This window comes from Python bivittatus, unplaced genomic scaffold (assembly GCF_059951505.1).
Source record: "Python bivittatus isolate LINGU-HERP-01145 unplaced genomic scaffold, Pbiv_v1 ctg000220_np1212, whole genome shotgun sequence".
In the NCBI taxonomy this organism is placed as follows: Eukaryota; Metazoa; Chordata; class Lepidosauria; order Squamata; family Pythonidae; genus Python; species Python bivittatus.
The window spans coordinates 7658364-7786586 of record NW_028277048.1 but is presented as its reverse complement, the minus strand read 5'-3'; the positions used below and the strand labels follow the sequence as shown (position 1 = coordinate 7786586).

General features: G+C 43.7%; 3 protein-coding genes and 1 long non-coding RNA gene across 11 annotated transcripts; 1 reads left to right on the top strand and 3 right to left on the bottom strand.

Annotated features, from left to right (window-relative positions):
• Positions 1-7592: 7592 nt before the first annotated feature.
• SLC6A8 (solute carrier family 6 member 8) lies at positions 7593-42178 on the bottom strand. 2 transcript variants are annotated; one of them, XM_088137770.1, is made up of 14 exons: positions 42042-42178; positions 41009-41799; positions 32944-33075; positions 31978-32230; positions 31669-31801; positions 27045-27179; positions 26468-26571; positions 23981-24105; positions 23032-23144; positions 22740-22877; positions 18274-18376; positions 15011-15111; positions 13810-13980; positions 7593-12681 (listed from the first exon to the last, which is right to left on the bottom strand). In XM_088137770.1, exons 2-14 carry the CDS (start codon positions 41301-41303, stop codon positions 12544-12546), a joined length of 1941 nt encoding a protein of 646 aa, XP_087993896.1. In that variant the 5' UTR covers positions 41304-41799; positions 42042-42178; the 3' UTR covers positions 7593-12543. The 2 variants fall into 2 exon arrangements, with proteins under 2 accessions (XP_087993896.1, XP_087993895.1); XM_088137769.1 differs by lacking the exon at positions 42042-42178 and having other exon boundaries at positions 41009-41866.
• Positions 42179-55065: 12887 nt separating this feature from the next.
• On the top strand, positions 55066-81290 carry PNCK (pregnancy up-regulated nonubiquitous CaM kinase). 4 transcript variants are annotated; one of them, XM_025165573.2, is made up of 13 exons: positions 55066-55207; positions 60277-60387; positions 61370-61423; positions 62151-62282; positions 63976-64050; positions 65001-65139; positions 70253-70376; positions 72212-72287; positions 72410-72522; positions 74648-74726; positions 75248-75335; positions 76652-76771; positions 78783-81290. In XM_025165573.2, the coding sequence occupies exons 2-12, from the start codon at positions 60311-60313 to the stop codon at positions 76760-76762; spliced, it is 1068 nt and encodes a 355-aa protein (XP_025021341.1). In that variant the 5' UTR covers positions 55066-55207; positions 60277-60310; the 3' UTR covers positions 76763-76771; positions 78783-81290. The 4 variants fall into 4 exon arrangements, with proteins under 4 accessions (XP_025021341.1, XP_007420540.1, XP_087993893.1 ...); XM_088137767.1 differs by lacking the exon at positions 55066-55207 and adding an exon at positions 55346-55476; XM_007420478.3 differs by lacking the exon at positions 61370-61423 and having other exon boundaries at positions 55067-55207.
• Positions 81291-96923: 15633 nt separating this feature from the next.
• On the bottom strand, positions 96924-113273 carry DUSP9 (dual specificity phosphatase 9). Of its 4 annotated transcripts, none has more exons than XM_025165584.2 (4): positions 112588-113273; positions 107906-109300; positions 102285-102707; positions 96924-99676 (listed from the first exon to the last, which is right to left on the bottom strand). In XM_025165584.2, the coding sequence occupies exons 2-4, from the start codon at positions 108261-108263 to the stop codon at positions 99378-99380; spliced, it is 1080 nt and encodes a 359-aa protein (XP_025021352.1). In that variant the 5' UTR covers positions 108264-109300; positions 112588-113273; the 3' UTR covers positions 96924-99377. The 4 variants fall into 4 exon arrangements, with proteins under 4 accessions (XP_025021352.1, XP_087993892.1, XP_007420542.1 ...); XM_088137766.1 differs by having other exon boundaries at positions 107906-109168; XM_007420480.3 differs by having other exon boundaries at positions 107906-108803.
• Positions 113274-115485: 2212 nt separating this feature from the next.
• Positions 115486-127904, bottom strand: LOC112540424 (uncharacterized). Its single transcript, XR_003084503.2, has 3 exons — positions 127573-127904; positions 117795-117888; positions 115486-115876 (listed from the first exon to the last, which is right to left on the bottom strand). It is a non-coding gene; the product is annotated as an uncharacterized LOC112540424 (long non-coding RNA).
• Positions 127905-128223: the final 319 nt, after the last annotated feature.

The following is a 128223-nucleotide window of genomic DNA, read 5'->3' as shown; positions in this document are numbered from 1 at the left end:
CTCTTTGCAAGAGGACTATATAAATCTGTAGAACAGATTATCTAGGGATATCATGATTTTAAAGCAAAATTATGGAATAAAATACAAGGTCTAAAAATGTACTATTCTAAACCCCACATGATCAAGAAGCTAAAGCTAGCATGATTTTAAAAATGCCATTACAATGAAAAAGTTAAACAGAGAAATGCAGGAGTTTAATAAAAACATTAGAGCACTGCAAGGAATAGGGATTATAATAGAGTACGTGAATGTCTTGACCAAGCTGCTAAAGGTTCTGATATGCTAGGTTGCAACAAACCCCAGGGTTCTAACTCCTCATGCAGCTGCTGGTTCTTCAGCTAACATGGTGAAGCTGGTTTATAAACCTGGCTAGACAAGGCCAGGTAAATTTCCCTGGGAAGTGCATTCAGAAATAGGGGAACACTATGACCCCAAGTCCTTTTTCAGAACTTGAAAATGAAGGACGCACTGAAGTCAAGCTGTTGAAGCAGAACCAACGCTTGGGTAGAGGCAAGCAAATCAGAGGGGAGGAACAAATTTTGGCAGTCCAAGGTCTGTTCCAGATGTGGAAGTTTTGCTGGAAATCCAAACCAGCCTCAGTTGCCTCCCACTTGCAATATTAGTGGACTGTATGTCAGGGCTATTGTTAGACTTGCATTTACATTCTTGGATAAACGGATTGTTGTTAGCTTTGGGAGGACAATGCTTAAATGGCTATGAAGTCACACTTCACATGACATAAATCCTGAGAACACACATTCCTCTCTCTGGCAATCATCTTCATGTGGGGATGTGCCGCTGCTGCCTCATAACAGTTCTGCCAATATCCTGGATTTCTCTCTTGTTTTTTCCTGCCTTGTTTGGAGGAGAACGAGTGAAATTGCATCACAACTAGTCAGAGGTGGTCTTGCTGGACCAATGGACTGTCACCCTAAAATGTTTCTATGAGTCAAACGTATTCCTGGGAAGCTGGAGTGAGGGAAGGAAGACAGGAAGGATTTGGGATTAGTAGTTCCTCAGGTACTGGTGAATATTAAATATTGATGTTTCTTGGAGGCTCGAGCTAGCTGTGACATGGTGAACAAACTGTTACAGGATCTCTTTCCAAAAGTTTTTAATTCTCTGCTTTTTCAAAAAAAATGTGTAAACATTCCAAAAATTTTCTGTTTCATAAAGGGAATTATATCCCTGCCCCCAGCTCTCACCCCCAACCAGAAATCTCTACACCATCCTGTCCAAACTTGATGCTTGCAGATATCTTGGCTTTCAACTCCTAGGTCACAGATTGTGGAATGACTATGGCAGACATTGGTCTGGCTTATATTCTGAACAGCAAAACCTGTGAAAATTCCAAGACATGATGCCTGATTAGATTTGGTTCTTCTGACATGAAGTTTCCTAGGTAAATGCAGAAGAAATGAACAAGAGTAGCTCGGCTATCTAAGATGCAACCCATATACATTCACCGACAGCCATTATTTAACATCTAGCCCAGTGTTTCTCAACCTCGGCAACTTGAAGATGTGTGGACTTCAACTCCCAAAATTCCCCAGCCAGCATGGCTGGCTGGGGAATTCTGAGAGTTGAAGTCCACACATCTTCAAGTTGCCGAGATTGAGAAATACTGATCTATCATAATAAACAGCCTTTGACACATTATCTCTGAATTTGCAGAGAACGTTTTAAAAATCTAAGAAATCAATTGATTTCTTTCTCTTACTTAGTTTGCATTAGTTTTTATCTTCCTTTTTAAAAATCTCTAATAAAATTTTACAAAAAGAATATTTTAAAAATCTAAGCTAGCATCTATCACATCTTGTGGTTTTACAACTCAGTGACTCCTGCAATATACTTCATAGGCTGTTGTCAGGTTTTAGATAATTTTACCTCTTCACCATTTGATAAACCACAAATGGGCTATGTTCGTTTCCCATGCTAAGCTAAGGTGTTACAAATGTTAGGTTTATAATTCAGCACTATTTTATAAGCAAATCTGGCTGGCTATGGCAGCTCTCCTGTTGAAGAGCTGTAAGGGAAAAGAAGGAGCAAATCAAGCAATTAGGGCTGTGGTTAAATTCGTTGTCTCTTCTTGTCCCAAAAAACAGTGATCTAATGCAAACACATTTCTTATATTTCACATCTGGATGATTAATGCAATTATTTGCAAAATATTCCATTGGATCACATTACAAAAGAAGAACAAAGCTATTTGTCAATACTGCTAGACTTTGGCTGTCTCTGGCTTTCAGTTTCACGTAGATGCGGTATAACTGTCCGTGTTACCCAAGCTGCTTTTGTCCCAGTTGGTAACTTGACAAAAGGTTGCCTAAGCTTGCTTTTTTCCTCTTCCCTCCGTCACCCTTTTCTTTGAACACCATGCTTTCTTGACTGTAAACCTAGCAGCAGACATGCTGCATCTTTTTAGAAAAAAATGGTGAGTTCAGCTAATTGGAGATATGCTGCTCACAGTGCAACGTAGATTCATATAAGGATTTATATGCTGCTGCTTGGATTTATTTATTTTGCATATTATACTCCAGGAAATAATTTCTTTTCTGTAAATATTTTTTGTTTAGTGTTGTTGTTGTTATGGCTTGGAAACTGTCAGGATGACAATGGTTACCATGCACTTTTTAAAAAAAATATTTATATTTATTGATGCCTCATAATACACTCCAAGGGGGACGCGGTGGCGCAGCGGCTTAATGACGCTGAAAGTTGCCGGCCAGAAATGGTCGACACTTCAGCGGTTCGAGTCCAGCCTTCGTGTTAAACAGGGTGAGCTCCTGTTTCCTCCCCAGTTCCTGTCAACCCAACAGTTCGAAAACTTACGTGAGTAGATAAATGGGGACTCTCACTCCGGTGGGAGGAAAAATGCTGGCGGCGGCTTGCAAAAAAGGAGTTGGGAGCAGTTGCCGGTAAGCGCGAAAAACCGCGCGCGCCCGAAAAGGGCGCGAAGCAACGGAAACCCGCCTCCTGTGCTCGCCAGCTGGGCTCTGCCCTAGGAAGGAGGCTCTGGCAAACCACTTCCGAAGAACAGTTGCCTTGAAAACTGCAAGGACTCGTCCAAGCAGTCACTGCAGGGTCAGCAATGACTGAGCGCAGACAATATATATATATATATAATACACTCCAAAATATAAAATCAATATAACTGAATCAACAAACAACAAAGCCAGATTAGTTCAAAGAAAAAGAAGGAAGAATAAGCTGGTGAACTGGGCAAATCCCAAAACATTCCACCAAGTAATTACAAAGTAATTACAGGTCATAACATCTTGAATTGTACCTGGAAACAAACTGGCAATCGGTGCAACTTGTGGAGCAGAAGCTTCACACGGCCATCCTAAGGCATGCCCACAGTTGCACGCAGCGCTATGTTCTGGAGCAGTTGAAACTTCCAAGTGACCTTCAAGGGCAGCCCCATGTAGAGCGTACTGTGGTCGTTGAGTTGTGAGGTGATGAGGTGATGAGGGCCTCCCAATCCAGGAAAGGGCCCAACCTGATGCACCAGGTGAAGCTGTGTGAAGGCCTTCCCAGCCATAGCTGCCACCTGCTCATCAAGCAGGAAGTGTGAGTCCAGGAAGACCCCCAGATTGTGCACCACCCTTGAATGGGGAACTGCAACCCCATCCGATGTCAAAGATGGGATTTCCCCAGAACTGGGTGGTCCCCAAACCCACAGCCACTCAGTCTTGATAGGATTGATGGGCGCTGGGGCAGGACCTTGATCGCCTCACTTGACCCCCGACTAAGGAAGAACAAGAAATGGCTGCTATCCTGGTAGATTAGCTTTTGCGTTCACATTCAGTGTTCTCTCCCCCCCCCCGCCCCCCTTGAAGCAGAGATGTTTCAAGATGAGGCCTCTAGAATTGGGCAAGTGCACCGTTTGCTATTTAAACTGCAAAACTTTTCTTAGGTAGAAAATGGAGTCTGATTACTCAGACAAAAATATGAGTCACCCTGGACGATACTGAATAGCTCTCAAAACATTCAGTGTTCCAAATTTTCAAAAGCCTTGTGTTATAATTATGAAGATTAGTTACTTAGGCTTGCCGCCAGAGGAAAATGCTAGCATTTTCATTGTACGCTTTATATTCTGAGTCCCAAGGTGTGCCAAAGTTAAAAGAAAAGAAACCAAAAAGCTCCACTGAAGCAGCACGTGCTCGGTTGCCTCCAAACATCACAGCACGTTGAACGCTGCCTTCAAAATAAAATGAAAAACGGGGACAAGACATGAGAAAAGGGTCCCACTTGAATCTCGGATAGTTTATGGGGAGGGAAATTGTATCTCCTCTGGTGTGGCTGAACTGCAATTCCCAATGCTGCTCACCAGTGGCTGCTGGAGTTGCAGATCAACATCTGGATTATTCGCCGATAGCTTGTTGGAGGCTGGAAGAGGACATGATGTCTGGCTGGAAGTTGAACAGTCCTGTTAGGGGCTGAGGATACTGGATTCTCCAGCACCATTGCAGGTTGCAATGACTAAATATTTAAAGGAGGTCCTGATACTATTTCAGGGTCACACTAGCTGTTGAAGGCACTTATCTACCACTATAAGTCTGCAGTTTCTTGCCTTCCCTCCATCTGTCTCCTTGAGCAACCTGTGGCAGACGAAAATCTCCCAGGGCAGCTTCTAGCATGGGACAATGGAGCACTATTAAAACTTAATAAAACAGAGGATAGCGTCAATCATGTATCTTGGCGAGTCTGAGGAACTGATCTCTTGCTTTTCCTGAGCCTTTTCTTTGGACCTGGCTTTCTTGGATCTCTATCAGCTGTAGTTAAACTGTCAGTCTTGGCAGTGGAGAAGCCGAGGCAGGAACAAGAACAAGCCGTTGGCAGCTGAAACTTACTCTCGTCCCAGCTTGAAGTCGCCCTCTGGTCCTGTCCTCTCTCTGAGTTCCCTGAGCAATGGATGGAAACTTCCCAAACTGGCTTGTAGAAGTTACAGTTCCTGGCCATGGCAGTGACACAGGACAATGAGACTTTATAGTATTCGTATTTTATTCACTTTGCTTCCCAGGTTTTGCATAGTCCTATAACTGTCATCTTCAACTGTGGTCATAGCCACCTATTTTTAAATTTGGTCAATGCAACCCTGTTCTAGCATTAGTAAACTGTTTAGATGTCTACATAGCCAGTAACTCCAGGGATGTGGCTTGGTAGAGACTGATGGTTTGTCACTTGCCAGGTTTGTCTAGAAACTTTACCTTCCCTGACACTTGGGGATACTTCATCCTCCTTGAGCTTCTGCTGAATTCTGAGTGGCTCAGGTTAAAACCCAGGTGATTTTGTCAGGCTTTGCATGGCAGTGACCCGTATATTTTTGCTCCAGGGAGATATTATTTGGGCTACAGCAAAGAAAGCCACTACCTCACATGTGCTGTGTACATACTGTGCATGTGTGCGTACTGTTTCACTCTTTAGTTCTTTCCTCTCAAGGAGGGCACAAATCCATTGGGACCTGCTCTAACACCTCTGTGCCTTTGTTTGCAGAACAGGCTCACCCATTCTGAACTAGAACTGACCTGATCTCTGCTTGCTTCTTTCTCACCCCATGCTGCGCCATAAACTTAACTCCATTGGCTGGGTTTAGTGGGTCACCAGCTAGCCAGCTGCCTTTTAGTTTGTAGTGTTGTGCAAACCCATCTGATTTCACTAGTTTTGCACTGGCTCCCACCAAGCGTGCCCCAATACTCCTCTGAAGGAAATGCCAGCATTTGAATTTTTATTTGGGAGCGAAAGTGCCAGTCCTGAGGCCTATATATGTCACACGTGTAATAGGAACTCCCAGAGTTTCCAAAACAAGGGGATCTGAAATTATCTACTGGTAGCAACAGTGATGCTCTGGGACGATGCTACTGTGTTGGTTATTTGCATACAGGTAGATGGCAACTAATGCAAGTTGGAAGAATGTGATATTAGATTTAGTGCAAATTGCACATTGATTCCAGGTTGGGTTTAACATGGCCCCAAATTCAGTTAATGCGAGGCTAGCGCATGCACAACTGAGGCTGGGGTTTTAGATGCTGCTAATCTTCATGCGTGCCGAATGAGAAAAGAAAGATTCCGTCGGAGGAAAACAGTACAGGTTTAAAAAAGGAGAGGCTTGTTATGACATTAAAGCAAAAATTTGATGTAATTGAACAGCGTGAATGTGGTCATAGCAACGCTAAAATAGGACAAGGTGCAGGAATGGCTGAACCTACGGTAGAATTTTTTTTTTTATTCTGCTTTCTATAGCTACTCTGTAACTTTCTTAACCATACATTTAAATTATGAGTATATTCTTTTTATCTTTTACTGTACTATTTCATTAATATACATATAAAAATTTATGTTCAAAAATTTTCATTGTTTCTGTCAAGCTGGAACCAATTGCCCTATTTTCCATAGAAATATCACTTCAAATAGTGTGAATTCGAATAATGCAATCATTTTGTGGGATTAACTAACTGCACTCATTGAAACCTACTTGTATTCCAAGGATGACTATTTTGGGGCAACTTTTCTTTTCTTATCCTGGTAGGTTCTTAAGTTTTAAGGTTTCACCTTGCTTTGGGAACAGACTCCAGGACTGTTTTACCGATTTTGCACAGAAATGAAGAGCAAGTTCCTCTCAGCTGATCTCTAGCATGGGCTATTTCCTGGCTTTGGGCATAAGATTCCCTTCTCTCGGCATTAGTATCTGGCTGCATCTCTCAGAAACAGAGGCAGGAAAAGTGGGTGCGGCTAAAAGCTGGGCCTCTACCAACTACCAAGTTGTTTGGCTTCTGTCTGTCTGTTGCTATTAAGAGCAAAGAAAGAGGGCTCAGGTTGTTAGAGAATTTCAAGATGGCGTTAGTTAGGCTACCTCTGAACAGAAAAACATTGAGTTATGAAAAATGTAAACGTGAGTTCACGGCACATAGGGGGAGCCTTGGAATCTAAAGATCAGTAGTGAAAACTGTAACTTCTTGTGATAGCCTGATTCCACCATGGAAACCACTGTAGTTGCATATTCTTTGGCGTAAGAGTTGAGGGTGCTTTGCATTAGACGTCCTTCGCTCAGCCAGTTTGCTGGCCAGGCCCCACGTGTGGTCAAAGGTTTATGATTTGATAAACATTTTTTTTTAAAACTGCAAAAAAAATACTGTTTGTTTTCCTACCGTTGTCAGGTTATTTCTGTGACAAGGTCAACCCACAACCAGAAACAGGAAAATATGGACCTCCCTTCCCGACCTCATGTGATGGTTGTGAAATACCTTCACTGCACCTGAAGCTAGTCACACCTGCACTTTTTCAATGATGTGCAGGTTTTGTTTTCAGCACTTCCAGGATCCTTCCATGAAATGTTGTGATGGGTGTGTGCGTGCCTGTCCGTGCCTGCACACATTCGGTTTCGTAATTCGTGAATGATTGCTTTAGAGCAGTGTTTCTCAACCTTGGCAGCCTTAACTTGCTGGCTGGGGGAATTCTGGGAGTTGAAGTCCATGCATCTTAGAGTTGCCAAGTTTGAGAAATGCTGCTTTGGAGGACGAGAAGCCGAACTGCCCGTCCTTCCGCCCCTCCCTCAGACCAGCTAAGCTTCATAAACAAAGACACATTGATCTGGGTGGAAGGTCAATTTATTGCTGTGTTCCATGATAGAGTGAGCATACCCACACACACGCACACACATACACGAAAAGTAATTACAGACAATATATAACCGGCAGTTGATTACAGAGGAATGGGATTCGAAGAAGTTTTGCAACACCACCTGACACTGAGTGAATACCGGCAACTGGGGTTCAAGCTGCTATGTTGGAAGACTGGCAACACGAGGGGTGTGTGTGTGTGTGCATTTGCATGCCCTGATAGGTGCGTGATGAATGTGTTCTGCCAGGGCATGCTTGGCCTTGAGCAGAGATTGCTGATTGCCCTTTCTCCCTCCATCTGCAAGGGGAAGAAAAGAACTCAGCGCTTTCACAGGCTGGGAGCGTCTGAACGACGGCAGCTGGTGTCTGAAAATCCTTTGCTTTGGACCAGACCGTGGGGCAAGTCTTGGGCTTCTCCTGCACACGGATGCTGGTGGAAGTGGCTGGAAATCTCCAGATTACAAAGCACGCTTATTTTACTCTCGGAACTAATCTTTGTTAACAGTTTTTCATCTGAATCTTCTACGCTGTTTCATTTCTTCTATCTAAATTTAAGATTCGACAGTATTGGATTCTTGGCTACATTATTCAGCCCTGGCTGGCAAATTAATACAGAGAAGATGAAGGGGGTGTAAAAATCTGTACCAAGATGGATCTGTGCCAGGAAAGCAGGCAGAAATTTTCCAGGCAAATGCAGTGAACAGAAGACGACTGAGATGACTGACTGAGGTCCACAAATTCCTTGCCAATCTTATTTGAAGAAGGCAACTAAGGGGGTTGCCTTAGGAGCAAATCTCACTGGGGTTTGTTTTGCTCTGGGATAAAAATCCCACGGCTGCATTTTGGCAAACTCCGTCAGTATCCAATGGCCTTGGATAAACCAACTGAAATCTTGCTGGCTTTCAGCTCTCCATCAGCATCGTGCCGTAGGTCTCCATCCTGCCTCGTGGCTTGTGCCTTTGGGATGAGACATGGGGACTGCCTGCCTCAGAGGGTGAAAAGGCCCGGCAATGTTACTTGGGGAGGAAGACGTGGGGAACGGATGGAGGAGGAGGAAAGGGTTGGCTAGAGATGTGAACAACCCCGTGAAAAATCTCAGCCGCATGGCTTACAGTCTCACTCGGCTACGACAGAGAGATTGCCTCCCACCCTTTTTCTGAAAAATGAAACAGAAAGAAGGGGGAGAAGCCCTGCGTGAATGCAAAGTTTTCTGGGCAGGCACAGGTCAAAACCACCAAGCAGCATTGCTTCCTCCTCCTGCTTTCTGCCCTCCTTGCCCAGAAACTCCCGAGTCACTGCAGGCAGCAGAGAAAGGCGTTAGAAAGGGCAGAGTTTTGTGAACTATGGCACTCGGCTGGGCAATACCCAAAGCAATCTCTGCCACCAAGCTGAAACTTCTGCAACAGGAATCCACCCTGTGGGGCAGAAACATTTGAGGAGGCGGTTAAGGCGTGAACATCTGGCCTTGGACTCTGATTTTTTTTTTTTTTTTTGGTTCAGACAACCTGGCCTCACCTTCTAGACCATTTCTGGGTTTTCCTATCACTTCCTTCCCACAGAGCTCCTTCATGAATTAATATTTTGCTTCTTAACACAGCGCTCCTCATGGTTTTCATCAATTCATTAAAAACCTTTCTGGTGCGTTTAAAGGTGAAGGCAAATTCTTGAAAAAAGATGGCAAAGACGACAATGGCTCATGTGTGCAAGAGGATGAAAGAGGGCCTCTGTACTGAGTCTGAGTGGCAACAAGCTGGAGAAATAGTCCTGTAAACGTTAACTTTAGGGATGGATGTGATGCTACGCCTGAGAATAACACACTTTTTAAAGGGGATTTTAGTTACTATGTTCTACATTAATAGGAACAGGAAGAAAAAGGTATTGAAAGATGGCCTTTTATTCTAATACTGAGTCACAAATTTATTTTTGCTTACACTGTAATGCGGTTCTCAAAATGGCACCCATTTGGAGAGCCTGATAATAGCACGCTACATTTATATCGAATCAGTCAAAAGAGTCAGTGATCTGTTGGAGGCAGCTGGAAGAAAAGTGGACAAGAACTTTCCCCAAAGGGATAAGCTGAAGAAGAATTCATATGGAACAGACGTGTTTTATGCATTAGCTGCATAGAGTCAAAATGACCAAAGGTGCATAAAAGCTCCCACAATAAAAATAAAAAAGGAAAATAGTATGAAAGAAACGCATGCAACTTGCTCGCATACTTAACAACTGCATGTGGATGCACTAAACTCTGAACCGAGCATTATGAAAAATACGTGTGTTAATTAGCCGTGGTGCTCTACCGGCATCTTGCATAGTGTTTCTGACTTGAAAATAAACACAAATAATTTAAGGGGTTCTGCTGAATTTGATCTGGGATCCATGCAGCCCAAGCATTTTGTTTGTAATGGCAACCAGCTCAGAAGCTTTCTATGGACTCAGAAATCGAGCATGAGAGTCTTCCCTCACTGGTTCCACAGCAGCTGGTATATGACGGTACACAATATCTGACTATGGAGGCTCTATTTAGCTTTTCAGGCAGGGATTTTGTCGTGCCTGGCTTGGTGATTGACAGCTGTTCTGTGAAGCTGCAGTTAACACATCAGAAGCCTTAAAACTGATCACGCCAGAAAACAGTATTAGGTACAGACAGAACAAACCACATGCAGCAAATGAAATGAATCACACAATTCTTAATGCAGATCAGTTCACCCCTCCCTACCAGATCTTATTCATTTTTCCCCAATCGCTGCTATTTCTTACACTTACATGATCATCCCATATACTATTCCTACAATTTCAAAAGCACTCCAATTCCCTATTTCATGAGATTGGATTGTTATTTTAAACAAATATAGACAAAATATATCTTTTGTCACAAAATAAAATTCTGTAATTTCTTTCATATTCTTCCTTTTTTGTACAATCTGCAGAAATATTATATGAAAATTAAATATTTCTATTTCCTGTATAAGTGCGTCTTTTAAAAAATAGACAAGTAGGAAGCTTTCTACGACAGCTAAGGATCTGTTCCTTTTGGATATTTAGATATGTGAATATGTGTATATTTACACAAGTTTTTTTTTCTCTTTCTTAGAAAATGTGCAAATAAAAAATCTAGCAAAGATTTATGGGGAGTTGCAGTAAAGCAGTAGAACAGCCTTCCTGAATTTGGTGCCTTCAAAATAGAGGCTATTCCCAGCCAGCACAGCTGTTGACTGTACTGGCTCAGAAGTCTGGGCGTCAATGTCCATCACATCTGTCAAAGGGCACCAGATTGGCAAAGGATGGCATAAAGCAGTGTTTTTCAAACTTGTCAATTTTAAGAGGTGTGGATCTCAACTCCCAGAATTCCCCAGACAGCAAAGTTGCTGAGTTTGATAAACACTGGCATAGAAGGATACCAGTGATTTGATGCAGAATAAAGATGGGGGATCCATGGCTTTCCAAATGTTTTTAGGCTTCAAATTCCATTGGTTTTACTACGCATGGCTAAGGATGATGGGAATTGTAGTCTAATAATACCGGCATGTCTAAGGCTTTCCTACTCTTGACATGGAAGCAGACTCTGGCAGGCAGGAAGGGGGTTGGATTCTAATTCTGGCTACAGATCCTACAGGACCCCTGGACTCTTCCTAATACATCTCTGGAGAATTACCACCTTCTCTCCCTGCCCCCTCAACCCAGGAGGTAATTCCTGCAAAACTGTAGGTGACAGGCAGAATGTACTGCTGCACCATTTCACAAAGTGGGTTTTAATGCTTCTGAAAGCGATGGGTTCATGAGGCAGTTCAATGGTAACACAGGAGGCACTTTAAACATTGCAACCAAATAATGTTGTCTTTCTTGGGGAAGGGCAGCGGGGAGAGGGTTTGTAAAATGCAAGACATTTCAGGTAAAGACTGTGTTTTCTGCAGGAGCAGGGCCTGGGTTATAGTATGCGATCCCACTCCGGGAGTAAGCCATAATCCTTCCCATATTCTCATTCTGGCAAATTCATAATACTATGAAACTCAAAATTGTTTCTGACATTCTTAATACAAAGGGTTCCCATGATTCAAGTTATTTGGTTGGTTTGACACCTGGTTTGGCAAGGGATGGGAAGGCTGGCGAGAGAAAGGCTTTCAGTCACACTGCCCTTGATTGACAAAGACGGGCCAAGAAGGCAGCTATCTTGGCACAAGGGTAGCATCGCAGTCCTTGATCTGGGAGGCAGGAAAAAAGAGAGCTGCAGCTTCATTGCAACAGGGACAGAGCTGAGAATACTGTAGATACTCCTGCAACTGCTCTGTCGCCCAGCTGACTATAGTGAAGAGTACTCAGGGATCTCTTTTAAAGCCTTTCTGCTTCTGCTAACTGCCAGACTCTGCTTCCTTGGCAAAACCAGAGATGGGGGCCAGATACCCATCTCTAACCTGACCAACCCCCCTCCCCCCACCTAAGCAGGAAATAAAAGTGCAGTGCTCTGGATCCCAAAGCAGTAGTCCACTGAATGGGAGAGAATTTGTTCCATGCATTTGGCTAAAGATATATATATATATATTTATCTGTATATATATATATTTATAATGTATATAGAAATTTAAAATATTTCATCTTTTAAAAAATAACTTCTTTTTTTAAAAAAATGTAAATCTAAGGCTCTCTTCCCCCCAACCCCTTCCCTCCCGCCACCCCTATGGCCTTTAGTACTCCCACCCTCTAATCAAAGATAGGAGGGAACTAGTTAATCCACCTCTCAGCCATTCTGGTGCTTGAGAGGAAAAGGTGGAAATGGATAAAGAATCCCTAATACCTTTTCCCCACAGATAGGGAGTACTCCCCCCAACTTCAGAGATGGCATCCTTCCCCCGCCTCCTGCATTGGCAGATTGGGGCAGAGTGGCACAGAGAAAGGGCCCCCTCTTGCAGTGGGGGAGCGTTGGTCACATGACGCTCTCCAAGATGACAACTTTGGCACCCCCATCCAAGACAGGGGTGAGGGTAGTCAGAGCATCTGTTTCGGGCACCTTGTACTCTAGATGATGCAACCCCCAGATCGGCTGGGTGAGATGGTGCCAGCGCTGTGAAGAAGGAGAGAAAGAGAGGTTTACAGGTGGGGATTGGCCCAAAGTTCAGAAATACATTTTTGCCTTCAGCTCTATCTTTCTTTCATGCTCTCCTAGAATCCCTCATGAGACACTCCTCATCCTTGTGATTCATTCATATCCATTCCACATTCTCTCTCTCTCCCCCTCTCTCCCTCACACACACTCAAAGATTAATACTTCAGCTATACTGCTGACATTGTTTTGTAGTTAATGCCTTCCCCCATATAGTAGCCCATTATTATTTTTTAAATGCACTGTTGATAAATTTCTGGCAGGGCAGTCTTGCTCATCTTTTCAGAAGCTGTGATGGCCACAAATCCCTGCTGAGGTCACATGGGCATGAGAGAAGGGAGGGCACCCATCCTGTTCTGAGGGGTGTAAAGGAGGTTTTCCAGTTTCTACCACAGAGAGCAGTGGAAAAAAAAGCATTCCTGCCAACTAAGAGATTCTACACCTCTCAAGAACAGGGTGGAGGAGAGTGTTGGATCTGGCAGATTCCAAGACCTCCCCCCACCCCCCGTCTCCTTTTTTCTCAGTGCTGGGACAGGCAATGTGTGGGGGGAAGGGAAAAGATGCCCAAAGTTTCAGCAGGGCAGAAATGCCTACTTTCCCACTCCCACCAGTTCTCCCCATGAAACAAGTAGAAGAGGCCTGGAAGGCTCTCACAGACAGGAACAGAGCCCCAGCAGCCCAACTGACAACTGCAACAGCCAAACTGGGTCTGAGCATGAGGGGACTACACCAAAGAAAAGAAGAGGTGGCTTGCTACCCAGCTTGCTTGTGGTCAGCTTGGGCAAATGTAGGTATTGCAACACCTGCCCCATTCTCAGCCATGCCTCTGCTCTGGCAGCTAGCAATGCCAAGGCTTAGCGTCCCAGGTGTGGTTTCAGCACATGCCCACAATCCTGATGTCCCTAATGCTCCCATCCATATGTTTGCTGCAGATGATGGCCAGGCGGTGGCAGTAGCAAACTCTGCTTCCTGCCGTTGTTTCCTGGAAGAACGTTTGAGGTGGAAAGCTCTCCCCAGCCATGTGTAGAGGTTGGGCCCTGGGGCCTGAATCCCACCCTCCTGTTCTGGTAACATGGGAGGAAGCCTCACCTCAGCCAGCGTTCCCTTGGCACGGATGAATTTGTAGAGGGCGGTAAGTGGGACACATAGCATGGAAGAGAGTGCAAAGCCCCAGCCAATGGCTTCTCCCCACCAGGGGTAGACGTAGCTGTTGTTGTAGATCAATGGCTTGTAGTAAGCGATGTTGAAAAGAAAGATACCCTGGAAATGAGTTACCAATGGGTTAAAACATGCCTTCTTTTTCTTCCCAGCTTCTAGCCCTAAAGCAGTTGATACCCATAATGATGTATCCCAGATATGACAAAATAGCTTATACTCTTCTAACCTCATTTTTGCTTCCTTTGTAGAGAAAGAACCTGGGCATGAACTTGGTCATTAAAGAAAGGCCATGGAATTCAGAGTGACCTTGGGACAGGTATGAGAGAGCCATTAAGGGGAAAGGAAAGAATGAGTCATTAAAGCGGGGGGGGGGCTTGGAGAAGAGATTACACAACCCTGAGAGAGATGATTGGCCCGACCCTACAGGCCTTCAGAAAGGCAGTACAGTACAGTACTGTAAAAGAAATTACTCTTTCCCTGGGCACTTGGGTCAGACTAGGTAAAGTTCCCAACTGGTGAAAGGTAGGATATTTTAGTCCCGATCACTCTTTAATGGTTTTAGTTTATTTCAATGGTAGGTATTAGTTTTCTTTTGTATTTTTCGTGATTTTATACACTGCCCAGGGTCACATTGTTTGAGTTGGGGGGCCACATACACGTCTTAAATAAATAAATAACTGGAAACATGAGGGGGGAAAATTAAAAGTAACCTTTCCTTGATTTTGTTTAGTATACGATAAAGCAGAGGGAGAGGTTTTGAGATCCTGTTATTCTACCTCATTACAATAAAGATAATAAATCCCTGCCATGCCGATTTCTCAACCTGGCCTAACTTGGAAGGCTCACAGGCAGCCACCTAACCTAAGCTGGAAAGGCTTTAGCTAAGATTCTGTGTTTAAGCTCAGGAATGAAATGCCCACTTCTTTTTGCTGATCCTTCCCCGATATCTTGCCCCATACATAGTCCAGTTGACCCAGAGACTGAACAGATTTTTCCTTGCTGAATTTCTGCCTGTTACATGCCCGAATGGAATTAGGAACATGAACAGATTTCTTCTGGGCCTGTGGAGAACTCTAGCTTTGCCACCCATTCCTCTCCCACTAAAAATCCTCCAGCTGTACCCCAAAATTACCAGGCAGATGAGAGGGGTCAGGACCATCCAGCACCATTTCATCCAAGGAAAGGGCCGGTACCCAATCATGCAGGCAATGTCATCCATGAAACGGTCAGCCCCTGGAGGGAGATGGGAAGCAGTGAAAGAGTGAGAGATTTCTCCTAAGAATATCAGAGGAGCCCTGCTGGATCAGACCAGAGGGGGATATCAAAAGGACTAGGCCTGCTTCAGACATTATTTGGAAGAAGTGCCTTGGATCTTGCATGATCACAGAACCTCTGGGGTTTTTAATGAACACAGGCTCTATGATTGCCCTACATGCAAAGCCACTCTTCTGACTAATTTCTGAAGTGTACAGAGTTCTAATGTCCATCCAGCCTCTTATTCCCCACAGTGGGCCACCAGGGCTAAGCGAGGCACGAGTCTCCCTGTGAGACAAGGCCAAAGGGGTCCTCAAAGTCTTTAGTGGAAGCTTCCTGCACAGCTCTGCTTCAGCTCAGCAGCCCAGCCAGTCTGCTTCTCCCCCCCTAATGACTGCAGATAAAATGGGGACCTTTCAAGGACACATCTATGTCTCAGCAGCCCAGAGTGGAAGGGAAAACAGAGGTAATCTTGATTGGGGATGGCACGTAATGAAATGTCCAAAGTCCAACCTTTGACCACATTAGTTGCATATACAAGATCACAACTCTTTTTACTCCTGACAAATTAAATGGAAATAGTACCTTCTCTTGGCTTTGAGCACTACAATCAGAGAGGGGACAAGGTCAGGTCAGGGGGCTTTAAATGCTGCCAGCTGTGTTCCCAATTAATAGGGTAAAAGAATGGCAATATGGGAGGATTCCCTCCCCCTTCCAAATTCCAATGTCTGCTATGAGTGGAATCTAAACTGTATTACTAATTGTGAGCTCCAAGTTGGAAAGTGATAATTAAAAATGAGCTGTACGTGTCATGCTGGGTAGGGTTTGGCTCCACACTGGAGCATGTCCTGACAGGGTGAGGGGGAAAAAAAACCACCCTTTAATTACTCTTTGGCCATGCGAGGGAGCGTGAGTGTGACAGGAATCTCAGAAGCTAAATAGGGTCATGCTTGGTTACTATTTGGAGGGGAGATCTGAGAACTGCTTGTTAGACTGGGAAGTTGAAAAAAATCTCAGAGAAAGGCAATGGTATATTACTTCTCTAATGCTGCAAGAAAATTCCAGGGATGCAGTTGCAAAAAGTCATGCTTGACTTAAGGGGGTCTTCTGCTTAAAGCCAAAGGGCCTGAGCAACGCAGCATGTGGTACATTTGTTCCTGGACTGTCTGATTTCACACTGTAAATGTGTGTGTATGAATGATGGTAAATGGAGTTCTCTGTTTTTTTTTTTTTAAATCCCTCTAGAGTAGAATAGTCTGGCAGACTACTTTTTCACATGAATTTTTCTCCACATGTGAATAAGAGCTACCTAATTTCCCACTTCCCCCATGTCTCACTAGCAGTTTAAAATGGTAAATCCAGGACTGTTCTGTCACATCACATGCCCTTAAAGTAATCTGTGCTTGGTGACCTTGTCCCTCAGGCTCACTGAGGAGATGCATTGCTCAGATATACAATTTGTAGTTCGAGGTTGTTGTGAGGTTTAAACAGCTTTGGAGTCTTTTAGCAGGCAGAACAGGAAAACGGAGGCGCTTGTAATGAAAATGGGCATTTGGGCCAACGCGGTTATTTTATATGCACCACTGAAACCAAATAAACCAGAACAGCTTTCAAGGCCATGGGAGGAAAGACTTCAAGATAGATGGAACTTGGCCTTAGGGTGCTTACAAATGGGTCCCAATGCTCATAACCATCAGCTAAAAGGACAAGGGAAACTGTAATCAACTTTTAAAACGACATTATAGAGCATGTATTCTGTGTGTATGGGTGTGTGCGTGCATGCGTGCGCGCGCACACACACACACACCTGATGCTGCTAGTTCGTCTGCAGAGATGTGCCAACTCTTCCAGCCCAGCCAAGGCAGCACATGCAGGGCAAAGCTAGAAACCTTCCACTCCCTGCCTTGGCCTGCAAAGAAGAGCTCTGATGGCCTTGCACTTTGCCTTTCCAAGATAAATCGAGGGATGTGCAAGGGAGGTTTTTATCACTGACCTCCTTATTATTCACATTCCACTCACTCCTAGATCAAGATAAGTAGGGCTGCCAAAAAAGCAGCTCAGGCTATTAGCAAGGTGAGGGCCCTTGAGACTGCTAGGCTGGCCTTGTGGACCAGATGAGGCCAGGAGCCCAGACCCTTCCCATCTCTGTCCTACTATTCTGTTGTGTAAGGAGTGGCTGGGAGGCAAGGACAACGCCTATGGCCCAGTCAGTCTTGCAGGTAAAACACAACACTGTATTTGGGAGGAGGAAGAAAGTTTTGGCTCCTGGAATGAGTTTTCAATGCAAGGAATCAGGTCTCAGTGGGTGGAGGTTCTCTGCCTTTGACCATCTTCCTTTCACTTGTAAAAGACGGTGAGGTCTGATGTGTGATTTAGAGCTCCAAAGGGGCTGAATCGTACCCTTGCCTGTCACTCAGGTCCCTACTCTTATTCTGTCCACTCCTTCCACAAGGAGGACAGGGAGGGGAGCTCAGTCCACAAAGCCCCCTTTCTTTCAGCTGAGGAAACTGTGACCTCATCCTACTTGATATGTGGAAAGGGCAAGCCAGTGGGATGCAGGAAAGCCATAAGGGGCAATTCCAGAGCAGGATGACTTCTTCTAAGTCTCCATGGGATGTGTGTCCCTCTTTCAGCCCACTGATTAATCACTAAGCAACTTCTGAACTGCTCACGTGAACAAGAGAGAGAGAGAACAGTCTTCTCTAAACTGCACCCTCCAGATGTGCTGGACTTCTTGGCTAGGAATTCTAGGAGCCCAACACATCTAGGGGACTGGGACAGAGTCTTATAACTTTTAGGAAGGCATAACCCAAGCACCTTTCCTTTTACAAAATAAACATAGGACTGCATGCTTTATGTTGTTGCCTGTCTGCAAGCATATACACATATGCAAACCGATTACAAACTGTTATAAATGACTCGCCTTCCAAAGCAGGTTCAATGTCATATTTATTCCACTTGTCCTTTTGAGAATTAGATACATTTTTTTCTCTTACCCAGAGCGCCTGCTCTACTGATTTGTGACAAGCAGCTGACATGCTGGTTGATCTGTATCTAGTGTCAACATTGGGGGCAAAACACCTCTTGTTTTGCCAGCTTTGTTTCAGGCGATTCCCTAACCAACATGCAACTCTCTCTTACCATAAACCCAGGCGATGACCACGCACTCCCAGAAGGCCTGCCACAGTAGTGTTGTGCCACTCGCTGAATAGTAATCGAAGAGCTGGAAGACATACATGCCCCCCTAGGAGAGGGGCTGGCTGTGAGACAGCAGGATGCAACAGGGCACTTTCAAAATGGCCCCCCACACCCAGCTCCAGGCTCCTCCTCTTCCCTACTCAGGGCGCCTCCACAAAATTAGTTCTTCTAAGCAAGGTTGGCCCTGTCACAGAACAGTTGCTAGTGCAGCACATTTTTTCACAAGAGCCAGTGGGAGCAACATTCCTTTCCTAGCTCTGCTTTGGTGAATCCACTTCTGCTGCTTGGGAAACAGCCAGAAGAGAAGGGAAGATGGGAGGCACCTTGCCGCAAAGGGTAGAGTTGACAAAGCCACCTGGTATTCCTTCCCACACTCTTCACTGGAGTGAAAGAACAGGAACACATGGCAACTCCTCACCATGCTCTTTTCCCTTGTAGAGCAGGTTAGGGAAGGCAGTTGCTAAAACGTTCAGTAGTTTTACTTCCTGAGTAGGCAGCAGCACATGGCTGACTTTCTCTGGATGGGAAGCTGTGCAGGGTGAGGCTCAGTTAGAGCCTAGATGGGAGACCACTAGGGAACCCATGGCTGTAAAAAAAAAAATCCAGAAGAATAGAAACTACTTTGATATTGTGGTTGTGTCTACCAAGCCACCAAGACTCAAGCTCTGCTTAAAGGAGAGTTGACTTTCATTCTGCTCTCTAGCCAGGAGGGAGTGGGAATTGTGAAAGAAAAAGGATCAGCAGTTCTGAAGGTTTCAAGAAGGTTGGGACAGCAGGGAAGAGAAGGTTGAGCAAAGCCTTCTGCTCTGCACAGAGCAGTCAGGTTGCAAAGATGGGGAAATGACATTCTTTAAGACTTCCAGGATCCTTGGCAAGGAAGGACGTGAATCTTTGTGGCAGGGGATGAGCTTAGCCCTGAAGAATTCCTCAAACTTCTTATTTCTTGGCAGAGTTTGTTTTTTTAACTTTACTTTTTATTGAAAGCCATATTTTCAACATTATCAGAAAGAGGAGGGTTGAGAACTTCTCATCAAACATAAATCAACAGACAGATAACCTTTTCTATAAGCCAACCTACATCATGAGAACTCCTAACAAATACCTGGATGAGTAACCCAAAAGTGAAATAAAACAAATGTTCTGATAGTTCTTGGGAATACCAGAGGTAGAAAGAAAAGAAGGAGGTCTGACTGGAAGGAAAAAAGCTTTGTCATTCTGCTGGGCAAAATGGAGGGGTTCTGTTGGGAAGGTTAAGCTAGATCTGGGGTATTTCAAATCTTCTAGATCCAAATCCTTCTTACTTCCTGGACACACATTCAGAACAACAGAAGGAGGCTGGTCCCAGTACAGATGGAGCTTGAAAGAGAAACAATGGCAAAAAGAGAAAGGAGAAATCCCCTGCCACAAAGATTCACGTCCTTCCTTGCCAAGGATCCTGGAAGTCTTAAAAAATGTCATTTCCCCATTTTTGCAACCTGACTGCTCTGTGCAGAGCAGAAGGGAAGGAGAGAAGGGGGTTTCTCTCTCTCTCTCTGTGTAGAGGTATGCAGAGCGGAGTAACTGGGGAATAGTCATGGCAGGAACTTTCACCTGGAAGTTCCAGTAAGTTAAATAGCCTTACTCAAGTGACGCAAAAGCATGCACAAGGCCTCTTTTATTAAAAACAGACCTTTCTGTTTGAGATTCAACATATCACCAACACAGTAAGAGGTGAGCTGTCCCCTCCCAGGATAACAACTGGAGATACATTTCACGGCTTCTTTTCAGTCAGCTCCCAGAAGGGAGGGCAGGTATTCTCCAGCAAGGGAAGAGCAGCAGCTGGGTGAAGGTTGTCTCTCTGTGTCCCCCTCCCCGCTTGCGCAACCAATCAGGGGTAGGTTCAGGCGCTTTCTGGGCCATGGCAAGGCTTCAGGGATTCCCTTACACCTGTCAGCTGCTGCAGAGCAGGCTGCATCTGGGAATCCCAACGAGTCTTTTCTCCCTTCTTCAGGATGATGTCACTGCTCCAATACTGGCAGAGAGGGAAGCGTTTCAGTAACGCAAGAGGCCTCCCTGCCCTAGAAACACAGAGCGGTTGTGGCAGCCATCCTGATGGCTGAACGTTTCAAGGCACACTTCAGCCCCAGTCATGTGCTCTGGTTACAGTCAAAGTCCTCTGATGAAGTAATTTCTGGTTGGAAATCACCCAGTAAGGGCACCTATCTAAAAAGAGGAGGCCCTGCCCTAATTTTCTTCTTTCACACAATGGGCCCAATTGTCTCTGTCTCAAAGTGTAAGTTCCTAATCAGTCTTAAATCACTGCTTCTTGCTGGTTGGTTTAATGAACACCAGTTCTGCAATTAAAAGTTCACACAGCATATGAACCCTCCCCCACTCAAATCATAAGACAGTGTTGTGCAAACATGGCCACTTTAAGATGAGTGGACCATGCTGGCTGGGGAATTCTGGGAGTTGAAGTCCACTCATCTTAAAGTGGCCAAGTTTGGACAACACTGTCATAAGGGGATAAGAAGGGAAGTACGATTATGACATCATAGTCCCAGGCCAATCAGTGCTGCGTAGAACCTGCTCCCATGTCTACCTCACTGAACAGTTTCCCTGACCTTGGCTCTGAAAGGAAACAGTAGGCCCAGCAGTCAGTGCTCTATACGTGCTTAAGCAGAGGATACCCGACTAATGTAAATGCAAGGGCCAGGATGTAAAGGGGACGCATTATAAAGAAGTCCTTAGTAAAAAGATGAGGAGCTGCTAATGGCCTAATGCTCCAGAATCTTGGATGGGAATCTACGAAAGAGAGATTGTAGCACTTTGTTTAGAACAGAGGTGGGAAATCCAAGGCCACCAAATATTGCTCCCAGCAGCCTGCTCCACTGATGAAGTTGGAACCCCACTCCTAGGATGCTTCAATAGCTATGATGCCAAATAGAGCCAGAATCATATTGGGTTATATTATATAAGTGGGAGCTCTCTGTATACAAGAACACAACATGTCAAATAGAAGGGCTTAATCTAATGCCAGAGAGAAGGATACCCACCTGCAACTTGAAATGGTACAGACAGTCCTCATTTAGTGACCACAATTGGGACTGACAATTCAGTTGTTAAGCAAAGTAGTCACTAAGTGAAACCACAACTGTGTTTATGATCTTACTTCAGCTTTCCTTTGCTTTACAGACCTGCAAAGGTCGTAAATGCGAGGATTGGTTGTAAGGTTACTTTGTCATCACTGTCGTAACTGCAAGTGGTTGCTAAATGAAGTAGTCACTAAACGAGGACTACCTGTACAGTAACCAACAAATCTTTTCAAATAAGTGGCCCTTAGCAAATACATCTCTTACAAATGCTTTGTTTTCATCTATCTGTACTGCTTGGCTCTTTGTACTGTGTGCATGCCATATATAAATAGTTCCACATTATGTAACCATAAGTGGGTATACTTGCCAATCTCATACAGTGTAAAGTAATTGTGAATAATTTACAACCACCCCCACCCCCACCAGGATTAAAGGAAAGATCTTTAGGAACACAGAGTTCATTTCATAGAAAGCCTTTCTCTCTCTTTCCCAAAATTAACAATGAAATCCCAATGTCTTCACTCAGAGAAGTCTCAGTGTTCTCAACTGTATCTGCCACCAGATAAACGTGCACAGCATTGCAGCCTACACCTTGATGAATGCCTGCTGTTTGGGAAACCCAAACAGTTATACACTTTAAGGTTTTGCAAGAAAATGCCAGCAAAAGAAGCCCTGGAAAGCTTTGTTGGACAAACCACACCAAATCAAAAGCTGTTACATGACCAGGATCTAAAGTTTTACAAGGAGACTTGCAAGCTGATTTACTAGCATGTGAAAACATGAATGTCTAGATTAGAACTGACTGATCAAAAGAACGAAAGCTTAGATTTATGTTGTCTGTATGTACTAGAATATGAAGCATGCTAATTCATACTTTTGTTTTAAGCTTATGTTTAAGAGCAGATTCTCCCTGCTGACAATTAAAAAATTGACATTATTTCTTGGTTGGCTAGATCTAGAAGGACAGAGGGTAGATGAATCTGTTCTGTTTTTTAAGCAGTCTGAACAATGCTAGGACAGTGCATTTTGTATGCCATGAAGGATGGCAATGTGATCTACCAGGCAAATCCCTCTTGCCAGACCCACAAGTAAGACCTTCCCATTCATTTCCATATTTGTGTAGGAAATTTTAGACATGGGGTCATCTCCTTGTACCTGTCTGAGAAGGAGACCTGAATTTTCTGCCTTGGTTGGTCACCTCCAGAATGTCTTGGGCTCTATCCTAAACTGCCCTTTTTTGTCTTTTTCAGACCTGTACAGCTCTGCCCTTCACCCAGCATTCCCCTCACTCCCTCCACCTCCATTCATCCAAGGGTGCTTCAGTAGTAGTCATACCTCTGTCACCATGGACAGCTCAATGAAGAAGCAGACCACACAGCAGATGGCCACGATGACCTCTCTCTGGAATCGGAAGGTGTAGGTGGACGGGAAGAAGTCCAGGATCCCAGTGATAAAGCCTTCAACACCCACGAACTGGTGTGGAAAGGGAAAAGAAACAAAGTATGGAGATCAGAGAACTCCATGAGGAAGATGGTGAGGGCAGGTTAATGAATCCCCTGCCCTTCTCAGTATTGTGTCGGTTGCTCACTTCCTTGCTGCTTTCTGTCCCTCCACCTTTAACCCTCACCTGGCTGTCTAGGCCCAGAAGCAGCAGCATGAAGAAAAAGAGGGCAGCCCAGAGAGGAGCAACTGGCATCAGAGTGACAGCTCTTGGATATGCAATAAAAGCCAGCCCAGGTCCTACGGAAGAGAAAAAGAGGAGCAAAATGAGGTCAAGTAGACACAGAAACACTCTTGCTTCAGTGAACAAGGAACAGCTTCCTTTGCATTTCCAGTTCAGTAAAATGTGATTTGTGAAATCAAAACGGTCAACGATTGTTTTGTTTATTTCTAGCACACATTTTCCCCATCATGAAAGGCATGGTGCTACATCAAACAGAATGTCCTGATATGCTCAGCAGCATGTACTTCCTTTATTTTGTAGACTCATGCTTTCAAGGGCAGTAGATTGGTTTTTTTACTTCTGCATTGTGAAAGAGCACTGAGACGTCTCGAGATTTCATTTAGGATCTCAAGTGCTAGGAAAACTGTTTTGGATGGATTGGTATACATTTTTGTTTTGAATGAAAGCCAAGACTCTTTCCATTCTGGAAAAAACACGCTGCTAATAGGAAAGCCTCATGGAGTACACAAGTATAGCCCTGTGTATAGCCCATCCAAGGTTTCAAATCTGATTCTAAGTTGTGTGCGTATGGTGATGTTCCTGCTTTTGCAGTAGTCTGGAAATACCGGATGCACAGATGTAATGCCAATCTTTCCCTTTGATCATCTTCTCGATAGGATGAGAAGAATGATAAAAATGGAGCCTATCAAATAATTCTGGTACAGCAGCTGTAGGAGAAGCTGTAGTTGTAGGTACGGGTGGAACTGTAAGAGTCAAGGCAATTAAACTATGTTCTGCACATGACTGCCAATGTGTTTATTTTCTCCTAAAGTTGGATCTCTCCTGGAACTGGAGAACCAGCCAAGCATCTCATCCAACCCACTCTACCATCCCTGAGTTCATGACCACTCACCAGACTCTGCCACTTTGGAGATATCAACTCCCTGTTCTGCAGCCATGAAGCCCAGGATGGAGAAGACTACAAAACCAGAAAAGAAGCTGGTCCCACTATTGATCAGTGCCAGAATGATGGCATCTCTGGGGGAGAGAGAAGGCAGAGGATGACAACTGTAAAAGAGTGATCTGGCAGGGAGGGGGTTTATTGTGGTTATCCATCAGTATAAACAATACCAAGCACGGCTCCCTACCTGATCAAAAATTGATGCAATGGGCAAGTACTGACCAACATGCTCCCTACATCCTCAATGACAAACTGCTATCTGACATTCAGGGAGTAGAAGAAAGTGCATCATTACAGTTCAATCTTACAGGGTCTTGGACACTGAAATCAAACATGTTTTATCCTGCATAGGATTGGGCTCTAATGATGCAGCAGCAAGATATGGTGGCCTTTTTGCTGTGCGCACCCACCCATCGTTATGAAAGAGTTTGTGCCGAGTTGCTGAAGGAAGAAAGAGCACCAGAGGTAGAACCATGGAGGTGAAAGCAGGGCAAGGTGGGAGGAGGGTTAGCTGCTTTTTGCACGATGAGTGCGGTTACGAGAGAGGCTGTGCCTTGGAGCCCAGCACAAGCAGCAGCTGAAGAAAAAGGGGAGGTTGGAGGACCCAAGGGGATTTCATACTCTGTGCATGCATCTTAGTTAGAGATGGGCTAAAGGAGATGTTATAGACCAGCAGCAGGAGGAGTTGGGCAGGGAGGCCACAGAGCATTCAGAACAAGCCACAGAAGCTGAGTTAGTTATCCCGTGAAGGGGAGAAGGGAAAGCAATTCCAGGCAAAGCTGCTCTTGACCCTTTTTCTCAAGTACCCAATGATATCTGGGGTCGGGGGGATGTCTCAAAAATTATTAAGGGACTTGCCATTTCTCTTTGCTGCTATCTCCTTATATATTTAATGAACTTTGCATATGCAGAAAAGAGGTGAAGCAATTCTTAAGACATATCACAATGAGGTATTGTTCTTCTGTAGATATCTTCCATCACGCTTTTACCGTAACAATGCGAGTTTTAAATCCCAGTGCATTCAGTCTGATTTATCCCCAGACAAATGCGTACAAAGCTACAGCTTAGATTTTTCCAAGATGTACACCATTTGGCAGCATTTGAAGAGTACCTAAAAAATATATGTCCCATACTGTACTGTTCGGCTTAGTCAGCACAGGGGCATAATCTACGAGCACCCTTAAGCAGTCCCAGGCAGAATCAGATCCATATTGGATGTCTCTCTGCTGTATTTATTAAGATTTCAAGATTTCCCAGGAATCCCGGATTACCAACTATTCCTTTCCAGCATTGCTAAAAAGACACACCTTGTGCCAATGCGTATGAAAAGTTTCCATGCTAAAAAAAAATACATCAGTGTCCTGCAATCTCCAGATGCTCTGGGACTTCAGTTTCCAATAAGTAATAAATTACATGCTTTACCCAAAAGAATTTTTAAAAACTGTTTTCCTTTCTACAGTTACAAGCTCCAACTTGTTTGGACATGACCTCAGTATCACAGGTATGTAGGACCGTGCAGGATTGGACTTTACAGCTGACTGGAAGAACAACAGCGGCCCAGAGATTGTGATCCCTGGCTAATGAGAGAGGTATCCCGGGCGGCTTCTGCTCTTCCTGGATGTCTGCTTTTCAGGTAGCAGTTCACGAACATAACCGATCTACTAGGAATAAAATCTCTTAGAATGTTGTTGATGTCGCCCAGAAATGGAGATAATAACTGAGCCAGTGAAATGATTAATTATTAGAAATTAAGATCCCCAGAGAGATGTGATGACTGAAAAAGGTCCTCCACAATATTTCACCTCTGCTTTCCCCAAACTGGAGCCCCTCCAGATATCTTGGACTATAAATCCCATCAACTCAGGGCAGCACGGTCTATTGCTGGCGGTACCTGTGGCAGTTCAGTGGGTCTGCTGCCAAAAGGGGGGAAAGATTCTTTATCTTTTAAGATAGACCTGAGTGTTACAAGGTGTGAGAAAAACAGGCAGAGTGGGGAGGAAAAAACATTTCTCTTCCCTGCCCTGCCCTGCTTTTCCTGATTAATGTTCACCTGCAGACTGCACGAACCAATCAGGCAGACAGCTTAGTCCTGGCAACCCAGCAGAACAACGCAAGAAAGAGAAGCTGGCTTCTGCCTAGGCGACAACGGTTGGAGATGCAGCAATCCGCTGGCACCCTTTCTACTGCATGGGGAGGCCACACAGCGACTACTACACGAACACCCAGCTTTGCGGCCATTGCAGTTCAACAGGCAAATCTCCTATCAGACTGAAGGCGATGCGCAGAGCTTTGCCTGTTGAGTGTTTTCCTGCCATGGAGGCATTAAGAGAGAGAAGCCCTGCCAGGGGGATAAAGAGAGAGATGATGGCAATTCTACAAGGCACAGCATGTTCTTCCTATGCTCTGCCCCTTATGGTCACATAGGAAATGGGGTCTCACTTATAACAATTGTTGTTGAACCGGTTATAGCTGCCCAGGGCAGTGAGTGCCCCCAATCCTATGGCATACGAGAAAAAGATTTGGGTCCCAGCATCGATCCACACCTGAGAGGGAAGAAGAAAGAAAAAGAGAGAGAGATTGAGGTACGATGCGCTCGAACTCAAGGGTCCTTCCTCCGTCCCTTCTGCATACAACTGCCAACTTTTCAACCGCCCCTTGCACTCTGAACAGCCACTCATTACCGCTATTAACAAGGCATGTGGTTGATATCTGTGCAGTGAAGAGTTTCAGCTATCGCTGGTAGCAAGTCCTTTAGCCAATGAAAATGCAGTTCACTGAAGCCGAACTCTTTGCAGAACTGCACTGAGATTTGTACAACTGAAATCTTGACATTTATATTTGGTTCCTGTTTGGTTTTTTGCTTTTTTCTATTTCACAGTTGTAGCGCTTCTCCTTCTTCTCCTTCTTCTTCGTGTGCGTGCTCTTAATTCCTACCGACCACCCGGTGGTACAAAAGCTGGCTAATCAGCTGGCAGGTCTATTTCAACCCTTTCCATTCCATATGCCTCCCACTTACCTGAGGGGAAGCCAGTTTGGACCAGTCGGGTTTGAGATAGTAAATAATCCCGTCCTGAGCTCCAGGCAGCATCACCCCTCGAATAAACAGGATAATGAGCACCACATAAGGGAATGTAGCAGTGAAGTAGACAATCTATGTTGGGGAGAAAAAAAGAGAGAATGGGAATTAAGCTGGGGTGAAAAATGCTTTGTTTCTTCGCTCTATTCAGTTTAGAAGACCAAAGCAGGAGTAGGCAATCTGTCATCTCACTGAATGGCACACAAAAAAAGTGTAAAATTGACTTTAGTAGTATTTGTTTCTTTACTCTAATATTCACCTCCCTTGTAGACCACACTGCTCTCAAAAGACAGCTTGCACAAAATGTTAAACTGAATTAAATAACAGCAATTACAAATTGAATTATCCACTTAAAACATTAATTTAAAACCAGTAGCAGCCAAAATTGTTTTCCAGCCCAGCCCAGCAATTAAGCAAAGACAGGCTGCAACAGAAACATTTTCAACTCTTTCTTAAAAACGAGAAGTGAGGAAGCCTCATCAATTTCCCTCGTGGATTTCCAGTAGCCACTTTGATTGAAAATTGGCCCTGTGCCTGCACCTTTGCTGGGTGCGTGCTTGTCGTGTAACTGTTAAACAAAATTCCCCGTTGCTTATGCCAGGAAATGCTTTGTGTGTCTGGCTGCTGTCACTGTAAAAGATACAAGGCCAGGAAAAAGAATCAAAGGTGTCAGGTGCCCTGGGGTAGTTTTTAAGAAACCAAGTGACAAATGGCACATTCAGGACAAAGCGAGACCTTCCTTTCACTTGGGACGGACTTTCTTAACTTTGCAGGCATAGGAGGGGGTTAATGGGCCAGGGGAGTGGCTTTCCACTCTAGTGTGGGAAGGCTTGGGGCTCCTCTGAAGCTTACTGTGGAATTCCCAACAAGGAGACATCTGACCTGCTCCTTGGACAATTGCTCTAGATCTTCCCACGCTAGAGCATACCCCAAGGGAATATTCAGTGTGTTCTAAGGTGTGCTCTCCTTTTAGGCTAAGCAAACTTCCTGGTTATTCCCCCCCCAATTATTTGCATACAGGTTTGTGCAAAATATGCCCCCAAGAAGTAGAAAATTTTGGAACATCTTCCCCCTCCTTGCTACTTTAGAAAAATTGAGTGACTAATGGAGAGGAAAGGGAAATTGTACAGAATTAGCCCGGTGTTTCGAAATTAGTGGAATCAGCTTGGTTTCTTCATCAAGCACCACCATTCTGATGGAGCACACAGTCCTGCACCAGTTAGCCCTGCCTTGGGAACTCTTGGGAACAGTTTGAGCAGGAGAAGGAAGACAGTGCACGGGCAGAGAAAGCAACATCAGCTCTTCCAGCAATGTCAGCTCTTCCGTTAGCAGAAGGAGGTGACCGACACAGAATCTGGAATGTCTTGAAAGGACATTCAAAGAAAGAGAAAGGCACTTATGGGAAGTTCTACCTCAGCTACTCTAATGATCCAGACTGCCTTTGGATCTCATGCTCCATGATTTGCCCATGAGGTGGGCAAACCATAGACTGCATGTGGCATCCTAGTTCATCTGTAAAGCCCCACAAAATGTAGCAACCAAACTACTGATTTTCCATGGCCCAAATGTTCTGGCTGCAAAAGATGCAAAGCTATTTGCAAGGCTGAATCCATCTTGTTTGCATCTTAAACACCCCTCCTCGCACCTGAAAAAGTAAGAAAAAAGGGCCAAACACTTTCACTCACCCCCTCTACCCAAGAAGTCACAAATCATTCTGGATATGTTCCAAGCAGCTCTGTGAACCCAAAATAACACATTTTTAAAAAGTGTATGCCCTACCCAGGGAAATGTTGCCTATTGCTGATTTAGGGAGAAGCATTTGCAGCTCTGCCTCAAGTGCAAAAAATATTTCAGATGGCTGAATACACATAGATAAGGGACACGATATGTACATATGGATGTAACTTCCTTCTCTAATGAACATCTCGGTCTCCAGCACTTGCTGCTTAGCTCTTCAAGATTCTGCTCACAGTCAGAGAGGGGAAGCAGAAGACAAAGATTAAAGAATCAGCAGCTGACTCATCTCCTGCAGCATCAGGGAATTTAAAGCTACAGATATGCTCTCAGAGATGCTGACATGAAGGTCCATAACAGAGGTCCATAACCACTGAGCGAGATTAGGATTACAAAGCATTCTTTGTTGCCAATGGAAAAAGTGTACATAGATTGAGAACATATATATAAGATAAAAGTTTCAAGGAGCTGAATTTATCTTAATTTTATTCAATGATATAAGAAGCCCCATGAATGGATGACTGATAGCTTGTCCCTAAAAAAGTGGTCAGGCATAACTTCAAGAACCAACCTTCCCTCCGACCGACCTCCCTCCCTCCCTCCCTCCCTCCCTCTTTCTTTCTTTCTTTCTTTCTTTCTTTCTTTCTTTCTTTCTTTCTTTCTTTCTTTCTTTCTTTCTTTCTTTCTTTCTTTCTCTCTCTCTCTCTCTCTCTCTCTCTCTCTTTCTTTCTTTCTGCAAATTTTATCAAAAGTTTTAAGAGCAATAATAAGAACTAATACAAACTAAATTAGCACAGAGAAAACAAAAAAGAGAGAAATAACAGAAAAGGCTAAAAGTGCAATAAGAAAAGAAAATAGAAGTAGGAAAAAAAAGAAAGATACAAAGATACAAAGAAGTAGCTTCTGATATTCTTCACAGCATTCTTCACAGCAGTTATAACTACAATTAATTATATTTTAACCTCTCTCTCTCTCAAGTTACATCATGACCCTCTTTCTTCTATAATCTATCCTGTCTAATCGTCAAAACCATAAATCACAAGTTCATTTTTTTCATTTTTACATCAAAAGTCCATCAGGAGTTTCCAGGCACCAATGAAAGTAGATACTGTTCTCTAATCAAAGTCAGTTTGTCCGTCTCAGCAAGTTCTGTCAATTTCACCAACCATTCCTCCATGGAGGGTGGTGCCGAATCTTTCCACCTTTGTGCAAGAACGATCTTCCAACAGGTATCATAAAAAACACTTAAGAGTTTTTGGCTGCCTCTGAAAACTTTCCCATCAAGTTCAACCTCCTTCCGCAACCAGAAGGGAAAGAATGCTTGTCTAGATAGATAGCCTAGCTGATCCTCCACAATGCAAACTACAAGAGTGGCCAGATGTGGGAAGCTGGGCCACATATGAGTTCCTGTCTGCTGAGGCTTGGGGGCTGTGGCCCCGCATCTCCCGTGGCTGTCTGGTGAGAATGTCAGGCTCTCTTAGGCATGGAACTTGCTGATGGGTGGGATTTCAGATGCACTGGCTGTGCACAGGAAAAAGAGAAGCAGGCATTGGGTATCTGGGTGGGAGGAACATATGACTCAGAGAGAGATTTTGGTATGTGCACTGAATGGCAAACGAAGGCTCCTATTTACATGCAGAAAGAATAGATCATGGGCCACACTTTTCATGTCTAAGATCTGAATTCATTCCTTGGCTGCATTTCTATTCTGAAAGAACACAAATGGCAGACCTGGCCTCTGTCACCACGACACCAGATATCATTTTATCCCCCTGCAATCCAGGAGAATTGCTTCTAGTCAGAGAACACACTACTGACACCCTAACAGGACAAGACAGTTTTGTATGACCAACCACCATCCAACTATACATCTTCTCCAGAGCTGGAGAACAAATCCAAGTCCAGGGATCTAATTCCTGAATTCCATCTAAGAAGTTAAATCACAAGACTGATGTCTCAGCTGCAGTGGACAACGATGACTACCCCTTTAGAAACTGAGACTTTCCACCCACTTTGCAGAAACTCTGTTTTGCTCTCCTCACAAACAGGAACACTGAACTGTGTCTCAGAATGATACTTTAGATCAATCTGAAGGCAGGCATCTTACCTACCCTGTGGGTAGAGATTTCCCTCTGGAAGTCGTGGTTGAGATGGGGGCTAGGATCTCTTATATAGAAGAATTCTTGGTAAATCAGGAGCCAGTGGAGTCTAAGGTATGGCACTGGGACATATTTTTTTGCCCTAACTGTAATTTTAATTTGAATCCTGCTGTTTCTCCATTTCCTGACTGACCCTTGTAAGGGTCTGTCCTTCTCCTATGCTTAGCAACCACCATTCTTCTTTGCCGTAGTTTAGGACCCTTCGCCTCCAGAGGTTTGCACCTCCATGCATGTCTCACAGCTTTCCAAAGGGCAACCCAATCCCTCCAGCCCCAGGCACCCATCAGTCACATGTACCTCCCCTCACCCACAGTGCTTTCCAAAGCGCACTTTCCTCCGTGTATGTATCTTCATGTCATCTCTTCATTTCAGTGTTCTCCTCTCATACCATCTCCCCAGGGCTGTATGTACATCCACCCTCTGCCTGGCCCTCCTTGCCCGTTCTTTGAGTGCCACACCAGCTCCGCAGGGAAGACAACCTTCAGAGTGGGCCGCTGAGCACTTAGCAGAGAGGATTCAGGAAGCAGGCGGCTGCCAGTGGGTGCTCTGAAGGGAAGGAATTACTCTTCTTCTGGAGTCTTGTGCGCCCTCTACCACTATTCATTCACAATGTCTCCCCACCTGCTCCTCACTGCCACACTGAGTCAGACCATCTCCCTAGAGCTTCCTACCTTTCCCGCAGATTTGACGCCTTTCCAAACACAGAAATAGACGAGGACCCAGCAAGACAGGAGGCAAAGGGTCACTTCCCAGTTGATAGCCCCAGGGAACTCCAGGCCTTCCGACAGATTCAACACCTTGTTCCTGCAATCAGAGGGAGGAAAAGTGACCACCCAGATGGGATGGGGAGTTGCAGGGAAGCTGCTTTTTGATCAAAGATCTCTGTCTACACAGGCCTACAGGGCAACGAGCATGGCGCTGCCCAGAACAGAGAACTGGAAGGTCAGCTTGGGACAGGAGGGTAAAATGCCATGACTCACTCCCAGAACTCGATGACAGGTGACCGCTTGTCCGAAAGTTCATCGCAGGTAAGGTTGCTGCTGGCAGTGCCATTGGCACAGTCTTCATGTCGGAAGATCTCTACACACTCTGGGGAGTTCCAGGGATTCCCGCAGGTTGCCCAGGGCAGGGTGGCTGTAAAAGACTTCACCAGGTAGTAGAAGCCCCAGGCAAGTACCATGATGTAGTAAGTGTTGCAATAGAAGACGATCACCATAGAAGCAAATCCCAGTCCTGTTTGGAGAAGTTCAGTTACTTGAAGAGAGAAGAGGCTATTTTCCCTGAAGTGTACTGTATATGACACTGTTGCACAGCGAAGATGAGAGATATACATTGTACAAGTAAGTACATTTGCTAAATGCCCATATTTTAAATTGTGAAAACTGAGCACAATTTTCATCAAACAGTAATTTACTTTGGCTTTGCTTGCAGGGTGAAAGAGTGAAAACCCCCCATTTCTAATTGTTAGACAAGTCTTACTTTCCCTGGCTTCTAAGATTACAGGGAATAATCTTACACTGCATACTGTCCGCTTAAGTAGATTTTCACTGCCATATGGATTACAAACCTTGTTTTGGGTACTGAAAGTCTGTGTTCTCAGCTTGATTAATTCTGTCCCCTATGCCACATACAGAATCATGTCTGTATTTAAGCTTGTCTTCTCCATACATCCAGGTAGTCCAATCTTTTTAGTACCTCCTGACCAATCTTTGCCAATCTTACTTATTCTCCTACCATACCCTAATTTGGACACACCTCAGAGATCAATCTATTGGATCTTTTGATATTCCCTTGGTTCCCAATGACGACCCAAAACTGATGCTGTGAGTTGGATTGGGAAATTGAGAGAAGGTGCTTTTCAAAGAAAGCTCAACCTCTCCCTATGAACAAACCCATCTTTTAGTGACGATCTTTTAGAGTTTAGAGATGGAGAGAGAGACATTTACCTTTGAAAAGTGGCGCGATGTTCCATACATTGATGCTTCCAGCCTTCATGAATTGCCCCAAAGAAATTTCCAGGAAGAAGATGGGAATCCCGCCAAGGAGGGCGATAAGAATGTAAGGGATGAGGAACACACCTATAGCCAGGTGAGCAGCACAAAGTAAGCAACAGTGTCATTCTTCTTCAATTCTAATCCCCTTCAGCTTTTTCCCATAGGTACAGATGATCTGTAGGTTTGCTCTACTGAACACATATTTTTAAAAATGGCATCTAAATCTAATCTAATCTAATCTAATCTAATCTAATCTAATCTAATCTAATCTAATCTAAATTGTGCACCAGGAAAAGCTGAGTCCTGCCCCATAAATTGTGAAAATGGCAAGTCTATTTGCTTAATTGATTCCGCTTTAGCTTGTTGACTGAGAGGAGTGCAAGGGTGTCAGTTGAAATCTTTCTCAGTGGAAATTGTATTCAGTCATCCTTTGGGGCTCTGAGATATCATCAGACCCTGCCACACCTTGAAATTTACTCTCGGATGTCATAATTATTAAAATATGCAAGAATCTCAGAAGTTTTTAAGCAAGGAGAGTGAGCGAGTGGGAGAAGCCAATGAAATGAAATTCAGGTTAGAAGTTAGATTTTTTTTTGCAATCAATACCTGTATTTGTGGCTTCTGTGGCTACTTGGAGTTGTAATATTTCCCAGTCCTCCTTAAAACTTAACCTTCTCCAACTTGGCACCTTCTAAGTATTTTGAGATTGCACAGTTGAGAACTGGCCTTGCTGGCTGGGTTGTATTCCCCAAACATTTGAAGGGTGCTAGGCTGGAGAAGGCCAGCTGGGCTGAAATGCATCCTTGCTCTCCATTCAGAGATATTTTGCTGGCAAGTCTTTCTGTACAAAACATACAGAGGAAGACCAGATCCCTAAGATAGCTGCTACAAAGCTGGAAAGGGGATAGATAAAAAACAGACTCTGTTGTTCTCTATTATTTTCCTTCTGATTTTCCTTCTGGTCATTTAATCATAGGTGTTTCTTCAAGCTCCCAAGATCAGAAAAGGTCTCTGGGCCTCCCCTGCATTATCCATATTGATCACCACCACTTGATTTTGATCTGCTTCCCTCCTTCCCCAAATAGTTCTCAACTTTCCTGTCACCATTGTGCACAAGTGTGCCAGCCCCATAGCTGTGATGGACAGGTTAGTGTGTTCCTAGTACATGCGTGCACGTGGGCCTCAGCATGAATCACCTCAGGGATGCTATTTATAGTACAGATCCGTGGGTTACGGGAAGGTCCAAGTATTGTTTTTCCTTCTGCCAATCCCTAGTTAAAAAGATAATCTTGGGGATATACTGTAAACTCTTTCCCATGGGGATTAACAGGGCAATGGTTGGGGAATTCATTCATTGCTGCACATAGGCGGAGACATCTACTGCGTGGTATATGTGCGTGTTTGCACACAGAGCGGCTGAGATACACATGGCTCTGAGACAAGAGTATGTGTGAAGGCTGACTCAAAGAAGGAACTTTGTGAGTGTGGCTCTATTTACGTGCTTAACCAGGTCAGTTGAATAAACAGCAGCAGCCACATTCCTGAAACGTTGCTAGGTTTGACTAGTATTAATCTTGGGGATTTGGGTAGGTGAGCATGTTGCGCCAACCTAGTTTTTTTGGTTAGTTAATGGTTCAAAAGATTGTGGAAACTCGGAAAATGGATTAATGCAATGATCAGTTTGAGCATATCATGAAGCCTGTGAGTGTGTGTGTGGGTGTGTATGTGTGTGGCTTTATCTGAAGTTTAGCACTCACTCAGATGGTAAACCTGAGATATATCATTTCAGAGTACTCGTACTTCACATGATTTAATATTTCATTTTCTTTTTTGAATCCCTGCACACAGAAAGCTAGCAAGCCAGGGGAAACAATTCTGGCATCATATAAATTTGTTTTGTTTTGTTTTGCATAGAAACCCATTTTAATCTCAAATTCTTGCTTTCAGTCTGACAACCAGACACAAGTTTATCCCTATAAATTAGCCTGGAGTCAAAACTTTCCAGGAATAGCTTTTATAGGACCAATTAAGGTCTGAAATGTGTGATATACAATAGTAAAGGCTTTTTCTAGGAACACTCAAAGTGTATGCCTCATTCCATTAAATAAATAAACCAAAAATGGCTTTTAATCAGTTTTCATATTCTCTCTTTTTGTTTTTTGATGATCAACTCCATAAGGCATTGTGGATGTATGGAAATATCAGGGTTGGATCATGAAATAAATTGGTTGGACAGTCAATCCCTCTCTGCAGTTAACTTTAGAAACTTCGGTCAAGGAAACTGAGAGACTACTAACAGAATTCTCAGCAATCTCTCCAACCTGTAGTTCCCAGGCTTGAAAATTAATTTATGATGTAATTAATTTAGCAGTCTTCCCCTAGGTATCAAACTACAGCTCCCATCATCCCCAGCCAGTGAGGACAGAGGGCTGGGAGGGTAGTTGAGGCCTGGTATATACAGAGAATCCCACACTGGGAAAAACAGTCACAGACATTTACCGTATAAATATATCCCCAATGTTGCCTTTACGTATTTAGCTCAATGATTCCTGTAGGAATGAGAGGAGACCAGAGTCCATTTCTGGATTCACTGTATTTTCACACACCAGTGTTTACTGGTATGAAAAAGTGTTGACTGCTGCTTGAGGAACAGGATGCCTTAATCTCTTTGTGAGTTAGAGAGAGAAGGAAGGCGATAACTGGAAAGATGAAATCCCATGGATTAAAGCGGTCGCTGTCCTGCCCGCGGCAACTTTCGCACCTGAAGGAAAGCACTGACGTTTTCCTCTTTCCTATTCTGGCCACAGATCTATCTCCGAGTGGGTGATGAGAGGCCTTTGGGGGCACGGAGCCAGAAAGACTGAATCACTCATTCCCTGTGATGTCCTCAGGCCCCATGACAAACCCACAGGCCTCTTCTATTCTGCCTCTCCGCCTCAGCTCACGCATGTGAGCCTGCAGCTGCATGTCTAACAAATGCAGGGACCGCTGGCACTTGTGAATGTGCTGACCCTGGTATAGTGCTCCAATCACACCTGCCTGGGTACAACCCCTGCCAGTGGAGGCTTCCACCCATCCACCCGCACACCACTGAACGAGGCCACATTCTTAGCCTGGAATTTGGCCCCAGCAGCTGTGGCCTGCTCCGTGCCATGATGTGGCTTTTACACAAAAGAAGTTTCTCTCGACTGCCAGCCAAGTAAAAGAGGAAAGTTCTCAGGGCCCTCAAAGGGGTGGCTGGTGATTATCTCAGCCTCAGCACAAGGCAACCCAGCGACTTTCCCCAGAAGAAAAATGATTCTACCCCAGAAAGTTTGGAGAAACTTGAAGAATGCATCTCTGTTTCAACCCTGGACTATCCCCAGCCATTCTGAGAATATACTTTACTACCAAACGCTGCCTTCTCCAACCTTTCTCTTTCCTACCTAACTTCTCTGGCCAACCAGCTCCTTTGATTGTTTGGATCACTTTTTCTGTCCCTTCTGAGCTCCTTATAAACTTCAAAACATTATTAGAACAGTTTAAACCAGTGTTTCTCAACCTTGGGAACTTTAAGACAGGTGGACTTCAACTCCCAGAATTCCCAAGCCAGCATGGGGAGTTGAATTGAAGAGTTGAATTGAGCTGAATTCTGGGAGTTGAAGTCCACCTGTCTTAAAGTTCCCAAGATTGAGAAACACTGGTTTAAATTCATGCCCTGTAGGGCTAGCAGGCAAAAAAGACACTCTGGCTATGAGATCAGGTGTCCTTGTCATTCACTTCTTCTCGCTGGCCTAGAGGGAGGAAAGCAATCTTTTCCCCAATTTTTGTTCCTGCATTGGTTGCTGGATCCAGATCTCGCTGGGGATTATTCAACTCTGGTGACAGAAATCACGTGCCACCTCAACCACACATAAAACACAAACAGCATCTCTAAGCCACTTGTCAAGTTCACAGTTTTGGCAATCTCTTTGGGTGTTAGCTCAGGCTGAATCTATTCTTTATTAGCATAACAAGATTTACTAGTAATGGCAAAACATCCAGGAAGGATAGATCCCAGACCTTTTCAGTGGGGAAAGAGGAAATAAATGTATCTTTCTCAGAACATGCCTGTTTAAAACAGTAGGGTTGGGCAAATCCGGCCTCTTCAATTTTCTTCTGCTTCATCTCCAGTCAGGATTGAGCAAGTCATTTGCTTTTTTTCTTTCACTTTCTCTCCCTCTCTCTCTTTTAAAAAAGGAACAGCCAGGGCTTGTGGCTGCAGATACCTGCTAAATTTGTCCCATGCAAATATCAGATGAAAACTGGCTCCAGGGATGCAGCTGAGAATGTTGTCTTTCTGCTGAAGTCTGTCAAAGCACTTCTTTTTTTTATTTGCACGTACAACAATCTTAACAGAAACGGCAGATTTAAGGAAGCATTCTGAATCAGTACGTGCAAGGAGAAAAAGACAGAGTGCTATCTTTGACAGAGGTGCCTCAGACAGCAGGGTTTGTCAACAACAACAACAACAACAACTATTATCTGTCCTTTGCAAGCTTTGCTAAGCTGAGACACTTGTCCTTGGCTATTAAAGGACCGCCTTTGTACATTTTGATTTCACTTTTCTTCCAACCGGCACAAGATGATGAACATCCTGCTTAATTCTCACCACATTCTAATTTGACTTCTGAAGTTAGGTAAGGTTAAAAATAGGTACTAGCCCAAGATCACCAAATCGGAGTGGAGGTTTGAGTCCAAGTCACCAGCCCAAGACTTCAAGTCTCACTAACAGCACTCGTCAGAGAGAAATAGTTGCAAAAGTGTCAGCTGGACTTGGTTGTCTTACCTAAGAGCAGTGTGACACAATGTGCGTCACATCAGCCCACAGCAGGCCACAGAGCCTTATTGCTCTTCTCTCCTCTCCTAAAAGCAGCAAGGAGAAAACCACCTCTCCTTCAGGGAGAATGAGATAGCAATTTTGGCCTTGTGCTGTACAGATAATGAATCAAATTGGGAGTGACAATGAGACAGTGGGATCCAAACCCCCATTTATAAAGGTCAGGAAATTCTAAAATAGAGGGAGAAGAGCTTCTCCGACCCCCTGGCCCCCACTTCATTGCTAAATAAAGAGATGCTGGAGAAGGATTTGGGCAAACCTAAAAAGCTATGGACTTTGAATGTGTAAGGACTGGCAATGGACATTTTACAGAGGAGGCAGTGCCCCTGAACACATGCAGAAAGTATTCTACTCATCACTTCCTTTTCCTATGTTTTGGGATACTTGTCCTTGGCTATTGGGGAATGCCACTTTGGGGAAACAGATCCTGGAACTCAGCTTAAGCCAAGGAGACATGCATGCTCTCTTTTCTCCAGTCCAATCCCGGTAGATTTGTCCTTCCCATGGCCTTTGGCAATGTACTCAAGCATGATGTTGCACCAGTTAAACACATCTGAGTGGAAATGCACTATTCTTGGCTTCTCGTTGACTTTGTCCTCTGCATCCCTCCCTGATGCATCGATTGAAAAGCGATAAATCACAGAATGGTTTACATGGGCCATGGCCTGGAGAATGCCAATGCAGCCCCTCTTGAAGACGTGATGAGTGGAAACAGGTCTGCTGAAAAGATCATGTTTGCTGGGATTCTCTGCAGATCTCGGCAGCAGTCACTGCGCCAAGTGTACCCTGGCTTCTGCCAGAGGGAAATTTGCTTCCCATATAATTTTTATGACTTATTAAACCGCAGATGGCCTTACTGCTTTTCTTCAGGGCTGGGAGATTATTGAGACAACATGGGAAAAAATGGCACCCACATTTTTAAGAAAGCCAGCTGGGTGTGGTATTCAAGATCAGTGCCAGATGAGGGCCCAGTAAATCCAGGTTCCATGGAGCCATGGAGTTCACTGGATGTTTTTCAGCCAGGCATTTTCTCTCAGCCTGTCCTACCCTTCAGGGTCGTGAGGGTAAAATGGGAGAAAGGAGACAACTATGTATGCCACAAGGAACTATTTGGAGAAAAGGCAAGAAATAAATATAATAACAAACATATAAACAGTCTCCTCCTCCAGCCTACATGCTCTGTCCCATCTAAACCTTCAAGCTGGATATTACCCAAATATATTATATTGGGAAACGTGATTAAGTACATGCTTTTTACAATTACGTTTCCCAATATACAGAAAATAGGAGGATAAAGCAGTTACAGGGGAGGACTAGAAGGCAACAGGAAGGTGCTAAAAGTCTCTGTTCTGACCAATTCACCCATAAAATGCCCCTTCTCCCAAGCAGACTCACAGTTTGTTCTAACTCTTTCTTGCATTATTTGAATAAAAGTGGAGGAAGGCAAGATTTGCCATCGAGAATCAGCCAGCCAGGAAGGACCAATATTGCCCTCCTGTCAGCCAGGTGTCCCTTCCCAATGCCCCTCTGGAGTTCCCACATGGTCCCCTCTTCCCCTGTAATTACTTCCCCCTCCTCCAATTTCCAGGTGAAGCAGCCCAACTTTGAAAGGGGTGAGGCACCTGACTAGGGATGTCCTGAAAGATGATGCGACTCAGGAGGCTCACTTGCTGTATCAGCCTGGGGGAAGCGAATGAGAGATGTGGAAGAATCTAACCATGGAATCTACAGGGCAGCTCAGGAAGGGCACAGGAAAAATGTCCTGGAGAGTGTGGCTCATTCTTATCAGTGTGTGTGTGCGTGCACGCGCCCGCACGCCTGTGTGCATATATGCAACATCTTTCTAGTTTTTCAACTAGGCATCAAAATAATCTCAAAAAGGCTTGGGTCTTTGGTCCACCATGTGGCCCATGTAACTTGTTGCAGAGGGAAAGAGACAAGAGCATGTTCTTTCTTAAGTCCCTCTATGGTAGGAGATGCCAGGTGACACAAGACCCCCCAAACACTACAACTGGGGGAGGTGAGTCCCCATAGTCAAACTGGGTTGGGGGCATAATCTCCTACTTTTCTGCTCCCCTTCAATATGCTCCCCCTTGGGGGACTCTGGTGTCCACAATTAGCAGGATAGGGAGGCCTCACTTTTGTGTCCCCTTTCAGCGCAGCAGTCATGATTCTCCCCCACCTTCTTTGCTGGGAGAAGGTGATCCTCTGCCCAGGCGGCACTCCTTTGTGCAAGCTGGTAGCTGCCCTTTGCTCCCTGGCTAGCCACGGATGTGTGTGGTGACAGCACAGTGCCAACTACTTGTATCCTTCTCTGCCTCTCAACATTCCCAGTGAACGCAGGATTTCTCCCGTTTCTAATCGCAGCTCTATCTTCACCCTCACTCATGTTTCAGTCTGGATAAATTCCTTACATCTTCCAAGGACCTTGACCTTCTCCTGTGGGGATTGTTTTTCATAATCCCCCTGGTGGGATGACACCCTGGGGGACTCTTGCATGACATCTCCCACGAAGATTTCTTCCCCAGCCTTCTTCTCCCCTTCCAACCTCACCTCTGGATTCCATCTGTTGTGTTCAGCTTGACAAAAATTTCCTAAGTGATGTTTTTAAATTGTGGGGTTTGGGCGAGGCTTGTAGACTCCAGGTGGATGTGGGACTGGTTGGGCCTACTGAGGAAGAAAGGGAAGGCTCTCTGTGCAAAGCCTGATGAACCCCCATTCCCAGAACCTGCCCTAACTTTTGAAAGCGTCTGGAGGCTAAGCCAGAGGGGCCCTAAGTCCATGCCGGGAAGGGACGGGTGAGATCCTTTTCCCTTCCAAGGCATCTTTAACCATCTGCTCTTGCCGCTGCCAACTGTAGATCTCAGACTGGCTTACAACTACAGTACTCCTGAGTTTAGGATATCAGACCAGAAGGCCACGGTTTCAAGGATGAATGCTTTGTCAGATCCCTGTCCTTCCCAACGGGGCTGGACCTCGAAGCTTCCTCAGTGCGAAGGCGGCAGACTCCCTGCTCTGCATCCTAAAGGGTCTCCGGTGCGGATTTCCTACACGCGCCTCCGCTCGAGGATCGCCGCCCGACCTCCCCCGCCCCCTCCCCGAGGAGGACCCTGGCGACCCCTCCCCGCCCCTTCCACCCCGACCCCGCAGATTGCTCACCTCCCCCGTTCTTGTAGCACAGGTAGGGAAAGCGCCACACGTTGCCTAGCCCCACGGCGAAGCCCACGCAGGACATGATGAAATCCATCTGCCGGGTCCAAGTCTCTCTTTCGCGGGGCGGCAAGGCCAGGGGCGGCCTGCAGGAGTCCACGGCCTCCCCTTTGCTCCCGACTGGGGCTCCCTGGCACATGGCGGCTGCCGGGCGTCCCATCTTTTTGTCCTGCTGTTCCACCGAGACGCTGTAAATGCCGCCGCCGCCGCCGCCGCCGCTCTCCGACGAAGCCCCCTTGGCCATGGTGCCTGGGGGGATTCCCGAGTCCCGGTCGCCCCCTTCCAGACGGATCGGGATAATGCTCAAAAGGGGGAGGAAGAGAGGAGGTGCGGGGGGTGCAGGGAGAAGCCCCCTCGCAAGGGGCGAGCGGGAGACGGTGGAGCGTAGAGTCTGCGCTGGCGCTGGGGCTTCCTGAGGCAGGTAGCCGGCTCGGAGGGGAGGGCAGGGATTTTGCAGAGACTCAGAAACAATCCACGAAGCACTTGAAGGTCAACCTGAAAAACCTCATGTGTTCAGTGGACGCGGGGAAGGGGGTTGCTCGAGGGCAAAGGTTGGCGAAATCCGCCGGGGGGGGGACACCCCCACAGTACCCCGCCCGGAGTCACGGCAGGGCAAGGGGTAGGGGCGGAGAGTCGGCCAATCCCTTCGCGTCCGCCGCTTTCGCGCTGCTCGGTCGTTCTGGGGTTGCCGCTCCGGCTGCTGCCGCTGTCTCCTCGCAATCACCGCCCCTTCGAGCCTGCTGGAGGAGAGACCCGCGTGACGTCAGCCGGCCCGGCCCCCTCCTTCGCCGTTCCCTCGCCGCCACCGCCGCCGCCGTCGCCGGGATTCGCCGCCTGCTCCGCCTTTATCCCCCCCCCCCGCTCCTCCTCCGCGCGCCAGCACCGCCAGCCGCAGGGAAAGACGGCAGTCCGCGCGCAGGGGAGCAAGGCGGATGGGGGGGTAGTTGCAGCGGCCGTCCCCTTTCCTCACTCCCCCCTGCACCTGTTCCCTTCCTGGGCGCTGCTCGATAATGCTCCTCGCCTTTCTGGACTTGGCTTTGGAGTTTGCTGAGAAAAGACGCGTTTCAACCCACGCAGTTTGCAGTCAGAGCGTCGCTTCGGCTGCAGTTCCTCCCGCGCCTGTGACCGCTGTATGCGCGCACTTAGGCGGAAGTGTCAGCGGCGCTGGGCGTTTTTTTGGTCACGTTTGCAGCTGGGAAGGAGCGAGCTGGGAAGATCTCCCCGCAGATTAGCAAGAGGCCCCCCGCAACAGTGCCAAGTGTTTCTGTAATACTCCTGGATCTGAAAACCAGAAGATGCAAGTTAGAATTTACCGTGGGGGCGGGGCGGCGGGGGGACAACCTTAAAAACGTCCAGAAACAAGTTGGACTGTGTTAACAGGCTAGACGGCCTTTAAATGTATTGTTCCCCGGTATCTCCAAGCTCAATTCAAGATTTAACTTATAAAATCCTTAACGTTTTGGAACCAGGAAAGCACCTTCTTAAAGTCCTCCACACTTGCTCCAGTTTCAGCTGGAGACCCTCTGAGGACAAGGGAGCAGGGCCTTTTTGGTGAGGGCACCCACCTGAAGGAATACTCTTCCAGCCACCCTCTGTGTCGCAGAACTTTATATTCGTTCAGTGCCAGGTCAAAACAAGGTTTTTGGCAGAGAAGGCCTTTGGCTAAATGTCTTGTTTGCTGCTCTGTGCCTAATGCTGCTGTGTTAAATGATACCAATTGTTAAAGTCTTACACTTTGGGGTGCATTCTCCCTCTAGATTGAAAGACGCTCCCTTTAAGGAAATACGGGGTACAGTTGCTTTTAAATAAGTACATTTAGAAGCTCTGTCTCTTGAAAGCTGGGTGCCATCAACATACCCTTCCCCTCTGAATTTATCTAGATGTACTTCCTTGTATATAAAATTCCTTGTATATAGGAGGAGTTTGTGCCATTAAATGCACAGACATATGAAGTGGGCAGCTCCTTATAATGATTTATCCCACAAACAATCTATAGTGGGATATTCTATACATATTTCCTCAGAAGTAAATTCCAGTAACTGAACCAGATGACCGCCATAGCTCCAGAAGTAAACACTGGTTGTTGTTACTGATGTGAATGGAAAAATACTCAGCCGATGGTCAGCATTTCTTCCTTCTGTATTATTACTTTAAGGACTTGTTGATATACCACCTACACACCCTGTGCCTTCCAACATGCACTCAGCCAGCCTATGCCTCATCTCCCCCCACACGCAATATACACTCAAGAGGGATAATATGAGTGATTAAATGACAATAAGGAAATGCATGTTTACTTATTTATTTAAACAATTCATATAGCTGCCCATCTCACAGCAGTGACTCTGGGCAGCCCAAAGAGGACTGTAAACCAACAAAATGTAATACAACAAATAGAAAACTAAATTAATAATATATTAATTATAATATATAATATAATATATTATATTATATGAATATATGAATATAATAATATATATTATAATTATATTAATTATATTATATAATAGATACTATATTATACAATATATATTATATTAATAATAATATATAATATATGTCTGGGTCTAAAAATCCAATATTCATCCATCCAGATCAAGCAACAAATCCACAAACAGCTGGTTTAACCTCTTGGCTCCAGTGAGTATATGCGTGTTGAATATATAACAGGGCTAATATTTATATTTATACATCTCTAGACCAATTAAACAACCCCTCCGGGTCACCTATCCCTTCCCATTTCTTATATTCTAGATCAGTGTGAACCATGCTGGCTGGGGAATTCTGGGAGTTGAAGTCCATACAGCTTAAAGTTTGCAAGACTGAGAAACACTGACCTAGACTATACGTTAAGAATGCCTAAATACACAGATCATGCAGTCCTATATCTGTTTAGCCAGAAATCTGTTCTGTTGAATTTTTAGAGAGCTCACTTCTTAGCCAATGTTGGCAGAGCTTAGCGGGGAAAAAACAGCAGAGTCAGGACTGGATAGCATATTGATGGGAGAAACCCCCCTTTGAAATTAACTGAATTGACACATAGAAGATTATGCTATAATAAATATTTGGTGGCATAAACTTTTATAGGCCGGAGTTCACATATTTATTTATTTATATTTCAAATGTCACCGCCCATCTCGCGGGGAAGTGACTCTTATGGATAGCAGAACCCACAGTATCAGATGCTTTGTTATGGGCTGTGTGGCCTATGAATCTTTGACTACCAATGCATTAGTCTTTTAAGATTTCCCCAAACTCCTCTGTTGTTCTGTTATTTGCACTTAACTAGCATGGTTTCCTTTCTGCGCTTTGCAAATAGCTAGTGGTTTTTTTTATTCTTGGGCTTCATTTAGCTTCCTCAGGGTTTGAACTCAACCACTGGAAAGGTCCTCACTCATGGCAATTTGGGATCTCTTCATGTTTTGGGGATAATGGAACAAGACGATTAGAGCTGAAAGCACAAACATTCTGAAATGGCTTGATACTTTATGATGGTGTAAGAATATTACTTGTTGGCATGTGGTGATGCCACAAACTTCTAGACTTTAAAATACTGCTTGAGCTAAGTAGTGTAGGAAGAGGAGCTGAAATGCTGAAATGAACTGAATGCCTTCATTAGGAGAAATGGCAAGAAACAGCATGAGAGTTTTCAAAAGGCAGAGGTTCCTGTTATTGATTTTATGAGCAGCCACCAGAGTTTAGATTTTAATTTAGAAAGACATTTTTGCTGTACTCTAATGAAACACACATGCCTGTGCATTTTTAACCATATTTTTCTTCTGTCGTACTAAAAAGGAAGGAAATACCAGCAACTCAAAATTGGTTTAACTCTTTTGCCCAAGCTATCCTTCCCCTTCCCCTTAATTGCCAACACCTCCATCTACACTGACTTCTGCAGTTCTTCAGTCCTTGTGTTGACCTTCTCTGCATGTCCTCTCCTGGCCACCCCAAAACCACATGATCCTTCTGATGCCAAGTTTGCTACAATCAGGTAGAGTCTTGGCCCACTCATTCATGCCACACTAACGTTTGTTTGAATTGCCTGGCCTGGAACTGTTAAGTCTTTTCCCATTATCATTGAAATTCCTTGTAATAAAAAGGCATTTTTCATATATTCAAAGCACTCTCTTTGCTATATTCCAAATCCAAGCTCTGACACTGAAAATAGGTCCTTAGGCTAAGTCTTAATGTATACTATGCTCAGCTCTGATGCCTTAATGTTTGATGTCTCCTACTCCTGATACTGAGGAGAGGGGGGAGGAACAATAATCACCTTCACCAACAATGATCACGATCAAAGTAATACCAACAATAATTGAACTTTTCACCTAATACTTTGAGTAACATTGGAATTATTCTGAGTAATACTTGTACTGGCATTTGCACATATTGCATAGACTGAATGCCTGAAGTGTCTCTGACCAAACAAGCTATAGTTCATGAAATTGTTGGTGACATAATCATTTCTTTTTAATCAGTAGGCTGTTACAAATTTATTCACTACTCTGTTGAACTTTGTAACCTTCCTCTTCCTCTCCCCATAAACCAGGCTGCCGTGCTTGGTACTGTAAGACATTTTCACAGGAAGTTGCATGAAAAATAGTAAAGTATGATTCCTTAGACACTTCTTTCTACAGGTCCTCTTGCACCAAAATTAGCAAGGTGAGGAATGGCAATCACCTGATCACTTGGCTGGGGAACTTTGGAAGTTGCTCTCCCACTCATTTGCTCTCCCCTGCACATCCCTTTCAGTCTAGATTTAAATCCTGTATCTGCCAAGACCAGCACAGAAGCCACACAAAGACTGTCTTCATCTTCTTTGCTTTTGTGGGAGTTTCCCAGATTCTGTTTCCCACCCCTGGCCTAGGAGTCCAGGGCCACCTTCTGAGGTCTTCTGGGTTCCAGAGAATTGGGAATCTCAAGCTGGCAATCTGGGTAAGAGCAGAAGTGAGGTGTCCTGGTGTTCTGCCCTGTCCAACTCAGTTTGTTTGTACCAAATTGAATATTTTATGTGAGTCTTTTGCCACATACACAAAGTTCCAGTTACTGATAGGTTTATCCTTCCTGAATGTGTCCAATCCTGTTTTTTTAAGCTATTTAAACTAGGGGCCATTACTACACTCACTCCTCTTTTCAAAAGTGTATCTTGAAAAAAACTAGGACAGCTATTCTCATCACCCCAAAACAGCTTTCCCTAATCTGGTCTTTTATTGGCCTGTTGGACTGCCACTTCCATCATTCCCAGCAAGCAGTCCAATAATCTGGAGGTCACCAGGATGGAGAGTAAGACACAAGGACTACAGTGTGACTTACTATTTGTGGGCATGCACAGGATGGTTCTGTGAGATATTTTGCTCATTCATTAATTCTACATGTATACCAACAAACTAATACGGATGCTTGGTGGTTTACAAAACAGTTGACAAAATTATGCATAAAACATCCATGGTAATATAAATAAATTTAAACATTTTAATGAAAGTCAAAAGGGGTATCTGGACCATACTATTGCTAACATTCAAATACCATTTTGAAAATTTTACCTGTTTCCAAGGGAGCTTAGGAAACTGATAATAGATTTGAAGATCCCAACCATTAAGCAGGGTCATCTTGCGAGAGCTAGTAAGCTTGTCTTCTTGGTGATTGTTCCCGCCCTTCTGACTTTCTGCAAACAGCTTGAAACCTGGTTGTTCTCTCGGATTCTGGGCTGGGATGTAGGTTGAGGCCCTTTGGTTGGTTTTTTGCTGTTTGGCTTTTGGGGGTTTGATCTCTGGTCTTTGATCTTCTTATTTCTTGATATATTTTGTTTTCTTTTTTACTGCAAACCACCCAGAATTGCTATGGAGTCAGGTGGCCTTGAAATTGAAATAATAAATAAGGATGAGATATTGGAATGAAAGTGGGTGCACATACTCAGGATATCATTCTCCCTCTCACATTCAAAGCCCCAGTCAGTTTGGCCCCTTCCCCACTTTCAGGGAAGGTCCAAACAAAACACACTGTAATAATATGTTGTTTCCCCTAAGCGTGAGACAGTCAAATTAAATTTGGTACACCCATTTATGACCCTCTTTAACTGTTCAGGACCAGTTCTTATTTTTCTTCCTTAGGTCTGGTAGGAAAGATACAAAAGACCATAAAACCCTACAGGTTGTCTAGGAGGAAGCCAGTTCACATTTCCCAGATGGGGTAATTTTCCTGATGACACTCATTTACTTTCCTTTGTATGATTATAATACTCCCAAGCTGGGAGGAATGTATGCCTGTGTGTTGTGCCATGGTATGTGTGAGTGTGTGGAGATTGGGGTGGGAGTGGGGGTTGTTTCTTCTCCAGTCTCTTTCCCAACCATGGTGGCCTTCAGTCTGAGATAAATGACGCCTTTAATCACTGTGCTTCCCCCACATGCTGTATAAGTTACCAATCTCCTTGAATAGGCAAAATTGTCTCTTAACATAGCCTGGGAGAGTCTGCTTTAAACATGAAATCCAAGCTTAGGCACATGATGCCATGGAAGGATGCCAACTGGGCAGAAGATGTCCCTTGCTGTCAATTCCTAGGGAGGGGAAGCTTTTCCCTCTGGGACGCCCACAAGTGTATCTTTCCTAACCAAGATTTTTTTCCCTACCTCCCAACTCCTATGGAACAGGACAGTTGCTTATTCATGTGTAGTTGCCAACTGACTCGGAAACTAAACTGTGCTTGTTTTGCTTTCCTTGTGGTTGCCATAACATGGTTGTGGTGCGGGGACAGGATGTTAACTCTCCTCTGATTAAAGCTTCCCATCTTAATTGAACAGACAGCTTTGTTGTGGGTTCTGGCCCAGGCCCATTCCCACCCTCTAAACCCAACAGGATTTTAACTCCATGCCAGGAATCAAAATCATTCCCAAATCCATAAAAAGTTCAGCTCTACATAGCTGTAGCATCTGGTTCAGGCATCCTAGGGGGTCAGTCATTTGCCTGCAAAGTTCACTGATGGTAAGCAACTTTTTCCATTTTAGTTCCCTTTCCTCCTTACCCTCCTTATTGCCCTTTAGATGTGCAGGTCTCTAATCATCCCACCCAACTATCCGGGGATAGCGCTGTCGTGAGAGGTCCTGGCCGTACTGTGGGGAGTTAAAATGGCAGCTTCCAGTCACCTCTGAAGTGCTGCTGTCATTACCATCCTGGTCACAACAGTGTCAGTGAGTCCTCAGGACAATAGTAGCATCTCTTGCCCAAGCCTCCCTCAAATTGGGACTATCTCCCAGCCCATCAAAGTCATGGAAGCATTGCATTGTTAAAGAACTTGCTGATTGTAAAACATCATGGATCTAGATCAGTGTTTCTTGCTGGGAAATTCTGGGAGTTGGAGTCCACATATCTTAAAGTTGCCAAGGTTGAGAAACACTGATCTAAATGATCACATATAAAATAATGATAATAGGCTCATGCACACAAGAGAGGATCCCTCTCTCTTTTTCTTTCTCTCCCTCATACACAACATGTACAATGTGAACCTGTCATACGAACGAGAGCTTCTATTTACTCTTCCCCTGCTCCTCACATTGTTTTCTCCTTCCTTGATGAATGGTGTTGGTTGCAAACACTTCTTAGCATTGTGGAAGCCTACTTCTTGCTTAAGAGACTCTGTAATGGTACCATGTGCATTGATGGCCTCCACAAAAATAATAAAATAGGAATCAATTACGGATGTGCCTTCAAAAGAGGGGCCCGGTATGATTTTGTCTCTTGCCAAACTAAGAAAAGAAAATTTCTTTTCTCCTTAGAGCTTATACTGTTGTCTGGTTTTACTTGATATAAAAGGAAATGGTCATGGCCTCTGTGTGTCAGTGTTTTGTGTGCCTGAAGACAGATCTTTCTCAGCTGACAGATACTCACCACCAATTGCACATGGAGGAAAAATCACCAGATGGTGAGTCGGATTGTGCTCTCTCTGTTGCACAGCAAATGGGATGAGCAATTCCAATGGCAAAGTCTTCTGGGGTTTGGTGTTGACCAGCAGACCATCTGGGTTGGGCAGAAACATTTGGCAGTGGCCCACTGACTTGCAGATGATTGCATTCAGCCATGTATAATACTCCAGAGCTTTTTAAGGGAAGGAAATGAATGAAAAGGAGCATGACAGGAAGGAGGGAAGGGGAGATGGTGCAGGCTCCACCATTTATTGCTTGCATGACCTTGGCCATGTCACTTGATCTCTCCAGCTTTGTCACCCTTCATGAAGTTTAAATCTCATGGGCCTCACTCATGGCTGAGTGCATTCCTTATCAGATTTCAGCCCCCAGCATTATTTCATACAACCTCTCTCTCTTTTTCTTCGGTTGTCTTGTTGGATGTTGAGCGCAAAGTCCTTTTTAAGTACCTGATCATTTCCTTCCCTTTCCCTTCCTATCTTGTAATCTTGCATCAATTTCCCATGTAAAAGGAACAAAAAACAGACAAAAAACAAAACCCCAAACCTAAGATTCTGTGGCTCTTTGAGGATCCAACACATGGATCAAGATGCTTAGATCCTTTTCATTTTACTTACAGTCTGAAGGGAGATCAGCAATTTTTTAGAATGGATACACCTAACTACAAAATATTCATCAGGAATAGAGATATAATTCTGCCAATTTTAATGAGAAAAACACCCTACAAGGAGAGACTGGACTAGTTAGTAGTATGGAGGCATAGGGTTACTCAACCAAAGATTCTTTCACGCATGACATTTGATTCATCCCTGGAACTCACTGAATGACCACAGTATCATTCTTAAGGGCCTCTTTACCACTGTGCATCGTTCTTCCCTATCATTGTAATTCTACAGAACAGACCTATCATGTGGAGTCCTTGGGTTTCTCTGAGCTTGGTTGTTTTCTTGCAGACGTTTCCTTACCTGGCTAGGTAATATGTTACCTAGCCGGGTAGCAAAACGTCTGCAAGAAAACAACCAAGCTCAGAGAAACCCAAGGACTCCACAGTTCAACCCTGAGCTACATGTATTCTCTTCTATTGAGACCTATCATGACATAAGGGAGAGGAGGCTGTTCTCAAGAAGTTGACTTTGGCAGTCGTGGAAGGGTGGAACATTGTTATTACACGATTTATTATTTTTCTACTTAATTGCCAGGGACAAGCACTTGCAAAATTTGGTTTGAATCAGGTACCAGTATAATTTGGCTGGCCTTGAGTACCAGATGCTTGTGAGACCTCTCTCTCTCTGTAGATGTGGCTAAACAATAAATGCATGAGGGAATCTGATGCGTGGAAAAGCAATTACTTGATTTCATGGATTGTGGGCTTGATCCAGCTTTGCTGTTTTGGATCCCACTAGCTGCAGTGTGGAAAATTTTATGCTTTACTAATTAGATTTACATCATGCCTTTCGTAGAGCAGTGAAGGTGGCATAAATAGCACTTTCTGCTCTTGCTTTTCCCCATCTGGGCAGGAGGTTGGGGTGATAATGAGTGACTGGCCTAAAATCACCCAATTAGCTTCTGAGATTGAGGGTTTCCCCACTTCCAGTTAAGTACCTTAACCATGATACCACATAAGTTCTCATATAACATAGTACTTTAGTGTTTAATATATACACATGCTAATATATAGATCTTCCTCCCTTGTTAGGGATGAGGCTGATGAGATCTTGGAGATGTAGTGGGATTACAGCTCTCATTGATTCTGAAAAAAGCAGTTGCAGAGGGACTGAATTGGAACAGAGCTACAGCGTGAAGGGCTTTTAACCATTTCCTCTGCCAACTGGCCAGTAACCCCTCCCCACTTTTTGATTCCTCCTATACCATCAATAGCAGCTAGAACTTTTCACAGGAGATAGATTAATAGTGGTTTAATGAATTAATAGAGAAATGGACTGGGAGAAGGAAGATCTAGGGTTCAAGTATGACTTGATCATGGAACATTCTCTCTGACTTTGAGACAGTCACCCTATCTCATTCTAAATTATGTTACAGGGCTACTCTGAGAATGCAATGCAGAAAAAGCCTTGTGTTTCTGCAGCTAAGAAGCTTTATAAATGTGATAAAACAAGGAAAGAAATTGAATGGTTCACATCAACCCTGTCATCCATGAAAAAGCTGGGGGATCAGGTGGTTAGCTGTGTCCTTGCTGTGATCACGGCCTACATATCTGGTGGGAATCCTGCTCTGCAATCCATATTCCAGACAGTGAGGAAAAAAACCTCTGCACAGCTCCTGATGTTCAGGTGGGAACATTTCTCCACATGAGGAGGGAGCCTGAAAGGTCCAGAAACTTCATACAAAGGAGCTCCAGGTTCACATAGCTACCTTCCCCCCATCTGGGACCCTACATGTGTGTTGTACAAATCTCAGAACATTTGTCTGGGATGGCCAATGGCTGGGAATTTGGGGCATTAAAGAGCAACATATCTAGAGGGAAGACCAGATTAGGGAAGGCTGGCCTCCAAAAATAGGCGTGGAGTACCCTTTCTCCTGCAATCTGGCCACAGAGATATTGGATCAGAAGGAGAGGAAGCCAGTTCTCATGCCTAGGCAACAGGCATGCTCTGTCCAAGATGTCTTATTTATGAAGCTGGCCCATCTGCACATGCAAGTCATTACTAGATGATATCATCATTATCATCATCTTCATCATCATCATCATCATCATCATCATCATCATCATCATCATCATCATCCTATATTTACATAGTCTGCCTCACTATTCAGTAATGTGAGGTTATCTACTGTAATTGCCTGGCTCCATGAAGCAAATGTGCCATCTAGTGTTAGTTATAAACCCACCTTGTCCTCATGACTACAACAAACATCCTTTCCCTCACCATCCTTCCTTAAGGAGGACGGCAATGTCTCAACTAGGATATTTCAATTATTATTTTCTTGATTACCATTCTGGACTGGCTACAACAAATCTAGCGGACCCAGCATGCTTAGGAGCAGTGTATCATATCTGGATCCTGGGACTGTTGTCATCACACCCTGTCTGTAGCTTCTTAGCATCTCTTACTAGAGCTAGGATGTTTCTGTAGCATTTAGTTCATCTTCAATATATATCATCCTTTTTTTTATTATTATTTGTCAACTTTTCTCACTTAATCCTAATTCTTTTAAATAGTTAGATACTGTTTTAAAGCAATTTAGCCTCCAAAATTTGCTGACATAGTTCTGGCAGCAAATGTTGGTGGTGAATGAAAGGTCTCTTGGTAAAAAGTCAGGGTGATGTAGTAGTTAATGTGAGAGACTAGAATCAGGGAGATTTGGTTTCAAGTTCACCCTTAATCCTGGAATTAATGTGTGATCTTGGGCCTGTCCTTTTCTCTTAGGCCACCTTTTCTGACAAGGTTGGTGTTGTAGGAAAAAATTGAGAAGGAAGTATTATACATGCTGGCACTTGATCCTGGAGAAAGCAGGATATCAATTAAGCCAACAAATAAATACAATTGAAGACATACAGAAGTTCCATGGAACTGGGTGCAGATTGTTGACGTGACTCATCTAGCGCCATTGAATAGTTTCTTGTAGTCCCATAAATGCAAATGATCTGCAAGGTCTAGTAATGAAAGTCAAAGAGCACAATGAAAAAAATGGGAGTAAGATTAAATGTAAAAAAGACCAAACTAATGAGAATAGGTACAGCAGCCAGCCTTAGAATTGGCAGTGCAAATACTGAAGTGGTGGGTAGCTCCTGTCTTTTACAATCAACTATCAACAGTAAAGGAAGCAGCAGTCAAGAAATAGACTTGGTAGAGCAGCCTTGAAGGCTTTGGAAAAGATATTCAGATGCTGGGATGTGTCTATACCTACAAAGAACAGAATTGTTTAGCAATGGTGATCCCTGTGATACTTTATGGAAAGTTATACTTTGAAGAAGGCGGATAAAAAGAGTATTGACACTTTTGAATTTTAGCGTTGGAGAAGACTCCTGAGAATACCATAGATAACCAAGAAAACAAACAAATGGATCATCGAACAAATCAATTCAGAATTCTCACTCAAAGCACAAATGACCAAGCTCATTCTTCAGACACATTATGCAAAGACCTAGCTCTCTGGAGAAGGAAGGTGGAAGGAAAGAGAAGAAAAGGATGACCAGCAGCAAGGTGGATGGACTCAGTTACAGCAATAATGGGTGCACCATTGGAAGACCTAAAGGACAAGGTTGGGGACAGATCCTCCTGGAGAAGGTCTATCTTGATGGCACATAATCAAAAGTACCTTAAAAGATAAGGATGACATTTTAAAATGATTGGAAAGAAATGACCTAATTTTCAAAACAACAGGCTAATATAAGAAAAATCACACTAAAACTTGTAGTGCCAGGTCAGTGCAGTATTTCTATATGTCATTCTATCAATTGTCTTGACACTTGTTGATGATTTGCATCCAGTCTAATATTGTATTTGGTCTTAGGAGACAATCAAGCATGCTACCCTCCTTCTTGTAAAAAGCCAAGGTGAACAGAAGTAAGAAACTTCACTTCTGTGTCTTCCTGCTAAAGGTTGAGCACTTCTAATGTTGGAAACTTTCTTGTGGCCTAAATGACAAATTTGGTAGTGTGCAATTGGTGACATCCTAGAAGATACTATTTTGGAAATGGGAGAGTATGGTTTTGGGTGCCCCACAACTTACTGAGGGGTGTTGCCCCCTCCTTTCTTTCTCAGTTTCTACATAAATTGGCTACGATTGACCCACCACACTTCCCAGCTGACAGCATCTGATTCTGTCACCAGATCACTTCCTATTTAGTTGGAATTTCAGAAGTTGGAACTTGAAAACTTCATGCTCCAAGTAGCCTTTATTAAGGCTAATAGAAGATGAGTATAACAAAATCCCATGTTTCATTCTGTTAAACTTCAGGTTTCCTAGGTCTTGAAGGCAGCAATTTTTCCTTCTCTCATTTTGCTGTCAGCAGACACTAGTAACTATCAGAATAGTATATGTTAGAGAAGTTTTCCCCAATATGGTTGTCTCCAGTTTAGCTGTGGAATTATGGGGAGCTGAAATCTGGAGGGCATACCTGGAGGGCCCCAGGCTGCTCTAGAGCTGGTCAAATTACTTGATAGATTTATGTATTTATTTATAAATCATATTTATATGGCTGCCTATCTCACAGAATGTGACAAGATAAATACTATCTTGCATGCCTTACTAGAATCTTGTAATGTTGATCTGCGGTATTATTCTCATTCACAGTATAGTTGGATACAGAGAAAACCAGAGTTAAATAAAAGTAAGGCCAGGAATGTTAGTTATCTTCCTGATTTGTAGGGCAATCTCTTTGTAGTACCACACTACTTCATCCCCCATTATTCAGATATACTGCTTCTGCTCTTAGGGGTTTTACTCTAGGGATGTGTCTAAATTGGCTATCTGTGGTCCCTGCTGTCTTTATCTGGGAAGTCCAGTTGCAGGATGACCACTGGTGTCCCTCTTCGCTTGATTTCGCGCCACAGAGAAAACCAGAGTTAAATAAAAGTAAGGCCAGGAATGTTAGTTATCTTCCTGATTTGTAGGGCAATCTCTTTGTAGTACCGCACTACTTCATCCCCCATTATTCAGAGATATACTGCTTCTGCTCTTAGGGGTTTTACTCTAGGGATGTGTCTAAATTGGCTATCTGTGGTCCCTGCTGTCTTTATCTGGGAAGTCCAGTTGCAGGATGACCACTGGTGTCCCTCTTCGCTTGATTTCGCGCCACAGAGAAAACCAGAGTTAAATAAAAGTAAGGCCAGGAATGTTAGTTATCTTCCTGATTTGTAGGGCAATCTCTTTGTAGTACCGCACTACTTCATCCCCCATTATTCAGAGATATACTGCTTCTGCTCTTAGGGGTTTTACTCTAGGGATGTGTCTAAATTGGCTATCTGTGGTCCCTGCTGTCTTTATCTGGGAAGTCCAGTTGCAGGATGACCACTGGTGTCCCTCTTCGCTTGATTTCGAGCCACTCCACTAAGCCCACGTCCGCCTGTTATTGCCTTACAAGGCAGGGGCGAAGAGACGCCTAAGGAAGACAAGTAGAAGGGTGGAGTAAGCCAGCAGGCGAGGCGTGGCGAGGTGGGTCGGGCTGGTTGGCTGGAGAGGCAAAGAGCGGGCTAGAGGATGGGAAGGGGGCTGCCAGCAGCCTGTGGCATGGGCTAACTCCAGAGGGCTCAAGACTTTGCAGCAGGTAAGTGGGAGGAACGGGAGAGAGAGGACAGGCCAGAGTTGGGGGGCGATGTAGGGCCGGCTTGGGGTCCCCGCCCGCGCTTGCCCACGCAGACACACGCGCCTCGCTCAGTCCCTTCGCCGCCCCACCCAGTGACTCGCCTGCACCACCAGGCTGGGAACCGCGCGGGATGCAGAGACGCCGAAGGAATGTAAACGAGGCCGGATTGCAGCGGATCCGGGCTGGGCGGAGGAGAAGGCGGATCGCCGGAGAGTGTGAAACTGGGAGAGGTAGAACACCCGGGCTGGGAGGACCGGGAAAGGGAGACGGGGAAGCGGGGCGTCTACGTGCGATTCAAAGGGACGCGACGCAGCGAGGCGCACAGCACTGCCCTCGTCTGCTGCTGTGTTGATTTATGCTCCCGGCAGGGCGCTTCCTCGTCGGCTTTCCATCCTAATCAAAGCGCGGCTGATGCTAAGGGATGCGCTGAAGGCTCACACGCACGCACGAACTTGGGGTGGGCGGAAGGCAGGGAGATCATTGTGAGGGTGCGTAGGTGAAGGCGGAAAGCGAGGCGGTAATCCTATACCCGCTGGCCAGAAAGTCAATCTTCCTGAGTTATTTCAGCGCAAAACGCTTCGGATTGCCCTGTCCATAAAGCTGAGCTTGACCTGTGCGCTGGATACCGCCGCGAGCCGCGCAGTCGGTAGGAAAACCGCGGGGGCCTCTTGGCGACGGGCGTTTTTGTCTGTCGGGGTGGAAAACGCTCTTCTTGGTCGCGCCGGGCTTCCAAACAGGTGGCTGTGCCATTTGCTGAAAAGGGGGTGGGTGGGTCGTGCGAACCTGAAATATTTCATTTTAAGCTGTGTTACTGGAGGCGCGTGAAGTGTATGTGTTGTAATTCTGAGGTGGAGGCCCGCTAAGCTTTATCTCTGCTTGTTTCATCAGTCCGTTCACTCACCTAAGTACGTCCGTCCATTTTCTTGACTCCATCCATCTCTACATATCCTTCTTCCATTCTTGTAACATGCTTATCTCCATAAAATTATTTGTAAAACGTATCTCCATGACATTCCCTCTTTCTTTAGTGAATGCCCCATTGTCTTAAATTTACCCCTTTCCCCCAACTCCTCTCCCTTCATCCCTTCTTTCCTTTTCATTTGTCACCAAATTTCCTTTCCACAACTCTGCTTCTTCTCATCATATCTTCATTCCTCATCAGTTCCCCTTTCATCCCTCTATTTGTACACAAATAGCAACAGGTTCTCAACCATTTATGCAGGCTCAGACCTTATTGCCACAAAACGTGTGCGTGCACAAGCTCTTATTTATCTTGCATGGAAACATTTGTTGTTCCATCAGAGGTTCAAGAAGACACAGGATAATACCACTTACAAGGAGTAATGCATAACTGCCTTCAGTGCACATATCAATATTTTTTCAAAACATTTATAATGGCCATGTATTGCAACCCCCCCAAAAAAACAAAAAACAACCCCCCCCCACATGTATATATGTGTTTCTGCATTCATCTGACATTGCTGTTGCTTTTGTAATTTTCACATACTTCTTCCCATTCTCTAAACACAATAACATGTTAGGCACAGTAACACGTTAGGCACAGGATAAGCATACAATATCATTGGAATATGAAGCACAGGGCAATACATTGTACACTTCATATGGATTCACATAGTTTCACATCAGGCCAAAGGAATCACACATAGCCCACAACCAATTTTCCTTCCTTCCTAGACTAGCTGAACCCTAGTCATAACACACAGACATATACAAATATATGTTCTTAAATACAGAGCCTCTCCATGACCAATAAACAGTTCAGATGACCGTACACATGATTAATAACTGGGTACAGAAGTTTATAATTACCTGAAGAATACAATATAAGGTAGGATTCCTCAATCTGGTGTCTTCCAAATGAGCTGGGACTATGACTCCCAGAATTCTCTACCCAGCACATCTGGAAGGAGGAATCCAGGTTGGGAAAGGTTGGGTAGCAATCAGACTTGGAGGGGGAAGACCTGCCATTTGCATGGCTGGTTCATCAGGCCTTCCAGTAAGCAGTGAATTTTCCTAAATGGCAACTAGTTTTTGTAAAAGATTGTAGTAAGCTTCTTCTGCAGTGAGCTACTCTTCAGATGCATTGTCCCAAAGGCCACTAGCCCTCCATGTCTCTTTTGCTTCCAGTGGGCAAATGGGAAAATCAGATGACATCTCTCAAAGAAGTGGATGTGACTGAGTGATTCTGACTACCAATTTCTGCTTCGAGTGTCATTCATTTCTTCTGCATTCATTTCTTCTTCTCTCTCAACATATCTTAATTGCCAGTCATCCATGCACATGCTGGCTATCTGAGACACCAGTGGTGCAGCTTTCTAGTAGATAGATGCACATACCCCGTCTCCCAATTTCAAACTGAAACTATGCTGCTGTGGATGAAAAATGCATCCAGTTAGTGAGAGCATATTTCCTTTAAGTCAGTGTTGTCCAAACTTGGCCACTTTAAGATGAGTGGACTTCAACTCTCAGAATTCCCCAGCCAGCCATGCTGGCTGGGGAATTCTGGGAGTTGAAGTCCACTCATCTTAAAGTGGCCAAGTTTGGACAACACTGCTTTAAGTAATACTTTCATGCAGATTCAGTAGTAGTAGCCACAGTAGTGGTAAAAGCTCATAAAAAAGAGAAGCCCTGGCTTACATTTTCTTAAGGTTGGGACAACAGAGGAAGACTTCTGTAGCATAAGAACTCTAGGCTGGAAAGAGGGCATGTGGCATGGCACCCTCCATTCTCTGCCAACTTAGGATCAGGACTGCAAGAGGTTCAGGGTGCACTCTGCTAAGGGCAAAAAGCATACAGTGCTTTGGCTTCAGTGACTCTTACAGTCCGTTAGGGACATTGGAAAGGGGGCACGCAAGGGTATGCAATGTTGCTTGACTCGGGGGCTCAAATAATTGAAGAGTAAACGAGATGGGCTGGCAGGGAGATAAATGTAGCCATGGACCAGGCCACAGAGCTTGCCCTCTCTCCCTTGTTGCATTGACCTAATCTGTCCCCTCCTCACGAAACTCTTATTTACTCTGAAAGAGAGAAACCTATGGATGGGGATATATGGGGTAGGAGGGAGATTTAAATTCCCTTATGACCCAAACTGTTTTTTATTTTCTTTCTGCAGCTGCTTGAAAGAAAAGAAGCAAAGGTCCCATCCTGAGAGCTCCCATCTTCTTGTCTGTTCTTCTTTTCCCAGATTGGCCTTCCCCAACCTGGTGCCCTGGAAGGCATAAGTGATTATGTAATCTGGCACATGTAGAAGGATTCATCTTGGGGAAAGATGATCTGTTTTCTTTAAATTGGCTGCTTCAGACAGTGATTTAGGGGATGAAAGAAGTCTATTTTCTCACTTTTTCCTCCCAGAAGCGGTCATGTTTTATAATAAAGCTGGCTCAGTAGCTGCAAAAAGGGCTCACAATTATTTCTTTCTCTGTCTCACACACATTCACACATAAACACATTCACAGCAATGCACACAGAGGTTCTAAAAGCAAAAATCTAATATGAGAGTAGAATATAAAAGTGTGAAATACGGCTTGTTCTTATCACTTGAAAAGGTATGTTCTTCATTTGAATTGACAGTCTAGTTACGCTTCTTAATAAACCTGTCCAAATCAGTTTTTCCTCTGTTCAGTTGAGTGGTTCTAGTTGCATGCCATCTGTCTGTTTCAGCGGGAGATATGTATGACAGAGTTTATCAAGATTTGACCAGATTCTGTCTAATTCTGAAAATGAATACAAGTAATCAGATCATCTTGTCTAATAGTGAATTACTTCTTACCTAGCATCTCTGATGCACAAATAGCAAGTTGGTTGTTTTAAATTTTATTAGGGAATTATACTAAACAAACAGAATAATAATCAGTGATAATATAGTCAGAAACGACATAAGTCAGCTTTTACACTGTATAATTTTCTTCCACCTGTACCTTTTTTTTTTTTTCACCATTGATTATCATTTGTTGTTGCTAATACAGAATTGTAGCTGTTGTTAATGGATCTGGCAATACTTTCTCCTTTTATTGACACCCCTTCATAAATATTGGGGAGAAAAGTCAAAAGTGCTATATTTTCATAAAAGTCCTGTTTTTGTAATTTTTTTACTCTCTGGAAGAGCTCTTATTTAAGAATTTATATAAGGTTGTCACTTGACAAAACAGCCCCTAGGCTGGCCTGCTCTTGTGCTTTGAACCACAGCTAGATGTGCAGAAGAAAGCTTCTCATGGCATTGTGACAAATTGCCACTTGCTGTTGCCCGTAGGTGCTAATGACATTTGACATTTAGAAACACTAAAAGTTGCCAAATTGGGGCCACATGTGGTGTTTGTTTGTTTATTTTTATTCCTCCACACTCCACATGAACTCATGGTAGTTTACAGACCTAATTGATCTGGGATGGGGATTCTCTCTTCTCCCCGTGTTCCCCCCTGCCCCCAGTTATGTGGCCAGGAAGAGCATCTTCTTCACTGACAGGATGCGAACAGAATTCTACCTTTGCCTGGTACCAGCGTGCTTTTAGAATCACAGCTCAAACCATCACCATAGGGTAACTCTAGCTTCCGGCAGCCTGGTGCCCTCCAGTTGTAGTAAATTACAATTTCCAGACAGAGGGGCAGCTCTTTGGAAAGGCCTGCAGACAGTGTGGTTGTAGGCTTAGAGATGACCCTACCCATAAAATGGGGACACCTCCTCAGGTATTGGGTTTATAAGGCATTTTATTAAGGACAGTAGAACATGGGATCATCTGGACATTACCTTTCTTTTTACCTAAAGTATATTTGGAACTGAGAATGGATTTCCTGGTGATGTGTAGCTCCAAATGTATTTGCATGTTGTCTTTTAAATTTCCATCTTGGGCCCCAACATTTCTTCTTCAGTATCTTATGGCAAAGAGGAGGGGCTGGGAGGTTTCTGGCCCAAGGAGCCATGGGAACAGGCTGACCCCATGCAAATGTTTCCATTCCAAATTTCCCTCTCTGTATGTAACATTTTTCTCCTCTTCTCTGCATCTCTGTCCCCAGCTCTTTCTGGCCTGCCTGCTTTGAGCTGTTCACCATGCCTCTCGGGAAAGGCTGGAAGAAAACAGTGGAAGACATTGCCAGTGTCTATGACATCAAAGAGAAGCTGGGCGCGTGAGTACAAAGGAAGGACCAGCAAGAGATCTGCATGGATACTCTTCTCCTCTGGGAATCCTGCCCTTGTGGGCTTTAGCACCGACCTGGAGCTTCATCTCATCCTCTATTTCTTGATATATTTACTTTCCATGCTCTGGATTAGCCCTTCTCTACTTTTATACTTATCTTCCCCAACTTGGGGCCTTCCAGATGTGTTCGGAGTGTCAAAGGCCATGTCGGCTGGGGAAGTCTGAACCTTAGGGCACAAAGCTGAAGAAGGCTGTTTTAGCTTTTCTTCCACCCACTTCCATTTCTCTTTTTTCTTTCCCAGCCACATCCTGCCCTTGCATCCCTAATCCTAAGCCTTGCACATCTATCCTGCAGCTGAACCATGCTTCCCTCCTGCCCCCCTTTTGTTCAGTACCGCTCCAGTATTGTGCACTGGATTGATGTTAAAGATTGCATGACTTTAAATAAATGCCAGAAGAAGCATTTTCCCCCGTGTAACAGATAAACTCACACATGCAACGTTGTGGGATGTTAGCATGCCTGTAATCTGTCTACCCCTCTCCTGTTCTCCATCCCCAGCATGATGCCAACTGCACCCCATCTGCTTTTTCTGCCCTGAGGTCCTCAGCCTGTCCCACTAGTCTCCGGCCTCTGCGGCTGGATGTGCTCCCCCTCCCGGAAGCCTCTTCTGCAGAGAGAGACCCCAGGAATGCTGCAGCCTGATCGGCTTAATTTGCATGCTGTGATCTCATTGGCTCTGGGGCCCTTGGACATATCTGACGCGCGCATTGGACAATAATAGACCAGGAGCCCAAGGGAATTTGCAGAAGGTGGTGGGAGTGAAGTGTACAGGTTAACTCTTTCCTAACCAAATGCGCCAAGCCAATTTGGATGTGGGGCAGAGAATCCAAATACATTTCAGAAGGGACATTGAACGGGCTTGGTTTGTCACCATTTCCTTGGCAATGTCTCCCTGTTGTTTTCTCTGCAGCCCTAGGAGATCAGGCTTGCAAAGGAAAATGAATCAGCCAGCCCTGAAGAATTTGTAAGTTACCTGATGTCAGTTCACATACTGGACGCTGGAGATCCTTCACACAGTTTATCCCAGAATCATAAAGCGTCAAGCAAGGGAACAGATGTCTCTGACTCAGTTCCAGTTTGGTGTATTGGGAGAACAAAGATTGCGGGGGGGGGGGGGGCAGTTGAGGACCTTTGGGGGAACCTGTGTAGTAAATCTCAGAAATTTCTACCACTTTTGCATTTTGGTCACTCTTGCTTATTCCAAAAAATCTCCCTCCCCCAAAGCCAAAAACCAACCAAACCAACCCCCCAAAACAAAACAACCCCTCCCCCTTTGAACTACTCATTCTTCCCCCCTCCCATTTTTAAAAATTAGATCAAATTCTAATGGCCGACATTTTGAAATGGGACATACAGTCGCTTCTTTGTCCCAGAACAGTTTGAAGCAAACTGAACATTTTTTTCATGTAGCCACCCTAAACTCACACATAATCTGCAAAGGGTTAAAAGGATTACATTGGTGGCATGGCAACAATTTTCCCCCTTAGTTTCATCATGCTTTTTGTTTAACATCCAGTCCAACAAAAAGTTCCAAGGAATTAAAAAAAAAAAAAAGCTTTCGTAGAAGTCACATTTAATTCAGTAGGGCTTAAAGCTGTATAAACACACTTAGGTTTATGCTGCTGAATTGCTGTTGCAGCTGTATGAGTATCTGCATTTATTCTGGCTTTCTTTAATTCTTTTTCTGACAGAGGGGCCTTTTCAGAAGTGGTCTTGGCCCAGGAACATGGATCTCAGCGCCTTGTAGCCCTCAAATGTATTCCTAAAAAAGCCCTGCGAGGTAAAGAAGCAGCTGTGGAGAATGAAATTGCTGTGCTCAAAAAGTAAGTCAGTTTGCATTTCTGAGCCTTTCTTCCAGAATGTAAAATGAGCTTCAGGGTCCAGTGCTCAGCATCCATTTTTGGTATAGAGGCTTCATTTTGTTCAGGGACAACAGTTATAATAATGAATAATTTAATGCAAATACAGATGATATTTCATTGATCCAGTAGAGAGTCCAGTTTCCGGATATGGAAAAGGAGATCATGTTGCCTGCCCTTATAGTTGTATGGAAAAGGGAAAATCAGAGGCGCAGCTTGACCTGCAAGCATTTTTTGCACAAGCCAACCTACCAAAGTCCTGGGCTCAGAAAGCAACCCTTTTTCTCTTTGGGTCAGAGAATGGTTTCCAAGTGGTTTTGATCTCCTTCTCTTGAGTGCATTTTTCTCATTCTTTTAACTTTGGGGAGTGTCTGGGCTTAAATAAGAAGCATACCACACTCGTTTAGCAGGGATGGCAGTGAATTTTGCATTGTATAACCTTATTTATTCCATATCTTAGCCTTCGGCCAAGATACTTAGGGTGATGTACTTTTCCTAAGAATCTCTCAAGGCAGGTTAAGGTAAGAGATAGTAATTGTCCCAAGATTACTTATCGCCTTTTCCCATTTGCCCCTAACCATGGCATAAACATGTCCCAGCAATTGTGATTTTTTTTTTGTCATGATCTTATGACCTTATCTTCAATTCATCCTCAACACACACTTGAGGTGGCCTTAAGTCATCATTAACAGTGCTTTCCCCCTTAGGCAGCATTCATTTGGTGACACCCCAGTGGACAGGCTCAGCCTGACACTTATTGGCAACTTTAGGCTAGTGAGGGCATGACCGCCCCCCTCTGGTCCTTGGGCACTGTCTTCCAGGGCCATTCTGCTTTGAGTACAGTAGCAGGAGAATGTGGGTCTTTTAAACCAGCCTTTCCCCCTGTACTCGTCACGTCTTCAAGCTGATCCCCAGCTAGGAGACCTGTGTTTAAAAGACGGATCAGCCCAACTAACAGCACATCTGTCAGCTTCACCATGCAGCTATCTATCCCCAGTGCCTGTCAGCTGCTGTTTTGGGTTTGCTGGGAAATGTCAGAGGACTGTGTGGTGATTTCCAGCCTGGGAGAAGAAGCAGCTGAAGTGGGGAGAGCTGGCCCTTTTACCCTCTAAATTTCTGATCCCACCACAGCAGCAGAATCTGGTGGGTAAAGAATCAGCTCCCCCCTTTCCCATCACCTCTGACAGCCCTGGTGTACAGCTGGCAGATAATCCATCTACCAAAACTTGCCTCCTCCCCTGCCTCCTCCCAGTTAAGCAATGTGACTGGTGGATTCTCACCAGCTGGTAAAGTTTGATGGGAGGGGAGGGAAACCAAACTAAGGGAATCCACCAACCCCTTTCCTTAACTTGCCTTGTATACAGTAAACAAACACTAGTAAATAAACACCTTGTTCTGGCTAGTGATTGGCAACGGGAGCAGCAGGTTTTATGGCAGGATACTTTTCTGCTCAAGAATTGGGGGAGAGCACTTTAACTAGCTATGGAGAGATTCTTATCTGAGTAGGACTTCTCCCAACCCTAATTAAACTTTTAGTCTTAGGAGTATGTACATGGCTTTCATTATGCTTCCTACGCACAGCTTTCTAAAAAGGACAGGGTAGAATCTTGTGATGTTGGCTGCCATTCACTCTCCCATCTCTTAATTTTTGTTGTAGGATTCAACATGAGAACATTGTGGCTCTGGAAGATATTTATGAGAGCCCCACTCATTTGTACCTGGCCATGCAGCTGTGAGTAGAAGACCTTGCCCCATGAATGTGGTTCTACTTGTGAGGTCTGGGGTGGGGGAATTTGTCCTCTGGAGATAATTGGTTATTTTTGGAGAGGTAGGAAATAGCAGGTATTGGAGTTCTTTTGTAGATCACAATGATGTGGGTGGTTCTTTCAAAGAAAAAGGTCCTTGCATGCAATGAGCTTACAATCTAAAATCAATCTTTTCCTGATTGGTGCCATCCTGATTGCAATTTGAGGAATTGCATTTGAAGGATGTCAGGATGGGAAGGGCTGGTCTTAATAATCAGACAACAAAGGGAAGGCAAGTCTGGAAGCTGCAGAGATTCAAGAACAAATGCTGTTTCAGATACTTAGTTTCATTCCAAGTCCATGCAAAAAATGACTTTTGAGGAGGGAACGGAAGAGCGGTAGCACCATGTACCCTCCAAATGAAGGATCACAGCTCATTAGGATCATTACCTCCTTTTTCTGGTATGAACAGAAGCTCTGGAATCCACCACAGCTGGGCCCTCTATAGCACAGAAGCTCTGGAGTCCCACCACATTTGTGCCTTCAAGTCAGCATTGACTCCTGGCAACTGCCTGGACAAGTCCCTGTGGTTTTTTTGGCAAGGTTTTTCGGGAGTGGTTTGCCCTTGCCTGCTTCCTAGAGCTGGGAGAGAGTGACTGGCCCAAAGTCCCCCAGCTGCCTTCATGCCTAAGGTGGGACCAGAACTCACGGTCTCCCGGTTTCTAGCCTGGTGCCTTAACTACGACACCAGACTGACTCAAAGGCACAAAACAAACAAATAAATAAATGCTACTTAAATTTATCCATTGGCTAAATAAGCTGGATGTTAGATTCCCCGGCCTCCCTTTCCAACTGGGAAAGCAAGTTATTCCTGACAGTTGGATCAATCCTCACTCTGAGAAAGTGTGAATGTAAACCAGTTCTCTCCTGGGCGCAGGGTGACAGGCGGAGAGCTCTTCGACCGCATCATTGAACGAGGCTACTACACAGAGAAGGATGCCAGCCAGCTCATCCGGCAGGTGCTGGAGGCTGTGAACTACCTACACGATCTGGGAATTGTTCATCGGGATCTCAAAGTGAGTATGTTGGGACACTTTGCAGGTGGCCAGTGGGTCCCAACATCATATGGTGAGAGAGTAACTCCCAGACAAGGAGGCTGATAGACATTTATACTTAACCTGGTTATTGAGTTAGCCCATTTTCTGGGTTTGCAAAATAAATTGAACCATAAACTAACTGAGCGGCCTGTGCTGGCACAAAACACTAAGCTGCCACTGCCACCAAAAACAAGGTGGGGGAAATAGGTGAAGCCCACTTTCTGGAGTTCTTTCCAACCCTTTGCAATAAGAGTCACATGACTGGGAGGAAGAGGGAGGAGGCTTAAGAATGGAGCGGGTGGCAGCGTTCCGAGCCCCGCCTCTTCCTTACGGATGCATCGGGGGAATTTGTTCTGAATTTTGTTCTCTCCAGTTCACAGCTGGATTTGGCCCATTTTTGAACTCCATCTTTCCTTCATTGGTTTCTCCCACCACACATAATTTGGTCCCATTTTCCAGAGAGTTGTTCTGCTGAGACTCCTGAGCTTGTTTACATAACGTAACATAACGTAACATAATGTAACATATAATTTATATATGAAATATAATCTTTTTCTTACATTCAGTTGAATTGTGAATAAAAATTAGCCAGAGTTGTGCTAAACTGGCTTTGCGGTGTTGTGCAGATGCAGCTTTGCTTTTAGGATGTTAATGAAAAAGCTGATTTTGTATTATAGCCAAGGTATTTGGCCATGTTTGTAATTAAGCCAAGGTACTTGGCCATGAACACTGAGGGGAAGAGATTATTCCATAAAATGATCTACAAATTTCTGAATATATTACTTCAGTGTGCATCCTATCTATAAAACCAGCTCTTGGATTCTGTCTCTTTGTCACACGTTGGCTAGGAGTGAGGCTATGTGGAGGAAGCAGCTGAATTTTGTACGCTTAATTTTTTTTCTAGGAAAAATGACAGGTTTATCTTAGTAAGACTGCGTGCCAGCTGTTTGCAGAGGTTAAGCAAATGTGAGACTTCGGTGTGAGGGGACACCTTTAGCACAGAGCCAGCAGTTGAGAGGATCAGGAGTGGGATAATTAGTCCCTCTGGGGTTCTCACAAATCTCCTTTTTTCATGTTGCAATTAAACAGATATTGGAAGGGAATACAGGGCAGGAATGGTTAATTGCACAGCTCTTGGTTCATTCGTCCCCTCGAGTGTAACCCTGCTTGCATTATGAGCACAATTCAAAATTTGAAACTCACTGTAATGTGTGACTGCAGTTACCCTGTCTTTTGTTATAATCTATGAGGCAAAATATAGTCAACAGAACTAAAAGCAATACAAGGCTGTTTCCCGCAAGAAATGGTGGTCCCCAGAGAACAAAACAGGATTGAGGGTCAGATTTTTTGTCTGACAGAATGGTCCAGCCAGAAGAGGGAAGTGGCAGGAGGGTGGAAAGATCAGAGCGTAATGTGGAAAACGTTCCATCCCCTAAATCAGTGTTGTCCAAACTTGGCCATTTTAAGATGAGTGGACTTCAACTCCCAGAATGAAGGAATGAATCGATTTCTGGAGGAATGAATCGATTTCTGTCCTCTCCATGATCATTGGTGAGGCTGTTACTATTGATAGAACTTTTTGTCATCAGTGATAGTCTCTGGCCACTTTATCCTGTGTTGGCTTCTTTTTTTATTGCCTTCAATTTTTCCAAGCATATGGGTTCTTCTGCAATGATTCCTGTCTTTGCATTATGTTTCTGATCCAAAATACCTAAGTTTTAGCTTTGTTATTAATGGTTTTACTTCATCTAGTACAGAATTGTTCTTCTTGGGATCCAAGGTATTCTCCACAATTTTATCCCGCTGTATAATTCAAGGGCATCGTCTTTCCATTGTTCAGCCTTTTTTATTGCTTAGCTTTCACAGCAGTGTGTTACATCTGGGAAGACCATGGCCCTTACAATACATATCTTTAATATTTTGTCTAGATTTGTCGTAGTCTTTCTTCTAAGTAGCAGATGTTTCTTTAATTCATGGCTTGTGGATTTTTGAGCCTTTGAACTAGGAAGATAAAGTCTGTTACTACTTCAACTGCTTGTGTTGGGTTGGCATTGCTTGTAATCTTAATCTGTCCCCCGCTCCCACAATCTTTTACTAGTGAGAAGCAGACTGGCTTTTACCAGTGAGAAGCAGAGTTTTGTATTATCCTTTTTCATCTTCAACAAGAGATTCCTTAAGTTTTCTTTGCCTCCCATCAATATGGTTGATGGGAAACCTGAGCATATCTGAGGTTGTTAATGTTTCTCCCAGCAACTTTAATTCCAATTTATTCTACAGCTTTTCTCATCATTTATTCTGCCTATAAGTTAAATAATAGTATGCAATTTTGGCATATTCCTTTCCAATTATGAACAATTTAGTTTCTCTATTATTTGTTTTAACTGTTGCTTCCTGGTCATCATCCAAATTATTCAATAGGCAGATGAGGTGACCAGGTACATCATTCTTTTAAGGGCTATTCACAATTTGTTGTAGTCTATATAGTCAAAAACCTCTGTATAATCAATAAACAAAAATTGATGTTTTTACTTTTTCCATTATCCATTGGACATTATGAGTGTGGTTCTGGTCTACCATATACTTTTATGTGCTCTTGTTCCGTGTATTGTTGAAGTCTGAATTGCAGAATCCTGAACATTATTTTACTAACACGTGAGATAAGTGCAATTCAATGGTTTGAGGTATTCTTTAGCACTTCCCTTTTTGGGGGGAATTGGAATATAAATTGATCTTTTCCAGTTTCGGCCAGTGCTGCTTTGCCATTCCTGTTCACAACCCTCAAATAGCACTTTTAACTGCACCATCTTGTAAAATTGTAAAAAGTTCTGCTGTAACTCCTAGAGCTTTATTGTTAGCAGTGTTTTCTAGGACTCATTTAATTTTACTCTCCAGAACATTTAGTTTCAATTCAGTGGTCAAACCTTTGTATATATCATTGTTTTGGGGATCTTTCTTTATAATTCTTTTATATATTTGCACCATGTTTTCTTTATATGTTTCTTCTCCAGTAGATCTTTCCTTTCTTAATCTTTTATCATGCCAATTTTTTTTCATAAAAGGTCCTTTGTTTTATGTAATTTTTAAAAATATGTAAATCTCTTCTCCTTCCCATTCAGATGTTCCCTTCAGTTATTTCCAACATATTGTGGGGTTTAGAAGCTGGAATTTTATTCTTGGCTAGCACAGCAAAGAAAATAAGACTCCAGTCCTTTCTGGTTTAATGTGATATAGTAGATTCACCCATGTAACACAAATAACAAGCTATTTGTTTAGTAGAGTTTATAAAATCTATTCTTTACCTTCACTGAATAATCATTTGGAATACTGCTAAGGCTGAATCCTGTTGGTCTGATTATTTTGTTTAAGTTGTAATTTTGCAAGCGGGGGTTGTAATTTGTGCTGTAATTAGCACCAGGTCTTGTTTTTGCTGACTGAAGAGAACTTCTCCATTTTTGCTTGCCAAATATATAGTCTACAGTATTTGATTTTGGTGTTGTCCATCCAGTAGTGTCCATGTCTAAAGTTACTTTTAGGTTGTTGGAAGGAGGTATTTGCTATAAACATTGAATTTTCTTGCCAGAACTCTATTAGCCTCTCCTAGTTTGTTTTGTACACAGAGACAAGTTTTCCCTTTATTTCAAATGGTATTACTCAGCTTTTTGAGAACCAGTTTGGTGTAGTGGTTAAGGCATCAGGTTAGAAACCGGGAGACCAGGAGTTCTAGTGCCGCCTTAGACACAAAGCCAGCTGGATGACCTTGGGCCAGTCCCTCTCTCTCAGCGCTAGGCAAGGGCGAACCACTTTCAAAATCTTGCCAAGAAAACTGCAGGGACTTGTCCGGGCAGTCACCAGGAGTCAAGACTGACTCAAAGGCACCAAACGCACCCACCCACCCACCCCAACTTTAGCATGATGTCTTCTTTTGGTGCTGCATGTTGCCATAGAACTTCCTCTGCACCCATGGTTAGAGCATAGATTTGGATCACTGTAACATTGATTGGCTTGCCTTGGACTCATTTGAGATCATTCTGTCATTTTTAAGTTGTATCTAAGCATTGGCTTTTACACCCTTTTGTTAACAGTGATGATTACTCCATTTCTTCTGTTCTTGCCCATAGCAGAAGATATGGTGTCTCACTAATGTGAAGTGATGCATTTCAATCCATTTCATTTTGCTGATTTCCAGGATGTCAATGTTCAGTCTTAATATTTCTGCTCTGAAAGCATCACATTTGCCTCAGTTGTGGATCTGACATTTTGTGGGCCAGTGGTGCACATGTCTTTGCAGCTTCAGACTTTCCTTTTGCTTTTGGACACATCAGCAGCTGAACATCCTTTTGGCTTTTGCCACATCATAAACTCCAGTGCTATTTGTGCTTACCTTTGGTTGTTCCCAATAGCTTGTGGGATACCTTCCAAATTGGGGGGCTCGTTGTCCAGTATCATTTTGAGATTCTCCTGGCTGTAAACGTCCATTTCGTTGGCAGAATACTGGAGTGGGTTGCCATTTCCTTCCCCAGTGGATTGTGTTTGGTTATGATCCCTTGTTTGTGACACTCCTGGAAATTACGATCCCAGCAATGTAGCTCACAGTATTATTGGAATGTACAAGCCCCTTTACCACTGCAAGGTACCGATCCATGAAGGGGAGATGGCCATTAGATGGCACAGAAGAATTAGAGTTGTCGGAATCTCTTTGCTGCCATCTGATGTTCCTCTGAATTTTTGCTGCCAGACATATCTATACAAGGATCTGTTTTTCACCCCTGAAGGCATGTGTATCTCAAGGCTGCCCTTGGAAGGTGTTGGAATAAGGGAAAAAAACCCTACTTTAATACCAGTACAGCTAAAGACAATTTAAGCCTCTGTCACTCGTGGGGTGGGGATGAAGGCAATGTCTTTATGACAGTGCAGAAAAAATGTGCGAGTGGGGAAAGCCCTACTCTTGTTATCCTTGTTAACTTGTTAGTCCTGTTATCCTGTTCTAGTTTATCCATGAAGATAAACTAGAAAACTCTTAAGATCCTTGGGGGAAGGGAGAGATATAAAACTTGATGTATGTATCTCTACTCTGTTTTGCTTGTCCAAACAGCCTGAAAATCTCTTATATGCCACACCATTTGAGGATGCCAAGATTATGATTACAGACTTTGGGCTGTCTAAAATTGAGGCTGATGGCATCATGTCTACAGCTTGTGGAACCCCTGGCTATGTTGGTGAGTGTGACAATGGGGAAGGGTGAGGGGCCGAATATATTCTGTATTAATATCCCCCCTTGTGTAGATGTGCAAACCCCTTCCTGTAGCAAACCGATAATTCAATTCCATGTTCAGTGATAATAGACAATCATGGTGAGAAAAGACTAAATTATGCAAATATTTTACAGAACATGTTGTGATTTTTGGCAACATTTAATCTTCTCCACTATTCTTGACCAGGGGGTAATATAAGGGCCTGAAACTGCAACCTGAAACCTTAAAACTCCTCCCCCAATGGGTTTAGAACCATCAGGGGTGTTTTTTCCAACTCTAACGGCTACCGATTGTTTCTTTTCTGTTTCCTTTTTTCACCTACAAACTGAGATTTTGTAATGCTTTCATCCCATATTCTGATTCATAATCCATCTGCTCGCAGCCCATCTGCTCATTTACAAGTGGGTGAGCTAAAGATGACTTTCATCCAAGCAAGGAATACACAAACATTTTATTTATTTATTTAATTTATTTGAACGCACGTATAAGCTGCCCAACTCCAATGGTCTCTGGGCGGTGCACAAAACCAGGAACCCCCCCCCATAAAAATAGATAAAAACATTAAACCAAATGGACAGCCCAGACTGAAATAATCTTACAGACAACAAAAATCAAACAAGACTAGGGGCCCTGATAAGCCATAATGCATCAACCCTGGGCCTGGGATGAAAGCCAGGCTTTCAGAGCTTTTCAGAACCCAAGGAGAGAGGGCGCAATCCTTATCTCGGGGGGAGGGGGGGGATGCTGTTCCAGAGGGTAGGTGCCTTGAGTTAGATTCAAAGGAAATTGGGATTATCATGTATTTTCTTAAACCCTTACTGTTTCTTTAGTAGGCCAGTCTCCTGCTTGGACGCTACATGGGTGGTGGACTGAGAATAGATATGTCAGGAAGAGATGACAATTAGCACAAGACTTTGCAACTGGCAATTGTCTCAAATACTGACAATAAAAGCAAGGGTTGTATTACATTTAACCAAAACAGGGAGGTGCCGGAGCAGTGGAACTGAATCGACATGGGAATCCTACTGTTGTAGCCTGGAAAATAGCTGTGCACTTTAATTATAGGGACACAATTCCAGGATTAGTTAGTCACTTAGGTGCCATCATGTTGGATTCAACTGTTGACTGCATGCACAAATATTTGCCACCTTGATCTGTTTCCAGATCAGCAACAAGCTGTTCCAAGAACATTTCAGTGATCTCTCTGAATTTATTCATCTATCTTATCTGTTGTCTTTCCGAACATAATTTTTTCTAGTCCATCTTCTGCTTATATCATATACCCAAATTATGTGAATGTCTGCTTGCTGAACATCACCTCAAGAGACAGCCTTTATTTGGCCCAGGACTGATTGGCTGGTTCTTCTTGCAGTCCATGGAACTCCAAATCATGAGCTCTGTTCATTGTTCTTTATTTTCAGCTAACAAAGTGGTTAGTAGTACAGAAAAAGAACAGTGCTTTTTTGGTTTAAGTTTGAGCACCACCATGGGGGTGGGGGGTTGGCTGTAAGCACATATGGTCAATGGAAGAGTGGAGTTTGCAAGATCAGCACTACTTTTTAGCAAATCTGTAACTACTAGGTTTTGCTGATTACAGTTCTTAATATTTTTCACCAAACCCCAGGCTCATCATGCTGGCTGAGACTGGTGGGAGTTGTAGTTGATCTACTGAGTGACTGTTTCTTCTTTTCATACTATAGTATAAAACAATGTTAAGCTGCACAAGGTTGAATTGGTAGCATGGCTCTTAATAAAGCCCCATGCCTCCCTTTTCTTCTTGGCCATTGTGTCCTCTGCAGCCCCTGAGATCCTGGAGCAGAAGCCCTACGGAAAAGCTGTGGACTCCTGGGCACTTGGTGTCATCTCCTACATCTTGTGGGTACCTTTCTACCTCCTAACAATCCAGCCTTTTGCATTAGAAGCACAAGGAGCAACTTGTAATATGTTTTTGCATGCATACAGTATGTGAGATTTGATGCCTGTGCTCCAACCTGCAGACTTTGTGGCTACCCTCCTTTCTATGACGAGAACGACTCCGAACTTTTCAACCAGATCCTGAAAGCTGAGTATGAGTTTGACTCTCCATACTGGGATGATATCTCTGAGTCAGGTGAGTGCAAGTCTGGGTAGAGGAAGTGGCATGGGAAGGGCTTCTTCCCAGTTCTGAACTTGGAAGCCTTTGGTTAAGCCCTGCTCAGGGTTAGGGTTAGGGTTAGGGTTAGGGTTAGGGTTCTCTCTCTAAAGGGGATCTATATTGACTGGGGGGAGGGCTTCACTCCTGTGCCTTAAAAACAGGGATGCCATGCCTTACCCATCCCATTCACTTTGCTACCTGCATCTTCTGGTTGGCCCCCTTTCCTCATCAGGATTCACATTTGGCAACAACAACGACAAATGCATGTTCTGTATGCTTTTTGCCTAGTGTGCATTTTGCAAGTCTTTTTCTTCTAACAGAATGCATTTTTGTGCATAGTCTTTTGTGTGGACTTTCCTTTAATATATGCATTTTTCCTTTATATATGCATTTTTTGTATCTTTTGAGTTGCAAAATGTTGATGGCGGTGTGTTCTCTTATAGATTTAAACAGGCTGGAAAATTCAGGTTAAAAATTGAATAGGAAGAATCCCACAAACCTCTGTTCACCTTTCTTGCCTCTTGACTGGCAACAGTGGAAGACCATGCCATAATATCAAAATGCCCAGTTTGTCCCAAAGGCCACTATATTGAGAGCTGGGGGCCAGAACTACTGCTGGGTTACTTGGATGGCATTTAACCAGAGCAAGAAATCTTTGCTTATCAGCATAGCGTATGGCTCCGACAGGAGCATTCAAGCCATGGCTCTTACATGCGGGGGTGGGAAGTCTGCAGTGCTTGGTCCTTGAGAAGCTTTTTCCCTTATTGCTTGAGATTTTTTCAAGTCTTTAGCTACCCTGCCTTAATAGCCTGCTAAAGGAGGAGGGGCAGTGGCAAGAGAGAGAAAAGAGGATGACCCCCTCCATGACAGCTGTGCCCTTCCCACAAGCACTCTGCGTCCTCCAAATCTACATTGTCTAGAAAGCAAATCTAGGTGCATATAAGGAGAGACAGCTGACAGTTGGGACAATGGAAGATACCAGTACTAGTCTCTAAGGTGCCAGTCACCAAAAGAGATCAGGGAAATGCCAATCTAGTTTGGGGAGGGCACATTGCTGGAGCTGGAATTAATGTATTGGGGGTTTGTAAGTAGTGTTAAGTCATAATAAGGCTCGGTTTTAGCTTAGAGTGTGGTGTGACTCCAACCACTATGCTATGTAGACCATGGATTAGTGTATTGTATGAACCAAGGCTGTTGTGGTTTGTTCAGTAGACTGTGGTTAAGCAAATCATGTTTTGGTAAGGTGTGTGAATCCTGGTGTAATGATTTTAGAACTCTTTGAAGCATTCTGTTCAACACTAGTTTTTCTCTCTAGCATCAAGGATGTTTCTGTAAGTATGAAGCTAGAGTTTGGTGTCGAATGTGCTAATCCATTGCCCTCTCCCCAGTTGCTGGAGTAAATTTTCATATTTTAAAAATCCGCCCTCTGCCTTAGTAAAATAATGCATGAATGGATTAACCAATGACAATTAAGACAGTAATCCCTATTACCTTTGGATTTCACCCATGATACCAGGCTCGCCCCTGCAGCAAAGAGACCTCCAATTCTCAGTACACAGTTGCTCCTATATTCCTCTTTGTCTGTGCTTCATATTCTCAAAGGTATGAAGAGAATCGTTAAACCCTGTGATGCACAAAGGAAGGTCCACCAGGAACATCCTTGGGGAGGGGTAAAAAAAATTTCAGATGGTGGCTGTGACTGTGTGATCAGAGCCCTGCCTCCTTTTAACATGCATTGCATGTAGAATAAGGGCAGGGCTTTGAATACAAGGTTGCAGCTGCCATCTTGACTTCTTTTAACAACCTCCAGGACACCCCTGATCTACCATCTCAATGAGAACTAGACTTTTTTTTAGTGGCTTTTTTTCCAGATTTTCAGCAACTGTGACCAGTTTCTAATGGCAGTAAGCTGGCATAGATTGCTATCACTTGGCACACCCCCATCTCACCCTGCTACCTTAAGTGACAAGTAATGGTTTAGTAGCTGAGATACTGAATGTAGTCGTAACAGGAGCTATTACACCTGTTTGGTTGCCAGAAAAATGCTTTTGCTGGTAACTTTAGACTAAATCATGAGGTTTTTGTTTCTGTTCCCATGTAGCCAAAGATTTCATCCGACATCTTCTAGAACGGGACCCTGAGAAACGATTCACTTGTGAACAAGCTCTGCAACATCCTTGGTAAGTCTTGTTACCTGAGGGGGGACAAGTTTTCTTTCTTACCATTCTTCCCCATCATTACCATTTCCATTCCTATTCCCTCAATCCCTTAAAAGGATTATGGATCTTCAATTTTTTCCAAGACTCTTCTGCTGATCTTTCAAGGCTGAGGACAGAGAGCAAAGAATCCTGCCCTGTTCTAAGCTGCTGCAGATCCTGGAGAAACAGAAATCCCTCATCCCACCCTACACAAAAAAGAAATAAGATAAATTGTATGCATCCCCTGCTTCCACCACCATCACGCTGTTACTTAATGTTGTTTGCATTTGGTTGGTTATGTACAAAAAAAAATCTGAGCAGTTCCCATGATAATGAGTAGCAAAGCCATCAAGCCCCCTTTCTCCTTCAAAGACCTGGTAGGGTGGTTGAAGCCCAGGAGGTGGGGTAAACCAAAAGTTCTGGTGAATAGGGAAATGGACCACACACAGTACAGCAAACACTGAGAGGATTGAAACTACTTCCCTCCCTTTTATATTTTTCAGGATCTCTGGGGATACAGCTCTCGAGAAGGATATTCATGGATCTGTGTGTGAGCAGATTCAGAAGAACTTTGCTCGCAGTCAGTGGAAGGTAAGGACAAAGGTTGAAGGTTAATTCGAGATGGGGATGGTTCTGCATTCCGTCTGTGCTCCCTTTTTAATTTTAAAGAGAGAGATACTGGAACTGGATTTCAGTAACTGTAATACATCTCCCTACGTGAATCCTCTGGCCTGGATTAGTAGGATTGTGTCTTTTTAGAGACGCTTCATTAACAGTAGAAAAATGTAAGAGGAGCCTGCTGCAATATTTGGCACTTGGTTCTCACCTTCTTGACAGGATAGAGCTGTAGCTTACAAAAGCTGGTACCTTTTAATTAACTTGGCTAGTCTGAAAAGGCGCTAGCAGATGTCTTCTGCTTCTTGACAGGAGTGTTCCTTGTCAAGATTCCTGTGAGCAATGCCTTCCTCTTGATGACTCTACAGCATTCAAACTCCATCTTTTTGTGATTTGTTTTCATTCTGTAGCTCCTGCGTATAACCTTCCTCTCTCAGCTTTTTAAAAAGTTATCTTTTTGCAAGCCCTGAGGGCCTGCTGAGCCTGGTGAAGTCTCCCCCTTGCTCCTCTGGGTCCCCTTTTTTTGGCTCCAGTTCTTGTTGCCTATTACCAGGAATATGGATTAGGCAGCACTGAACCTGGCTTTGATTTAAGCATGGATGAATCTACATTTTAGATGGCAAGTTGAGAAAGTTGGGAAAGCTTGCCTTTCAACCAAAATCATTCTGCTATCCATGAAAACTGGGGAATGTGGGCATGTGTTGTGTATTTTTTTCCTCCTCTGTTATTGATTAGAGTTTCACTTCTGGGTTTTACTGTGTTAGGGTACTTTGTAATCCACCCAGCGTGTTCTGATTATTGGGTGGATTAAAACTATACCTAAATAAAAATAAATGACATCACCCTTCCTTTTTCGTTGGCTGTACTTCTGTACTCAGGCTGATATTTACAAAAAGTTATGTTTGCTCAATAATGTAGAGGAGGGAAAGCTATGTTACCCCCTTGAGTTCCTTCAGCAAACAAACACACAAGTAAACCAATACTTCATGGCGCCAGGATTGCTGCAATTCTGGATACAATCCCAGCTTTGGATTGTTTGATTATCTGCTGATTTGTGTTCTTTAGTCAAGGGAGACGTGATCTCCTCATTCCCAACTCGGATTCCCAGCTTTACAGCCACCTCTATAGCTGTGCTGATCAGCAGTAACCCACCAATGGATACCAGGAGGTTAAGAGTTCCATTGATAAGTTTCATCTGGTAACTTTTTTCAAGCTGCTATGAAAAGCAGTAAAAGCAGTTGAGACCATTTTCTGTTCATCTGGGGGTCTGATTCCCATTTTTGTTTTTGCAGCGAGCAATCAATGCCACGTCCTTTTTGCGCCATATCACCAAGTTGGGACCAGGTGCAGAGGGTGAAGAAATCGGAGAGGCAACATCTGGAGGACAGCGTGGAAAATGGTGACCCCCAGAGGTGGGTTCACTGAAGAAAAATATTATATCCTTAACATCAGCTTAGGTTTCTTTGGATCCTGGTTTTTACTGAATCCAATCTACCCAGCTTAGATTGAGAAGGCCAATCGCTGCTTCCAGGATTGCAGACGGAAGAGTTTGTTTAGCAGAGGAAAATTGCTCATGCACAGGTTTTGGACTGTCACAATTAGTATGGCTCTCTTTACAAAACAAGTTCACTTCTGGTTAACTTCATCCAGGTTTCTGGGTTTATATAACACACTCTTATATATACAGATCTCATGGGCTTGTTTATAGTGATTGGCCAATTAGTAGTTCAGGGTATTGTGTGACCATGAGATGTCTGTGGATCCATCATCATGGTATGCCAGGGTTTACTTTGCCAAGTTGCCACAGTCAACATGAATTGTGAAATGTTTCCCTAGATCATTTTGTGTGCCTTCCTCTGCATCATATTTCTACCCTGGAAGAGGAAAATGAGGCAGCAGTGCTGCTGGTGGCAAATAGCCTGTATTGTTGTAGCAGAGATCCTATAGGACCAGGGCAGATTTTCTCATGTTCTCCAGATGTTTTGAACGAGCCCTTGCCATTGTTTCTGCTACCTGGGGCTGTCAAGAACCAGAGGCAAAAACATCAGGAGGTCACTAGGTTTCTCCCAGGTAGAGAGAGTGGGCCATGAAAAGAGTGCTGCAGAGAATCTCGTAAATATATTTGGAAATGTGTAACAGTATACAAAAACAGATGCAAAAGTCACACAAGTGTACAGTGCCAAACAGGTTCTGGGATATAAAGCATATTACATTGTATATTACACTGATGAGTGGTTGTTTCCCAAACTTTAGCTGGTGCTGGGGAATGAACTGAAAAGTCTCAGCCTCCCTTCCCTTCCCCTCCTTGCCAGATATGTAATACAACCGGGAGAACCTATAAGCATGATACCTATTAACTTCTACTCTTTAAATTCATATAAGAACAGACACAGTAAAATTGTTTGTTTATTTCAATGCCACTCTATTCCAGATAGCTCTGAGCATACTTAATGCACAATTTGTATTCCTCTCTAAGAAAAAGTCTCTTCTTTTCTCCTTCTCCTTCTCCTTCTCCTTCTCCTCCTCCTCCTCCTCCTTTGTTTCTCTTGGTCAGTGATGAGCTTTTGGGCTGAATGACTGTGGTCTAGTTTTATTTTGTTCTGATGTTTTGCCGGCAGTTGTGGTAAAATAAAATAAATAAAATAAAGTGAAAAATAAAATAAAATGAAATAAAATAAAATAGACCACGGCCATTTAGCCTGAAAGCTCATCACTGCTTCATTGATGCCAGCCATGAAAACCTACACCAGCATGTCTCTCTTGATCCTTTTGGTTCACTCAACAGGCCATCACTTACCCAGGCACTTGTGGCCCCAAGAGCTGCTTGCAGGCCCAGCTGCCTTACTACAGGTAGTCCTTGCTTACCAACTGCCCCATTTAACAACCATTCGAAGTTATGACAGTGTAAAAAAAAAGCTTTGCGACCAATCCTCACATTTATGGCCATTGTAGTGTCCCACAGTCACATGATTGCCATTCAGGGGCTCCACAACCAGCATGCATTTATGACTACTGCAGTGTCCCATAGTCATGTGATCACCATTTGTGTGCTTCACAACTGGCTTGTGACAAGCAGAGTTAATAGAGAAGGCAGAAGTAAAATTGTAAGTTGAGATCACATGATGTTTCACTTAGCAACCACAACACTTAGTGATGGAGTTGCCAGTCCCAGTTGTGGTTGCTAAGCAAGGACTACCTGTACAATATGGCAGCACATCACAGCACATCCATTACCCATGCATAATTGCACAATTAGTAAAACAGGATGGCTCAGAGGGAGGATCTGAGAGCCTATAGGACCCTGTCAGAGAAGGGCTGAGCAGGGGCCTTTCCAGGAGCAGGGCAAGATGGGGGCCCAATTTGCTACAAAGCTTGTTCCCACAGCAAGCCTGCTACAGTTAACCCGTTTCTTGCCATCCGCAGGTGCTTCGAAAGCCTGGGCCACTGCCTTTGCATGAGCTACCCTCCTGCATGCGGCTTCACAGCCACAACGCTGCGCCAGCACCCTCCCCCAAGTGTGGGGTATCCTTTCATTTTGTGCTCCCCTCCATCTGGGGATCTCTCTGCCCTGAGGGGCTCAGGAGTTCAGACAAGCCAAGAACATCCCTGTCCAGCCTGCTTTGAGCGGGCTCAAATGCACCCTGCCTGGGGCCAGAGATCGTCCCCTTGAAGCTGGAGGAGCCTTTGCAATCTTGCTGCGTTACTCACCTCACTTCCATCCATGTCAGCCGCCGAGGCCAGCAACCTACTGGAGGATCGGGGAGGATGTGGTGGCAGGGAAGTAAACTCTCGGCCATTCTTTGCCAGCTGTCGGGGTAATTTCAAAATTGCTTTGAGAAGCTCTTTCTCCTCCTCTCCTGAAGAGTCCTAGAAGGATAGCTGCCCCAGAGGGAAATGCTGGTGGCACTGAAGGAGTCCAGTGAAAGATGACAACTCTGTTGGAATAGAAGAAACAGGAATAGTAAGGGAGCTGGGAGCTGCACAGCAGAGCTGAGAGCTGGTCTTGAGACGTCTTGAATCTGAGCTATCTAGCCTAAGCTGAATCAGGATCAAAATGAAATTGGATAGATGTTTTGGGAGCCCTAGAAGGGTATGGCTGGGTGTTGCCAAACTCCTCAAAGGATATAACTTCCTTCTGGTCTTAGAGCAATGTTGCCTCCATTTAAAATAAGTGAGTGAGATTTTGGGTAGATAAGACCAGTGCTGAATATATGCAACATTAAAAATGAGCTGCTTGTTTAAGAAGAGCCTGTGTGATGCCCAAGATATGGATCAAGGCAGTGGGCTGACGCATCTCCTTGGCTTAAGAAGCAACCGGCCGATCCAATATTTGACTTGCTGCTGCTTTGTAGGTAATGCAAAATGAAGCTTGGTCCACTTGTACCTGCTCTTGGAATCTTTACATCTGGGTTTGGTTGGGTTTTTATTTTATATCTTAATTGCTAGTCTGAGTAAGACAAGATCTTGTCAGGATTTGATGGAAACAGAGAGCCAGTGGGGTCCCGTCAGAAGAAGAAATGGACTTCTGGAGGAGTTTGATGCTCCAAGCAAAATAAAATTAAAACTATGACTATAGTATCCCTCTTCCTGTAATAGAAGTGAACCAACATCTGTAGGATGGCTTTAGCATCTAGGCTGCTTCCAGGCGTGAGTCTTCTTTTCCATTATATCATTGCTTTTTGGATTTTGCATTTTGTGGGACTGCAACGTGGATCCATGTGATGTGTTTCCCTTTAGGGTTTCGTTGCAAAAATCCCATCTACATTGGCAAGCAGATTAGGATAGGATCTTCTCAGACTTCTACATGCTGCCCCACCAAGCTGTCATTCCCTCAGACACCCTGGTCATTTTGAAAATGCGTGTGCTGGTGTTTTGTACACCTGTGTGCTGTTTTTTATTTAAGCCAGAATTTCAAAATACTACCGAGTTTTCAGTAACGTCCTCCTAGTATAATCTTGGGATTTTTACATTTGGTAACAATGAAAGAGTTAATTTGCAACATTGAGAGATCCACTAAGGATAGATGTATAAACAAATTTTCTCTAGACAGCAGTGATCCTGAGGTCACCAGCTAGAAGGTTTGTGCACATCTTTTCCCTCCCCCAAATCAGTATTTCATAAGGGCAAATAAGAGCATTTAAAAAAGAATGTGTTTGCATATTGGCTATCCACTTACGTGCATACGTAGGAAAACGTTTCTTTGACCTTGAATGGGAAAGAGGAAAAGATGGGCAGAGGTGAGATATAGAACAAATTATAAAAAAGCAAACATGTGTTTTGAAATTTTAGTTTAATTATTGTTTAAAATGGCCACAGTGCTGGTAGATAGGGGTGAGTGAACTGGGGCATCCCCTCAGAACTTTTGAGAGTGAAGAACTACAGAAGATTCTTTTACCTTGTAGAATAGCATTTCTGTTCTGTTTCTTGCTAAATAGATTATCTGGTAAACAGAAAAAAAAAAAGAATGAAAGAGGAATAAAATGTGTGTGGGGGGGTGTATGTGTGTGCGCTAATGATTACAGGATGATGAAGAAATCCAGATGCCCTCCGAAAATACTTTAGCAAACTATTGCTAGCACATGTTAAAATATCCATCTGGCATTCACTGCAAACCGAATGAGACCTGCTCCTTGAAATGGAGCCATGGGTGCCCCCCCCAAACGATGGAGTAGCCACAAGGCTTCCACACAAAGACAAATGATTGACAGGAAAAGGGGTAGCAAGGCCAGTAGCTGTGTTCCACCTTTTGTACCGCCTGTCTGTAGCTTGCCTGCTGGACCGGACATCTGCTTTGCTGAGTTGCTCAGAGCTGGAGATTTTTTTTAATGATTCTTGGTGGGATAGGTGGGAATTGTTTCCTTCATGCTTCCCTCCCCTATACAAATGTGTCAAATAAACTGGTGAAAACAGGAACATGGTTGTGGGAATGCCTGTCTTTGTTCAGCAAAACCGTGACCCTTTCTTTCCTTCCTCTGGAGGAGTTCTGGAGGTTCATCTTCTTTATCTGCCATAGGATCTGGGGAATCAATCTTCTGAGACTTCTGGTTTGCCCACTGCAGTTGGAATGGGTGACATGCTCTCCACGCATAAGAACAAGCTTTAGCAAGCTGGCACTGACCTTCCTGCCTATTTCTGCTGATGCAATTGGCGAATTAAGCTGGAAGCTGGGTGTTCCCATTGTGCAATTCATCTGGCTGCAACTGTTGAACATCCTGGGCCAGCAAGTACTCATGTTTCGGGGATGGTGGGTGGTGTTGCTTCTTTCCTCTCAGCCTGCTGCTGGAAGAATAGCAGCTTGGCTATGGGCTCATCCACATAACCCCCTTGCCCCAGCTATGCAGGGGCCCGCTTGTTGATTAGGGATCTTTCCTCACAACAGAGCCTCCATCCCAGGGACTTGCTGCTGCTGCTGAAGTAGGCTGAAGCTGGCTCAAAGTGATCTGTCCAAACGGTCTTCTCCATCAGAACACAGAGGTAAACCACCTATGTGAAGACTGTGTCACTGGAGGAGGAGCCTGAGGGAGGTGGGCAACCTCCTGGACTCCAGTTGGCCCACTGCAGGGCAGCTCCTTTCCAATTGGTGGTGGAACCCTGTGGCCATTTGTGCTTTGGTTGCCGGTGAGATCAGGACCTCTTTTTTCTTGGCTTGGGAAAGTTGCTATTCCTAGTGGTAACCTCAGTGCAACTGACCTGCCTCTCTCCCCATTGCAGGCATCTGCTGCTCTCAGAGGACCAAGGAAGTAGAAGAAGATTGTGGTTAATTTCTAGTCAGATATGATGAGCACTAGCTGCGCAATCTTGGCAATTCCTTTGTCCACTTATAGATATTCTATTTTTGTACCATTTTTTTCCTTTTTGCTTATTTGTTCCCTTTTTGTTTTTCCCTTAAAATGCTTAATAATTTTTTTTGGAGGAAAAAAAAGAGATTTTTCTCCTTCATTGCTGCCTGCCTCATGCCTCCCCAGCCAAACCAAATCTTTTGTCTTTCCTTATCCTCTCATCTTCACTGCACCTTCCCTTATTTCCATGCTTGCTGGAAAACACCATCAGCCCCAAAAATAGAAGCACCAGATCACTGCTGCACCTGAGCCAACTGTAGATCCTTCTAAGGGCGGCAGTTAACAGCAACTGCTGCTCTTGAATTTGAAGTTGGCGCTGGTGGTGTTCTCCAGTGAGTGGAAGGGAAGATGTGGCAAAAGGGAGAGGAGCATGAAAGGTGAAGGATGGGTACTTAGTTGGGCGGGGGGCATGAAAGGACAGGCAACAGAGGAGACTTCCCCTTCCTCTTCGCTACTCCTTGTTCCCCTGATGCAGAGGGCACAGGGAATGTCCTTGAAGGACAGGAGGAAGAGCTGCTACCAAGGCAATGGTCAGATAAATGAGGCTTGAGCTTGGGCCAAGAAAATGACTCGAGAAAATGTCTTAGACACAAGTTCGCACAAAGATAAAGTGAGGGAGGGGGGAAGCAGACTCAGACTTGCAAGATTCTGTTGCAGTCCTGATCTGTATGGCATTGGTTTCTTAGTTTGGTCTTCCTTTTTGGGCTGACACCTGATGAAACCAGCAGAGAGAACTGCAATCCTCATTGAAGGGAAGTTGTTTCTGGTATGATCAAAGGATTACTGCGGAGCAGCCAGTGTCACATCAGGAGGAGAGCACATCCTCAGAGGCTGCGGGGATGAGCACTGAGTTTATCCAGTGATTTCATAGCCAAGATAAATTGGAGACTTCTCAACTGATTATCTTTGATGTATACTAAGGTGGTTGGGAGTTCTGAGGCCCTGTTTACACAAGATGCTTAACCCAGGCTCGGTGGTTCTGATAGCACACAGTCACTGCAAGTCTGATGAAAGTTGCTTTGTGTGCGAAGGGGGATTAGAAAAGCCTCATCTACTTCCTCCAGTCTTGCCTCATCACCCATGAGTTCTTGTGCCAGGAGACTATTGGCAAAGCACTTCATTTCAAAATATCTTCGTTTTTGGCTTTTGAGGGCTGCTGAGAGTGGGTGAGGTGGTGATGTGATGTGATGAGGTCCGTAGGTGCTGAAATGTTTGTCTTTTTTGGTGTCTAGGGACTTGGTGAGAATTTACCGAAAACCAGTGATTAAGCCCCAGAGGGGAATAAACCCTGAACTGCTGAAAAGAATTTTTACCTGAATTTTAGCAGAATTATCTTGGGGCGGAATAGGGTTGTGAGACCATGAGTTCCTTCCCCCTTTTTATGGCTTTGTATAATGTGTGAATTTGGCCAATTGTGGGTTAGTCAACTAACCATGGTTTAAAAACTGGCTTGGCATGATGTATGAAATGTGCCACTGACTGTCTTTTCATGGGATGCCAAGTCATTCACACTGGCTAAAATTAATGAGAAATCTGAAACTAGCTAATAGTTGGTTTCCAATTGAATTAGCACTCACCAGAAATGGTGGCTGTCTGGGTCACTGGCCATGGTTAAAGGGTTGTATGGGCTAAAAGTAAAATAATGGCATTTGTGGTCATGTTAGTCAACCAGAATGGCTTATAATGCTTAGTGATGATTAAGCTATTGTTTGCTTAATCATAGTTTACAGAAAAAACATAATTGGCTGAGTTACATAACATACTAAGCCACAACCCACGGTTTATAGAACCACAACAACTGTTCAAAATAATATAAGCTATTATGGAGGTTTTTTCATGCACCTTTTCCAAATATGGATGCCCTAAATTGGTCACCTCTACTCTGAAATCAGTTAGCTTCCATTTTCTCTTTCTACCACCCTCTAGCATAGAAGACCCACTTTAATGCTAAACCCATGGCTCCCCACACTTAAGTCTAAGATAAATGTGATGACTCCAAGCTTTACAGTGGTACCTCGGGATACGAACTTAATCCGTTCCGTGACTCTGGGCGTATCCCGAGTTGGTCGTAACCCGAAGGAAATTTCCCCATAGGGTTCAATGTAAATCCGGTTAATCCGTTCCGCCCTCTGAATTTGGTCGCACCCCGAGGCAAATTTCCCCATAGGGTTCAATGTAAATCCGGTTAATCCGTTCCGCCCTCCGCCCGAATTTGGTCGCAACCCGAGGCAATTTCCCATAAGGTTCAATGTAATTACCGTTAATCCGTTCTGGCGTCCACGGACCACACGGAAAGCGGCCGGGCGCGGCGTGGTGCGGCGCGAAAATGGCCGGGTGCAGCGCGGCGCGGCGTGAAAACGGCCCGGCGCGGCGCGAAAACGGCCCGGTGCGGCGCGGCGCGAAAACGGCCCGGCCCGGCGCGGCGCGGCGCGAAAACAGCCCGGCGCGGCGCGAAAACGGCCGCGGACCACGCGGCAGGGCCGGAAAAACAGCCGCGGACCACGTGGCACGGGCGGAAAAATGGCCGCGGACCACGTGGCACGGGCAGAAAATGGCCGCAGACCACGTGGCACAGGCGGAAAATGGCTCGTACCCCGAGGCGGAGTTCGCAAACCGAGGTAAAATTTTGGGGCCAGAGCTGGTCGTAACCCGAAAAATTCGCAAGCAGAGGCGTTCGTATCCCGAGGTATCACTGTATACTGTAGTTGATCTTCTGTTATGAGGGATCATCCTTTCCTGTAAAAAACAGAAGTACAGAGATACAGTACTTTGCTGCCTGGAAGAGATGCACAAGCTCAGCATCTGGACACAACATGACACCCATCAGGAAGAGCAGAGCAAAGTTAATGTCCAATGTGCACAAACTGGCCAGATGAAAACCCTGATGCCCAAGCTGGAGAAAGCTGGCTTAATGGGGAGTGCAAATGTAGCCATGGTGTTCAGTGGAGTTGATTCCCTAGAGGTTTAAGGTTACAACTTTGATTGCAGTGCAACTGTTCTCTCAGAATCTAGGAACCCTCAAGAATCCCTATTAAATAATTTAGAAATAACTTATCCAGAAGGGATTTTAGTTTGGGCCAAGACATGACACTAAATGCACTCCTTGGAGTTGCATGTAGCTCTTCAGTGGCAGTGGCTAGAGGATCTCAGCCAGGATGGTGACTGCAACCAAGGGGGAAGAGAATTTGGTAGCATTTCCTTGTTTGATGACATGTCAGCGCTCATGCCAAATACTTGGAGTGGAGCTTGAGAAGGATCAGTGGCTCCTCTTCCTGTCTGTGGCTCTCAAAAAGAAAACAGCCACCACCCTATGTTTTGAGAGATGCTGTTTCTGGGTTTCCTGTGCCCAGCTGGGGTTGAAGCAGTTTCCAAAAGATTAAATATCCTAGCCCACAAATGATGGAACTCACACTACTCTACAGAGGATATAATCGATTTCCTCAGATTCCAGAACATCAAATGAATCTCAGGTAACGTTACAAGACTTTACCCCAGTCATCATGGATGACTCTGCCCAAGTGGCATCCAGCCCTGAATGAATATGAGCAATGTTATCTGTAAAGAATCTGACAAATGTGTCACAGTGGCTGGAAGAACATTCTCCTTTCTAATCTCCACAGAAGGTTACTGGAAAAATCCAATCATCCAAATCTATTAAGTACTTGGGGCAGACTATCCTAATTGGTCTTCTACCTTTGCAGGGTCAGGGATGCCAATGATGTGCAGCTTGAGCAAGAAGTGATCTCACCATGCCAAAGGACTGGTGACAATATCCCCTATATTTGGATCACATGCCATCTACTTGGAGATGAACACCAAGTCTATGTGATAGCCTGTATCCATTGGGGCTGAGACAATCTGGGACAAGTCACTTTTATCATGAAATCCTCAGCACATTTGGACATGGCACTGAGGTTGAAGTTCCTCAGCACTATAAGTCTGGGGCACTTCACCATCAGCCCTACAATAGACCTAGGAGCTCAGGAAGGGCCACTGGTGGGCTAGATCTCCAGCCTCATCTAACCATGTCTCAGTAATATGTGCCAGATTCACCTATTCATCCACCACCACACTGTAAACAGATGAGGTCTTATTCCAGATGGACCTAGCACTCACCACCAGCAGCCTGAGGTCAAGGTACCCCACCATCCAATCACTAAGCCTCTGGGCAGGAAGTGGATTAGAACCGGGGTCATGAACCAAATTGCTCTCTTTCTCCTGTACTGGCCAGTCCAGTTACTCTCATCATACCTCCCTTGCCCAACATTGTGAAATAGCCTGGCCCCTTTCTAAGCTCCTTCACGGCTTGCCTTGCATCCCCTGACTCTACCCCAATCAACTTTCCTCCCCATTCTCCCCAACCATCTCTGAGGAATAGCTCTCTGCTCATGAACTCTAGCTAACCATGTCCAACATAGGCACACACCATCTATTCCACACCAAATTCACCTTCTAACAATTCAGCTTACTCCTTAACCCACTGAAACCCACTCCCATTCAGTCCCAAGTGGGGGCTGTGGGGCTCCCTCTGTTCTCCCACTCCAGAGAGGGCCCTTCACATGGTTCTCTGGGTCTCACATGGGAGTTGGATATCTACCACAATCTTTCCCTAAACATCTAAATTCACAACTAGCATCACTCAGTGACAAAACTATACCATAGCCTCTGCTTCCTGCAGTTAGATTGCACCCCCTGGTGCCACCAGCTCTATCATCCTGACTGCAGCCTGAGTTTTTCTGCCTGCCAACACTGCCACAATAGATTTGTAGCTACAGCTGCTGTGCCACACCATCCTACATCATTCCTCCGCTCTTAGCCACTCAGATGAAAACTGCAGCTGCCACACTGCCAGCTTGTCTCCAGTGGCTGCAATATCAGAGGACGCCATGGTATTCACCTCATGCTGGCTCTGCTGCTTTCCAGTGAACACCACTTTCTCACTTTGCAGTCAGCTTGGCTGGATCTCAGACTGATCATTCTCCTTTGTCTACATCTTCAGCTCTTCCTCTTCCTCTTCCAGTGTTCTCCACTCTCTTCCATTCCATTCACCAACATGCCCCCTTCCAGCAATCCCTCTTCAGCAGACTCCCACCTACTCCCGATTCTCTTACCATCCAATCCTGTACCTCCTGCCATAACTGTACACTATTCACAAAATAAAAGGAATAAAACCAGTAGGATGAGGGTGATCCTATAATGCGGCTGCCATCTTAATATCTTTCTAAGTTTTCAAAATATTAAAAACAAGCAAAATAGCAAATAAAATCAATCAAAATAAGCAAAGTTAACAATTACAATTACAATTCACAATGAAGCCATTGTTAAAAATGTGGAAGTGGTTTACTGTTGCCTTTTTTGGGATTTTTTTCATCTTCTTAGTTTAGGCTACAGCTCTGGAATTCCCTGAAGCTCATCCATCCAAGGACTAAAGAGGCCCAACCTTTCTTGGCTGCCAAACCCAGGGATTCAAATACTACACTGAGCCAAAATCTAACAAACTTCATGGTATCTTAGCATACATGTGAATCTAGTCAATATAATTTGCAAACCATTCTTTTTATGAGTGTAGTACAACGTGTGACTCAGACCTGTTGTAACCTCTAGTTGGGCCTCAAAGTTTATATGTGAAAAAGTGTGATTGCTAATAGATTGTAAAGAAGAAGGAGGATATTTATACAATGAAATAACATTTTGGCCAACATGTCCAAACTTCTTTAAGATACACGTATGAAGAAATGCCTCAGAGGTCTGGGTTATTTAAGCTTAGGGCTAGCTGGGACCTTGCATGCCGCTTTTCCTTTCAGGAAGTATCTCTCAGTTAGCTTGTCCTTTTGTGTGTGTGTGTACACAGCACAGTTCCTGGGCTGCAACTGCAACTGGGAGGGTTCTCTCCATACCTTTCCATCCTTCCTTCAGTCCCATCTGTTCTCTTCTTTCACCCACTGCGTAGTGCACCTGTCAACTTGCTTGTCATGACACAAGGAGAAGAATGAAGGACAAACAGAGCTGAGAATAAGTGAGCAAGAGAAGACTTGATGGCTTCTTATCACCCTCTTTGCTTGTCATGGTTCCCAGCAAATTCCTGGGTTATGGGTGCACCATCCTCTGTTTATATTGGTTTCAGCCTCTAAATGCCTCTTATTTTAAGACCTACATGGTGAGTTGCATAAGTTTATTAGCAACAGGACAAATAGAAGTTAAACAAGGTCCATTTGGACACCAGGAAAAAGTCCAGCTGTTAAACTGGCACATGGAGAGATGCTGTCAAGGGTCCAAGCCCAAAACCAGGGAAAAAAGGATGGGAAAACAAATTCCTTTCTTTTTTAAAAATGGCTCTGAAGTAGATGGTATTAAGTCCAACAGTTGCATCATGTTTGAAGGGACATCGATACCCTTTTATAGGGATCAGCGCTCCTCTGCTTAATACACCCTAGGAATATTGGACTGTGACTTCCAGAATGATCAGCCAGCACATTGGAATCAGTTCACTGGTCTACTTGGACCATGCTGGGGAAGGTGAAGGCTGAACTTATCCTAACCTCATAGGATTTTAAATGACTAAAACATAGCTATTTTGATTTGAAACCATATGGAGCAAGAAAAAATCGATTGCAAATGCAGATTTTTCTGTCTTGCATGGAGACCACCTTGTCTCCATCCTTGTGCTCTGTCTACAGGGATGCTATTGCCTCTTGAGACTACATCCCAAACCTGAGATGTTTCTTTCCCATTTTTTGTCTAAAGCAGTGTTTCTCAGCCTTGGCAACTTTAAGATATGTGGACTTCAACTCCCAGAATTTCTGGAATGCTGGCTAGGGAATTCTGGGAGTTGAAGTCTATACATCTTAAAGTTGCTAAAGTTGAGAAACACTGGTCTAAAGTCTCCTTTGCATCAAAGTTGACTCCTGGTGATGTTGTGACCTGGTTGAACAGTTTCCTGAGCAGCAACAGAGAAGTGGCTTCCCACAGGCTTTTTCTGCAATGTTCTTTAGATGTTGCAGTCTAGCCCACAGGCAGCCCTGGAATTTTTCTCCAAAGCCAAGTAGTAACCAGGTCTGACGTAACTTCCCTTTTGATGCATCTTCTAACATCATGGCTGTTTCTGTGAGAGGGAAAGTTGGATTGGGAAAAACTCCTTCTAGAGCAGTGTGTCTCAACCTTGGCAACTGCAAGATGTGTGGACTTCAACTCCCAGAATTCCCCAGCTAGTATTCCAGAAATTCTGGGAGTTGAAGTCCACACATCTTCAAGCTGCCAAGGTTGAGACACACCGCTCTAGAGGCAGCATGGTAAAACCTAACTATTCCAAGAAAGAAGGTTGGAGAGGAGGATTGAGAGAGAAGGCAGCCTGACCAGTTTGTCTGCTAGCATAATTCACCTGTCTTCCAGTAGATGGCAGACATATCCCTTTTCAGAGTCTAGGGATGTGTTGGCGTCTCACGCTAATTTGGTGGGTGTTATGAGGCTGCTGGCAATGCCAAGAGAGTTATGCAACCACTGCTGATGACAAATCCCTCTTGTCTCCTGGCTGAATCACACCTCCCCACACATTTCATTGGAACTGCACAAAACCTCCCTCCTCCTCCTCCTCCCCCTCTCCCCCTGTACGGCTGATTTCCATCTCGGTGGCCTTACCTGCCTGCCCTGCCTGGGCTCCAGCATGCTTGCCCCTGTCATCTATTTGGGGAGTGCATAAAAAGATGCTGCAGCCTGATGTGGGGGGAGTGTGGAAGGAAGAAGAATGAAAATGTTGAAAAAGAGAGACAAGAGTGACTTAGCTGGACTCATACAACGATTCCCCTCCTTCTCTTCCCCTGCAGAGTCTGTATGGTTGAAGCAGGATCCCGGAAGCCCTCAGGAAATCTGGGAATAAGCATGCCAACTGAACAGGAAAAACCCTGACTGATTTTGCAGTCTCGTTTTTAATAACAGCTTGATTTGCAGAAACAAGAACTTTGAGCTTTTCACAGCTCTGAGATGGTGTTATTATCACTGCACCTGTTGAGATGGGTATGTGATGCCAAGAATGGATTCATGTACTTTGAACAGTCATGAGGACAAGATTATCTCAAAATCTCCCTCTCCCTCTCATTTCTCTCTCTTTCTTTCTCTCTCTCTCCTTCTCTATCTATCATCTCTCTATCCATCATCTATCTTTATCATCTCTCCATCATCTATCTCTGTCATCTCTATCCATCCTCTCTCTCTCTCTCTCTCTCTCTCTCTCTCTCTGACTGCACTCAAAAAACTGCTGAAGGCTGAGCTGTTCCAGAGAGCATTCAGATTAAATCTGGGCCATCTTTTATATCTTGTCATGGTTTTATTTTAAACGGTGATCTGGATCTTTGGGGTTCAGTCTCAATAAAATGGCTTTTATTTTTATGTGAAGCTCAGGATGGATGCTTTAAATTGTAATAAATGCAATCAATGCAATTGTATAAAATGTAATAAATACAATATTCACCCACTTTATATTTTATTTGTCCCCTTTAAAGAAAATGTAAAATGTAAAGCTTTTCTGGTGAGGTGGAAGTTTCTTTTGTTATGTCCTAAGGACTAGTTGTACATCCACTCCTCCAACACTCAGGCCAGAAAGAGGCCCCCTTGGTGACATGGCGATATTGGCATCATGCATAATAGCTCCTGCTAAAAATCGCCATAAATTTTTCTCTCTCTCCATGTCTTTTTCCACAGTTAATTCTGGGGAAGGAAAGGCATGCTTGGATCAAACCCAGTGAGAATCCTTCCTGAACATTTCCACTGCTCTAAAAATATTATTTCTGTCTTCATCCTGGTTTTTGCCCCTGGATTAAAGTCTTTCCTGCCAGCATGACCTTGGAACCAGATCTGGCTTCCTCCTTTGGGAGAAGAGGAAATATAGCTTCCTCCAAAGAGCTTACTTTTCCTACTGTCAGAAAATCTTTCTCAGCAGTCACAAACATGGGTGAATGGAGTATCTGCGGGAGAGGATGGGTGCCTGTTTTTTTCAGGGTTTACATCATGAGTTACATCTTTTTGAAATCTTGCTTTTTCTTTTTTCTTTTTTTTTAAGATCTCAAAAGGAATTCAGGGACGGCTTGAGTGTTTTGCTGGCGACTTTAGCAGGCATTAGAAGCACTTGAAAGTTAGTTTAGAACACTTTACTCGCCATCAGAATGTGCAGGAGACTTCCCAAAGCAGGGATGGGAGGCCAGCTTTATAACTACAGTACTCCCTCAAGTTGTGCCTAGCTCGATCTACTGTTAAAATCGTAATTGTTCCAGGGGCCTTTTGCCATTTGAAGGGAACTACTACATTTTTTTTAAAAATGTCATTTTCCTTTTTGTTAGACCTTAGACCTGTTGAGGTTACCTTTTTAATGGTCTGACAGATGACAGGCAAATGGGGTGGTGCTTAATCTTTTCTTCACTGGCTTCATATTATCTCTCAGGACTTCTCCTGGGACCCAGATAATCTAAACCCCTGCAGGGAGGGGAGTCAGCAGGAGATCACTTTCAGGAAATGTTGGGCTAGTAATGCACCCTCTTTCTCTGCTGCGTTTCCATTCTGAAAGCAACTTTTCTCGAAAGAACAAAAATAGCAGAGGTGATGGGAGAACCTGGCCACCCATAACATTTACAATTGTGCGTACTGCATAGGCTACATTTGCATGACACGCTAAGGCAAAAAGTCTGGTGGATAAGCTATCCTACACTCAGCTGTGTAACAAAACAAGGCTTGTCATGGATTTCAAATGATAGTTTCTATATACCCCAAATTATGGTATCTCTGGATTCAGGCAAGAGTCCTTAGGTCCTTAATCAAGAGTCCTCATCCAAGTCTTCTGTTTACACAATTTCAATGAAATATAATGTTCTGACTACTTTTTGTTACCATGATTTTATGGGAAATGGCAGGTTTACTTCCTTGCAATGTGAGTTAACTGAGAGCTAACAACCAATCAGAGCTTGCAGTAGTTAAACACAGAGATCAAAGGAGTTGGATATGTTTAGCCTTGGGAAAAGACAGCTGAGGGGGGCTGTGATGGCATTTCACAAACAGTCGAAAGCTGCTGTTCTTTATTCTGGAGCACAGGAAGCAAAAAAGGGGATTTAAATGACAGAAAGGCAGATTCTGACCAAATTTTAGGGTGGGGAAAACCCCAACATCTTAACAATAAGAGTAGTTTGACAGTGGAATGAAGGACCCAGAGAGCTGGTGGGCTCCTCATCACGGTGCATGTTCAAGCAGAGGCTAGGCAGCCGTCTGTGTAGGATGCTCTGCTCTGGATTCCTGCACTGACAACTAGAGGTCAGCAAAGAGACTCAGGAAGCTCTATTTGTTGCCATCTGGTGGTCGCCTTGTTTCGGTAGCTCAGATATGGCAGCCATTACTTGGTTGCTTATCTCAGATATTATCAATGGCCATGTTGGATAGGGTTCCTATCCAACACATTTGGGTGACACCAACTGAGGGAAGGAAAGAAGAAGCTAACAAATCATGCAGGATTGTGGCAGGGATAACATCTGACCAGAAAGAGGGTCTGCATGTTACTCTCTACACTACAAGAAAAACAGGAGAAGACAGGACTGTTGGGCAACCATGACATAATTTGGCCTTAGGTCCATCCAAGGAGATCTCCAGCTTACAAGAGCCATTAGCACAGGGCAATTCTGTTAAGTTCCCACCTGTAAAAATTTGAATATCCTGTCTCCTGAAGCCTTTTTTTTGGGGGGGTGACAGATGATAAGAACTAAAGCACACAGCATACAATAACAGAGAAAGAATAAGAATGACTGCTAAGGCGACAGCAATCTCCTCTGAATAGGAAGCTGCCCTTCCTGTCCTCGAACAGGAAGAAAAGTGAGTGAAATAATCCTTCGGAAACAGCTTGCAGGAAACGGCTGCAAACAGGGGAAGGGTGGTGATGGGAACGGAAGCTTGTAGCCAGAGACCACAACGGTGCGTGTGGAAGAGAGGGGCCGAGGCACACTGGGACAGCGAGTTCTCTTAATCCCTATGAGGGCTGCAACTTTTATTTTTTCCGGTTGGAGTTCCTATCTCTTTAATAGATATACAGCAGAAATACAGCCTTCGGTGGAGACACACAGCCTTGTGGTATCGTAGCTGAAGCCAGCTCAGAACCTGTACACTTTGGTTATGAAGCTTAAAGTGACAAGCATGGAATTATGCCACAATCCTCCAAGCTGCCTCAATGACACTGAATGATATGACCTCCATGTCTTTGGACTTCATGGCCCATGGCCAGTCCAGTATATAAAGATTCATGACTAGATGTTTCCATTTTTCTATTCAAAGCTTGTACTCTCTTCTGCTTTCGCCAATCTGTTGCATTATACACCCCCCATTCCTTATTATGGGAGATTTCTAGGTGTTGCAGTTTAATACATCTGGATGGTGGAAGGCTGGGAAGTTCCTCTAGCTGCTGAAATATAGTACTATAGCTCTTTACATTAATAGATACATAGATACATATATATACACATACATACATACATACACAGATATATCCAGCATATCATTCCTTTGGGATAGAATACAGAGCACAGAAAAGGAATAAGAAACCCTAAGTCAAAGAAATTAAAGGCACGAGATACAAACAAGAAAAAGAAACATAGCTAAAACCAGTTTACACAAACAACATTCATTATACCTCTCCATAGCTTTATAATCTTGCAAAGATCCTTGCTTCCATTACATCACAGCACACATTGCCTTTTGCTCTTGAAACTTCTCACCTCTTTCTTGTTGAGGATCTCATACACTCCATCTATCCATCCATCCATCCATCCATCCATCCATCCATCCATCCATCCACCCACAACTTTCTCTTGATCCATTCACTCTTTCATCATATATCCATTTTGCAATTCTGTCCTCCCATTTTCTCTACATGACTGAACCACCATCTACTTCTTTCATACCGGTTTTACAGTGAATCCAAGTTCATACAGCACCCATTCATACTTGATCCTGTCTCTTCTTCCTTTATCTCACATACCCGAGTGCTGCCTTCACACTGCATATCACTTACTTTTATGACATCCCCAATTCTCACTTCCATATAACAAAGTAGGTAGAATCACACTCTTAATATACAGCCATTTTCACTTCTTTGACAAATGTTCATTTCTTGCAACAGTTCACATACTACGCCCTACCTCTCTATCAGCATTTGCACATCTTAAAATGTCTCCAATCCTTTTCCCCTTCTTTAATAAATGTTCTATCAAGGTACACATATTCCTCTATTTGATCTAGGTTTTTGCCATGAATGTTTTACCTAGATGAGTTTATTTATTTATGGTATTTATATACTGCTGACTCCCAAAGAACTCCCTGTCAGTTTTGTGGTGTCAGACACATCTAGCTTGATTTTCGATAGATGATTTTTCAGATCCATACCCTTCATTGCCTCACACTCTTTGACCAGGTGGGTATTTCAGATTGTATCTGCCTCACAGTGAGCAGTGGGCTTAGCTGTTGTATCTGCTGGGCACTGTGTTTCCCACATGGTTATTTATTTATTTTTAGCCATGGAAGTTTGTCCCAGTATAATCTGGTAGAATGAGCACTTGGACAATGTGGCAATTCACGCTGACTCTAACTCCTCCATGATGTGGGTGCTGATAATTGCCATGGACCTCTTCCTCCAGAGGAAGGGGGAGAACAAAGGAAAGAAAACAGGTGGAGGGAGGGAATGTCCAATATGGACATCCCCCAGGATTAGAACTAGTTTTCCTCCCACTCCACCCTCTTCTCGGAACAGAAAAGAGACTGGTTACTAAGCAACAGAGTAGGAGAGAGAGTTTAAAAAAAAAAATTAAAAAGCCAAAAGACATGCAGCAGAGACAGATGGGAAGAGTGGAGAGAACCAGGGGAGGAAGCTTGTGTGAGGATTGAACCAAACATTGCTGAAAAGGGGAACTGCAGTTTCTGTTTGATGTTTGATGCCTGGAACATGATCGTGCCCCTCTCTCTGATCAAAAGAGAGGAGGGACAACAGAGAGGAGGGGCAACTGACTGCCAGCCAGAGGTCTGAAAACAGAAGCATGGTGAGATGGTGCCAGGACCTAAAGAAGCACTCTGCATCGACCCATGGTGTAACATCCCTCTCCTTTCTCCCACTCAAGTGGCTGAAGATCCAGAGAAGCACCATCTTCCTGGAGGAAGAGGTCGTCAAGTATGGCATCGGCTCTTCAAGGAAGATCTCTGCCAACAGAAAAAGCTGTTTTGGGAGGCCAGTGCCATCTTGCATGGCAATCCCTTGCCACTCTGGGAGGTCAGTGAGAGAGAAGGCAATGACAAGGGGGCTCCTTGCAAAGAACTGGAAAGGATTGTGGGACTTAGTTTTTAGTGGCAGGCTCTCCACCTTGAAAGTCAAGGATCCAAGCAATTTGAAGGAAGAGTTTCAGCTAAAATCACTTTGCTGTGTCAGGCAAGGAGCAAGCTGGCATCCTCTCCTCTGAACAAAAACAATCAGAATGGTGGTTCTTCTCCAAATCTGGCTTATCTTTCAGATTTATAATACTTGTTCCTTTAGTGGCCTTGATATAAACGTCTTAGCATACACACATTTTATGCCAACATCTATCCTGATCTCTTCTCTGTTTTGGGTATCCATAACCTACCACCCTACAGCTGCTTCTGGAAATAAATCCAAGTGACACAATGGGCTTTATATTTTTAAAAATGAGAACATTATTATGGGAGTCTTAGCTGTAACTTTGATGCCTTCTAGTGAGGCTTTTTGAACCTATTTCTTGATTCCCTTAGAAGACTCTAATCAGGTCATTTTCAATATCAAGTCAGCCCTTTTCCCATCCCCTGCTCCCCTTGCATCATTCCCACTTTATTGTTGTTGACAATATCTTTTCTGATGAAAGGACCTGGCAACCTGAAAGCTTAACCAAAACTTTGTACATTTTTGAGTTTGTTCTTTTTGAGTTTACTGTTATAAAGGTGTTGCTTATGAGCCAATATGATTTACTTGGTTGTTGTGTTTTATGGTGAAAAGGTTATTTTGGAATTAAACTACTGTACCAATTGTCAATTCTTTTTTAAGCATGACACCTATTGAAGATACACTCCATCTTAATCATTATATAGATACACTATTTTATATTCAAAGTGCTTCCTGATATTTATTATTTCAACTATATACCACCAAATCTTGTGATTCTTGGTGATTATAAAGCTTTTCAGATACTGGGTGCCCCCCACCAAAACGCCTGAAATCTGATGGGATGCCCAAATTCTATGATACTTTGGTGATCTTGCCTTCCAATTTTTAAAACTGATTTTGTGGAACCACAAGAACTGATTTGGAGAGAGACTTCCTGCCTCTTGCAAGATCTTTGTTGCTGTCCATCAGAAAGTACTGTGAAGTTCTGTTTTTATACCATTAGTGGGTATTTTGTTGTTGCAAAGGGAAAACAAAAAGCTGCAGTTGGCTACAAACAGAAGACAAGCTTCTGAGCTTCTCGTAAAATGTCATTTATAAGGCAGGGTTGATTGCCCATTAAAAGCTTCCTTTGGAAGCCCCCTCAGATTCAGGGAGCTGGCAGAAAGTGGTGGTTTTCTACGAATGGTGCCTGCAGACGAGTAGAATGAACTTTCTAATTCTATCCCAGGTCAGCATCTATAATTGAAGCAAAGCGGTCAAGGTCTATTTTATGAATGCATCACCTTCAAGCCCCCCAATAAATCCACACTTGTTTGTGTTGTTTAAAGTCCTGCTTTATTAAAGTAACTGTTGTTGTCCATGGTAATGGCAGTTCTTGTTCACTCCCCTTCTATCTCCAGTCATTTACATTCACTTGAAAACAGAGACCCAAACATTCATATATATATATATGAATGATTCTCCTTAGACAAATTCTCAGCTGCCGCTAAGAAGAAAAAGACAGAAACTCAAGCAGACTATTTTGAGCATGCAGGTCACCAGAGCTGTGAGTGGCCTGCATGAACAGTAATGTAAAGTTCTGTGTTCCGGCAACCCAAATTGTAAGTAAACCTGAATACTGCAACTGCCTTGAATTGTGCTAGTTGGTCAAATTTGCATAACAGTTCATATTTTGCATAAATTTTGGCCAGTTTGACTGCTTTGCATAATGTATTCTCAATTTATCCTAATTTACTCTCATCAGAGGGAAAACCTGTAAGACATTGCAGGACCCTGAAGCCCCAACTTTTCAAATCTCATTTAACAGCAATTTCAAATTATTTCAGGAAGCACTGCCCCTAGGCACATATCTTCACAGCCCCAAAGGCCAGAAAAATCCTGAAAAGGAAATAAAACATTAAGAAAGCAGACTCTCAGGAAGATTAATTTTGCAGACAAGATGTTCTTCTGAATTCCTGTGGAACTACCAGGTAGGGTCCCTAAACAGAGTTAAAATAAAAGCCTTAAATGCAGATCACTAGAACACCTTGGACATCTTTTAAGCACACCCACAATTTATTGTCTGACCATATTCATGTACACATAGTGGTTAACTTGATTTTAAGTAATCAGAGACATTTTTGAAATGGCCAAGTCTCCAGTTTTCTTCCTAGTTACATTTGTTGAGTAAGAAACAGAAAAATTGTCCCTCTGTAACAGATTTTTTTTTCCTGCAATGCTCAGAGGTTTTATCTTTTTGTTATGACCTCATCCCATGTGATCCTGGAATTGAGCTGAAAATACTGAAAAATTCCGGACTGAAATTTGGGGAATTGAACCTGGGCACAAATTAACCCTTGCAGGCAGGTACTAAGCAGACAATGCCTAGTACACACATTCGCAGGTCTAGTTGCTTTCATGCAAGTATTAAGGCACACATACACACTCAACATTTGTACAAATACAGATACAAAATGCAGAGCTGCTCTATTTTCTCCCACAACCAAAGACCGGTTGTGTAACAACCAATATTTCTGCTCCTAATACTTATATCTTCCCACTGTGATTCTGTTCCAAAGCTTCTCCCCCACCATTTTTATTTCTCTCTGCCTAAAATCTGAATGAACTGCAGAGTGATTGAATGAGGCCCTTTGGAGGTGATGAGAGCATCTGTAGCTTTGGGAATAATGGGAGAGTTGAGGTTATCATACAAACATTTGAACCTGCTCCAATTCTGGACTTGGTACAGCACTGGAGATTTTTAAGAGTCCCAGAACTGGAGCTTTTGGGATTTGTTCTGGTGATATTAATTCCTAGCATTAAAAAAGTTTAAAGTTGCAGATTCTTGAACCTATTTCTGCAGTTCCTGTACCACCAGACCTAGTCAAGGTTAAGATATCTCTAGAGGTTACGTTTGTATAAGCTGTAACACTGATTCCTTGATTCTATGGTTCATCCTGGTCTCAGCAAGAGAGAGCTGGGAAACTTCATGGTCTCACTTGTAAAATACAGGACTCTGCATTAAAATTTCTATAGGATCTTTTTAGTCATTCCAGGATAACCATGTTAGAATTATGTTCCTCCCTCTCACTTCTCAAACTGAAAGAAATGACTCTAGAGCAGCCTTCTTCAGTGAAGGGCACTCCAGGGGCCATCATTTGGCCATGCTCACTGGAGGTGTTGGGAGAGGTAACTTAACACATCAGCTGGTGAAGGCTTCTCTCACCAAAAGTCCTGCCTACAGAAGATTCTTATGGGAGAGCTGTAGGTCTCTGCCTAATTTCTACATTATGGCTGGAGAAGGAGAAACACAAGAAAACCATAAAACCTTCAATATATGATAAGCATAATTAATAACTGGCAGGTTCCAGCCTGACACGTTCCATTCCAAATATTTAAATTTTAAAAGAGGGCGATGTGGGTCGAGTTTGACATGCTGTAATGTCCAGACCAAACATTCCAGAAACAGGAGGCCCCATAAAAGTGTTGGTTTCTTGGTCTGTACAGGGCTCTTGGGAGAAAGGGAGGAGGAGAAGAGTCTTTGGTTATTGGTGTGGCCCTGACAGCCTGGCTGCAAGATTAGTAAGGACACCATTGCTGTTGACATTTCAGAAAACCCAAAAGGCAATGAGAACCTTTGCTGGAAATGGCAGTTGTTCCTGAAAGAGGCACCTCCCTCTCTAGTGTGAGGTATTCAGTTGGTCCCAGAGGGCTCTGCCACCAGGGCAGGCAGGTAGAACCAAAGAACAGGAGGTGTTGGTGGACATCGGCAAGAAAGTAGCACCCTTTTGGCTCCTACGTAGGATCCAGCTCAAAGACACTGTCATTGGTTGGCGAGGTGAAGAAACAGGTCTGGTCTGAAGCAGGCCGTTGGCTGCCCTGGCTGAGACCCAGAGACTTTTCAAAATCCAGCAGCTGCCCCATGAAATTGAAGTTGGGTGAGATGTTGGACTTCTTTCGCTTCACCAGATCATAGGCATCATTGAGGGACAGGTTGAGCTTCTGCATGAGGTAGGCTACAGTGACAGTAACTGAGCGACTGATCCCTGCCAAGCAGTGCACCAGAATGCCACAGTTCCGAGAGAGGGCCTCATCTGACAAAGAAATAAGAGATAGATTGTCAAGTGGATGCAATCATACACAAGGGCCATCATGTCTAAGCAAGTGGAATTGGTTAACAATGAGCTGGAAAAATGAAATGGCACATCTTTATCTCTGTGATGTGTTTGTGAGCCCAAAAGCAACTTTCTGTATGACTTTGCATTTTCCCATCTTGGTGCCTGGTGTATAACCCATAAAAGCAGACGAAGTAAGATTTTCACAGATGAAGCAAAAGAGGGATTCAATTTCATAATCAATCCAGATTGCAATAACTGGTTTGAAATGAGAGAGGTAGAATGCTTTGCTATGATATTGTCCAGTAGACCAGTAGTCATAACTGGATTTTGTAGATGCATATTAAATTTTGTTAACTAACCAGAAGTACCTTTCCAACTGAGCAAAAACTTTTAAAAATAATTCATCTTGCTTATTCATGACCTAAATGTTAATATCGAGATGTCGTCTTCTACATAGCATAGCAGGGCACACCAGCACATGATCAAGGCAACCCAAGATCCAGAATATGGGAAAGGTGAAACAGCTGATAACAAGAAAAAAGCTTTCATTCATTTAACACCGATGCTAAAGAAGATTGCAGGTCTGTGGCAGAAAGAAAGAGATAGGTGGGAAGAAATATATGTTCCTTATGACTGACAGCTAGATCAACCAACCAGAGTGATGAATTCGTATTATTATATAGTATTATTATTAATACTGCAAGTTTAGTCGGCAGCATGCAGCTAGAGCAAGGACTTGATATTCAACCACTTAGCATGCATCCTCCACAATTCTCGGATAGGACGTCGCTGGCCCTGCGCAAAAGCCTGAGACAATTTGGACCCCCACTCCTGCCTTTTGGCAATATGGCTGGAAATCAGCACATGCTACCTGAAAACTGAATGCCTTGCTCTGAGTAGGCTTCCCAGTGAATCACACTGAAATAAGCACCATTTTCCATTTCCCTCTCTAAGTCAAGAAGGTACTTCCGTGCAGGCTTTGAGCTTTATTTACTGTACCTCATCTTACTGATGGAAAATGGGCCGTTCAGAATAACATGACAAAAGGATCGTGAGGTGAAAATGAGTGATCAAGGCTTGATGTAGGAACCTCACAAGTTTTAGGGAACGGTCAAGCTATCCAAGGCTTGGGCCATGCTTTAGGCCTCAAAAGCCTTCTTCAGGGAACAGGGGGGCACAACATTGGTCCCCCCTGCAACTGATATTCAGTAGGAGATTTTCAGGTGCGATGGGCCAGCAACATATATTGGAAGCCAAATCTTCTGCCTGGTTTTGGTCAACAGAGAAGTACCCTGATCTCCTTTGTTTTGGTCTTTGCACAAAATCTAGGTTCCAGCAACTCACTGAAAAGAATTCCCATTTCCTCCAAATGGGAGGAAAACTCCCATTTCAACCTCTCTGCTAATTGAAGTGATTTGACTGCAGAGAGGCAATCTTTTCCAACTTAGGCCAGGGAATGGAAGCAAACCCCAATGTGTTCCCCATTTGATTTATTGGAGATCTCCATTATAGAGATCACAGAGAGCCTTAGACTTGCAGAAATTTCTAAGATCTGAACAATGCTGTTTATGTATAAAGGGTTTCTCCCTTCTGACTGATCCCTGGAGAGATCAGCATGGCTATAAGCTTCCATTTCCGGGAATGCACTTAGTTCAAGGGCTTGGGAAATCAGATCACCACTTCAGTTTGGGCTTACAACCCCCCCCCCCCACCACACACACAAACCCTTTATCTCAGAATAATCAAGTTAATTGATTTTCAGCAATTGACCTTTTTAGCCCCAGACTCCTCCAAAGTAATCTAGCCCATGTGTTCAACAGTGGGGTGTTATTGGTTTCTAAGGGGGCCTAAATGCTTATAAACACTGCAAACTAGTAGGAGCACAAGAAGGGGGAAGTTAGAAATCAAATCGCTTTTTAAAAAAAAAAAAGTGTTCTTTTTGTTTCTTTTTTAATATGTATAAACAACAGTACATAACAATACAGTGGAGACCTTCGTATTAGGCTTAAGATAGAAACCTTTATTATATAACAGATAATTTAATGTATTTTGCAGTTGTTTATTAATGCTACATTCAGTTTTAAATGTAAAATTTAAGCGACCTTATGCTTATCAACATTAACCTTTTAGAAATCATAGTTAATATTGACATCGGTTTTTTAACTGTTTTTAATTGGTTTTAATGGTTGAATTATCTGGATTGGTAGTTTCTGTTTTAACTGTGTACGCCGCTCAGAGTCACATGGAAGTGAGACGGGCAGCTATATAAATTCAACACATCAATAAATAAACTTTTTTCCCTTTATCTTTAAAGGTTTAAGTTATCTAAACATCAGAATGTTAATCATCTCCAGTCAACACTGTATAAATATCACTGTGCCCCAATAATATAATGTACTACTAGTGTTCTATAGGGATGGTGAATGCACTGTTGAAAGACCAGATTAGGGATAGATCATCATGGGGAAAATGTATGTGGTTGCTAGTAGTCAAAAATGACTTGATGGCACATAATCAATCACATCATCATCATCATCATCATCATCATCTAGGTATTATTGCCCTTCAGCTTTCTGTCACTTACCAATGAAATCAATAGCTTCAGGGAAGAACTGAGAAAGGTTTTGGCTCCAGTGATCTGAGATGGGAATTTGTTTATAATGGAAGTCACCATTCTTCTCAAAGAGGTTTGGTAGGTTCGGAGTCACATTGAGGATGTAGTGGATTCCCAGTTTGGCCAGAGTGTCCATGTTGGCGGAGTCACGGGCACATCCCAGGTAGAGATTGGGTAGGATCTGCACCGGAAAGGAGGGGGGACTTGCGCCTTCAGACTCCATGCCGCTGCTTAGGGGCTCTGACTCTGCATCTGAGCCATCTGAACTTAGGCTCAGGCCGCCCAGCCCTACGATGGGAGCCGCCAGAGGAACAGGAAAGTTACTGGCACTGGCTGTATCAAGGTTGGTTTCACAGAGATGGGGCCATTCAGCCTGGAATTTATTGAAGCCTCCTGGAGGAATGGCAGATTCAAGAAAGAACAGCATCAGTGTTATAGGTAGCATATTATAGGATGGCACCAGAAGCTCCCCAAATGTGGCAAACCCTGTCCTCCACCCACCCCACAATTCACATGGAAGATCCATCCACTTCCAAGGCAGTAAGTAAGCTGCATGAATCATTCAACTTCAACATATTGTCCTGATTTCTCTTAAACTGGGTAAATTTTAATGCTCTTGCTATTTTTTTGGCCTTGTTGCATCCACAGATAGCTGCCTGGTGGCTCCGTTTAGAGTGGCCCAGCTCCTCCTATGGGAGGGTTGAGCCAGAGATCCCCCCCACAAGCCGCTGTAAGGAAAATGTGAAGCATCTGTCAGATAAAGTCACTCAGATTTGCTCCAAGCTGGGCCTTGGCCTTGAAGCAGAGCCCAAGGAGGTGATTGAGACTCAGTCTGGGCTGGTTATCTAGGATGAGTCTGATCCTGCTGGTCCTGATGAAGGGGACAGGGTTCTCAGGACTGCTAGCTTGGCCACATGGGCACTGAATCCACATCCCTCCAGTTAGCTAAGGCTTTCCAGGAGAAAATGTGTGGTTGGATCCTGGCAGTGATGAATTCATACTTGATAGAGTTTACCCCTTCTTCCTCAGGAAGCCACTGCTGGATCTGACCATTCTGGATAACTTTTGTTCCACAGGAAGAGATCTAGTCCATGGCCCCTTCTCTGTGGGGTCCCTCAGGGCTTCATATTTTCCCCACCCCTATTTAACATCTTCATGAAGCCATTGGGTGGGGTCATCTGACAGCACAGGGTGAGGGATCATCAGTATGCTGATGATACCTACCTCTACATTTCCACCCTGGGCTGACCAAGTAATACTATGGAAATTCTGTCTCAGTATCTGGAGGCTGTGGAAGATTTCAGCTCAACCCTGGCACAAGTGCCTATGGGTTTTAGGGCCTATTTTGATTCTGGAGGGGTTGTACCACCTCAGACAGAACAAGTGGACAATCTGGGGCTTCTCCAGGACTCATGCTTCCTGTTCAAAGAGTAGGTGGCAGCTGTGGTCAGGAGGGCTTTTGCACAACTTTGTTTCATGTGCCAGTTACATCCTTTCCTGGACCAGGAGGCACTCTGTATGGTCACTCACACATCCGTTTCTTCCTGAGTGGATTACTGCAATGAGTTCTACATGGGGCTGCTCTTGAAGACCATCCAGAAGTCACACCTAGTCCAGAATGCAGTGGCACGGGCAGTTATGGGTGTTCCTTGGTATACCCATGTTTCACCTCTGGTCCATGAACTGCCCTGGCTTGCAATGTGATTCTGGGTGGAATTCAAGGTGCTGGTTGTCATCTACAAAGCCCTTCATGACATGGGTGGGGTTACTTGCCAGACTGCCTCTCCCTGGTTGTTTCTACCCACCAGGTCCAACAAGAGGGGTATGCTCCATTTCCCCTCAATTAAAGAATGTCATTTAATGGGACCTAGGAAGTGGGCCTTCTCTGTCACAGCCCCTGCCCTCTGGGATACTGTACACCTCAAGATTAGATTGACTCCAACTCTGCTGACCCTTCACAAAGCAATGAAAACCTGGATATGCTTTAGGGCATGGAGGTTGGGAAGTTACATGGCTGTTATTGTTACTGTTGAATGTTTATTGGGTTTGCCCTTGGCAACCATTGTAGGTGTTTATACCTTTGTTGATGCTGTTTTCTGTATTATTTGTAAAGTGCTGTCAGCCACCCAGATTTGCATCCACAATAAATAAATAAATGGGACTTTTCCAGCCTCTAGCCTAATAAAAAGCCTGGGATGTGCAAAATCCAATTTGGGGACAGAGTTCTCTGCATCATTCCCTCTCTGGACCATGTCAAACCTCTTCTGGACCATGCTGTTTTGAGAATGGTTCAGGGAAACTTCCTGGAATGAGGCCATCCCTGATTTTCTACCCCATTCCATTCCTGAATTCTTGAATTTGACACATCCCTATAGAAAGGGTCTCATCCAGAATAAATCTTTTTTGCATTTTAATGATAAAAATATCTGAAATCCACAGGTTTGATGCACCCTAAGGTAGCTTCTTAATATTGAGTGCTGAAACTACTGAGTGATCTCAATTTGCAAGATCTTTGTACTTTTATACTAGAGTATATTCTGTGTTTGTAGTTTTTCACTTTTATAATTATATCGTTTTATGCTAAAAGCACCTCAGAGTGGTTGGAAAACTATAAAATACATAATATAAACCACTGAATTAAAAAAGTTATCAAAATATATGCAGCAATAAGTAAGGAGGAGGGGAGAAGAAAAACAAAGGTAGAAATAAAAAAGCATTAATCACGCAGAAAACACCTAGATGGCATAAATGTGGGGAGCAGGGGGAAGTTATTTCAAAATATTGGTGCCTCTGCAGAAAAAGCCCACCGGGGCATGGTGCAAGATTATTTATTTATTTAAAGAATTTATATGGCTGCCCAACTCAAACAATGCAACTCTGGGCACCTTACAAGAAAAACTAATCCAAGATAAAACAACAATCAGTAATGATCAATAGGTGACATGGCTATTTGAGGTCCCATGCAGTGGGATCTCCCCTGATAAACCCATCAACTGTCCAGATCTTTAACAGAAAAGGTCATCCATTAATTAACCTAGTCCCAAAGTGTTATTTTTTTCATTATAAGCAAGTTATCAAAGTTGCAGTAGATTCATTTCCTTTTGTCCATCTCTTGCCATGGCTGCTGTCACATAACCCTGAAACCCTTCCCATAAAAACGTCCGCAGGAGAAACAGCAGCTCTCCTGCTTATCAATGTTTTCAGAAGAACAGGGTGAGCATCCAACTACATGGAAACTATTTATTGGGGGGAAAAGTTATTTCAGGGTTATTGGGTAAAATCTGCAACAAATCACTTCAATTACAACAAAGTACAGGTAAGGGCAGAGTGGCCCGCTCTTGTGGGTCAAACTTACCAAAAATATTACTAATCTAGAGGTTGCCAATGGATCAGAAAAAAATCACAGTGCTTCTTAACTGCAAAATGTTATGCAGAAATCAGCAAGGAAAGTGTTGGAAAGAATCCGGGATTAAATGTCTGCAGATCAAAAGGTTGGTAAAAAGCATAATCAACAGTGGATTCTGGAATGGGTCAAGCCCAGTGCATTTTGGATTGGTGAGAAGCCTCCCCGAGAGAACTTGTCAGTGTTGGGTTGCCAATATTTTTCCTCCTGAGGTGAGCGCTCCTGTCTTTTAATTTTTTAATTTTTATTTATTTATTTGAATGTGTTAGTCGCCCAGCTCCAGTGGACTCTTTTGCATGACAAGCAGCAGATGAAGCTCCTAAAGGACTGTAGCTAATCTTGAAAAAAGCTAAGTAGACCAGGACCTGGGGCTATAAGTCAAGAAACATCTTAGAATATGGCAACAGCAAACAATTTCCATTCTGTCCTCAAGAAACCTACGTAGACATGACCATGGATTTGAGGGGGTCTTTATATTCAATGGCTTAATTTGCTATATATCTATACTTTATATTCAATGGCCTAATTTGCTATATATCTATAGTTGAGGAGGTCATCAGAATTGCAAAACTAGACTAGAAGGAAGTTTCAGTGTGGTGAATCAATCCATTCCCAGCACTTTTCTTTCACTTTGGCTGTCCCTTCTACTCTTGGAGAGTCACAGATTATCAAATGCAGGAAGCATCATGCATAACATTCAAATATCCTCAATAAAAACATGGCAAGGAACTGGCCAGAGAAGACTTTTGGCTGACTTCCTAGAGATTCATAGCCCTTACTGAGGCAGACAGATCTATGATTTAATTCAATAGCTAGGACCGTTTCCATTGGACTTCTGGTGCTGTCCAGCCAGTGTGGCCATTGTTTAATTGAATGTTCAAACGTTTTTGACAAGACCCTTTGAAGCAAATTTAGAAGTCCTGAGGTAGGTGTATAACTAGTTCTTACAATGAGGGGATGTTAGCACAAGGGGCCCTGCTGGGAGAAATGTCTTTTATCTGTTTTTATTAGTGATCTGATCCTAGCTGTGGGCAGTGATGTGACCAAATGGGCAGACAGCCAAATTATTTAGCTTGATTAAAACAAGGAGGGGTACAGAACTTTTGAAATAGGAAGATAGGACATTGAAATGATGAACACATACACATATATAACCTGATGGTGTCTAATCTAGTAGAAACTGGTTAGGAAAGAGATCTTGGGATGGTGATACATTTTTTAATGATCCATCAATAATCTATTGATCTAATTGCTATGAAAAATACACATTTCAAAATACAGGTCATTTTAAAAGTGACCAGTCTAAAATGCCAATGTTGTCTTTATAAACAAATTATGTGACTATCCTTGGAACACAGTGCATGACTCTAGTTATTGTATCTCAAAAAAGATATTCTAGAGTTTGAAAAGTTACAGTGGCTAGTGTTTTCTAGATTAAGAAAACATAAATAATGGGGAATGTAATAGAGCTCTGTAAAATAATTCCTTATATGGAGAAAGTGGGTACAGAAAATTATTTTCACCTTGGATGAACAGTGTGACATTTAGGACAAATAATAATTAGATCTTCATTCAGAACTTAATTATTACCCGGAATTCCTTACTGCAAGATAGCCACCAACCCTAATGCTTCTGAAAGGCAATTGAAGAAATTAATAGACAAAAACTCCACCCGTGGCTACTAATCCTGATGGCTATGTATCACTTCCAGCAACAAGTAACAGGAGCTGGGCAGGAGTGTGAGAATGGCACTGGGCTCTTGGTCCTAGTCAGGGTATCTGGCTGGTCACCGTGACACAGGATGCTAGAATACGTGGATCTGACTGTGACAGAAAGGGAGATGTAACTAGGTTTGCATTAATTCAAACCAATGGATTTTTCACCTGCTCCCTTTGTGGCACACCTGGAGTCTCACCCATTTGAACAGTTGAGATGAGGAAGTACACACCAGTAGGGCAGGGAAGGACAACAAGTAAGTAGGATAGGGGAACCAGTTGTTTCCTCATCTCCCAATTTATCAGTGGACTTTTAAAAAACAGAAGGAAACTCTCTGCTTGCATTCCAGCAACCACAATTTTGGCCCAGCTCCATCTTTACTCTGCTGCATCAGTCAGGAATCAATCCAGAAACCAGGAACTGGTAGGTTATTTCCTTCTCCCACATAGACTGCTTTATTCTACACACCTACCCTGCAGATAGTAGGCCAGGCAGCCCTCCTCTCGGAGCTTCTGCAAGAGCGTGAGCAGCACCGATTCTTCTTCTTCCTCCTGGTTGTCCGGTCGAGAGAGCTGGATTGTCCCCTCGTCATACAGCAAAACCATGTTCTCACAGAGCCCCTGAGGGGGCCCAGGCAGCAAGGATCGGACCGCCAGGCTCCCCTTCCGAAGGCGGCGCAGGAGTAATCCTGGGAGGGCCACGCTCAGCGCCCGCTCCACATGGCATGAATCGTACAGCTCCCGGCTGCGGCAATCAAGAATATGCAAGCACGGAGAAGGAGAGGCCAGCTCGGCCTGCAGCCAAAGCGTGGACTTGCCCAGGTCTTCCATAAGGCTGTAAGCCACGGTTTAGGTGGCCAGAACTGTTTTGGTCCAAAGCCTTGGGTCAACCTTGGCAGAATCCCTGGATGCTGCCTGAATTTTCCCAGTCACAATGATGCATCAGGCTGACAAGAGAAGTCGTGCTTGCCACTTGGCTTATTTCCACTCTTCCAGTGCCTGCGAAGGGAATCTCTGTGTGTGTGTGTGTGTGTGTGAGAGAGAGAGAGAGAGAGAGAGAGTGCACATGCACACACGTAGGGAAGGGTTTTGGCAGAAGGCAGGAGAATGTTCCAAACCAGGGACTGGAAGATCCCAAGTTCTTGCTCCAGAGGAATGTCTACATTGTGCTGCCAGTATCGATGGTCTTGTTCTCCACCCAGTTGTGACAGTTCTTGCTAGAAAAACAAGAAATGGGCATCCCAGACCATAATTTTGTGAGCAGAAGTCATCTTTCAATCTGTTGGCAGGAAAAAGAAGGAGCTGCAGCCTTTCTAAACAAAGATGAGGGCATCAAGCAAGACGTGGAGCCTGGAATTTTCTGGAGAAGGTCTGGAAAAGAAAAGGTCTGATGAAGAAATTGCTCCAAGCAATTAGCTGTATTCAACCGCTGCTCTGCTTTGCTCCCAGTATCCCTGATTAGCGTGGCTTAGCAAAGATTGGCTGCCGGATGAAACTTCATCTCCGTAAATCCAGAGTATCTTGTTTATCTGAAAATAACCTTTGTGCTGTTGCTGCTCTTTTGAGTTATTGCCTCAGCTTGGCAGGCTGAGCAGAGCCACCATGTTTATGGCCAGCCTGAAGAAGTTCCTCCTTTGGTGTGTCCGAGTCCAGTCTATCCAACTCCCCTGGAGAGGATGTGCTGGAGCAGAGGCCAGAGTAGGGTGGGTCCGTGGTAAGAAGGCATCCACATAAGCCTGTGGGGAGTGGAAAATGAAGAAGGACCACCACAGGCAGCGAGATAGAGCAAGCGAGCAGTGAGGGATGCCTCAGGACTCCAGAGAACAGGGTGTTGCTATGGCGGCTTTGAAAGCCATCCCTGGACAAACCTGCAGCAGAAAAGCAAAGGGAGAGAGGGCGAGTGGGGAACAAGAGGGAGAGCGAGAGAGCAAGCAACTGGGTGAGGGAAACACGGGAAGTGCGTGTTCCCTTCCTGGCACCTTGCTGTCCCCCTCCATCCTGGCCAGATGCTGACAAGAGACTTCCTGGCAACCAAAGGGAAGACAGCTGCAATTGCCAAGAGCTGGAGGGCAGCAGAAAAAGAGGTCCACAGCAGCCCCGCCAGGGCCTTTTCATTCGTTGGGGAAGAGGTGGCCAGCCTCAACCTGCCAGTCGGTCAAATCTCTGACCCAGCGGGGAGTGGTGGTAGTGGGGGGCACTGATTGAGGCTACACTGAGGGAAGGAGGAAAAGGAGTTTGCTGAGTGCTGTAGCTCAGTGGCAGAGCATCTGTGTTACCTTTGAAAGGTCCCAAGTTCAACCCTTGGCATCTCAGGTAAAGCTGGGAACAATTCCCTGTCTGAAATGAGAGGAAGCCCCTCTCAGTTCGGATACAGGTAGTCCCCATGTTAAGAACACCTGGGTTTAAGGATGATCCATAGTTAAGAACGGAGCCTATTGTAGCAAAATTTGAGTTAAATATACAATGATATGAGTTAAATACACAATGGTTCAAGTTTATTACACAATACTACTTATACAGTATTATACAATAAATCTGTTCCGGCTTACATACAAATTCAACTTGAGGACAGACCTTGGGAACAGAACTTGTTCTTAAACTGGGGACTACCTGTATATAACTGAGCTATCTGGACCAGAATCTGACTTGATGGCTGCATTCCCACAAGTGTAACCTATTTCTTGGGTTCCCACAACCCACTGATCCATGAACTAATCAAGGGGGGCAGGGTCTGCATAGCACACTAACAAAAAATGAGCAAGGTTAGAATTAATCAGAAGGTTACTAATTCTTTCCTTGCACTGATGAAGCATGTTTGTGGCCACAGCCAGTATAATGCAACTTCTTGCAACTGTATGTCACTTTTTCAAGAACATCATCTAGAAACTCAATGTATGCAGTACTGGGGTTAGAAGCAACCCTGCCAGTGAAGTAGAAGATTGAAACACCTCCCATTTCACCCCCCATGCTGAAAGGTCCCTAGTTTCCCTAGAAGTTGTATACCTGGGGAGGTAGAACAGAAGAGGCCAGGACATGTTCTACTGTGGACATCTTCTTCTATATCATGGTTTGTGCGATTACAGCCTAGCAAAGTTTTGAAGAGCTTGAATGTGGGCAGATTAATGCCAAGAACAGACATATAACACATCCCAGGAAATGGACCAACCTCTCAACTTATAATATATTTTAAAGGGAAAAGGTGGCATCTTCTTATACACATGATGCATCCTTCAAAACTATTTAACTGTTCGTATATTTTATGTACAAACCTCTGTATCCAGTTACAAAAATAGGAATCAGCAGTAACACTTAGGATGACTTAATTATGGATTTCATAATCCTTAAGTCATAATGTTGGGTTGCCAACTAACCAGAAAGCAACCTGTTTTATTCCTATGCTTTCAAGAGGAAAGTTTTTCATAGCATAGAAACTGTCCTCAGGTATCAATGGTTGCAATTCAAGCTCTTTGCTGAAGATGGCCAGAGCTAGTTAAAAAGATGAACAAGTTATAATTAACATAGACTGAAACCCCCATTTTACATCTAAAGAACAATGGCTATGGTGCCACCACATGCTGAGGCCATTTAATCTGTGACAAATCTTTGACTTCGGTAAAACAGATGATGTTTGGACAACCCATTAAGTCTAAGATTTGGGGACATGATGGGAATAAGAAAGCAAGGTGTGTAGGCTGATTAATGACTAGACAATTCCCCTCAACTCTATGATTCAACTCTATGTTTGCCTTTGCCAATGGAACAGAACAGAAATACAGGCTGAGTTGATGCATTATGTTGGTCTGTTCTGATTTAGCATGTTGTGTGACCTCAGTGGTTCACACAATAAATCACGGTGAAATAGGCCACAGCTTACTACATGCAAAGAACACCACTGCTATACAATATAGATGCTTATTTTGTTATCTGTATGGAGTGAATATGAATAGGCTAATTAAGCAGTATTTATTCCCAGTCCTTTAAGGTTTAGGAAGAAGAATTCAGCAGAATGTATTTTCAAATTAGGATGCTCTCTGTTTTAGAAAGTTAACTTGATTTATCCAGGAGAGCTTGAAAGCAATGACTATTTATCAGTTCTGTAGAGCTTTTAATTTGTCAAGTATTTTATTGCCTTGGTCTTCCTAACAATCTTGTGAAGTGGGTTATGTTATCAAATTCACAGAACCCAAAATGTGTAGCTCCCCAAAAGTCATGCAGTCATTCCACAGCAAAACAAATCACAAGCTTGGATTTCTCTTGCTGATTTTTCCATGTGCCTTGGCGCTGAGGAGCCCTTAAAGATGACGAAGTGGAGAAGTTCTCCTGTGCCAGCCCTTGTGGAGCATACGCTGGAGAACTTCCTTGAGGATTGTTTCCCCATATTAACTACGGGGAGAATCAGGATATGTTTCCTTCATGTCTTGGGCCTGCAAGCCCCTGGACTGTTTCTCTTTCTAACTGCTAGAAGCCTCCAGAATTTTAAAGCAATAGCAAGATAAAGAGTATCTCTCATAATTTATTATTACCATTTGGGGACAGAGGCATGTTCTGAATGCTCCAATTATCTTTTTTCTCTCAGAATAAATGGTAAATCAAGAAGTCTCTGCTTTGATTTTTGCTTTTCTCATTAAACGCTTATCTGGAGACCTCAGATAAGCTCCCTTTTTCTGGGTCAGTCTCTTCCCTGATCGGACCTCTGGGAACAATGCTGGCCTACCTTATAGGGCTGTGGTCAGCCAAAGCAATTCAAATATTCTCAGGAAAATGAGCACCCACTTCCAGAATAGGGTGCTCTGCCTCTAAAATGGCATGGCTCTCCATCCACCCCCTTTGCTCGAGCAGCGCTGCCCTGCCGGCTTGTTCTGCGGAAGGCTGCCTGCCTCAAAGGCTGGCGTGCTTCACGTGCTGCAAATGAACCTTTTGCCTTGGAGATGGACCCATGCAAGACGGCTCACGAGCCGTGGTGATGGAGAAGGCCCTCGGCGCGTGCCTAGAAGCTATCATTACACTTCATGGGAACTGTTTTTCAAGGAAAGGCATATCTGGAATAAAACTTCAGCGTAACTGAAAACAGGTCCCCCAGCTAATCCCGGACCAAGTCCAACTCTGGCAGTACCGTTCAAGAAAATCTGAAACGTGCGAAGCGTTTCTCTCTTACCCGGTTTTCTTGATCTATTTTCCCGACGCCTCGCAGCCCGTTTCGCCGCGTTGGATGGCGGCAACCGCAGATTAAAAACACGCCTGCACGCAACTTCCGCCGTGGAGACCCCTTAGAAGCCGTTTCTGCGGATCCCGCAGCAAGTGCCGGGTTTTCGGAAGGAGGCGAGCGAGAGGAACGAGAATCTCTGCAAGATGGTCCAGGGCCCAGGGCAGCCAACCAACCTTATGCAGCCCGAGTGTGTTTTGCTCCGGCCAGTGATGCTGTTTGGTCCAACCAGAACGACTGATTTCCTCTGAATCGCGACGATCGCTCCCCCGCCCCCCCGGCCCCGATTCAGTCCGTTTCTTTGCTTCCGTCACCAGGAAAAAAAGAGAACCGCCGTTGCTGCTGTCGCAGCAGCGGGAGCGACAAAGTACTGGGTCGCCTCCATCTGCAGCAGCCGGCTGGCAACCTTGCTCGATTGCTACAGCTAACTTTGCAACGACGGAGCGACTTTTTACTTTGTTTAAGGTCCCCGAGAAAGACAGCAGAGGAAGGAAGAACGGACGATGGAGGAGATGAAGGGATTGCTGGGTTCCTCCCGGCGGCCACCCACTCCTTGCTCGACGAGCCTCGAGCCAAGGCTCCCAGCGCCGCCGCCGCTGCTGCTGACTCTGCCTTCTCGGATGCTTGGCGGCTGCCAGTCCCCACCCCAGCTGCACGTGGTGGCTGTGTACAGCCGGGAGCCCCGCCCAGCGGACTCCTCATTGGCTGGGCTGGGCTTCTGCGGGAGGCGGGGTGTTTCCGTGCGCGCGCACGGGGGGCAATCTGGTGCTTTCTGGCGCTGCGCGGGCGAAGAGCGGGAAGCGGCTTCGAGGCGGTGCGTTTGGGTGGCGGGGAGGGGGTCCTTCGCCGGCAGCCTCAGCCTGAGACCGCTGAACGTTCATTGGCGAAAGCGGCCCCCCGCCCACCCCGGGGCCAGGTCACCGCTGCAAGCGCCGGGTGGCTTAATTCGGAAGAACGGTCTCGAGTCCTGCGCTCCCGGCACAGAGTAAAAGGCTTTGCGGGATTGGGAGGTAGAGCGACATTCCCCAACCTGGTGCCCCCTGGATGCGCAGGACCGCAGCTCCCATGGTCACGGCCAGCGTGGAAGGGGACGGTGGGGGTTGCAATCCAGCCGCTCGGCAAAGATGGGGGAGGGGCTTAACAAGAAGGGGATTCCTTGAAATAGGTTCACTGGTTTAGGTCAACAGGGCTTACGTGGGGCATTTTCCTGTTGAACTTTAAAACGCAGTGGAAAGGTAAAACATAGCAGGGAAATGGCCAGCGCTGCTGCTCAGTTTGGTTTATTCTGGAAGGTGTCCTATTTATTTACAAATGTAAAGGGTGAGAACGAGATAGCTTAATATTCTGGAATGTGCTTGGTTTTGGAGGTGGTCAGCCCTAGATCCTTGAAGCCCTCTCCTCAGATCTTACCAGCCCAACACCCTCCCATTTGGATCTTGGGTCTTCTGCTTTTACACAGGTCTTAATTCCCATGGTGCGGCAGAGGCTTCTCATTCAATATGAGAACAGCCATCAGCTATCTCCATAACAGGCTAAATTAGGCCAGCCAGTTTGGCTGTTTTAGTGGTGTCTTCTTACAATCGCAGCAACGCTGTGCTACAAGAGATCTCAAGAATGCATCATTCTTAGATGTATTTCATGTTTCTGGGCCACTTTGTACAAGAGTAAGTGTGCAGGTACAATAAAGTAAAAAGAAAACATTTTTTTTTCAAAAGCCGATATGGGTCACCCTTAATTAATCCAAAATAACTAGTTGCCTCTGCCTCTTGGAGTGGATTCACAGGATCACGCAGGCAACAATCCTATATATATTTACCTTAGAGTAAAACTAAAGTACACACTGACTTCATGGACACATCCAAGTAGTTTTCTTGGCAACAGGACAAGTAATTTGCCAGGCCCTTCCGTGGGGGTTTGTTTTCCTCAACGTCCCAGTCCATCCCTACAGTCCTGGTGTTTTCTGGTGAATCCCATCCAAATACTAACCATGTTCAACTTTGCCTAGCTTCTGAACTCGTATGAGGTCAGCCAAATATTGCTGAGTACACTGGAGCTTATTCCAAGGGTGGATCCGACAGGAAAGATGCATGTGATATAGGGCTTCAGCTCCTAACAAAAGCTGACAGCTGCTTTGGCCGTGGGTCTCTGGTGCAAATTTTCTTTTTTCTTTTCAATGAAAATCTTCAATCACAGTGAATTTAGAATGCACACCCAGTTTGATATTAGATCAAACACACCTGAAAGGTTTATAACTGAATTACTTTAGGCCTCTCTTTGGATTAATCAGTCCTGTACAGTAATGGAATCTGCCTGAGCTAAACCTCTGGGGGTACTTAGGAGGGGCTCCCTAACAGCAGATCAGATGGATTGCGTTGTACAAGAGCATCTCAGATAATCAAGATGTGTCTGATTTAGCCCTTGGCTTAACTGCTTGATGGTATTCTCTTTCTTCCAAGGTCCACGCATAACTTTCCACTAGGGGCGAAAGTTCAGTGCTTTCTTCTAAAACACCTTTGCTACTGCTTCAAGACCTTGATCTGTGCAGCAGCCAGGCTGCCATCTTCATTCTTCCTCCCATTGCTCACTTCCCCTTAAATCAGCTTGGTGGCTAGGTTTACACATCACTAAATGGTGGTTGGTTTGTTGAGCTAGCATGTTGTATGGATGTAGCCAGTAGTGGCTTATAAATAGACCACGTTAAGGAAGCCACAACTTAGCGTGAGACATGAACCAATCTCTCAACTGACCTTCCTATGATTCTGCCATATTTCTGTGCTCCAACTATAGCCCATTTTAGCACAAGCTTATACTTCCAGCTGTACAGATTTAGCCTTGGCTTGATTAGGGAAATGTTAATATTAGTTTATTAATGTATTTGATTTACATGCTGCTTTTGTATTCAGAAAGAACACATAAGATAGTTTATAATGATTTAAAATAACACACACAAAAGGCAAAGGAGAAAACACAAAATAAGATGAAGGCAAGTAAATTAAAACATGAATGATGAAATCATGAAAAGCTTGAAGAAAGCAAAGTATCTTTACAGATTTCCTAAAGGCAGCACTATATATGGTCACTGTGCATGAAAAGCAATGCTTTTCGCTTTCCTATCTTTTCCACTTGCTTCTACCGGATATCAGAACATAGGCATCAACAACGTGGTTTTGGTCATGGAAAATCCCATCTTCTCTCCAACCTGGGTAGGAGTGTTATCTGTGATTCACAGCAAAGAATGAATCTAGGCAAAGTAAATTTCCAAAAATAGTTTATGAAAGCAGAATACACACACAAAGAGAGGCATAGCCTCCTCTTAACAGTTTGAATCACCTTGGCAACATACCCATTTTCATCTTGTAGGGAAGGTTAAACAAAAATGGAGTTTCCCCCTTCCTATGATGGGTGGGTGATTTGCTCTATTAATAATTATTTAAGTCACGTTTATCATCAAGGTACTGCTTTGCCCAGCCCAGATAGAATCAATGGAACAACTTGTCTGAAATCAAACTTTCCCTTCAGGAATGAGAATCCTGACAAAAAGGCATTTCTGAAGCCATCAGAGGGCAATGAGGAGGATGAGGACAATCCAGAAGTCACAAAAGTTTTGTGCAGAAAGTCACGCTTCTAAGATCACCCTTGGTGTGATAGTGTCACTTAACAACAGTAATTAGGATCGGAATTTCTATTGCTAAGTGATGTCATAAAGTGCAATGTCACATGACCATGCCGCTTAGCAATGGAAATTCTGGCACTTCTAGTTGCTGTCATTAAGCAAATCACCGTGGGCTGTTAAGCAAGGACACCATGTGGTCACCATTTGCGGCCTCCTGCTGGATTCCCCATTGATTTTACTTATAGGAAACAACCAAAGAAGGTTGCAAATGCCAATCATGACTGTGGGGACACTGCAACCTACATAGGTGCAACGACTGGTCCTAACTACCACTCATTCAGCGCTGTTGTAAGTTTGAACAGTCGCTGAATGAGTGGTCATTAAGTGAGGACTACCTGTAATACTAAGGGATGGAGGAGTTAATCAGGAAGATTTACACAGTAAGATGCCAAGGACTATCTCAACAATCAGATTTCTGGTGTGCTGTATAACACAGGAACCAGGGAGGTCCTGGAGGCTGCTGGGGGAAAATACTCCCTAGTAGTGATTGGCTGCAGATCCAGTGATCCCAAGATGAAGGCCAAAGGCCCTAATTTAAGTAACCTTGACAGAAGGAATGATGGCTTCAAAATTAGCCCTTGCTGATTACCAGTTCACAATCTCCTCCTATGCAGAGGGAATAGGGAATGACCTTGAAGGATAGGAGGAGCTGTAGTTGTTCCAGTAAAAGTAGTTTTAGACCTATATGGCATTGGTTTATTTGTTTGCCTTACCTTAAAGGGCTAACATACTATGATAGAGCCTATTGTGTTGCTTCAGTGTTCTCAGTGGAGTAGAAGCTTCAGACTGGGGAACCAAATGATAAAGGTATTGGTATGAAGGGCCCTGAGATGCCTGATCAGGCAAGAAAGTCCCACTAGTAGATTAAAGGCAGATATTATCTTTTTCTTCTTGCCTTGTATGGGGCCAGGTGGGGCTGACCTTTTGGGAGATCTTGGCTGCTTACCCACTGATCTCCAGGCATTGATAGCAATGAGGCCATCCCCTAAGGATGCTACTGATTTTGAACAGTCTCAAAAAAAAAAGGGGGGGGGAATTCCAGGGCTTTTTTGAGACATGGTGAGAACTTCAGGGTGACAGAGCACCAGAGATGCAGTAGAGAAGGAGGCAATTGTAGCCTTGGAGTCTGTGACCATCTAGGCCTGCTTCCAGGTGCTAGTAACTCTGATAAGTGCTTGTGGAGGAGCTTATTAAATGCCTTCAGTTCTCAGTGGATTCCATCATGTGTCCTTCCCCAAGGCACAAAAGCCAAAGGCTACAGCCGTCCAAGGGGAACATGTACTCCTGCAATGTAGACACTGATGTCTTGGAGCCCTTAAGATCATAGAACTGGAGGAGGACCATCAGAAAAATTCACTGATATTTGTACCAACCCCCTTCCAATTTCTTCCTCATCTTGTGTGTATTCTTTAATATTTTATGATATTTTTTAAAATAAAAAACATGTGAGGAAGAAGGATTATTCTGAATCAATGAACAAACTTACCATTGTGGTGACCAAATATAAAATGAGGGGATTAAAGGGTCCATGCCTGGAGCTCTTCCTCACAGCCATGTTAGTGTGCTTTCATCCTGTCTTTCTGTTGGGAGGAAAGTATACTGATATAACTTGTGCTGCCGTTACAACCTACCTTTACCATTTCTGAGCAACACTCCCAGGCAGTGTGGCTGCCCTCATATAATTGTGAAATGTGGGACACTTTCAGGGCAGCAATTGGTGGATTCCCTGTGGTCCTTTCCTCATCCACCCAGCATCACCTACTAGTGGGAAAGCTGAACATGTAGCTGGGATGAGTTGGGGATTCAAACCTTGATTGGCTTTATTTATTAAGCCTGCCTCTCCTTTCCCCTTAGGTACTTATGCCTCTTCTGATAGGACTCTTGATCTCCCAGCAGACCAATAGTCCTAACAATGAAACCTATGAAACTGATTCATGGGACTATGAAGCTGCTGGAGGATCAATAGGCTTGCCAGAGAAATAGAAGATCAATACACCCACATCAAACAACCCCACCCCCCATCCCCAAAGTCTGTCTGAGAGATCAGAAGAGGTGCTTTGAAATAGAAATCAGAGAGAGCTGTGAACCTGAGTGCTCTCGATGTTGTGGCTCTGGAACTTTCTTGCCTTACTCTCTCCTGAAGTCAGTTTCTCCCACAAATCATTTTGGTCAGGCAACAAGCCCCTTCTCTTGCCTACATTTACACGGTGCAGCTGCCTTAAATATTTTTCAGAAACTTCAGTGAGAGGATGCTTCAATGTCTAGAATAACTTTGCATCTTAAAAGTAAATCTGACCCAGAATTTAGTTCAAATTGGAAACCATCCCTAGACTATAACTCAATACATGGATTTGTACCACATCCAAAATTTGGGTTCCTCACTGCACAAAGTCTATACTTCAGTTTTATAGGACTTTAGTAGTGTGCAGTGGTTAAGGCGCCAGGCTAGAAACTTGGAGACCATGAGTTCTAGTCATGCTTTAAGGATGCAGCCAGCTGGGGGACCTTGGGCCAGTCACTCTCTCCCAGCCCTAAGAAGCAGACAAGGGCAAACCACTTCTGAAATCTTGCCAAGAAAACTGCAGGGACTTGTCCAGGCAGTTGCCAGGAGTCAAGACTGACTCGAAGGCACCCCCCTCCCCAAAAAGTGGTATGGACAGAATTTAGTCTAGCTCCTAGGTTCATTCTATGACTCATTGTACTGACCTTGGTTCTTGATACTTACGCTCTGCTTAGAGGTTAATAGCAATTCTCAGGCTTTTAAAACAATATTACCTTCAGTTATTCACAGTAAATTAATGATTTACTGGAAAATGATAATTTCTATGATATTTTACAGTAAACCGCCCAGAGTCACCTCCTAGTGAGATGGGTGATGACCAAATTCAAAATAAATATAAATAAATAAATAAATAAAAATAAATAAATAAATGCAAATCCCTTGTTTGTTCATTTGCATCCTATCTTTTTATCCCTTTCTTTTGCTCCTTTTCCTTTCCTGTTTTTATATTTTCTCTAAACTGTCTAGTAAATATATATATATATTTTTAAAAAAAGACTATTCAGAAATTTGAGTTAGCCTGTACGTAGTATGAAAGCAAGGGTGCTGATTGAAATATGGATTATGGTTATCTTCATTGGCTTCCATTCATTTCTGGTCCATATTCAAGATGCTGGTATTCACTTAAAAAATCCCTGACTGCTTGGGACTGTGGTATCTAAAGAAATACTTCTTTTTGATATGTTTGTGTTGGGGTTAGAGTTTTACAGTCCAGGAATGTGGAGAATGTAAGTAGAACTAAGTGTGGGAATCATCAAGCAAGTTAGTCTGCTGAAAGCGCAGGAAGTGAGGGCGGTGAATTTGAGGATATAAGGTGGGCCATCTGTGATAACTACCGGAGGCTAACACTTTGTTGGAAATGGCATTTCAGAGAGCATTCAGTTCTAGCTTGCAGTGTAGAGTTTCTGGGAAACTAAAACAAATTGGAGTCAAAAGAAGCCTGATAATCTGTACAGACGATTTAAGGTTATCTCAGAGGCCTTATTCTGATTGTCCCTACTTTTGGAGATACAGTAGTGAGAGCAATCCTTTTCAGTGGTGGTCTCCCAACTTTGAAATTCTCTACCCAGTGAAGCATACCTGGTGCCTTTTTCTTGCACACCTTCCCTCCCTCCCGTTATTATTCTCCCATATTTCATTAAATTTGAGGGTTAAAAATATTAATGTGTTAATTTTTAGGCTGCAGTGGAACTTTTTAGGTGACTTCATCCCAGATGTTTTGACTTTTGCTGTCCGTATGTGGTATATTTTTACCTGCTGTTCTTACTTTAATATTTTAACTGCAGTTTTGAAGGGTCACTAAGCCACCTTGGGAAAACTTTTTTTGAAGGTCAGGATATATACATTTTAAAAATAAACATACAGTTGTGGGCATCCTACAGAACACTGTGGGAAGCAGGATGCTGACCTTGGTCTGAACCACGAGGGCTCTTCTTATGCCGGTCAATAGCTACCACCCCTCTTCCTCCCCATGCATTCTTTTGTGGTCAGTGGACCATTCCCTCCATTGAAATGCTGCTGGTCCCTTTGAGGCTACCTCTCTAATGACATCATCTCTTTTGAAAGGGAAAGATCTGCCAGGAGCACATCAGCCTTACACACAAAGGAGCTGAGAGACAGCAAGAATCATCCTGACAAACAAAGGGCTGGTTTCATCAGCCCTTAAAAGCCTCCCTCCCCTACTTGCCAGTTTAATGGAAGAAACAGTATGTAAAAACAGATGATCTCATCTCTTGGCTGGATCATTTGGTTTCTCCATTACTTGCTTAGAGATGCTAGTGTGTGATTCCCGTATTCTCCACAAAGCTGGGCCAGAGGGTGGAATCAGGCAGTGACGGAGACCTCAACAGCATCAGAGTGAATGCTGGCAGAAGAGAAGCAGGCACGGTTTATTGTATGGGTTTGTGTTAGGCCCCATGTCATTCATTACAAACTGGCCCGCTTGCTGCCAAGGTCCTGCTCCAGAGACACTGGTTGTCTAGACTGATGTTTCCCAATTTATTTATATTCACTTATGTATATATTTATAAACCATTTTTTTCCATGGGGCTCTAAGCAGCACAGGAAATGAATACAATGCAGTATAGTCATAATGCAAGATGTAAAAGGACAACATGATAGCAACTTCTCCATGCTTGGTGCCAATCTACTGGAAGACTAGTCTTAGCTAATCTCCAGAAGGCCATGAGAGTGGGAGCAACTCTTGCTTTGGGGGGCAAACTGTTCCCAGGAGCGGAGCTGCTGCTGAGAATGCCTATCTTTGTGTCCCTCCTATCATATGTCACGATAGCTGGAAACTCCAGCAGCTAGTCTCAGATTGGGCAGGCAGAATTTGCCTGGAATAGGCAGCCTCAAAAATATTCAGGCGTGAGCTATATAGGGCTTTATAGGTGATAACCCAGACCTTTAATTGCACCCAGAAACAAGCTAATGAGGGTTCCAGCAGTGTTATATGGCAATATTGTGATTGCCCAATAAACATATGGGTGGTTGCATTTAGCACCAGTTGGAGTTTCTGGGTGGTCTTCAAGGGCAGCCCCATATAGAGTGAACTGCAATAATCCAGACAAGATTGTGAGTGATCATTGTCAGCATATCCTGTTCTAGTTAAGGCTGCAATTAGCACACCAGCTGAAGCTGGGCAAAGGCCCTCTTGGCCATGGCTTTCACCTGCTGTTCTAGCAGAAATAATGAATCAGAAGAATACTCAGATTTCAGATCTGCTCTTTTAGGGGGTTAAGAGTTGGTTGATTTGAACCCAGAACCAGTCAGCTTCTGAATTAACAGTCATGCCATCTTGGTCAGCATTGAGTCAAAATGACAGAAAATGGTGTGACATTTGAAATACTCCAGAAGATAATTTGAAGAATGGGGACAGAAACTAGCAGCTACAATGTCAGCAATGATGTCCGCTTCTATAGATAGGCTATGTCCAAAAGATGTTAAAGAAAAAATGACAGATGTGAAAGAAAATACCTTGGAAGATCTACAGGATAAAGAGCTGAAATGGACTTCCCGGGAAGCAATGGCAAACTGAAGACGGCTTCGCTTTCAGCCACACCAATGACTGTGGCAGAACAAATAGCCGACGAACGGATCAGCGCCTCGGAATTCCTCCCCGGACAAAGGGGAGGACTTGGGATCACTCACAGGGCTCCTTACAGAGGCTCCCTGTGACAAGACCACTGCGGTGGGCTTTAGAACTCTGGGAGCTGGGAAAGTCAGTTTGCCCAAGCTGAGGTTTGGAGCCTTCAAAGAGAAACTGGGTTTGCCCACTTCCTTTTTTAATCACTTCTGTAAATGGCTTATAAATTGCTTTTTTGGATACTAAGAACCTTCAGAAAGACAAGTTTTATTTCACTGGGTGATTTTCCTTCAGTCCTCAACGAAAGAAGTTTCATGGCAGTTTAAGTTTAAGAACTTAAATATTTTTTTTTAAAATTTGGAAATAAGCAGCAAAAGGGTGATCAGAAAGTTGATTGTAGAAAGTTATAAACGGACTAAGGGGTTAGATTGACTGGAAACAAGATTTTGAAATTAAGTATGCTTCCTTTGGTTTGTTTAAAATCCTATTAAAATATATGAAATCTTGAAGTTAAGTATTAGAAATCTTTCCAAGGGAAAATGGTGTGAATTAGAGAAAAACATGATAAAAGGAGACCCCGAAGGATGGTTACTAGAGGCAACCAGAAAGAACTAAAGATTACAATTAAAGGAGAAGACCTGCTAATACAGGATGGAGAAAAGTATTTTAACTTTGGAAGATTTCAGGGATATTTGGCAACAATGTACTCAGAGCTTTCTCTTAAGATTGTCTGATACTATAAAAATGGGTTTTTAAAGAGGAGATAGAAGAGGATACAACTGAGAATCAAGCTGTTCTGGATATGAATTTAAAAACAATAGAATACAAGAATGATATTGACAAAGATGCTACACAGGACTTATAAATGAAATTGGCTGAAGTTTTAATAGCTGAAAGGGACGCGCAAATAATAAATCAGAAGAGTGACTTGGATGTGTAGATTTCAATGCAGAAGAATGACTTGGTCGACTTTCTTATTTTGGATTTACAAAAGAGATGTGTTACACTTATGAAGGAGTTTCTGAGAAAAGATAAAGAGAGAATGAAAAGAAATCAGCTTTTGGGACATTACTTAAAAGGAATAAACATCAAAGCCTTTAAAACCAAAAAAGAAGGATTATAAAGTTGGTATGTTTGATCAAGGTTAAAATATATGATGTTTTTTCTTCTAATAGTTTTTAATGGATTTTTCTTGACCAGGACTGAATGACAAGACGTTAAAGATTTACTATTAGATAAGATATGGGGAGAAGAGATTTTTTGTTGTATGATTAGAGAAAGTGATGGGTTATGATGTTAAAATTGAAAGAAAGTGTTAAATTTGTGAAGGAATTTCTGAGACGCGACGAAGGGAAATTAAGAAATAAGAAATTAATTTGTGGGATATTATTTGAAGAGTTTAAAGATTAAGATTTTCTGGTAGCTCTTAATGTTTTTTTATTAAGTTTGAATGAGCTTTATAGGTTTGCTTATAGATATAAGATAAAATATGGGAAGAAGAGATATGTTGTATTTTTAGAGAAAAGTTACTGTGTAAAGTAAAGGAAATGAAATGAAATCGATTTACTTGTTTAATGTTATATATATTGTTATTTCTAGTAACTCTTAATGGACTTTTGCTGATTAAGATTGAATGATGAAGTTTTATTATTTACTAATAGATAAAAGATGAGATACAGGATGAAGAAATTTTTGGTTGAAATGTTAGAGAAGGTGATAAGTTACTGAAATTGTTTGTACTTCTCTTAATGAAAGTCAGTTCTTTATATATTCTTTTTTCTTTATATTTTTTCTTTTTCCTCCCCCCTTTTTTTCTTCTTTTCCCTTTGCATTTTTTCTTCTTTCTTCTTTCTTTTTATATTTTTCTTAGTTTATATTAGTTTTTTATCTCTGTATTTTTAAACTTTAATAAAAATTATTATTAAAAAAAGGATGAAGAGCTGAAACAAACCTCATCTGATGCAGAAATATTAGAATATAAAGAAATTGTTGAAATACTGGAAAATTAAAAAAATAAGATAGAGATGACAGTTAAAGTAGAAATACAACCCAAGAGAATGACCTGAATAATGACTCCTTACTGGATTTACAAAAGAGGTTTGCTAAAGCCTTTGAGATGGGAAGAAGAAAACTGAAGAGAGATCAAATCCTGAATTAAAGATCAAGATTGCTAGAAGCAAAAGGAAGGAGTACAAAGTTGGCTTGTTTGACCAAGGTTAAAATAAGATATGTTTCTATACAATTCTGGGAACCCTTTATGGACTTTTTGCTGACCTCAGGACTGAAATGTTAATGATTTATGGATTTGCATATGGATAAGGGATGGGTTATGGGAAGAAGAGATGTAACCTTATAGGGAGTGAAGATACTAAGTTTGTTTGTACTTGTTGCGATGAAGATCAGAAGTCACATCTTCAAATATTTCTTTTCTCTTTTTCTTATTTTTTTTCCTCTTTCCTTTTTCCTTTTTTCTTCATCTCTGGTACTTGTCTGTTCTTTCTCTCTTTCTTTTTCTTTTTCTTTTTCTTTTCCTTTCTATTGTCTTTTATTATTGTTTTTTTTTAATGTTCAATAAAAATTATTTTTAAAAAAGAGGTATGTTCTTCACCTGCCTAGAGGAGGACTTCCCCTGCTTGCCTTGTTCCTATCATTTAGCCATGTTTTCATATTGTCTGAAAGACATTCGCTTATTCCAAATAACGCACAGAGAGAAGCTGTACTTGTACAATCGATACCCATGTAGATTTTTTCAAGAGGACCCATCAAGGTGGATCGATTCAGAGAACATCTCAACATGTCTTCAGTCTTAATCCAAAGACTGGCCTGTCGAGGCTCCCGTGCACAGGTATGGATCACAGCAGCAGGAAACGCTGGTCCACTCACGGAAAACCAATTGCACTGCCAACAGTATGGCTACTTTAAGTGGGATGTAGCTTCCAAGTGATTTGAGGTATGGGGTTAGTTAGGGTGTATGTGTCTAATCTCAGTTTTCCTTGAGATCCATTTACACGGAAATATAGAGAGCTACAGCTAGAAAGAGAACCTCCTTTTCAAAAGAGCTAAAAGAGGATTAAGAGAGAGATGTGTATGTGTTTCTTTTGCTTCACTGTTGCTGCTAGTCAAACAGGTTTGGGGTAAGTGTTGAAAGAGTATACAAATGTGACTCCTGTAATGAACAGCAGGATTTGTTGTTATTTGTACAGCCACTGAACATCTTGAGGATGCCCCTTTATCTAAAAAAAAGTTTCCCCAAACTATAATCTGTTCTCTGTCTCTCTAACGTTTGGGCCCACCTATCCATTATCTCAGCCAAAGCATGTTTGGCAACATAGTAGGAAATGTTGGTAAGGGAGGAAAGATGCTTAATCCTTATTCATTTATTCATTCCCCTTGCAAATGTCTTTCTCAATCCCACCGGCTTCTTGTTGGGCTTGTTTTAAGGCCATTAGATCTGGGCTGCAGATTTCAGGCAATGGCAGCAAGAATTGTAGTTTTCTGCATCTCTTTACTCACATCTAATGGGTTGTCTGAATATTTGCAGCCAGATCTTACTGGATCAAGGTTGTTTACCCAGGATTTAAAGTGGGGCAGAAACTCTACTTTTTATAATGCTGCTATGGTATTCCAAAGTAATTGTTAATAGATAATGCACATCATGTTTACATGAGCAAGAGAAAAATGGAGAAGTACAGGCAGCAATAAAAGCTGATCATTGAGAAATATTTTTCTTTCAGTGCCTACAGCAAATCCAGGGGTTACTGGGATGAGTAAGCAAGTAGTTAAAACACATACAACTAGATATTGTATTAAGAACTAAAGACACAGAGTGAAGAAGGGGCAAGTCAACAACACTTGTTGGTTTCTTCATAGATTAGTGGTAAAGGGAAAAGTAAGTAATTCTGAGTATTGATTTTTAAATAAGATTTCATTCCTATCATAGAAGAAAAGGCAATGATGTCATTTTCAGTTTGATGATACATAGCCTGTATTAGTCACTAGACCAAATATAACATGAATGACATGTTACTTCTTCAAGAAGACATACTACCCAAATGCAAAGAGGAATGAAAATGCTTTTTAAAAATAAATATGACTCCTAGGATGCCAGAGACCATCATATGGGAAACAAGTAAAGCTTACATGAGAGGTATTCTCCTAAGTCTCGCAGCAAACCAGAAGAAAGAATGTAACAGTCAGAAGTCATACCTGGAAGAAAATGAACTAGAAGAGTTTCACAAAACTAACTCGAGACAGGAAGTACTGAAAGAGGATGGACAAATTTCAGCATTGTAGGACTTGTTTTGTTTTTGAATCCCAGCTGAAGAAAAGTATAGAATACAGTAGCAGAGAAGGCAATGGAGTGAGGATCTAGACTTCAAACAAAAAAAAACTGGGTGCCTTTCTGTTTTAATTCCAAAAGTGAGCCAGTTTAGAGGCAAGAAGGGATTTTGGCATTTCTGGTATTGTTAGAGAATGGGGGATCAGAAATCCTTCCTGATTTACTGCAGATCTGGGCTTGATCTGGAAGGTGTGGGCATTAGAAGGGTTTGCATGACAGGTAGTCCTCATTTAGCTACTGTCAGAATCCTCGCAAGTTTTTATAATAGATTATTAGATGGCTAGTTTCAAAAGAAAAAAAATGTTTTTTTACATGCTGCGGTTCTGCCATTGTAAAAGGGGGGGGGAATTAGGGATGAGAAACCGTTAAAAAGCAGATGGCTCCTTATCACAACCTCTGGCATGCTCAAGGTCATACCAGCAAGAGAATCAGAGGACCAAGAACTAAGGGGAATGTGGGGGGGGGGGGAGTAAGAAAAACAGCTTTTGGCGCGCTTTTGATCAGTCTTAGCAATGCTTTGGATCTGTACACTTATTCTCAATAAATGAACTTTCTTTTGAATCAATATTGGTTGCAAGGAAAGTTGCTGGATTTGGGATCAACAGGTGGCAGCTCGTTACAGCTACCACAATTGGGACAGGCAACTCAGTCGTTAAGTGAAAATCACTAAGTGAAACCACTACTGTGCTTATGATCTTCAGCTTTCCTTTGCTTTACAGACCTGTGAAGGTCATAAAGGTGAGGATTCATTGCAAACATAGCTGTGAACAATCACTAAACAAGGCAGTCGCTAAATGAGGACTACATGTATTCAGGTAATAGCTTCATAAACAAAGAGTAAATGACATGCAAATTTCATATTGTTCCTGAGAAGCAGGTTTACAGCCCAGAGGCAGGCCCACAGTTGCTACTGAAAATCAAAGGCAGATCAATGAGTTATAATAACCTGTTTTCGTGCTTTTAAAAGGTATTGTAATGTTTCCCCTAATCTTTATTGCTGGCTGGGGAATTCTGGGAGTTGAAGTCCACACATCTTAAACTTGCCAAGGTTGAGAAACACTGCTATAGAATAATCTTATGCTTATTCTATGGTTCTGGTACATGGATAACACAACTCTGCCAAAGGAGATGTAGTGTAATGTCCTTCCATTGCTATGCACCTCTAGCAACAAACTGGCTGAAAACATTTGCAGTCTGGGCTGCTACATTTATTAGTAGTAGTAGTAGTAGTGACAATAGTAATACTACGAATAATTTTGCAGCTCTCCGCTATACAGTACCTGATAGCATTTCTTTGGCAACGTCCTCCTTGCTCAGCCTGATCCTCTTTTCTTCCAGGTCCTCTCCTTGCTGAGACTTTCTCAGGGAGAGACAGGCTGGCCTGGTTTTGCTGGAGTAGTCTGTGACTGCTGGAAGAGCTTTGACACTGAGTGAACTGGCTATAAATAGAAAAAGGGGAAAAATCAATAACTCCGAGGCCAGACAGAATGCAATTTAAACCACCCTTCCATCGCCTGCTGCTGGCACTCTTTTCACTGCCTCTTCATCTCAGAGCTTGGCTTTTTGTCTATATTTTGCTCGGCTTGCCATTGGTTTGGGGCCCAAGGTGGCACCCTTCTCGGAGGCAGCGTATTTGCAGTCCCTGGGAAGGTGTTTAAATACCAACAAGCATGCTTTTCCTTTTTGAGAATGCCACAGGCCAAAGGCTCTACTTTCAGTTGGAAAAAGTTGCTTTTTTGAGAAATTCTCAGATAAGCATGTCCCTAAATAACCCCTAAAACACTGGCAGATGAGGAGGTTCCATTTTAAAATGTTGGTATTTTTGACTTACCAGTATTTTCTCTGACAAGGAATGTTCAGTTCATAGCATACAAATATTGTGTTGTGTTATATGCGATAAGTGTCTTGCCTGGGTGGGGGAATGCTTTTCA

What these genes read in the sequence shown, in the direction of transcription:
- SLC6A8 (XM_088137770.1), bottom strand. Translation starts at nt 41,303, where the DNA reads ATGGCCAAGGGGGCTTCGTCGGAGAGCGGCGGCGGCGGCGGCGGCGGC. An exon ending in AGCTGTCCATGGTGACAGAG is followed by an intron (nt 18,377 to 22,739) that starts GTATGACTACTA and finishes CCCCTCTCCTAG; the next exon opens with GGGGGCATGTATGTCTTCCA. An exon ending in CCAAGGGAACGCTGGCTGAG is followed by an intron (nt 12,682 to 13,809) that starts GTGAGGCTTCCT and finishes CCTTCTTCACAG; the next exon opens with CGCTGGCACCATCTCACCCA.
- DUSP9 (XM_025165584.2), bottom strand. Translation starts at nt 108,263, where the DNA reads ATGGAAGACCTGGGCAAGTCCACGCTTTGGCTGCAGGCCGAGCTGGCC. An exon ending in CCTGGCCTACTATCTGCAGG is followed by an intron (nt 102,708 to 107,905) that starts GTAGGTGTGTAG and finishes CCATTCCTCCAG; the next exon opens with GAGGCTTCAATAAATTCCAG. An exon ending in TGAAGCTATTGATTTCATTG is followed by an intron (nt 99,677 to 102,284) that starts GTAAGTGACAGA and finishes TTTCTTTGTCAG; the next exon opens with ATGAGGCCCTCTCTCGGAAC.
- PNCK (XM_025165573.2), top strand. Translation starts at nt 60,311, where the DNA reads ATGCCTCTCGGGAAAGGCTGGAAGAAAACAGTGGAAGACATTGCCAGT. An exon ending in ATCAAAGAGAAGCTGGGCGC is followed by an intron (nt 60,388 to 61,369) that starts GTGAGTACAAAG and finishes TTTTCTCTGCAG; the next exon opens with CCCTAGGAGATCAGGCTTGC. An exon ending in GGTGTCATCTCCTACATCTT is followed by an intron (nt 72,288 to 72,409) that starts GTGGGTACCTTT and finishes TCCAACCTGCAG; the next exon opens with ACTTTGTGGCTACCCTCCTT.